We start from the raw sequence: 144179 nt of genomic DNA, 5'->3' as shown, positions 1-144179 counted from the left end.
TATAGCCCCAGGAGAGCTGCTCCTGACCCTCTTGGTCTTTGGTTTGAATTTTTTAAGTCTTTGTCTGTACTTAGGAACAAGAAATATGGTGTTGTGGTCAGACTCACCAATTGGGGCTCTGACTAAAGCCTGATACGCCTCCGGTATGGAGGAGTAGCACTGGTCCAGTGTTTTGTCCAGCCTGGTGGGGATGTGGATCTGAGGCTTCTAACTGGGGAGAGCTTTCTGCATGTAGACGTGGTTGAAGTCACCAAGCACCAGAACGACCGAGTCCGGGTTGGAGTTTTCCACGGAGTGAACGTGGTCAGCTAGTTGTTGTGAGGCTGAGGCTGCTGCCGCGCTTGGAGGGATGTAGACTGCACACAGGATGATGGAGGAGATCTCCCTTGGCGAGTAGAAGGGGATACACTTCACAGCAAGATGCTCCAAATCAGGCGAGCAGCCGGACGATAGAGTTTTGGTGTTTGTACACCAATTCTGGTTGATGTAGATACCGACACCGCCGCCGCGCTTCTTCCGTGAATCACTGGTGCGGTCCGCCCGGTGGAACGTGAAGCCCTCCTGTTGTAACGCCGCGTCTGGGATGTTTGCATTCAGCCAAGTTTCTGTCAGGCAAATGGCAGCACAATCCCTGAAATCCCGTTGAGAGAGGATGAGGGAGGTGAGTTCGTCCTTCTTGTTTGCTAACGAGCGAACGTTGGATAGAATGAGGCTCGGCAGGGCTAGTCTGTGACCACGCCGTCTCAGCCGAGCGAGTGCTCCACCTCGCCTACCTCTTTTCCTCGGCCGGTGTTTCGGTCGTCCTCGAGGGAGATTAGGAGGAAAATCCAGAATGGGGGACTGTGAGACCGGCAGATTGTCCCTAATGTGGATAAGTTCGGCTCTGTCGTACCGAATAAGTCCGTTGCACGATTCCAAAAACACACAGAACAGTAAGAAAACAAAACAAACAGAGAGCAATACCGAGTCGCCATAGTACGGCGCCATCTTGCCGTTACTTTGCACATGCGCAAAAAATAAAAAATTAAAAAAAAAATTAAAAAAAAAGAACACTGGAGTAACACTTCCAGCAGTGAAGAAGATGATGATGAAGTCAACACTGGGAACCCTACCACAAGTAAACTGGATGTGGACATTTCAGACTAAAGAAGAGATACAACAGTGCTGTATGCTTGAAAGATAATACATTTAGTTTAATTAATGACTTGGTTATTTTTAAACAAACGTGTTGACATCAAATTTCTGCTTTTTGTTCATGTGCCAAACTACGTTGTGTTTTAGTTGAGGTACTTACTGAATCAGACAGGCCTGTATGTATAGATTCACAGTACAAAGTACTTTATATATGAGAATAAAACTAAACGAAACTGTTAATGCTGTGTGGCCTGACATGATTAAAACTAAATGTGTTCTTGTTGAAATAGATGATGCTGTGTACATAACACCATTGCCAAACTCTTGTGAAAGGGACTAGAACTTGATCAATAAAGTCAAGTCAATGTTTCTGTTGTTGTGTATGTTTTTAAGGTATATAAAGATAATGCTAGTGAACACACATACCATTTACTGTAAACTTTTAAAGTTCAGCACTATATGATCTTGAACATGTAAGTTTCTAACAGGGGTAATACCTCAAAACAAATTATGTAGTGAAAAAACATTTTTATTCTAAGTATATAGTCTTAGTCTTTTCTTTATACTTTTCAGTATAAGCTAAGTATACTTCACTATACTATTCTTAAGTATATGAAATATAGTATATGAAAAGTAAACTACTAGTAGACAGTACTACCTCAATTTTAGTATGAAATAAGTATACTTGTAGCACACTTGAATAAACTTCTTTTTGCGAAGGGACGATATACTAAGTATTAGTACTTTGTGGCAGAAAGAAGTAAAAAGTATATCAAAGTACAAGTATAAGCTTTAGTCTTAAAGTATAAGTGTAAGTCTTAGTATATATATACTTAGTCTTGGACTTTTCTTTATACTTTTCAATATAAGCCAAGTATACTTCTCTATACTATTCTTAAGTATATGAAATATAGTATATAAAAAGTAAACTTCAAGTATACTACCTCAATTTTAGTATAAAATAAGTATACTTGTAGTACACTTGAATAAACTTCTTTTTGCTAAGGGAATACCTGCCTTCGTGAAGGTTATATGGTTTGGTTGAAGCCGTTCTGGAAAAGCTGTGTGATCATTCCAATGCACGTCACGCGACTGGCGTTCCGGTCCCAAACCAAACCAAACCACGAGTGAGGGCTACGGTGCTGGGAAGGGCCACATATCCTCCAAGCCGTTGCGAGTATCGCTTCTCGGCCTTTTGGCTAAGACTGTGATCGCCTTCTTTGGGTGGTGAAATTGATAGCCTTCTGTGGCTTTGATTTTCTCCAACGATATGAGGATATTATTTTGTTTTTTTGTCATTTTGAGTGTTTCAGCTTTTTTGCAGCTGCTAGCTCTGGTAGACAAAGCAACTCATTCTTTTTTTGCTTGTTATTTAACATCACAGCAAAGCGACCAAAACAAAGGTAAGTACTGCTTTACTCTTTTATGTTAGCGATTTCTCTTTTTATTTTGTCTGTTCATTTAGACACGTTTTATCTCTTTTCGTGGTTTTAGTTGTCTTTTAGCTGTCTTTTAATTTGTTTTAGCACTTCTAGCTTGTGGTGCCTCCATCATGTCATCATACACAAACATAAAGACAAAATGGACCTGACGAACTGGAGACCGATCACGCTTTTAAACTTTGACTGTAAGCTTTTTAGCAAACTTTTAGAATCTCGTATGACCATGGTTTTAGAAGATCTGATTCACCCGGATCAAGTCTGTGCCATACCAGGGAGGAGGATCACAGACAGCCTGGTACTGATCCGAGACACCATCTGTTACGCGAGAGACAGAAACATCCGGCTCGTAGTCCTAAATTTAGACTGAGAAAGCCTTTGATCAGGTCTCGCACCAGTACCTTTTCAAGGTACTGCAAAAAATGGGTTTCCCAGAGAGGTTTATAGCTTGGGTGGGACTGCTGTACCGGGATATCAACAGCAGATTTCTAGTAAATGGGCATCTGACAGAAGCAGTCAATATCAACTGCAGTGTCCGTCAGGGTTGTCCGTTATCCGCCCTCCTTTATGTGGTTTGCATAGAACCACTGGCACAGATCTTGAGAAGGGACCAAAGAATCAATGGATTGGGAATCCCAGGAAGCGGAGGACTCACCACCAAGTGCATTTTATACATGGACGACGTAAACATTTTATGCACCGATCTTTTATCCGTGAATAGGACTCTGGACGTGACGGACTGGTTCGGACAAGCCTCTGGGTCAAGACTGAACAGAAACAAGACCCAAGCCCAACTGTATGGACCACGGACACAGACAGAGACGACAGGACTCCCCCTAACTGAGACTCAGACAGACCAAAAAATACTGGGGATAAAATTTGACAGGGAGAGAGGAGGGAAGGCAAATTGGACAGATGTGGTAGGGAAAGTCAGACAAAGACTAGGATTGTGGGGCTTAGAGGACTGACAATGGAAGGAAAGGTTTTAATCATCAAAGCAGTGATTTTACCTTTGCTTTTACTAATCAGTTCTGTTTTTATCCCACCCAGGCAAGTGCTTTTAAATCTTGACCGAGCAATCTTTTATTTCCTGTGGGGGTCAAAGTGGGAAAGATTGAGGAGAGACGACATGAAGAAACCTAAGGAAAAAGGAGGGAAGGGAGTGCCCGACCTGCATCTGGTTCTGGGGAGCAGATACGCACGTGATGTTCTTATCAGTTACTGCTGGGTTATTGCTGTCGTGCGGTGTATGGGACACAATAAATATCTACCTCTTTGGCCTCGTGGCTAAGAGTGGACAACCCTTCTTCTACATTTAAGTTCTTATCACAGAGAGGCTATGGCGGCATCGGCTGCTCGCCAGTCAGCTGATACATCAGGTGGACAAAGCTTGAAGAATTCCTTGAGGTTTGAGTTAAAGGACAAAGAGATACCCATGCCCAACAGAGTTACTTTTGGGAGAGATGTTCTGTTCGATGCTCTGAAACTAAAACCAGAAAACATCTTTTGTCTGCAGCAAAATTCTAAAGATCGGTACTATGAAATTACTTTTCACACAAGTACATGTATGGAGGAAGCATGGGAGTTAGCTGTCCAACAAGGGAGCCCAGCATTGATGCCCTTTCAAGTTTTGTCATTATCTAGAAACAACTTTCGTGAGCTGGTGATACAGGAGATCCATAAAGAACGAGTAGAACGAGAAGAACTACAAGCAATAAGGGGACCGGAGGACGGGACCGGCATGGAGGGGTCTCTAGCAGCTGAGGAGTCGGAAAATGGAAGCAGAAAAGGTGAGCAGCATTTGGATTGGAGAACTGTGACAAGAAAGAAAAAGTCCAAGAAGATAGAAAGTCACCTCCAGTCCTGATATTGCACCCCATAACTTGAATCAGTTCAGCTACCACCTGACATGAGCCTCAGCCCCCAGTTACAAGAGAGTGACTTTGCCGATGAGGAGTCAGCTGACAGCGCTTCCCAGTCCTCCAGAGCCGACACAGTCATCCCCCTCAGTGATGTCCCAGCTGCTTCCCTCAACCAGGAGGCCCCAGAGGGCAGCAGCACAGATGGACCCCCCTTCGTCCCTTTTGCCCAATTCTTTTCCCCCCGGTCCCCCTTTCGTATCTATCCCGATCCAGAGACTGAAATCAGCCGCCGGGCCTGGGTGGCTCGCGGACGCCAGAGGAGGGGTCTTCATGGATCCCTGCGACCAGGAACGTGGGCTGATAGTGACAAAGGCCACCACAGCTAATAGGACAAAAAGATGTAAGGAGTTTGGAACAGGCAAGCGCCCCACTCTTATTGGTACCAGAGCATAGATATACGTAATTTCGTTACATTGTGTTTATGTCGATATTTTATTTATACTTCATTTTTATTTTTGTGTGGGTATTTTGGGTAATAGAACAGACTATACTTATGAAAGACAATGGACTTTAAAATTATTACTCTAAATGTTAGAGGATTACAAAATATAAGTAAGAGAAGGACAGTTTTTTTCTCACTTGGCTACCCTAGATTTCACTATTTGTCTACTCCAGGAAGTTCATTTAAAAGATAAAAACGATATATCTAAGTTCTCAAAAGAATGGGTAAAGGTCCTGGTGGTTGATGTAAACTGGAGAAGAATACAACTGAGAATTATTAATATATATGCAAATACAGACCCTGCAGCCCGCAGGGAGCTCCTGAAATCCTTGGATACTTGTTTCATGACAAACAGATCGGTGTATGTGGCAGGGGATTTAAATATTTCATTGGATAAAGGCGGGAACACAAATTTACTTAAGTCATTGTTACAAAAATATAATTTGGTAGACTCTTACAGGTTGGTTAACAAAAAAGATACAGGCTTTACCTGGGAGAATAGTAGTGGAGCTAAGAGTAGAATTGATTATGTGTTTATTCCACAGGGTACCAAAGTTTCCTTGGTTCAGGCATTTCCAGTTGGTTATTCAGACCACGTTTTTCTTTTAGTGTCACTGGAACTACACACACCCAAATATGGGAAAGGATACTGGAAAATGAACAATGAAGTTCTGCAGGAAAAAGAATTTAAAGATACCTTTTATTTATTTTTCAATAGATGTGTGGAATTAAAAGATTGGTATCAATACTAAAGTTAACACATCTGGGCTGTAACAAGGAAGCAGTGATGAAGTGAAAACTTTCAAATTGTTCTCTGCACTGAAGAGAAGTCCTGTTCGTCCAGCTCTTCATCTCATGTTGAACATCACTGCAGCCTGTCTGGATCACTTTACACAGACATGTAAATAGTTATTCTTAATATAACTCTTATCACAGTGCAACAGGGCATCATTTATTTAAGGACATTTTTTATATTACTATATATTAATATTTTATTGTAACAGAACACAGCTCAACACTTTATATCAAACCGAACCAATTGTCATTAACGTTGTTACCGTAACGTTGATGGTATGGAAAAAGTAATGTCAAATAAACGTTTCCCACTTTACGTGGTAGAATAATATTTTCCAATTTCACACAGATGCACTTTATTTAAAAGTATCATCCCTCTAAATTCTAAAACTTGAATATTACGTTTTAACTTTGGTGCCGGTTTGATAACCATGACAACTCCCGCTAGCCTCCGGTTAGCCTCGCTAACACACCGGAGCTATGCCCAAAGGCTACCCTAAGGCAGCACATTTCTGAGTTTGCAGCGCGTTTTTGAGGTTGCAGCGCGTTTCTATACTTGCAGCGCATTTCTATACTTGCAGAGCGTCCACAGCTGGTTGACTGTCCCAGACAAGGTTAGAGGGAGAGTGTGTTCCCAGATGTGGTATTCCTTGACTCTGCGTATTGCTCTTTCCACAAGGATTCGAAGTCGGGCAATTGCTTGTGTTTTTAGAGCATCCTCTTTGGTGAACTGTGCTGTGGTTAGAGATGAAATGAGTTAATTTCTATTATTTCAGTGAGTCCCGCAGTGCTTTTTAAACATTTGTCTGCACATCATATAGATTATCATTTTGGTCACAGTTTTAATATGAAATGTTAAATCTGAAATTTCATGCCTACCTGTCAACTTGAAGGGTGGTATAATCAGCGTTGCCCCACGGTCAGCTAGCAGCTTCTCGATGGTGGAACCCTTGTCTGCCATGCAGCCATCTCCTGGCTCCAGTAAGTCAAGCAGTCCACTTCGTGCAGTCAGCTCTCGTCATGGAGCCAGTGAAGAGACTTGACACAAAAGTCACAGCACTACATGGGGCAATCCCAATTAAGCCCTTCAAGGTTGTCGTGTTTTTGTACGATAAGAAAACCTCTGACTGGAGAATGAGGGATGATGGATTCTGGCATCGCACCTCAGTGCAGTCGACGATTACCCGAACATCTGGACTGTTCTGCACAAATTTGCTTGGCATGGTGTTCTTGACTTGCTGTTTACTCATCCAGATGGGAAGGGAGCCAAGGAGACAGTGGACACACTGACCTGAAACATGTCGGCCAGCACCTTCTCTTGCAGGCCTGCAGCAACTCGGCAGCAGAAAAGAAAAAACTCATCGAACAGTTGCAGTCTACACGTTGGACTGGGAGAAATGGGTTCAAATGTTTGTCCCTTTTTCTGAGCTTTCAACCAATAAACCACCATGGAGGCAGATGGTTGAATAGCCTCCCAGAAATCACAAAAAACGTCTCTTGATGTAAATCTTGTGTAAAAAAGGATGTCCTTGTCTGAGACACAAAATTGGTGAAAATGCACTTGACCCACTTTCAGCTGTGACAGCTCTGTTGTCAGCTCCTTGATTTCTTCTTCCAATTGCTGTATGCGTGCATCAGCAGCATCCAGTGCACCTGTATGAGATGAGAGAAAAAATTAAAACATCTGACCCAGATTTTGCCTGTGACTTGCATACTTGAAGTAGTTAGGACTGCATAATATTCCTCTGTATTGCTGTTCACGGTCCTGAAAAGAAGTCACACAAGTCTGTGTGATAAAAACTCGGGGACGTAGGCCAACATTTCAGAACACTGGCAAACACTGACATACCTGGTTTAGGAGCAGAACCGTAATCATGTTCTGTCATCACCACCGAAGCTGCAATCTCCTCCGTCACCTCTTCCTCACATGGCAGGGGCTGCTCCAGAGGAAGGGCTGGACAAACGTCATGGCCTAAGCGAGTTGATGCTCTTGGATAAGCAGACTCCCTTCTTGGCAGTCCCCAGTTGTTCCACTGGAAACGGGAGGGCACGGACCCGATTTTCATTTCAGCAATTTTTCACGCTTGATGCGACCACGGTTGGGAAATTTAGCCACATCAGCTAACACTAGCCTGCTAGCACTACCTGTAACGTTACTGTAATCTGATACACTAAAGCGCCAGCTACAAACAAACGTGCTACCTTGTTTTATTCTAAAGTTTGGCCCTTCATCCCGGCGAACCGCTTTAATCCACTTCTTCCTTAGACTCAAGTCAGTCGGGAATCCGTGAAAACTTAAGTAGGGTTGGCGCTGTTTGATCGATTTACAAAGTGGAACAGAGCAGTGACATCGTGCCTTCGTTTCAGCCATTGTCGAACTGCGCCGGAAGTGGTCATGCACAAAGTTGACAAATCCCGCCCACGACACCCAGAAGCATGATAATCCCCCATATTTACCTACTCAAGTGCCTCTTCAAATTTTGGGATTTGAGATTCAAAAGTCTGCTTTTTGCCCTTGTGTGTGTATCACCACTAGTAGTCCACTACTATTACTACTACCTGAGTAGAGTGAGTAGTGTGATGAATTCTTACCTAGTCCAAACTAATCTGCTGAGCTGCCAGCGTCCCATGTGAGCAGGTACCATGGCTGGTGGCCTTTGGGTGGTGAAATTGATAGTTTTGTGTGGCTTTGATTTTCTCCAACATCAGGAGGATATTATTCTGTTTCTTTGTCATCTTAAGTATTTCAGTTCGTTTCCAGCTTTCACTCTGCTGCTTTGCTAAGTGAGTTTTGGACCCAATATGAAAATGTGAAATCCCAGTTCTTGGTTTTAAGTTGGAGAAACTGACTGATAATACCCTAAAACGGTTATTGTCAGAATGTTCAATGAAACGGTGAATGCCGAGGACATTTGTTCATGGCTGGGAAGATTTTACATTGTAAAAGGCCAGGCTACCAAGGTTAAAGATGAGGATGGCATCTGGAACTGTGCCTGGAGGGTCCCCATCCAACAATGGCAAGACCCCCAGGGCTTCCACGGCCTGAAACATCTACCGTCCATGATAGTCCTTGGTGAAAACAGAGGCTACATTCACTACCAGGGACAGCCCAAGCTCTGCCGCAAGTGTGGTGAACATGGACACCTGGTAGAGGCATGTGATAAAATGGTCTGTGGGAAATGTAGAGAAATTGGGCATAGCTCCATTCACAAGAGATTAACTGCTTGTTTTAGTTCAAAATGCCTTTTATATTTGTCTTAGTCTTTTAAAATGTCAAACCCGTTTGTTTTAATACTCATGGCAATCACCTTCTCAACTATAAATGTGAGAAGCGTGAAGTCGAGAGTTAGAGCACAGAGTGTTTTATCTTTTCTCAGTTCTTTTAAGTCAGATGTGTTCTTATTACAAGAATGCAGTATGCCATATCTGAAACAATACAAGCAATGGGAGGACATATGGCCACACAAGTCAATATGGAGTGGATCAAATGAAAATAAAAATTATGGAGTAGCCATTTTAATCAACAATCCTGACATTCTGGGGAAGGACAGCAAAGTGAGAGACGGTGAGACGGTAGGGCGCTTTTAGCCCATTTGACTTTTATGGGACAGGATTTTAACCTTCTTAACATCTATGGTTTTAACGACTGTGGCGAGGTGTGGTCGGGGGAGTTATGGAGGAGTCTGTGTATAGTTATACTATCACTGAAAATGGTCACCGACAACGCCACCTGGGGAATTTCGCCCCAGGAAGTAGTTTTAAATCCCAGCCACCTGAAGGACACACGGGTTCGTTTGCTCCAGGCAAGAGACACAGTTCACTTATGAGGGGAAATATATATATACTTTATTACAAAAGGGTCTAAAACACACAGTAAAAACACCATTCACACAAGGGAAACTAATGGGGAAGAATGGGTGCTGAGGCTTACCGGTGTTGGAACTAGGGGCTGGGGCGGAGACACCCAACTAAAACAATAAACACCCAGACACTCGTGCCAGTCGCCACACATGCACACACAAAGGCAGTGAAACCCAGGACCAAAGGAAGCACAGCACACCAAACGGGGGGGGGGGGGATCCACCACCAGACCACCAACGCCACCACCGGACCTCAGCAACTAAAGAAGAAAACAGGGGAATTAGTGGGGTTGCACTAACACACAAACAAAAGAAAACATCCAAACTCTAACCAAACAGGCAATTGGCAAAACAATATCCATCAATAAACAAAACAAAAACACAAACAGCCAATTGCCAGGTCTAGAAAATAATAATGAAAAATAATAAAAAGGAATCCACCAAACTGAATATTGAAATAAAGAAAAATAACAAGTCCAATAACAGGCAAAATAAACTAAGTAAACTATAAAAAGAACATAAAGGGGAGTAAACCCCACTACTCAGTCAACCGTTAAATGTAACCCCCCTTAATGCATGAAACAATATATGCCCGAGCCGCCCAACGGGCGGCTAAGCACCAGGGGAGACAATATAAAAACTGCGAAAACGATGCAACGCATAAAGCGAAGCATCAAATTACTAATAGGACAGCAGCGAAGCAAAACAGCAGCGGTCCCCCGTAGCTGGTAGCAATGTATAGCGTGCTTAGCGTCACGTGGCCCTGTCGGCTGATGCTGACGTCACCCGCGCACCGTTGACCACGAGGATCTGGGGACCCAATGAATCAATTAATAATAACTAGTATTGATGTGCCAGAGTGGAAAAGGTAAAGGGGCTACGTACCAGTTAGCAGGGTTGGCTAGTCATAACACATCACGGGGGAGACAAGAGAGTGATGCACAGCTACAGCGTCTACCTGTGATCATATAATAATTAGCTGTGCTAACTAGCAGCATTCGACCGTGCAGAGAGAGAGAGGAAGACGCTCACCACCGAAGGCAATTCAGGCAGCACACACACAGGAGCACAGGAGGCACCCAATTAGATGCTCTGCCCGAGGCGGAAGTTCCGAACCGGAAATGACACACCCAGTCGGGGAGCAAAGAGAGAGAGCTGGCGGCGTGGGAGATCACCCCTTTTATAGGTCTGTGCGCCCCCTAGTGATTGGCTGTATGGATGTCAATGAAAACCCACCAATCTCTATACTGCTACACGACAAAAACAACAGGTATGACCTTTTAGAAGACTTGCAGTCCCACATGCTAGGCCCAAAACCATTGATTGTAGGGAGTGGGGAGTAGGGAGTTTTATGAAGGACGATATGTGACGACTTTAGACTACAGGACTGTTTTAAAAACATGCATCCAAGCGAGGAGGGCTTCACCTGGTTCAGTGGTGATGGCACCAGAGCCTCTCGCATAGATTATCTATTTACCAGAGACTGCCCACCAACTGATGCTATATTGACTCCTCTTTTTCTCTGATCACCAAATGCTATCTTGCACACTATCACTCACCTCGGGTGTGACACCAGGAAGTAGTCTGTGGAAGCTCAATTGCTCCCTCCTGGAAGATCAAGACCTACTTAGTCAGTATAGGGAGCAATACAAAGAGTGGCAAGACCCTTCAGGACTCATACAACACACGTGCACACTGGTGGGAAATGGTAAAAGGGAGGACCCAGACTTTTTTTAGACAAGCCGGGAAAAGGAAAACAGACACATGATTGGACTGCAAAAGCGACTACGTACAACGCTATTTTAAACTAAATAAGTGTTACGACCCGGCTCGAGAGGCGCAACATAAAGTGGAGACAAATGACGGAGTTAGAAAAATAAGGGTTTATTTAATTTAAAACAAAGACAAAAAGACACCAGGTCTGACATACCAAGCCTCAGCAGCTGAAGTGATCCTCCCAGGCTTCTTCAACAAGGCCCTTTATTCAGTCTTCTCAGGTGTGGCTGGTTAAGGTAATTAAGCACAAGTCAAAGACTTGCACAGCCAATGGAGGAAGCAGAGGGGCGTAACACCCTGAAAATGAACAAAGCCCCTCTGCGATCATGCCCCCATCTTCCCAGGCATGCAAAAATTGATGCCTTTGAACATGACACAACATTGACACCAGGTACAAAACATGTGGCCCACACAACGTAGAGAACAGCCACAAACCAAATGATTACTTAAACCAAGTTACTATCTTGGACAAAGGTTAGCAACAAGTAATCGCAACACAGTGAACTGTCCTCACCACAGCCTAATGGTCACACACATGCAAATTACAAAGTCAATGAAGCCAAGTGACCGAACACATGGAAAAGTCACACCCACAACAAATGTGGCACCACACCACACATAGTTACTGCCTTCACCCAGCTAGTAACATCACAATGGTAGCCACCAAAATTGGGCCGACTTCCCTACAAAACTAAAGGTCACACACAAAACAAAGCACCTGTTTTTGCTGATGTTCGCACAGTGGGCATGGTCACACATAATTCCTCCCGTCAGCTCATCCAAAATATCACCATCCTGACAAAGAACACTGTAAAAATGAAGACCACTGTATTCTACCACATACCACCACATTAGAGGTTCTTGCTCTCAGTTAACCCATTCTAGAACTTACCTGGTTTCCTCTCTACCCAACAGGCTGAAATTCTAAATAACTAGACCTCAGCTAGTCTTCGTCGGCTTTCCCGGGCACGCCAGGGGCCACCCCAGGGTTACCGCACAAAAAAATAATAAAGTGGTGATGGTCACACCAACACCCGGAGGCTTTCTATACCAGGCAAGTTCTAAAACATTTAAATTCACCTCACGTGGCAACATTAGCTTGACTCTACTAACGTCCAAGAAAAAAAAAAGAACTGCACACGAGGCTTCAAATAACCCCAATTCTCACCCTAAGGAAAAAGGAACTCTGGCATTCAGTCTCCACGAAAAAGGTCCAAAAATGATCCCGGATTAGCCCCCATTTATGTTACGACCCGGCTCGAGAGGCGCAACATAAAGTGGAGACAAATGAGTTAGAAAAATAAGGGTTTATTTAATTTAAAACAAAGACAAAAAGACACCAGGTCTGACATAGCGAGCCTCAGCAGCTGAAGTGATCCTCCCAGGCTTCTTCAACAAGGCCCTTTATTCAGTCTTCTCAGGTGTGGCTGGTTAATATAATTAAGCACAAGCCAAAGACTTGCACAGCCAATGGAGGAAGCAGAGGGGCGTAACAATAAGTATGGGCTTAATTTTAATGAAGAAATAAAGCAAACAAAAACTGAAATGTCAGTCTTGGCAGAAATTAAAAGTAAAGGAATTATTCTTAGGAGCAGAGAACAGGAAATAGAAGGAGAAAAATGTACACGTTATTTTTTCAAAAACTTAATGAATAGAGGGGGGAATTTTTTAAAACTAAGAAAAGAAAATGGCGACCTAGCAATAACCCCAGATGAAACCCAACAAGTGGTTTTAAACTTCTATGAAAACCTGTATAAAGAAAAACCTGTAAAGACGGACGTAATGACTAGTGATGGGTAGATGAGGCCTCGTGAAGCGTTGCAGCACATTACCCAAACGGTCTCGATACTATGTCACTGTTACTCAATACGGACACCTGCTGGACCGTAAACATTATTGCAGGCAATCTAGTTGAGAGACTCCACTGACATACTGACTGAATGAGTATATACACAATATCATTTGTTATTACGAGCAACGAAGTGCAGGGGCCAAGGACCCTATTGTTTTCGTACTGTTTCTTTTTATTATTATTATTTTTCAGGAACTTTGGAAAATCCTACGCATGCCTAAACATGCACGAAAAGTCCTGAAAATTTGCAGAAAGATCCGTTTGCCCGAAAATTGTTAGTGTATATGGGCCACAAGCATGGGCGTGGCAAAATGGCTCAGTAGCGCCACCTACGGACCTTCTACGGACCAGCCCCTGAAGCCCGTTGCGTCTAAAAATCTGGAATTATGTCACTTATATGTAACATCCCAGGACGCATAAAAAAGTCTCTTGCAGCCATATTCTAAACCCAACAGCAAGTCTACTATTTTGATTAAAAGTGTGAATATTGGACAAAAACAGCGCTTCTTAGAGTTTGTAAATGAGGTATTAAATCTTATCAGATTGACTTCAAAACTATGGAATTAGGTAGTTGGAATCTCGATGAACAAAAACTAAACTAGGCGCATATACTTTTCGTCGAAGTGGCGTGGGTCTGCTGGCCCCTGAAAGTTTTTTTGACGCGCCATGAAACAGGAAGTTGCATTAAACGTGCTTTAATTCAGTCCAAATTCAGTCCAAAGTGCATGAAACTTTACAGTATTGTTACTGGTCCCTAACTGAACACATCCATATGTCAATATTCATACAATTATTGTAGCGCCACCTATTGTGGGCAGGAAATGTCCTGTGAACAGGAAATTTATCTTGGGTCTGTTGTATGAGCTGCTGTTCCTGTCAGGATGATTTTTATTGTCTTCAGATGTTATCGCGACATACTTATGATCTTCATGATCACTCCCTGCGAAGATTGTGAGTTTTCGTTAAATTTTGGCCAGTGATGGTAGTGAAAGTAAAATTTGTCACCGTCTCACTGATTCTATCATCAGTGCACATGTAGTTCGCTACTTTGTCCAGCAGATGGAGCCAAAGTATTTCTCTCTGCTGGCTGAATGTCAGTGTGTTTTTGTGTGTTGGTTAAACTTCTAATGATTGGTGAGGCTGTTTAACATACTTTGATGACACAGAGAGAATAATTATACAACTGTTTGTTGATGCCACAGAGAGAATACATTCAAAAGAGTTTGATGTTGCCGCCGCTATGGCGATGCTAGTTCCGTTAGCCTGTCTATGGTGCTTTGCATTGTACATTAGCATTAAGCTAGCGGAGATTATCCTTCGTTGTTATAGATAGATAGATAGATAGATAGATAGATATGTAGGTAGATAGATAGATAGATAGATAGATAGATAGATAGATAGATAGATAGATAGATAGGTTTTATTTATCACATGCACAGTTATACATAGTACAATGCACAGTGAAATGTATTGTTGTACCTGCAGCCAGTAGTTAAAAAAATATATATATATAAGTAGCTACTACTACAGTAAACAGTAGTTTGCACACAAGGTAAGCAATATATGTGTAATGTACACCGATAGAGAAATAAAATGAAATAAAAATAAAAATATAGACTGGTAAACCTGTGTGGGGGGGGGGGGGGGGGGGTTGTTGTATATGTACATAAATTTACAGTATTTGTCAGTCTTTACTAGATGTAAAGAGAAGTTAGAGATACTTAGAGATACTTAAGATGTATTCTTAATTTTATATTTAATCATCTTTTGTTGTACTAGTGCAGTGCCCGTCGGAAGTATGTATTCCTATAGTGGGAGCCTACAGGTGCTGTGTATGAGGATTAGTGGAAATATTAGAGCGGAGAAAACCTATTTTACCGATATATTTTACATTTCTTATCCAAACAACGTCAAACTTAGCAATGCACATCTTCGTGCCCGTAGCGAGACACCTGCCCAGTTTCAAATCAATCGGGCCAACGGTTCGCGAGATATGCGTGCCACAGACACACACACACACACACACAGACGCTTCTTGATTTATAGATAGATGGCGGACTACATGCTAGTTTTCCTGCCGGAGAAGATATTGAGCCTATTAGGGTTACCAGGGCAAAATATAATTTCTCCTTGAGTTTGGTTTCTTCTAAAGCCGATTTGTAAACAGTGCTCAAGATTTGTGCGCATGCTCCGCCTCTTCCTCTCCGTTTTTGGTGAATTTCTGAAAGTGGCTGTTTTTGATGCCATGGCAACCGGAGTAGTGGAAATATTAGAGCGGAGAAAACCTATTTTACCGATATATTTTACATTTCTTATCCAAACAACGTCAAACTTAGCAGTGCACATCTTCGTGCCCGTAGCGAGACACCTGCCCAGTTTCAAATCCATCGGGCCAACGGTTCGCGAGATATGCGTGCCACAGACAAACAGACACACAGACAGACGCTCCTTGCATTATTAGATAGATGTATTTCAGTTTCACAGTAAACTTCAATTGACCTTTGGCTAAGCCCCACCCCCCTTAGTTACTGTTGCTATGTCCGACATTCTCTTCTGGGCTGTGGTTTTCTGGTTATCTATAAGGCTCTGGTATCAATATCAAGGAGCAACACTGTTCATGCAAAGCTGGGTACGTCTCTATTCACTTCTATAATCGTTATTACGAAGCAAACGGACTAACGTTACGCACGTATAACGTTGTATTTCTTCAGCGTGTGCTAGCGTATCAACAACTATGCAACTTAAGCTGTAACGGTGATGTTTTGGTTAGCTCCACGGGGTTTTGCGCGCACATCATTGTTTTTGAGGCAGGGAGTTTCTTTTATTTTATTTATTTATTTATTTACAAATTTTTATTCAAAAAGACAAGTTTTTCCAGTGTCTTGGCATTCAGTCGATTCCGTTTCTTGGATGCAAGTTGTCCAGCTTTGGAGAACACCCGCTCGCAAGGCACAGAAGAAGCTGGCGTGCATAAAAACTGTAGGGACAGCCGGAAGAGGTTTGGATAAATGTGCTTCTGGCTGGCCCAGTATTGTAAGGGATCCTGGGATCTGGGGAGGTTGCTCTCAGCGAGGTATCTCTGGACCTCAATAATTAACTAAATAAGTATGGGCTCAATTTTAATGAAGAAATAAAGCAAATAAAAACTGAAATGTCAGTCTTGGCAGAAATTAAAAGTAAAGGAATCAGGAGCATAGAACAGGAAATGGAAGGAGAAAAACTTTTTCAGGTACTTTTTCAAAACAATAATGAATAAAGGGGGAATTTTTTAAAACTAAGAAAAGAAAACGGTGACCTAGCAGTAACCCCAGATGAAACTCAACAAGTGGTTGTAAACTTCTATGAAAACATGTATAAAGAAAAACCTGTAAAAACAGCTGTATTGACTGAAATTTTACATTTTATTGACTAGACCGTGACAGACGATGTGCTTTTAACTCAAGATTTTACTCTTTTAGAGCTAAACAAAACTGTCTTGAGTTTTAAGAGAGGGAAGTCCCCAGGTCCTGATGGACATTTTGGGACATTTTAGCACATGACCTGTTGTTGTTTTTAAAGATGTTGAACAAATTGACCTATTACCCGACAGTTTTAGAGTAGGGGCAGTGACAGTGACAGTAAAAATGGACCTGATTAACTGGAGACCGATCACGCTTTTAAACTTTGTAGCAAACTTATGGCATCCTGTATGACCTTGGTTTTAGAAGATTTGATTCACCTGGATCAAGTCTGTGCCATACCGGGGAGGAGGATCACAGACAGCCTGGTCCTGATCCGAGACACCATCTGTTATGCGAGAGACAGAAACATCTGGCTAGTAGTCCTAAATGATGACTTTCCTTTGATTGGGTTTCGGACCAGTACCTTTTTAAGGTACTGCAAAAAATGGGCTTCTGTTAGGGAAATTCTGTTACCAAGAATTACAGAGTCACTGGTGTCTCATTTTAAAGTTTTACTTGCAGCAAGGAGTTGACACATGCACTCTAGCAAGTACAGAATCAACTGGCAATAGTAAGGTTACATTCACTAGAGTAGGTGGTCCTGAGCTAGAGATGGTTACAGAGAGACAACCTTGCTAGGGAGAACTCAGCTAGTCTTAACAAAGGAGCTGTAGACTTGGTGCATCAGTGCCTTATCTGTGGGACCTTTCCCCTACTATTTAATAAGAAGATGAGAGTAAATATCTTGTGCGACAGTTTAACCTCTGTATTTTTCCAACATTTCCCTCCTGTTTAAACTGTCAACACTGAAAAGAAAAATACTTACAAGATAAAACATCTCGTAAAAACAAAATATTAGAAAATCATAAAACATCAACTTCATTGTGTTCATCATAAGTAACATCAACACATAACATTTCAAAGGATTTTCATTATGTGCATCATGGGTAGTTCACTTCAGTGTCATTAAGGTACAGGGCCCTTAGGCTTGGATTTCTTCAGCATCGTCATAATCATCCATCTTCATCTGCTGGTACATGGTTCAATCAATCAATCAATCAATATTTATAAAGCACTTTAAAAACAACAAGATTGGCCAAAGTGCTGTACACAGACATGAGAATATAAAGACACAAAGAAAAATTAAAAACAAGATTTAAATCATAAAACCAATCAAACCATGTAAACAATAAGAACCAACATCTCATGCTGAGTTAAAAGCCAAAGAGAAAAATTGTGTTTTAAGAGAGGATTTAAAATGAGGAAGACAGTTGGCCTGTCTAATGTGCAAAGGCAAATTGTTCCACAGTTTGGGGCCAGCAACTGCAAAGGCGCGGTCACCTCTCATCTTCCTCTTTGTCTTTGGGACAACCAACAATGACTGATCTGCCGACCTAAGAGTGCGTGAGGGAGCGTACGCCTGGAGCAATTCTGACAGATACTGAGGAGCAATGCCATGAATACATTTAAATACAAATAAAAGAATTTTAAAATCAATCCGGAAACGGACAGGGAGCCAATGAATTTAAGCTAAAATTGGGGTAATGTGATCGTGCTTTTTGGCACCAGTTAAAAGTCGAGCAGCAGCGTTTTGAATCAGATGTAGTCGAGACAGTGACATCTGGCTAAGCCCAACATAAAGTGCATTGCAGTAGTCTAAACGAGTTGTGATGAAAGCATGGATTAAAATCTCGAAGTGATGGAGAGAAAGAAATGGTTTTACTTTGGCCAGTTGTCTCAGTTGGAAGAAACTGGACTCAACCACTGATTTAATCGGTGTATCCAATTTCAGATCGCTGTCAAGTCGTACACCAAGGTTACTTGCTGTCTGTGTTAAATGCTGATTTAAAGGCCCCAGATCAGCATGGACCTTGGAGGCATCACTAGGCCCAAACAGCATGACCTCGGTCTTGTTATTGTTTAAGTGTAAGAAATTTATGGCCAGCCATGCCTTGATTTCTGCCAAGCTCTCTAGCAGTCGATTTGCAGAGTAGTTGTCTGTTTGACTGAGGGGCACATAAATTTGTCTGTCATCAGCATAAAAATGGAATGCAATGTCATGTTTCCGTAGAATTAATCCAAGAGGATCCAAGTAGAGGGAAAACAGAAGTGGGCCAAGTACAGTGGCTTGCAAAAGTATTCATACCCCTTGAACTTTTCCACATTTTATCACATTACGACCACAAACATGAATATATTTTATTGGAATGTTATGAGAAAGACTGACACAGAGTGACACACAATTGTGAAGTACAAAGAAAATTTTACATGATTTTATTTATTTATTAATTTTTTTTACAAATAAAAACTGAAAAGTGTTTTCTGTGCAAATGTATTCAGCCCCCTTTTCTCTGAGTGCAACCAATTGCCTTCAGAAGTCACCTGATGATTGCTGAATGATCGAAAGTTGATCTAATGACTAAATAGAGTCCACCTGTGTGTAATCTAATCTCAGTACAAACACAGTTGTTCTGTGACGGCCTCAGAGGTTTGTTAAGAGAATATTGGGGAGCAAACAGCATCATGAAGTCCAAGGAACACACCAGACAGGTCAGGGATAAAGTTGCGGAGAAGTTTAAAGCAGGGTTAGGTTGTGAAAAAGGTTTCCCAAGTTTTGAACATCTCACGGAGCACTGTTCAATCCATCATCCGGAAATGGAAAGAGTATGGCACAACTGCAAACCTACACTCTAAAAAATGATTCAGGAGGTTAGTTAGTATGACTTAAAAACATGAGCTTTTTCAACATAAAAATACAATTTGTTACATGTCCATTGTTTTATTAAGTTGATAACTTATTTCAAGAGGTTGATCAAAATTAAAAATAAAGTTGTCTTAACTCAGAAATATATTGATTTTGGATAAGCATTTCTGCCTTCACTTAACAAGGAAAAGTATTAAGTTAATGAAACTTAATATTGTATTATAATATTAAGTTAGTGCAGCTTCTTATCACGTGTGCATGTACTAAAGCAAAGAACATGACCAGCGGCCATTTTATGCTGCCAGACTGCAACAGCAACAGCCAGGGAGAGACTGCAAGGAGTAAAGGTCAAGGTTGGATTAACTTTACTTGGTGAGTAAACATTTTTTTTATTTTCTTAATTTTATGTGCAACAGCAAGTCACTATAAACGCTCAGTCGAGTTACACAACACTAAAATTGAAATGTCTGCAGCGTGCTTTTTCCACAGCTTTTAGCTAGCTAGCTAATATCTTCAAAGTAACTTAACTTTTAATATTAGAAGTGCATTGGAGTCGGCTATAAGGTGCCTAAACTTGCGGTCCCAGAACTGCTGTGGGAATTAATCTTCAGCCCTCTGTTTGCAGACACAAGTATGAGCTGGCATTGGTGAGAAATATGTTGTTAACAGAGACGCGCTAACCGTTAGCCGTTAACGCGCCTTGTTGTTTACAGCTACTTCCGGGTAGCACGTATTCATGTTTTTGACATCACTATCACCGTTTAGACAAATCCGAAATGATTGAAGAAACATTACTATTTCTGTGTGCATGATCAAAGTAGTTTTGTGTTGCTATGCGTGGTATTTATTCAGTTTTGGGGAGTCACAGTGTCTAGAAAGTTTAGTTAGTCTTGTTTTTAATTGTTACTGTGTTTAATTCTGACATTGATTCTGGCCTATTTATGCTAGGTTGATGGAGATCTCACCACTGAAGTGTTGAAGATCATTGTAACCAGAGGTGCCACATCAGATCCAGCCAGCGCACGGACTGTGATTGACGGAACAGAAGTCCTGGAAGACGTAGACGTACCCAGAGCCTGTGCCTTGCTAATGGGCCTAATCTACTCTCACAATCTCAGCTACCCGAACAACAGGCAAGGCTTTAGCGTTTACCACATCTGCAACCGTCCTTCACCTGACATTGCTGGTTGATTGCAATAAAAAATTGTTATTGATATTGAAGTTGGTTACAATAAATACATTTTGACAGTAAAACTGGAATTGCCATGTCTAATTTATTCTATTATTCTATTTATACTTAAGTGAAATAAGTTACTTATACTCAATAAAATTGAGGTAACAATTTGCATGGACTTTTCTGAGTAGAAAGTAAAAGAAAGGAGTTATATCAACTTAAATAGAGTAATTTGACCAATTAACAATAAAACTTGGATATAAAAATTTAGTTGGTTCAACATAATTAAGCTTGTGGAGGACAAAACAAATCATGTTGGTTGTACTAAACTAATTGAGTTAGTCCCGTTATAAAAGTCTCATGGGAAATACTCAATAATGGCTTAGTTGGAATTACTTAAAAAGATAAATGCAAATTGTTACAATTTTTTTTAAGTTGAGCCAGTGTAAATTTTTTTTGAGTGCAGCAGCAGAAGTCTTGTGTAGTTTAATCCTTAAAACCGAAAAAAAAAAGAATTCTACAGTAATCACAGACAAAACTGAATAAAAGTATCCCCCCCAAAAAAGGATGCAGTATTGTTTTTTGGGGATACTTTTATTCGGTTTTGTTTGGAAAAATTATGTAGTTAAGCTACACCTGACTTCTTCTCAGCAAAGGGGGTGAGTAGATGATGACTGCATTTTCATTTTTGGTGAACTATTTTTTTAAGTAAAACAGAAATACATTTGAAATACATTTACAAAATTATAACCGTGACGTTTACACCCAAAGATCCGTTTACAACGGTGTGAAAGCTTTGTTTATGGAACTGGGATAAGCACCATGTGAAATGCGGTGCATTCTTTAAAGCAATCTGACCTACATACAGAAAATTAACACTTCCAGATTGTAAACATTGAACACACTGACCAGGACTGCCACCTTTCACCTCCACGTTCTCCACCTGGTAGCTCATCTCACGGTAGACTCGGAGCTATAAGTTGAGCTTCATTCTCCCTTTGTCTGATGAGGCTGAGATAGAGCTGGACACCAGAGCATTGTGCTTCTTATTTTTTTCATAAGGATTCAATCCTCTTTCCTCTAATATCTCTTGCATCTTTTCATCCAGATCTTGTGGGGCCATTTGTCTTATAGCGATGCCTGTAGCCACTGTCTGGTGACTCAGGCAGTTTAACTCATGCGGCGACACCAGAAACATTGTCTGCATCTTCAGAGCCATGGTGAGTAGAAAGGAGGCCTATTGTCTAGCAAAGCCTCCTATTGCCCTATAACAGGAATGGCCGCTCCTAGCACAGGTAAAAGGAAGCCTCACGTTTGTTGCAACACCCTGCGTTTACGCTTCACACTGCACAGCAAAAATCACAGTGTATATTGTACTCTATAGGTGTACATTTAACACCCATTTCGGGGTACATATAGGTCCGAGAGTTCGGTGTTAACACTGTCAAAAGAGCAAAATATATACTCCAAATTAAGAGTTACATTTGAACACTTTGAGAGTGCAAATATACTCCATTACTGGTACTTTTAGACACTCTTTCAGTGTAACGATGTACAATGTAACCAGTTGCAACTTGAACCAACCCAAAAATAGGTTCAGTGCAAAACAGTGCAAAATGAAGAGCAGAAAACTTCATTTAAAAACAATACAGCATTATGAAAAACAAAAGGTGTGCATGGCAACCAGTTAGGTAACAAGTTTCTTATACGAACACATGCACAGGAACTGAAGAACTGAAGAAGCTACTCGGATGAGTGGTGAAACGTCTTCTCAAAAACTCTACAGTTGCCTTTTTTGAACCTTTGTTGGATATGCACAGGAACCACATACTGGTCATCTCTGTCAAAACCAGAAGTTGTATGCAGATCAAATGGCTTAAACAAGTGCAGCTCATCAACTTTCAGCATTGAAACGTTTTCAGCATTTCCCTGTCTCACATGAAAAAATCTTATACCAAAAACATACAATACTTACGACGTAAGGAGAAATGTTCTACAAAAAAACACCTCCGCCTGTGAAGATCTGTCATCAATATGCTGTCTTTTTGGCAGTGGTGGACAGTAACGAAGTAAATTTACTTGAGTACTGTACTTAAGTACAGTTTTTGAGTATCTGTACCTTACTTGAGTATTATTTTTGGGGGATACTTTTACTTTCACTCCACTACATTTGAAGGAGAAATATTGTACTTTTTACTCCACTACATTTCTGTTGATGCTCCCGTTACTCGCTACTTTTGAGCTTACGTCAGCTGATTATTATTATTATTTATTTTTTTTTTTTTTTCAAAATTCTGAGAAAAGAAACTGTTTCTGCTGATTCGCATATGGTTTGTCTTAGTCGTACTGCCGTACGTGTACTACGTCATGACATACAATCCATACAATCCATACAATGCAGGAAGAAACTGGAGAAACTCCCACCGAGCACCCGTGGCCTAATCTCTAACCCATGTTTGAGATTTTTGCCACAAAAACTGATTTGTTTCAGTTTAAATATTTGTTGTGCTTACCGCAAACAAATAATATCATGGCCTACAAGAGCTCGTCTTCCAACCGGAAAAAGCATGTCACGGTAACAAACATTAAGCTAGCTACTGACGTTAGCTAGCTTAATGTTTGTTAAATTGCTGATGAACATTTTAAACGTAATTGTATGAGCTTGTATTACCATACTTGCCATTTTTAAACGGTTTAAAAATATGGCAACTGTTGCAGTGCAGTTGAATGATTAAGTGAGAGAGCGAGAGAAGCTGTCTGCAAGAGAAAGAGTGAGGCTGTGGATTGTAGAGTGGATTGTATAATGACAATAAAGCTACTTTCCTTTTCTGTATTTCCTGAGATACTTTTTAAATACTTTTACTTAAGTATTTTTTTAAGCAAATACTTTAGTACTTTACTTAAGTAATATTTTGACTAAGCTACTTTTACTTGTATTGGAGTAATATTTGACAAGGAGTATCTGTACTTTTACTCAAGTAGTGAAGGTGTGTACTCTGTCCACCTCTGCTTTTTGGGGACATCAGAGATGTCTCACTCCCTGATGAGCGTGATGATGGTGACAAGGTGTCTGTGCATGAGGATTGGACAGGAGAGTCTGAAAAGAGGGAACACAACATTGTTTTCGAAAACATTTTTTTGACTTCTGATTTCTTTCATTGACCCACAGGTTCAACTGAGAGGAGGTGAGAGCGTGGGAAGACATAGGGAAACTATTTACCATTAAGAGCAGAGTTTTGGGAGCGAGTCGGAAGCTTTGAAATAGCTTCAGGAGCGATAGCTAACTTTTACGTTGCGATAGCTAACATGCTGAAGCGGCATTTCTTTGTCGGATAGCCTGCTTCACTATAGCCAACACTACAACAGTGATAAAAAATCTAATATATTAAATGTCTGCAATGACTTTACCATGATACAGCAAGTTAGCTAAACTAAACTGAAGCCACATGCCTCGTTACTTTAGCTTTAGCTTAAGTTAGCTTTGAAGTTATGAGAACTAAAACGCGAAGAAAGGTTGAATATTCTGCATTATTCACTCCGTAGTTTCTTACCTACAGTCCCGTGGAGACGTTTACACAAAAATGTCCTCTTCTCTGTGGTCAACCTTAGCTGTTTCTGCTTTGCTGTCGCTTTGAAGAGGGGTGGCGACACGAGGCTGGATTCAACCAATGAGAAGGCACAGAGACCTGATGACGAATCGAAGCCTAAATTGGATGCGGCTGGGAAAGTCTCAATCAACAGCTGGACTCTCGGAGAGTACATCATCCGAAAATAAACACTTAAATAACTCTACACCAGCATTATACTTAGAGACAACACCAAAGAGAGATTCTGGTGCACCCCGACAAGTGTAGTTAGTGCCCATTTTACACCAGAGTGTAAAAATGTTTACTCTGGTCATCAAAACTCTGGGATTTTAACACTCCGGCATTTGCAGTGCACCGCAAACTCTTGAATGCTATCCCTATCCAGCTTGACGGTCAGCTGTCCCAAGTAGTTACCTGTCGGAAGCGGAGTCTCGCCCTCTCTGACGATGTAGATTAAACTGTCTGTATCCTAAGGGTTCTGTACCTTCTCCATGAAACTGTACAGGGTCAAACGAGCATAGGCTGTGGTAAACTCTGCGATGAAAATGTTGTTGCTTTTCCCGGGAGCGAAAATTTACCAGCCACCATACTGCCACTGCACCGTAGCCACCTCATCGTTCAGAAAGGCAAAATACTTAACAACATACTGCTCTGAAACAGAAACTTGAAAAACTCTTCAGGTTTGCTGACAAGGCTGTTCTGACCTAGCCTGGTCGTTACCATCCTACGTTTCCGCCCGAAATTTGATTTCGGTCTGGCACGGAGTCTGGCCAAATTGCACTTCCGCGGTTCGCGTGTAACCGCGCCAATCACCGAACAGTTGAGTGATGACGCGGAACTCGCATGCCGAGTTGCTTGTAGTCCAGCGAAGCTTGTAGTTCAACAGCATAGCAACAATGGCGACGGAGGAAGAGACGCTAGAAGCCATCCGCGAAGTTGTCTCAACTCTCGAGAGCATCACGGAATTAAAACCAGAACAAGAGGCTTGTCTTGTCAATTTTATAAATGGCAAGGACGTCGTAGCTCTCCTTCCAACTGGCTTTGGGAAAAGTTTGATTTATTTAACTGGAAGCGGAAGTGGTAAGCGTAAGAGCCTGAACTCCGGCGCACAATATACGTCATTACCAAACGTTGCTGATTGGTTAAGGGAACTCCAATGATTTTAAACCTCAAAATAAGCATCCGCCCATTACGGAGACAGATTCCTATTACATTGGGCCAGACTAACGTGCCAGACCGAAATCAAATTTCGGGCGGAAACGTAGGATGGTAACGACCAGGCTAGGTCTGACCCAGCTTACCCCAAAAGCTGCTGAGACACAGTTTGGCTATCTGTCTTTTAGAGGGGTTAGGATTGATTTTAGTTCAGTCTAACTCGATACCCTGATTAGCCACGTATTCTCTGATGTACCTGTCTCTGCTAGCCTTGTCCGATGCTTCAGGGGGGTATCCTGAAGTCTCCTGTTTCCCTTTCAAAAAAGTGTTCATGTAGCCCCTAAAGATTTTGTGGCTCTTTTTGTCAAAATGCTAGAATTTGGTCTCAGCGACGCAATATCCAGTGTCTAGGGCTTTTGTGAATTCGGGGGTCTTCCAGGTACCGGATAAAGCTCTCTCTTTCTTGCTATGCGTGCATGTTTGATTGTTTATTTCAGTGCACATGCGGCAGAGACTGAACACCAGATTACCTCGCTTGGTTTTGTGAGGCAGAATAGGTAGAAATAGAGTTCATCATTTGGGTCCAGTCATGCTCCCATATGAACTCTACTGACACGTTTAGCTTCGAACACAGGTTTAGCAGCTTTTCTTGCCAGGCTGAATGCAGCCACTCAAATGGAATCTTTGTACGGGGCAAGAAACACTTGGTACCGTGAAAGAAACAGCCGAGAAACTCCCACACCATATAACACCGCCAGTTTCCGCACAGCCATCTACGTACATATTTCCCCAGCCTTTTCTCACCTCTGTGTGGAGTGTGTTGAATAGTGACATTTTCACTGTGCGAGATCCATTCTAACCATTCTGTTTAATTCGTCTTCGTGCGGACCAATCTCAGTGTCGAGACCCATGCCTGTGGGCATGTCTGCTAAGTGTATGGTTAAGAATGAGAGTAAGTCGATATTTTATGGAATGCCCCATCTGCAACACTTTACTGCGTTGCATGATTATGTGGGGTACCTTGATGAGTTAAAGTAGATAATTGTCAAAACGCTTAGCATTGTGAGCGATGAAGATGTAGCCTTTGTATTCCTGTTTTCTGAAATGCTTAAAGAAGTTTCCTGTGCATTTTAAACCCCAGGAACCCCATTTCTTACCTGGTAGCGTTTGTGTACGGATGTTAAAGGGAATGTGTTCGCCTGACTTGTCTATGTCTACAATGGCTCAAGCAGTGGTGCTTTTCCATAACTGAGCATAACCTGTGTGACAATAATTGCAACGTGCTGTGTACCCAGAAATGTTTTCAGGTTGGTAAAACCGTAGTAATGGTTTCGATGGAAGAACGGATAGATGGTTTTATGGTGCATTCCTTCACGTTTGAAATTTAGAGAGGGCTTGCTCACCTTCCACTCTGAAGAAGATAACGATTTTATTGTTGTTTGTACTGATAGTGAACTAACCACAGATACTTGAATATCTATATTCTTGCAAGCTGTGAACTAACCACAGACTGAAAGGTCTTCATTCATTCATTCATTCATTCATTCATCTTCTGTAACCGCTTGTCCTCTGGAGGGTTGTGAAGGGGGCTGGAGCCTATCCCAGTTGTTATTGGGCGCAGGGCTAACACAGAAAGACAGACAACCATTCACACTCACACCTATGGCCACTTTAGAATCACCAATTAACCTAAAAAGAAGAAAATGCAAATTCACATCCATCATCAGCAAAGGTCAGCAGCAGAGATTTAGCGGATTAGGACCACTGTCAATAATTCACTAGAGTTCTGAGTCTGCATTCTGAGAAATATGTCACAACTCAGATTATTTTTTAAAGTATCAGATGTCTCAGGTTTATGTCTTCAATTGTCATTTTCCAGAGTGTGTATGTGCAATGTAACAACCAACCATCCTCATTTTAGCCATCTGGAAAGAACCAGAAATATTGCAAACGTGTGTGTGTTGTTGTGTGAGGCACAAAAGTTAATTCATTTAATGATCAGTTAAAATCTGACTTCAAACACGTGTAAATCTAAACAACTGCTGTGTCATAGCTGACTTACTTGACATGACGGTTAGATTTCTTTGGACTCAGTCTGGACTCCAGACTGCTCAGACTTGTCCTGACTGATCAGATGCTGTTCACATCATCATAAAACACATTTAAGTTCTGATCATGGAAACAAACAGCAGAGACAACAGTGGTCAGAACAAAAGAGCTTTTTAAAGGAACATGAATTGTGTCTTCATTGTTTTCTTAAATATGGACATGATTTGTTATCTGGGATAATGACAGGAAGAATGACAGCACCCCAGATTCTGTACCTTTTAAGCACTGACAAACAGAAAAAAAAGATGATCAGTTCACAGTAACAGAAAATCAGGGTTTGGCTAATTCTTATCAGTAATGACAGAGAAGAATCCTAACCTTTTTACACTTCAGAAACAATTCATTCAAGGTTCAGCTGAGAACAGGTGAATCAGAAAAACACTGGTGGTTATTTATCAGTGAGAAGGTGAGGTTCAGCTGCCAGACAGAAACACTGTTCATCATCAGCCTCTGGTCAGTGGAGGCACTCAACCAGCAGGAGCCCAGATCAAAGTGACCCAGGCTTGACAGAAAATCCAAACGTCCAGAGGATGAGAGAAAAACACTGAAGCATCCTATGGAGCAGCTGAAGAGAATTTAGATTCTTCTCTGCAGAATCTGTTAGTGGCATTTTGAAGGTGCAGTTGGAATCACTGCACCTTCACTTCATTTTTTATTTATTTATTTTTTTTGCAGAGAAAACAAGATGTAATATTTAGAAATGCAAAGTGGAAGACTTCCGAGCTCTTTATTACAGCCTTGCTCTCAGTAGTGGGGAAGCTTTAATGTAAAGTCACAATATCATAAAAACATCACATTAACTATCTACCAACTACAAGAAGAAAAGCATAATACAACAACAGTTTCTTTGTGGTGATAGCAGCCGTATTGTGTAGCTTCACAGCACTAGATGGAGGCGCTGGTGTGTTTGCAGAGGATCCACCTACCCACTGCTGGGACATTGCTTTTCATGAGCTGCAGGTCAGTTAATTAATGGAAAATCTGGGAAGGGAAGGATGCAGAAGACATAGGGGCAAACTGGAACTAACACAGGAATAATTTAGTTTTAGTGCATCACATTGCTGAAGTCTAAATCTTCCTGCAACAGTTAAGCAAGTTAATTTCAGTTCAGTTCACACTGTTTCAAAGGAGTTTCTGTGGTTTGGCTTGCCATTTGTCACAGTTGTCAAAGTTCTTGCGGAGAAGAGTCAATGTGCTGACAAAACTCACAGTAAACCAGTTCAGTTAAATCCTGTCAGCAGCCTGAATCAGATCAGTTTGTTTCCACAGATGTTGTTACCCCCTAGCGGACAGGAGCATGCAGTGCAGCGCTCACACCCAGGTACTCCAGGTTCTCTGCTGCAGGAAGAAACAGACTGTTCCCCATTAAAGCTGTGTTGGTGGCGCTGGTGATCTGTGGCAGGAAGTCAGCCTGGTAGTCGGGGTTGTCGCTGGCCACCTGAGGGAGCGAGCTCCGGGCAGTGTTCAGGTATTCAGGTCCACAAGAAACTCGGTCGTAGGGCTTGAGGTCCTCCAGTGGGGAGGGAAGAGAGGCAGCACCCCAGCCCATGCTCAGGTCCTCATAGTTGGGATTTAAAACCTCAGACAGTCGGCTGCTCCTGCTGGTTTCACTCACACTCTGGTTCATGTACTCTGGAAGAGAGAGAGGATTGTTTTGATGATGATATAGTCACTGATGGATTTTATGGCATTCAGTCTTTATGTATGTTGTCTTATTTTTCATGGAAAGGGAACACCCCATCTCATTCCACTCCTAAAAGGCTAGAAATAAACTTATAAATCATTTATTTCACTCTCCTGTACATGTATTCAAAGTTCAGTTTTTCATGTGAATTGATGAACTCATACACCAATCAGCCACAACATTATGACCACTGACAGGAGAAGTAAATAACATTGACCATCTTGTGACAATCCAACGTTCTGCTGGGAAACTTTTGGACCTGACATTTGTGTGGATATTACTTAGACATGTAGCACCCACCTAGACCAGACCAGACCAGACACCCCCACCCCATAGCAATGACACTCCTTGATAGCAGCAGCCATCGCCAGCAGGATACAGCCTGACACAGACACACACACTGCTGGTGTCCCTTCAGCAGTCAGACTCTTTAACATCAGCATTTCTTAGCACTGCTGCTGAGCATCTTTTCTCGGACATACAAAGAACATAATACATATGTATTAATACTACCTCAACCCTCAATTAACACTAGTTGTTTTTTTTCAACTTTTGGTTAGCTACTTAAACCTGCTGCAATATGTAAATATTTCTTGTATTTACTTTTTTTATACAGTTTCTCTTGTCTACCTTATTCTATTTTTTTGTATCTTTTTGTATCTTGCACCGTTGTTCCCTGTCGCTTCAACAGCCTAATTTCCCCACAGGGATAAAGTCCTATCGTATCTTATCTTATCTTATCTTATCTTATCTTATCTTATGAACCACAGAAGCCTCTCCCCTCAATCCATATGCCCCCACTAACAACATTTTGTTGACACCCTCAGAAGGCCCATGGCCATTCTCTGATGAGTCAGAATTGTTTCACAGGCACAAGGGAGACCTACACAATATTAGGAAGATGGTCATAATGTTATGCCTGATCAGTGTGTATCTGAATTAAATGTGAAAAGTACCGTGGCCAGTAAAGTCTTCTTTATCCAGAGAGCTCTGAGTTGGATCAGTGATGTATCGCAGGGCGACGCCGTTCTCCCTCACTGGATGACCGTTCTAACATTAAGGAGGAGAGGCAGTAAAATACCAGATAAGAAGAAAACATGTGTCATATATGTAAAGATGGCTGCTTTCAACATCTTACTTACTGTTCTTCTGCCCCCTTGTGGTCAGTAATAATAATGCAGATTAACTGTATAGTTCTTTCACATGTACACAAGCTAGTAATGTTTGATTCCACACAGCAGGGGGCAATGCAGACTTACTTTAAAAATGTACTTTTCTATAACAGTCAATGTTTTTTTTTATTATTTACGAAGAAGTTTGACAACCTAAATTCAACACTGGAATTTCTTCACAGAGATGAACAGATAAGATCACGTTATTCTCAGTAGGAAGTTGACGGATACTTTAGACACAGCAGACCAACTTTAAAAGTAATGTGTGTTCATACCGTGGCGCCACAGGGATGGTTGCCATGGTGACCCAGACCTTTGTAAGGTAGCAGGTACTCCTCGGCATCAACCACGTCCTCCATGTCGCCGGTGCTCAGCAGGCGAGAATAGAACCTGCTGTCTGACGGACTGGGCAGGTCACCCTGTGAAATCAGTTGCATCATTCATTTAACTGTGTTTAAACAGACTACTTTATCTCTTCCATCGTACACTATAGTAATGGTATTACAATCTGCAGAATTAGAAGAATGTTAGAAAGGGCAGTGCAGGAAGCAACAGCCACATACCATGCAGTCCTGACCTCCCCCCCAGGACTGATTCATGTGACCATCAGGCCCACAAATGGCCTTAAACTGGAAGTTCCAGGTCATATCAGAGTGTAGTTTGAGCAATCTCCTATTACTCAAACTACACTCCTCCTCCCCTCCTCCTCATCTCATTATGCTCCATATTCCATCTATTGTGGTGGTCTCATGACCCTGCCCAGTCTTCATGGCCTGCTGTTATCCACTCCTACCTGAATAAACAATTCTCCAACCTGCCTATGATTCCTCTTATATTCTCAAACTGTCATGTAACATCATCAGCTATATCTTGTATTTGTATCGTCATCAGATTCTACATGTACGCTTTAGTCAGATGACAGATGTATATTTATCCCATTCCTCCTGCTGTTCTCTTCTCTCTCTTTTCTGTCTCTACCCAGTCAGCCTTAGGCAGATGGGTCCTCCCATATGAGCAGGGTGCTTCCTGTTAAAAGAATTTTTCCTTGCTACCTTTGCCTTCATGCTTGCTCTTGAATGAAAGGTGAAACGTCTCCAAGAACCAAACAGAAGTCCAGTTGTATTCTCAAGGATTACCTTCTGGATTAACTTTACCTGGAACCCAAGACCCATTGTGACCCAGATGAAGTTCTGGTTTTATATTACTGCTTAGTTTTTCAATTTTAAGCTTGTCAGTGTGGCTCAGGTTTGTTTTTCACTTATGTAGAAACCTAATTTGTCTTTGTGAGTACAGTGTTGACGGACAAAACTGTGAAACTAAGTTGTTCTAAGTCACTTGTGTACCTGTATAACCAGGTATCTGGATGGATCACTGGCCATTTTAGAGAACTCCACTATCAGCTCCCTGAACCGGGGTCGACTGGACGGGTCGATCATCCAACCTGCAGAGAGAGTGGTATTCATGGAGATAACAGTGTTGGTCCAGAGTGGAGGAAAACCTCAAGAAGTGGCGGATGAATAGCCACAATACTTAACATTGTATTCATGTTCCCCTGATGAATGTGACATGCATGAACTGAATGATGAATGAGATTTTTCCTCTGCTGCTACCACACACGACATTTTTGGTTTTTGATACAAAACTGACATTACATGTGTAGCACTTACAGTTTATCTACAAGATCTGCTGACATCAGGTTTAGTTCAGACATTCACTGTTTCCAGAGGAAGAACCTTTATGATTTTTTTCGCTGATGCCATATGGAGTTTTCATTTGAAATATCTCCACAACCGTTTGATGGATTTGTGTAAAGTTAATTTCAAGCGTTCTTGTTCCCTCAGGAATAATTAATCTCCCACAGGGTTTCTCTTACATTTGACCATGATCATGTAGACGTCAATCGTGCAGATGGGGGGCTGTGGCAGGCGCTCTCCTCTCTCCAGCACTGAGGCAATCTCATTGGCTGGGATGCCGTCGTACGGTTTGGAGCCGAACGTCATCAGCTCCCACACCGTCACACCTGCAGACTGTCAACTGTTAGAGCTGCTCATATGTTGGAAAAGTCAACACAAGTTCATACAGACTGAATTTATCTTTTGTTGGTTCCTGTTTAGTAAAAGGTTGTCTGAGTATTTAATCGTTTAGACCAACAAAAGGTTTGACACAGCTGACTGGAGCTTGTGTCCACTTTATAGCAACACGAATGGAAGTGGTTGTTAGTTTAGAGAGAAATGAAAGCAGGAGTAAGTCTAAGGCCTTGGGTTCTTGTGCAGGCTGGAGGAACAGAGGTTTACTCACCATAGCTCCATACATCACTCTGGTGGGTATAGGTCCACTGGAGGATTGACTCCAATGCCATCCATTTAATGGGAACCTGCAGAAAGCAGCAGCATATTCGGCTGTTAGTCAAAAGGACAATTCACTTCAATGCTATTTTATTTATTGCGTCAATAACAATACAAGTTGTCTCAAGACGCTTTATAGAACCCGGCCTGAAACACCCAGAGCAAGAACTAAGGCGACGGTGGCAAGGAAAAATTCCCTTTTAATAGGAAGAAACCTTGAGCAGGACCCAGCTCATATGGAGGGACCCATCTGCTTGAGGCCAGTCAGGTAGAAACAGAGAGAGAGGAAAGAGGAGAACAGGGGGAGGATACAAGATACTGTCATACATGCATACAAACATACATTCAGCTCTTCTGACAGGTGTCATATCCTGTGTCTTAACACACACCTTTCCTCCGTCGGCGTGGTATTCTTTCTCGTCAGCCGTCAGCAACTTGGCGAGGCCAAAGTCCGTGATCTTGACGTGGTTGGGGTTTTTCAAAAGGACGTTCCTAGCTGCCAAGTCTCGGTGCACCAGGTGACGCTCCTCCAGGTAGTTCATCCCCTGCACACAAAAGTTTTAGTATGTGAAACAGGTTGGTATGATTTTCTATCTCCTGGATATTATTATATTATTTTATTTATGTCACTGGCTACTATGTCTCATTTAAAATCAAATTCAAATCACCTTTGTGCCCTCAACTAAGTCATGTTCAGACAAATCGGATGTCACGTGAGTAAGCGTATTACGTCACTTCCTACTTGTGCACCGTGCGGTGTTGCTGTTTGCAGACTGTTTTAGACTCTTTGAAATCTCAGAAACGTTCTGTGCATAGTGGGGAATTCTTACATATCTTTTACTCAACCACTTGTCCTCCATTGCTTCTTTTGAGCCTCACATCTCGTTCTCACTTAATTAACTTTGATCTGTTAACTTTAGCGGTTAGCCATGGCTACTCTGTCTCCCTCTGCTTCTCCTTTTCTCTCTTACATGTCCTGTCCATGTTTAGTTACTCTTCTATCTCCTCTAACGGTAATGGTACATGTAATAAATGTAGTTTATTTGTAGCACTGGAGGCGAGGCTCTTTGAATTGGAAGCACGGCTCCGCACCATCAGTAGCTAGTCAGGGCCCTGTAGCCGGTGCGGGCCGTCCAAGAGTAGCTCCTGTTAGCGTAGCTCCTGTTAGCATAGCTTCTGTTAGCTGTCCCCAGGGCGGCTGGGTCAATGTACATAGGAAGCATAGTCCTACTGGACCCATGGATCACCACCAACCCCTTCACGTTTCGAATCAATTTTCCCCACTTAGCAACACACCCAATGAGAATCCACTTCCAGTAACTGGCGACTCTATATTGCGGAACGTTAAGATCCAGTGACCATAGTTAGATGCATTCCAGGGGCCAGAGCGGGCAACACTGAATCTTACCTTACACTGCAGGCTAAGGCTAAGGCTAAATATGGTAAAACTGTTATCCACGTCAGTAGTAATGACAAACGGTTACGCCAATCGGAGGTCACTAAACTTAATGTGGAATCTGTGTGTAAGTTTGCAAAAACTATGTCAGACTCTGTAGTTTTCCCTGGACCCCTCTGCAATTTGACCAATTTGCTTCCCTTAGTCAATATTATTAGGAAACACAGCATAAACGTCCATTGCTACGCAGATGGCACCCAGCTATATTTATCCATGAAACCAGATGAAAGAAATTAAGCTCCAAGCATGTCTTACATGACATAAAGGTTTGGATGACCCATCATTTTCTGCTTTTAAACTCAGACAAAACAGAAGTCATTGTATTTGGATTTTCCTTTTTGATCAAGCTTATAGTTAGGGCTGGACTGAACTGAATAGGCCTCGGCTGATAGGGAACGATGCACTGAGCACATGTCCTCTTCTCTCTTTTCTCTCACACCAAGCTCCTATCCTCTCTTTACTTTTCTCTGGCACTGAGCTTCAGTCATGCTACTACCATATTGCATGTTAACTGCTGTGCCCTCCTCTTTTGCAGCATCTATCTCTTTGCATCGTCCCAACATGTCCATAGTGTGGTCCCATTTAAACGACAGCTCTGTGTTACAGAGCTTTTCCGCACGGCCATAGTGGAGGGAAAATGGTTTTGGGGTGGTGGAAGGTTCTGCAGCTGGTCCACCCTCCACAGACAGAGAGCACAGACTGCTTAATGCTGCAGAACAACAGCAGATTTTACACTGACCTTGCTACTTGTGATTTTCCCAGCAATTCGACATACAAATGAGACTTAAAAACGGACTGAACAGATTAACAGTGCCTCTGCACACACACATATTCCTGCTGTGTGTTGGTTAATAGACCTCAGCAGGCTTAAGGTGAGCCGCAGCCAGAGATGATGCCTCAGGCAGAGAAAGAGTAAGGAGATTTTCTTTCCAGAGGAGCTGAACTTGTTCACTTGGCTCACCTTGGCGATCTGGACACACCAGTTCAGCAGCCACTGAGCCCCGACGTGGTCTCCGTGGTGACGGACATAGTCCAGCAAGCAGCCGTACGGCATCAGCTGAGTCACCAGCTGGACCGTCGACGTCAGGCAAATTCCCAGCAGTCGACACACGTAAGGGTGATCCACACTCGCCATCACATACGCCTCCTACACAGAAACGTATCTTACTGTTGGGTGTAGAAATTGGCATGGAATTTGTTTTTGTAAATTGTTCTTAAAATCTAGCAATTGTGCCTTCAATACACTCGTTTCGTTTTGTCTCATAATCTGGGCCCTCAAATGACTTACATTTAAGTGTTTTTTAAAAGTTTTTAAAAGGCTCAAGTTAATCCAGATGATTTTTAATCCGTTACAACCAATAAAGAAATCTGGGAGAGTAATTTTGTAATTCAATGGAAACTAAAAAAGGTACTTTGAGCACACAAATCATTGTCTCTGTAGGAAAATGTCAGAAGATCAAAAGAAGATCAAACATAAAGAAGAAAAAAAACAGAGCAGGCTTACATCCAGAATTTCTTTGTTGGCTTTAGGCGACGTGGCTTCTCTGAGAACTTTGATGGCTACTGGGATCTTCACATTCTCTCCTTCAGGGATCCACAAACCCTAAACAAAACTGGTCATTTTATCCTCCATCTTAAAAATATTCATTCACTTCTATAATAATAGACATGAATAATTACTTTTCGGTCTGTGTTTCCCTCTCTAATATTTAATGCTTTCATACTTTGCTTGTAGCAAACACTGTTACCTTAAAAACTGTCCCAAAGGCCCCAGAGCCGAGCACCCTGACCTTCTTAAACTCTGTCTCCTTCAGGATCCTCAGCAGCGCCTGGTTTGGAGCCTGACCGCTCGGAGTCAGCGGCTCCACCAACTGCAACACATACGCAACATATAAACAGGATTCAGTTCATATCTTTATATTTAGGTTGGCTTTTAGATTTTACACCACATAAACAAAGTTTCATCTTATGTCACAGTATTTGAGAAAATTGACACCAGCTTCTCCCACCTGTCTCTCCTGCAGCAGGCGGCGTACAGTCCTCTTCCTCTTGATTCGGCGTCTCCGTAGCAACACAAAGATGATCAATGACACAATGACAGCAATCAGGAGCACTCCAACCACACCCACAGCCAACGTGGAGTTTGGCACAGCACTGTGAGGACACCAAGAGCAAAATACTGCAATTCTTCATTCATTTGAATAAACAGACTTCCGGCTTAGAATGACCAATGGCTCCCATTCAGATTCAGTCAGCCTGTATGGTGACTGACTAGAAATTTAACACATTGGTGTGAAAGTTGAATTTGAACTGACTGGATTCAAGACATCCTACAGGTTCACAGATTGATCTCCCTATTAAACAATAGTCCTGTTTTAGTGAACTCTTGGTGCTGAGTGAAAACATGCAATGTAGTATTACCCTGTGCATTTAGACAGTCCAGGTCCAGAACACCTACAGACACAGAGACACAAAACACCAGTCACTTTTCTGAGTTCATTCATTTTATCACAGCCAGCTCTGCAGATGCTCTGAGCGATGGACCGCTAACTGTAACTGTGTCTCACCCCTGGGTACAATTTTGGTGACAAGGCTGGCACTGGCCCATCCTGTCGCCGTATTTCCAGATCAGTACGTCTCCATCTCCCTGCACGCCATGGGGACATCGCGCCACACAGTGTGGGCCGTCTTTATAATGGGCACACTGGGAACACTCGTCTGGACCCTGCAGGTGAGGACAGAGAAGATATTTTTTTGTATTTGTTTTGATGAACATGGACCGTAATATATAAAGATAAGATTAAAAATATTCCACAAATATATTTAAATTTAAAAGATGTACTTTGAGCATGAAAGTTGACTTTATGGGTTATTTTTCAGCTAAGAAACATCATGTCTTGGAGCTGAGTGGACCTTTAAATAAAGATTCTTTTATGTACATAGTTGATTTTAGACTTAAATAACATGGACAGTTTCCCGAGGGCTTGGACAGGCTGACACCATTTTTACTGCACATATGTCTGTTCAGCTGGACTGACCGGTCCGTGGCAGGTCGGGATGCCTGTCTTCAGCAGACACTCAGGGTGACACTCGATACAGCTGCCGTTCATCTCCACCTCCCTGGGTTCACTGCAGGAAGACACAGAGAAACGTGCAGAGTCAGGTCAAATGTATAAAGTGCAAACTGCTACCTAGTCAATTCAGCTACCTTGCTATAGTGCTACACTTCATTATATCTAATGAATGAGTAATAACAGTTTTTTACTGGGATAAAAGATCAGAATTCTTCCTAAGCAGCAGAGGGAGTTCAGCGTGCTGCAAGAAAACACCAGCAAATACACAAATGCAATGCAAGTATTGCAAACAACAACAGAAATGTTTCCAGGGAACCCTTAAAAGTCAGAATACATGTCTGTGTCGTATTATTATTATACAAAACAAGAAGTTTGTGCTTGTTTTGAACAAGATGCACTTCGCAGCCAGGTCTCATCCCTTTTATGTCATGTGCGCATTGCTCTTATTATGTGTTTGATGTTATTTCTGAGTTTTTGCTGATGTTGTTTTCACTGGTGTTGTAAATCTTTGCAGCACATGTGGCGTCAAACTGATAAAGTTTTCTTAATTTGGTTGGGTTTTTTTGCAGTTCTTTTCTTAAGCTGGAGTGCATTGAGCTCTCAGCCACAGCGCCTTCCTCCGCAACTGTTTTAAACGGTTCGCTCAGTTATTGTTTCAGTCATCACCTGTAGCTGAGGAATCTAAAAGGAATGCATAGATACTCAAAAGAAATTGTGTTTTATTGTTACCAGAAATACATACAGTGCCACCTAAAAGTATCTGCACCACTCAGAATTTTGAATGAACGAATCAGTATGAATCTGAATGAAATAAATGAATCAGATATATTATGCTTGTGCATTTATTTATTCAAGACAATTAATCGTTTAATCATTTCTTTTAGAATTAACTGGCATGATTCAGAATTCATTGGTCCGTCAACGATGGCAAGATGCAACAAAACAGGACTGAAATTTACTTCTAATCTATGAGGTGCCCTTGCGTTTGCAGCTCACAGATACGTAATATTGGCTCATTTTCCTGAGTAAACAAATACACATGCATCATATTTCTGTTTCATTCGTTTGATTGGGTTCTTTTCGTCTACTTTCAGGGCTTGTGTGAAAATCCCCTGACGTTTTGAGTCATTTTTATGCAGAAAAATCTGAAGGATGCAAATACTTTGTAGCAGCGCTGCAAGACGTATCACTGGATTGGATCATACAGAACCAACATATGCAGTTTTTCAAAGGAGTTTTTTTTGGCTGATCACAGGATTGCACAGATAATATGAGTGGAAGTTTTGTGTACCTGCAATGCTTTTTCAGTTTTTCGTTCTATTGGTGTGCTCTCACTCACCCCTGCAGCAGGTTGCAGCGAGCCACGCAGCGCCCCCTACGGTCAAAGTGCCGACAGGACACACACATGGTGGAACCTGGCCCCCAGCAACCCCCCTCTGTGCACTCCTCATCACAGGTTCTGTTTTGCTGCTCTGTGCGATCGAGACAAAAACAATTAGTTGTTTCTCGGATCGACTGAAGTGACGTGAACTGTACATTCACTCGGAACTCACCGCATATGTCCAGCGGGGCATTGTTGCGCATGCTGATGGTCTGGTCACTGGCTCTAAAGAGGCGTTTCCACTGCTTGGGCTGGGTGAAGCACATATTGAGGTTGTCCTTCAGCATCACCTTCCCAGCGCTCACCTCCTTCAGAGAGCGCAGGCCCAGCCAAAGCAGATGCTTCAGCTTCACCACTGCCAAACTGTGCTGCCTGAAGAGGGAAGAGTTCATCAGAAGAATATGCGGTTGAATGTTTGGTTAAAAATTCCCTGTATGTGCACATACTCGGTCATTAAAGCTGATTGTGATTCTGATTGGCGGGTCACCTAATGATTCTGTTCTCATTTACATTAGACAATGGGTTAGTGAATGGATACATCTGTGAGAAAGCAGCTGGGAATGGACGTGATCCAGATAATCAGCAATAATTAACAAATATCTCCCAATATTCTCTCTTACTGTGTGTTCATTTGTTCCCCACAACAACCAAAATCACAACAAAGGCTTTTGTCATTCAGTTCAGACACCCACTTGGTCATATTTCAGGAACGACCTCATTAAATACTGAAATACTGAACTGTTTGGTTAAAGTTTAGGAAACAAACTAAAGACTCTTGTCTCAAAGTGAGCCGCTGCTCCAATCTGCAGATCACTAAATGTGCCTACCTAATTTGTAATCAAATCACTACGACGCTAGAATGGGCGGTTTGAGTGGTTTAGAATTTCATAGAGCAAAACCAAAATTTACTCTTCCCGAAAGTGTGTGGGTGTGTGCGTGTGTGTGTTTGTGTGTGTGCTTTTTTAATAGTAAAGACGCACTCCATCTGTCTGTCAGTGGACTCCAGAACATCATCAGATAGCTTCATAATAGCCAGATGACGGTAGCTGTGGTGCCTGGTTGCTGCAGTTTGTTACTGGATGATTTCTATGCTTTGCATAGCCTAATTATCAGCAGTCTGGGCGGTTAAAGTACCGTTAAAGTGGTTGTTTTAGTGGTTTCTGAAAAGTTTTTGGGCTGTAAATCATCAGCTGTATCAGATGTTTTTGTTCACATGCTGCAGTGTTTGACTTCAGTTCATCAGCACTGAATATCATCTTATATATTATTTGAATATAAGCCGACACGAGGCTCTCTGTGATGGAGCAAAGCTGAGTTTGTGATGGGATTCTTGAGCCGAGGCGACTGCAGAACCACAGTTTGGCACTTCACTGAATATCCTTTTTTCCTAATCACATGTTTACAGTGAGACTCACGCGTGTGTTGTTCTTCCTTTGATGATCTCCAGGTTCTCAAACACCGACAGAGACGTCTGATTCTTGGGCCAGGATTGGATGAGCAGAAAACCTGGGCGACACAAACACTGACTGAACCTACACCACTCATCAGCTACCCTGCATGTGTGAGCTTTTGTCTGCATTCAACGAGACAATACTACACAAGGCATCTATTAATAAAACAGTACAAGCAGTCAGAGGTCACACACTGTGACCTACCTGTAATTTCCTTTACTGTCCTGAAGTATTCCAGCTTCTCTGGCTCCATGGGTGGGATGTCGTAGTGAGGGTCCCTGGAACAACCAATCAAATTGATCACACACTTTTGTTTCACCAGGATCAGAGTCTGTATTCATCATCCAAAAAAACTATTTGTCAAAAGCTGCAGACTGCAACTGAGAGATTATCAATTGTTCATTTCACATGTTAATCCTTCCATTCCAAAGATGTCAATATAATGAATACAATAAGAACAAGACAAACTACATAAATGGTTCAGGGGTTTAAAGGATCTAATGTCACTTCAGTCTAAATCTCTGAATTGTTCTCTGAGCATGTGGCTTTTCCACTTCCTGACGTCAGAGTGTTTCGCACTCATCCAATAGCTTTAGGCTTATCCGAATCCAACTGTTCTTGGATGGAAAACAGACTATAGTGAAAACATCTCACTAAGTAACCAAATAGTCACCCTGCTGTTGAACCTGTTAAATGTCATTTTGTCAGTCAGACAGGTGCAACCATTCAGCTCCTCCTAACCATCAGCAATGGCAGTCCAAACATCATGTTTGAAGGTGAACATCATCTCACCCGGTGAAGGAGGTTTCAATGAGGATGATGTCCCCGTTGATTTTGGTGCAGCTCTTGAATGACTCGATGTTGGAGGCATTTACTGCAATGGTGTTAACCAGAGATCCGACCCCGACTCCATCACAGGCTGCAAGAGAAACAAGAGCCAGTCCAGGTGTTAGGCTGTGATTCAGCCCCCCCCCCCCCCTCCCCCCCCGTGTGTGTCTCAGAGTCTCTCTACCTTTAGGACAGGGTCCTTCACATGCTTTGCAGCGTTGGACTCCCTTCTCCTCCACCTCGTACATTCCAGCGCTGCAGGCACGGACACATGAGCCATCTGTCACCACGTAGTTATCTACCAGCAGACACACAGAGTTTTATTATTTTCAGCAGAGACTTTAGGACTTACAAGCTCTCTACTTCCTAAATCAGATTCGCTGTTTGCAGAATATTAATTCAAAAAGGTCAAAACTTATTTACTAATGTTAATATTTGCTCATCTCGCTAGATTTCTGCGACAGTAAGTAGGTTGTCACTTAAATCAAGATGTGAATGACTGAACCGCCCACTCATTCAGCTCCACAGTACGGCAGCCTAACAGCAGAACTACCACCGCATAAAACTCTTGAGTGCAAAGGCGTCTCCTTCTAAGCTCATGATGCTGGAAATCAGGGATCACTTACGGGGGCAGGCCTTGACGCACGTCGCCCCGAAGGTGAACTTGGCATCTGGGTTGTTGACCACCTGGTGGGTTTTGGCGTCGTAGCGTTTAAGAGGAGGACATGTGTCTTTACAGGTTCCATTGTCGTTAAATGCTCTGCAGGCCTGCGGAGATGGACGGAGACAGGGTCTTATTTAGTTTGACTCATTTCAAGAACAATTCGGAATGTCTGAATGTTCTTCTGAAACAGCTTCTCTTTCTACTCATACTAAACTTCAGACATATTTTGGTCATTTCAAATAATTTTTGTGACCCAAATACTTCTGTATCAGAATAATAAGGACAGAGAGTGTCTCAGTATGGACAGACCAGGCAGTCGGTGGCTCGCGGTCCAGTGCAGCCTGCAGCACATTGTTCATTACAGCAGTCGCTGGGTTTCGGACCCTGACACCTTTTGCTGCACTGCTCTGCACAAAGCAACTTGGTGACTGGAAGAGGCAGAGGCAAACTGTTAGATCTTTGAAAGGGGAAGTCTGAGACATGTGACAATTAATAAATCATGCAGCGTGTTTACATCTCTGACAGTGATCCGGTCCGGCTGCCCAACACGAACCGTTAATGCACCCGGGGTCACACTTCTCACCTGGAAACACACACACATTAAGGCCTACAGATCTCAGCTCAGTCACTGAAGGAGCCAAGTCTTCATCAGTATTCTACATACATGTACGTAAGAATGTGTCCATCTTGAAAAGCATTTTTGGATTGCTGTCTTTGTCCACGATGTCCCACCACTGGATTGTCTCCGTGTTGCACAGCAGGGGATTGTGAGTCATCTTCACCCCTCCTTTCAGGATTTCTGAGAGGAGACAATGATGCAATAAATTCAAAATACATCAAGCAGGCAGGTCACAGAATGAAGTCTATACTGTTTTTGTTCCATCTCAGCCCCATCTGTGTGATGCAGATGTTTCTGTGTGATGCAGATGTTTCTGTGTGTACCACTTAGGTTGCTGAGCTGCAGCTGTTTCAGCCCACTCGTGTAGTCAGGGGTTGCGGACGAGTGGTTCTTGTTGTAGTTGGACATCACCAGCAGAGCGTACTGGCCTTCATAGAGGGTCTGACCCCGGATAAGTCTCAAATTGACCAGTGGGATGGTTGCGACCTCATTCATGGCTATCAGAACGTAGCCGCCAACTTCCCGGATGGACTGAAGGAAGGAGGAGAAGAGTATGAAACATGATTTACATTTCCTTCACAGAAGCTAATGGATTAGTTTTAGAGATCACATTAGTTTTAGTTAATCACTGATATTAATTGCATCAATCAAAAACTCTGCTGTCTGGAGATCAGTGTGAGCAGCATCTCAGTCATATCTAGTTCATGTCCATCGTCTAACTAACATGAGCCACAGCGTGATGGCTGTTATGGAGGAGAGGAGATTTTTGGAGCCAATAACCATCTGTTGGTCAGTAGCCTTCCTTGAAACGCATTCTTCATTTGAGACGAGCTGCCAGCTTTTAGTCACCACTACAAACACAGTTCACATGCTCAGTCACATCCGAGCTGGCCGGACATGCAGCTTTGAACAGAGACTGTTCTGAACTCCATCCAAACCCATCAGTTTCACAGAGAACAGAGGGTCCCTGAATGCAACTCAAACACCCTTTTGTTCTCTCCTAATTCTGACCAAGAATCTCCTGCTCACAGGACAACAATCCTGTGACATGATGAGGTGTTTCAGCTGTAAACATCTTTACTTTACTGTGACGAATCCAGTATTTAGACTGAGCCCCACAGCCTGATAACTATGTAACTTGGCGTAATTCTTCAGCTGCTCCTGAACCAGCCGAACCAGGGCACCCTTACAGTGCACCTGGTTGAGCAGGTGCTTCATGATCTGATGTTACAGTCATTAGTGCAGTGGTTATGGTTCAAGTCCAGTCTGTGTTACTGACTGCATGTCTCCACCTCTTGTTTACTTGTAACTTTCTGTCTCTCTCTACTAATCTGTCTAATAATAGGACAAAAAAAAGCACAAAAGTAAAAATAATACCACTGAAGCTGTCCACATTATTTACTGACATCAGCGTGTCAAAGAAGAAGGAAAGTCAGGAAATCAGGAAGCACCCATGTCTTCCCATCTCTGAGACATCAGCTGGTCAAAGTATGACAAATCAGAACGCATCTACACAATGTCGCCCAAATATTGAAGCACCTAGACCGACATCAACCTGAAGTGAACAAGGAAACCACAGTTTCAGTGAAAGAATAAAAGACAAATGTACCTGCAGGAAAGACAGGTCCTGGTGCTCCAGGCTGTAGGTGACCTCCAGGTTTTCTAGGACCACAGAGCAGTTGGAGTACATCCTCACCATGTTTTCGTAGTGATTCTCACGAGTCCCCAACAACGTCAGCTGGTTACTCATCCCCTGACACACTGATAGAAAGAGAGAAACGTTGATAGGGTTATGTGCAGTTCCTTTGAAGGCCACCAGACAGTGCTGTTTCCTCCTCCACTCTGGGAATCTCTTTATCGCTACTTTCCAGAAATAAAGTCAAGACAAGACGATCAGTTATACTCTCTTGATATCAGCCTATCTGAACAATATAAATATATGAAGACAATAATGAAAACATGAGTCTCAGTCAGAGCTAAAGTGAAAATAACGTCAAACTACATCTGGAAACTGGGCTTGATAATCACAGGTGCCGGACTGTCCTGCTATTATGACAGACAGTAAGCTAACCACAGTTGCTGGATTCTCCCACTGTTTGCGCAGACAGTGAACTAACCACAGATACTATATTGTCCTTCTTTTTTCACTGCGAACTCACCACAGCCATGGGACTTTCCTGCTGTTGTGACAGACAGTGAACTAACGACACACTGGTAGCTGTAAACAGCTGCTGATATTTCAAGCTCTCAAGGCAGGCAGTTGGTCGGGATGTGTGTATTTACTGGAAATGTTGAAAGGTCCCTGAAGTACCTGTTTTTATCTGAAAAACTCCGGAACTATACACTGGATCTATGTATTTATTGCTACTCATTCTATCTGTTTATTTACTGGAACCTTCACATTGATTTCTTAGCTGCAGTTCTTCTAAAAGCCACCAGACTGTTTCCTCATCCATTCTAGGAATCCCTTTATCTCCTCGTTCCAGCCTGTCTGACATCTGCATGCCTTTAATGGTACTGTCCTGCACTGACATGCTGAGTGACTTTAGTATTTGCGAATCATGTTAGATTTGGTCATTGGGGTCGCGGTTCAGTCCAGATTGGTTGCTCTGATTGCTTCATAAGAAGGGCCTGGTTTATTTCATGAAAGGTTAGTTCTTGAAAGTCACTGAATGGTGAAAAAAACTGGACAGCGTGGGGGGGGGTGACTCCAGGACGCTGGAATTCACTTCTTGAGGTGTCGTGAGCCTAACTTAACGAAACATCCGTGAAGGGAGGTGCCTGCTTGAAAACCCCAATGACATGCGGCATACTGCTGTTGACTAGGCCAGGTATCTGATGTCTTCATGTTGGCTGGTAGCTATATTTCCTTGTTTGTTTAGCTGCTGAGCGGGCTGTACAAGCCAGCAGCTCATATTTCACGACACATTGCGTGTAAGTTTGAATTGTCCACCTTCTGGGTACCACACATATCGTAAATTCATTTGAGTGTTCCATATTCAGTTAAATATTCTCTGTGGCTTATTGCCGTACAAGCCAGCAGCATTTACTTAGTTCATTTAGACTGTAGGTTTAATTGTCCATTGACCGGGTGCTTCACGTATCGTAAATTTATTTGAGGATATTTCTTTGTTTATTTAGCTGCTGAGCGGGCTGAACAAGCCAGCAGCATTTATTTAGTTCATATTTCATAACGGATTGACTGTAGGTTTTAAATGACATGCTGCATACTGCTGTTGACTAGGCCGGGTATCTGACATCTTCTTGTTGGTTGGTAGCCGGCCGTAGTTTTTGTTGTTGTTTTTCCAGTTGGACAGGGCTTCTAAATGTGTTTTGCCTGGGATCTTGGCACACGGGATTGTAACATCTTATCCTGTGTATTAGCGAATGCTAAACTCAAGCCTTAGTTAAAATGGCCACTGAATATTAAAGTTCCACAGTGCAGACTGAGTGCGGTCCATGTAGACATCACGTCAGGTGCAGGCGTAGCAGTCATATTTACGCATAAGAGCTTATGATGTGAATCAGTATTAGAGTATTTAAAGATGCATTGAGGGAGGAGCGGCGAGGTGTGACATAACTGGAAAGAAATTAATTCGACAAGTTCCATGTCAGTAAGCTGTGAGGAATGAAGCATTACAGGCTGGTTTTGTGGGTTGAAGCTGAGCCACTATATGCAGAAGCACGCACATAAACACAGTTTAAAGGAAACAGTGACTCGCGGGACTTAGTTGGTAATGTCACGGGATGGGGTATGTTTGTGAGACTCCAGCAGCATCATGACTGACAGGTGCATCTTACCCATCCCGCAGGTTTTAATTCCACACCTGATCTAGTTCTGCAGACATAGTGTATCTGTAGCTAATGTTTAAATGTTTTAAATAGCCAGCAACATTTGTGTTGGAGGCAGGGACAGTTTATTCATCCTGAAGGAGGAGGTTGTTTTCCCTGGCTGCACACAGACACGTGTAACATGGTCTGAACGGTTCAGGTTCTCTGACTGCATTCCTATTGGCCGGCTCCCCGCTGGGACATCACAAATAACAACACAGCTGTTCTACGCCCCTCTCTGATTGGCGGATGTTTTACACTGGGGGAAGATCATTGGACAGAGCCTCAGAAGGAGCGTTGACATCTGGACACATGCACATCGTAACTGCATGTATAATGTCACATATTGAGCATATTTCTTTCTTTCTTTCTTTTTTTCTTTCTGTCTGTACATCCGGCATCCTCCCACTCAGTCCACCCAGAGGTTTCCCCTCTTCCTCCTCTCCATCCTCCTCTATCATCCGTCCTCTCCCACTCGTCTATTCTCGTGTCCTCCCTCGACACTCCATCTTCCCTCGCTCCCCATTCCTTTACTCTAACTTCCTTTCCTTCTTTTCTTCTGTTTTTTACACTTGACAGTTTTCTCAAACCCCCTGACTCATCCTCCAACTCCACGTTCACCCCTTCTTCTCCTCCTTCTTCCTCTGTGCCTCTTCACACAGAAAGAAACAGTTTACGAAGCAAATCCCTGTCTTGATCTGACAACTTTACAGCTACAGTTTGGTTGGACTTGTGCACATATGGGTAGATTTAGGTTAAAATTGTGGTTTTGTTAAAAATAACTACTTCTTTAGGATGTTTATCGTTATGGTTACACAAAGAATCACATGTTTACAGTAAAAGAACAATGCCGATTATTTAAGGAAATCAAATTTGAAACAAAAAGGTAATTGAATGCAACTGTATTTGTGAGAGAAAAGAGTGATGGCCTGACAGGCTTAACTTATGCAAGCACAGTACTGTTTGTACAGGAACTGGTCTGATCTGTCTATGACGGCCATTGCATGGCACACTGCACATGAAAGAAGTTCCTCCTCCTCTGTGTGTGTGTGTGTTGTAGGGTTAAGGCCAAGCTTAACGTGTAGTTGCTTTTGCAGTTTTTTACCATGAAGACACACAAGGAGATAGTTACAGTTCCACTTGTCCTTCAGAAAGAACATGCATTCACATTTTTCTGATTGATTACTTTGAGAATATTTTCCTGATTATGCCTTTTACTTTAGGTTCTTAAATCTAATCCACTAAAGTCGTCTGCTTTTTAACAGCTCAACCGGGAAACTGCTGCACACTGTTGAGGTTCTTGACAGTTTCAGGTGCAGATGGACTTAAGTAAATGGGCGTGGTTTCTTCATAACACAAATTAGCATGACCTCTGTTGCAGATTTCTGTTTGGATGAGACATGATGTCACCACACTCTGCACTGAACTGTAAGTGAAGTCAGTGTCATAAAACTTTGCATATGTGCAGCAGAAATATGACCTGTGGAAAAAAAGGTTCCATCCATCCATCCATTATCTATCACTGCTTGTCCTCTAGAGGGTCACCAGAGGGCCCGACCCTATTCCAGCTGTCAGTGGAAGGTTACACCTGTACAGGTGAAGCACTTGGACAAAACACACACAGGCACGCGGGAGCATGCCATTTTTAGGTCCTGGTGACCAAAGAGATTACAGTTCTGGCTCCTTCCCCATTCATTTAGACAGGGGCCTGGTCTTGTTAGCAAAGAACTAACTCCAGCACAATTGACTCATATGATGATGGTTAGGTTAGATCTGAAGCAGCTGTGTATTGGATTGCTGCTCGTGCACACACACGTCAGAGATCTTCACAACTCCCCCTTACAGCTCAGAGAGATAAACCCCGAATGAATCAGAGAGAGAACAAACATGAAGAAACTGGATCTATGAAATCCTCTTTATCCACCTTTCCGTTGCTGCCATGTTTCTGCTGTGTCAGCTAAGACGTGAAAGAAACAGCTGTAAGTCTTTGTTTTTGTTGGATTTTGTTCTTCTGAAATGGAAAGTTCATCCATTCCTGTTAAACTATGAGCAGAGACTCTGTCTTTTAGTTAAGATAGTCCGTTCAAACTTTCAGGGTCATGTTGCAGGGTTTATCACTGTCAGCAGGTCATCTACCACACTCTTTATAATTCCCCTTGTTTTCCAGCATCACACTTTCAGAACATCTCAGAGCGCAGAGTGTGTTTAGCTTAACTCATTTTCCAGTCTGTAAAACCTTATAACAGACTAGAAATTAGTACATATTTAATGTGATTACAGCTGATTTGAGGGTAAAAATAAATCCTACAAATCTACCAGGAAAACAGAACAGAGCTAGCTAGAGAACCTACACAGACAAAACTAAATCTAATTGATGCATAAGTCAATGGATACTAAAAATAAATAAGATATGTTGTTGGCTTTTTGAGGTTTGAGGTTTTCTGAACATCATAAGCACCATGAATCTATCCAATTTTAACCTCGGGTAAAATTCAAAGGTGTTCTATTTTGTAAAGTTGGTCAAATAAATTAAAGATTTTACTTTTGAAATGTATGATATGTTCTGTATCTCATATACATGGTGAGAGCCATCAGCCTTCCTGTTTGTGTGGCAGAGGAACATTTCTGCTTTGACTTTGACCTTATTTCCAAGGTTTGACAAACATACGCATGTTTTTGGTGACTTCATCCTGGTGACAGGTCGTACTGCATAAACCAGAGCTCCTAATGTCTCCTTCCAGTGTCAAAGTAAATTTACCTTTCAGATTAGAATAGGTGACGCTTCTACTTTTTCGAAATTGAAAACACACACCTAACAGACACATGAGCATCAGTCCAAATGAATGCACGTGGTCGTACAGTGAAGTGGCTTAGTAACGCTTTGATTTCTTTCATCCTGCTTAAACTTGGTGAGAATAGAGTTTATTTTGCCATTTGCACAGTTACATCACAGTACAGGTACATTGGAATTTGTGTGCGTTTCCCTGAGTCAAGCTTTCCAAAATTTAAAAGGAAAAAAAAGCAGGCATACAACACAGGCATAGATAATAATAATAAAATACTTAAAAATACTAAAGTTAGAAAGTGCACTTATAGGCACAGAATAATATAATATAGACAAATGTGCCTAATATAGGCACAAAATCAGCATCAGGACATGGTCTGGGGGTCAACTCACAAAGGTTGAGCAGTGTAAACAGTTCAGAGCTGCCCATATTGCACATTGTTAGGATGAGTTAAGGGGTATGAATACACATTGTTATAATAAGGGTGCCAGGTTGTCAAAAACAAGACATGTCACGGTGCTTGGTGGGAACAATTAGCTCAAACAGAAAGAAGGTGACTCACAAGTCACTGCGGAGTCTGTTATTTTAACTTTTCATTCATCATGACAGAATCATCTGTGTACCCGCTGAATCTAAGCGCCTGTTCAAACCTTGCATTAAGATCTGATCTGGACGATCCGTTCACATAAAAGACAGTTATGAAACCCCCAGGACACATTAAGATCACATTTGAGAGATCCGCTCTCTGTAAACACACATTTAAACGGAGGTTTCACCTGTCCGTCTCAAGCTGTATGTATAGTCTGCAGCTGAGCTGATCCTGTGTATTTTTAGATCTGTTTCTTTGAGAATGCAGACAGTGAAGCCGTACAGTAAAGTTGTAGCAAGACCACTGAACTGTTAGCAGAAACTCTAAGAAGCCAGATAATTCTCTGTTGGCTCATAACTACCACTGTGTCTCTTCATCACCGAAGCATACAGGAACATTTTCTTTATTGTTGTTTTAAAGGAATACGGCAGAGTTCTTGAAACCTCACATAACTGGAGTCACACCGTCACATGTGAGCCTCTTTGGTCTGTTTAATTATGCTGCTGTCATTTGTTTTATGAAGACTGATGTCTTTTTAACGCCACTGGACACTTTCCAGATCCCCTCAGCCAATCAGAGCTCAGAAAATGAGCAAAGAATTTCCATCTGTTTCACAACACGCAGGAGATGGAGGGAGAGATAACACACACACCTCTACCTGCACTTCTCCCTGTCTTATTGCAACACTCACATTCTCAGGAATAAATGTGTGTGTGTGTCTGTATTGGATTAGTTGTAATAAGCTGCCGACGGCTCTTTAACACCACCATCAGTGTTCACCGCATTAACCGTCAGTCAGTCAACATGTTGTTTCCCAGCACTGTGGTGGTTTGCCCCCTTGTTGACAGCGTGAGCCGTCCAATCATCTGCCTGAACGAACAGTGAACTTACGGACCCGCGTTTCACCTACACACTGCTAACCCAAGTCTGAACCGGACTAAACCAACAAGGCCTGAATGAGCACGCACACGTTCTGCCCTCTGACACGACCCACGGGGGCAAACCAACATCACAGCGGAAAATCAGAAGAATCTCCTGTGGTCAGACAACATACTGTTTGCTCCATTTAGAGGAAGATCGATCAGAGTTTGGGTTAAAATAAGAACTTCATGGTTACAATAGTAAACAGAGGTTATGAATGTCCCTACGCCCACTCTGTGTCCTGAAAACTACGTCATCTGACTTCCTCCTTTGCCCTCATCAAGGACAACATCAATGAAACAGGCTCGGGTGGTTTTGGAATATGAAACCTAGTTGATGCTGGCGAAATGAGGTACATCCAGCATTATTTATGTCAGCCATGAAGGAGTAAACCCAGGTGGGTTTCCATCCACAGGTTTTCTTCTAATGTGCGCATTATAAATGTGCACCTCTCTATCTCTTAAAATCACAAAACTATTTTTAACCCTGACTTAGGAGGGAAAGTTTCAATGAAATCGGACAGAGCCAAAACATAAGAAAAACAGACCAGATTACTCCCTGACAGCAGCCTCCCTGGTCCCTCTTTAACTTGTCTGTTCCTTCCATGAAAGGGAATTCTGAGGTCTTGTTCTGAATACAGGTCAGTGGCTGATGGTGTTCATTGTGTCACCATTTTTGTAAGATTTAATGCTTCAGTTTAAAGGCTATTCAGTTCAAGTCACGGATATCTGAACGGGAACCCTGTGATTCTTCTTTAACTCTTCTTTCTCCACCTGTCATCTTTATTTATGTGACCCTCACTGAAGCAGCTAATCCCTGTGGGAGGGAAGAAAGCTGTCTAAAAGAAAATCAGAGCCATACAAACAGAGTAAAGTCAGTGTCCTGCCTGAGAGATCAGCAGGGCAAAATCAATCTTCGTAAGGGATCAAAAAGGAAAAAAGAGGAGAGGAAAATAGAGGCGGATGGAAAGCCTGCGACCTCACACCACACTTCTGCTCTTCCCTCAGACCGAGACAAAGGCACAAATCTAAAGGAGGTTCAGCTAGCTTTAAAATGCTTTTTGATGAGGATAATATGTTGTTATTATGACTTCATTGTGACTTCTGCTACAGCAGAAGTACCTGAGATTTGTGCCTCTCCTGCAGGTAGCCATTGAAACAACAGACAAAGCCTCACTTTACATTTCACATATCTGGCTTCCACTTCAGCACCAGTTTAAAAATGTTGAAAAAGTGTTTTTATCGTCAGTCTGATCGTTGTGTGTGTCTCTTCTTAAAACATTAACTGAGCTGCAGAGATGTTGATTCAATATGAAACAGTGAAAACTGACATAGGCGCCTTTTTTGTTCACCATCAATATACTGCAGCCATGAAGCTGAGCAGTTGTTGGTCTGAGTGGATAGCTCATTTCAGCACTGAAACAGTTCAGAGTTCATTTTCTTTCTGTCGTGTTCCTCTACTTATCCTGTGCTTTTAACTACTGAAAGCTTCAAGTTACTTGACAATGCTCCGTAAGGCGGTCACAGTTAATGCAAACATATTAATGCACATTCCTTTTAATGCCACTCATTTTTGTGACACGTGATTAACATTCATGGACAGGCTTTGTCATTGTTGTGGATAATAGTCAACTCCCATGTTAATAAAAGGATTAAAAACAAGTAGCAATTGCCCTTTAAGGTCAATTTAGAACAGATAAAAATGTGAGATTAATTTGTGATTACATGGACAGTCACGCAATCCATTGCGACTTATGGTGCATTCACACTGTAGACTGTAAATAAATATGGACAATGTGTCCCTACTTCCTTGCATAGGCCAAACTGATTGTAGTTTCCGGGAATATGAGCAGCACCATCTTGCGAGTTTGGAGCCAGGGTCTGGGCAGTACGGTCTGAGAGTGGAGCCATGTGGAGCCGCGTCACTGATGACCTGCCCACACTTCCTCCAGACTCACTCACATTTTTGTTTAATTAATACTGCCCTCAGCTCTACCTCCACCAGTTACAAAGAAATGTTGGATTATACACTGTACTTTTTCTTTCTTTTTTCAGCTCACACGGTCCTGTGGGACCACTTCATGGAGCTGTTGGCATAGCAACTTGTAGTCTTCATGATGTCACATCCTGTTTCTACCGCATCAAATACTAACTAAAATGTAGCTTATCAGAAAAATTGACATTTGAACATACATCAGTATTATATTAACTACCTTAAATGACAGAAACCATCATTAAAAAAAAAATGTATTTTAGTGTTTTAGTTTGGCCCAAGTCCCATCCACTAACATTGAGGGGGTGGAGCTTATGACCTATACCGCAGCCAGTCACCAGGGGGAGCTCTACTTGCTTTGGCTTCACATTTGAGCCGCTGTTCCATCTCTATCATTATACAGTTAGGGTATGGTTCACACTAGCAGTGAGAGAGTGTCAAGTTACAACAACTTTCAACGCGAGTTGGCGATATGGAGCGACAAGCTGACGACTGGGCCTTGTTACTATGTGTCAGGCGAGAAGTGACATGGAAGCTGAGGTGGCTTCAGCTTTTTTTGTCTTCTCTGACGCAGTGACATGTCAACCGATCACATTCATTTGCTTCACCCACTGCCATGTTATATATATAAAGTAAATGTGCGTTCCAAACCCCCACATCAGTGATGTGGCTGAGCACTTGCTGACAAAGTTGTAGCATTTGTTGCTAGTAGTGTGAATTCACCATCACGCTTGCACATGAATGTATCAGTATTACTGTATAACAATAGTTTTTCTGCACTGAGTCATTTTAATGTAGTATATCATATTTTAAAGTGTATCTGAGTATCTGTATTTTTACCAGGATGCGGTAAAGGATCTGTGTACTTCATCCACGACATCCCACAGAGTGGAATCTCTTTCTCTAATCAACAATCTTTAGCTTAATACAGAAATCAGCTACGCCTCACTTTACAAGTTAATTAACATGAAATATCCGCAGCGACATGACCTTAATATATTGTTTGTCCTTTCAGCTGCTGAAACCACATTAACAGATCTCTGTGTACATGACTGAAATGAGATAATAAGACTGAACAGTGATGAATCATTTAATTAGATCTCAGTGTAGGCTGGCTACAAACCAACATGCCCCTAAAATACATTTCTGGGTTTCATAAAAGCTGAAGAGACTGTACAGGAGGTCTCTTGTTCAAAACAATAACATGCTCAAACGTTAAAAGCTTGTGTTGAAAACTATTAAAAGGAAATCAATGCTTTCAGTGGTCACCTTGCCTGCAGCTCAACCATACCGAAATTCAAATATTCACTGTTCACAAAATCAATGAAAACTTTTGATCATTCCACTCCACTGTACTTTGAAAAAGCTGATTTTAAACTGTGGTTAAGTGCTTTATTGATATTATTAAACAGCGGCACAAAACACGAACATGAACCTGAACTGTTGAAATGTGTAACTTTTTTCAGAGCTTAAGAGTCAGGGATTAATAATCTTTTTAAATGAACTGAACAAATCAGTTCATATCAGCAATGTGATCCTCACTTTTCACAACTCAAAGTCTGAAAATGCACTGAGGCGACAGTGGCGGGGAGCTAACCTTGAGCTGAAATCAGCTCATAAGGGGTGACCCGGCTGCTTGAGGCGAGCTGGGTACAGAGATCCATGTTGTCCTGCAGAATACCATAACAGGAACACAGTGGCCTTGTCTCTCTGGAACTCGCACACACACGCTTCAGGAATGTCTCAACCTGCTGAGAATCTACCATCCTGTTGAACACAAACTCAGCAGGTTTGAGCTTAGCTGGAAGAATCACATTTCTGTTTTCAAATCAAATCAGATTAAAAGTCTGTAAGTCTGAACTGAGGCAGAAAGATCACATCTGATCCGTGGAACTGGTTCGGCAGCTCCTTCGTGGAAACTCTGCATGTTAACAGTCTGCATAATGTGGCCATACAAACACATACAAATGGAAAAAGGTAGACTATTACCTTTAACTGTAATAACTAACATACTGATTTGCTCTTATAAAAAGTCCAATAACTAGCTGAGTAAAGTTAGCTTCCCTTCAGTGATGTACTTCCATTCTTTGTTGGAATATACTCCATTACATCTAAAAGGCAAATATTAAAAACAAGACAGTGAGTGTCTTGTCATTTGTGGCTTCATAAACCTTCTTTGTTCAGTTCAGTTGAATGGAACAAACGTATTCTCAATCCAAAACGAATCACTCGACCTGCACTGTGCATATGTTTGCCTGCACGTGTCGGCTCCTGCGCGTATTACAGTAAGTTTTTGTGCACATATGCGTGTGTCCTGCCTGCAGCAGTGTTCGCAGGTCAGAGCGAGACTGTGCTTGTCTGTCACACTGAAGCTGCTTCAATCTCGCTGCTTGTCATTGAAGGAAAATTCCACCGAGGAACAAACGCGTTCTCCAGTTTTAACGGTTAACTGCAGACAGCTTCCACTGGTGACGTGTCTCCTACTTTCTGATGCACGCGCAATTTCCAGGAAAGGCTCAGAATGAATAAAAACCTGGATCAATTCTGTTTAGATTTGTTCATTACCACTGGCAGACTGCACTGACAGAGATCAACCTGCAGGATAAGCTTTGGTATCTGACAGGTGGAGGCAAGACACTGCAAAGACAATGTCTGAAATACAAAAAAAATCATCTCCAAAATATCATATCCAGCTTGTTAGAATAACCTTATTATTCTACAGGATCATGTAGAATAATTGTTATTCTAACTGATGGCCAAACGACCAATCAGAGCTTAGTGGGCGGGGCTAGGAGCAGGGAAGTCATTTTTCTACATAACAAGATACAAATATCCTGAATGTGCCTGTTTTCATGGTTGCTTGAGAGACTATATAATAAGCCCATGCTTTTGCAACTATACAAAATTATGTTTGTAAACTAAAACAATAAGTCTACCTTTTACCATTTGACATTCTGCATTATGGTTCAGGTTTGGTTGGGTTTAGGGATAAAACGAGCGATTAGGTTTAAGAAAACAATATGGTTTGGGTTTAAATGACTGCTTTGTTAAGGTAAGTGGACGTGAATCATCAAGTCTATAGTATGAAAGAAGATTTCATGTCACTTTGTCTGTAAGAAAAACAGTGTGCAGAACAAATTCAACACAGCCGCTGTCAGTGTAGCATTATGCTGAGTATTATCAGCATTGCAGCAGTAATTTATTTTGTAGATGAAAAATCAAAAGGCTGAATCACCACAGAGCCTGTTTAATAAGCGTTACATCACAAATACTCATCCACAGCAGATTCAAGACAAATTCATGCCCAATGTCATTGTGTGGCAAAGTCTGCAAGGGTTCTCGTGGACACACTGCCAGCCCACAAACACATAAGTCGGCTTGTTTGTAGGAGAGGCTGGAGATACAGGAGACATTAAGCCCAAGGTGAGAAATCATTTCAGCTTCTCCGGACATCCTTCTATTTTCCCATTGACGGGATGGGACGGGTTACTATGGCTACTAGCCCTTGGCACCTCATCATGGACATTTTGCCACAACCAACAATATTTCATTGTCACTCAACACCGCAAAATGAATTACTTCATCGGCGGATGTCCATGGCCTAACATCATCCACAGAAGCCCCGTGTGTCTGATGACATAACAAGAACACGTTTGTAGCATGAATAGAACTGCTCATGTGTCCCCTGTCCATCCCTGCAACGTCTGTATCAGTCAACATTACAGAGAGAACTAATTAATTACAGTGTTAATGGACCTGAGGGAGTAATTTAGCACTCATTTTCTTAAAGAAATATATGATAAACAGTCCTTCTTCCCTTATCACCCGCAGGACTCTGATAAATATTAAACCACAAACACTTTAAGAAATCTGGAATGGTAGAATGGTAGAATAGTAGAAATCTGCTGCAGGTTACAGGTGTGAAAACAGAAGGCTGACATCCAGCTGCAGCTCCGCAGGATCTCTGACCTCCAGGGAGTGAGCCAGCAGTGACAGCAGTTTGGAATGACAGGGTCGGATACAGGTTAAACATGTTTTAATTTGCCCTGCCTTAAACAAAAGGCTTGCATATTACAGTACAGAGAAGGAGCAGGTAGACCGTGCAGCCTGTATAATCCTGTAAGCACTTTCTGAGCTCCATTGTTGACATTCTCCACATTCCAGCTCTGAAAATCCCACAGGCAGCGATGCGGCATCCGATGGCGTTTTGCTGTCACTGCTCAGAAAGCTACGATACATTGTTCCTCAAAATCATTACAAGCTCTAATAAAAAGCACTTCACTCATGTGCAGAGCTACGTTCTCATCTACACCTGGTGCATGTGGACAGAGTCGCATCCATGAAGCAGACTGACAAGATAACGTTCCACCTTGATGTTTGATATCAGTGTGAAGCCAGAACCTCGGTGCATTTGAATTTTTCATGTAACTAAACTGAGATAAGACCAAAAAAGTTCCAGTCTCTGTTTCCAGCATTTATGCTGTATGCTGTGGGTGATGAAAATGGCCACAAACAGGCAAACAATCAGACACAAAGAGAGACACAAAAGGACCACAAAGAGACTCAATGATGTCCTACTGCAGCTTGTGATTAAATAACAAACATTACAAAGTAGTACACTGAATCATCTGAATGAGCGTAAGAGCAGTATGTCCCTCCTCGCCTCAGCCAAACTCTGCAGATCACTGTTCAGTTTTTGTGTGTTTTCAATGAGGCTGATTGTTTTTGTAGTTTTCAGTCAGTAAGGATCCGCTCAGTATGCTAACAGCGTTACCATGGTTACCATGGAACTCCAACATCTGCTTTATTGTCAGTGTAGAGTTTCAGTTAGCTGCGTCCAAAGAAATACACACACACACAAAGCAGAACACACACCCTGCCAAGGTCTTTCTAAAAAGTCAAACTCAATGGGAACAAGGCAGAACGACACACTCTCATACACAGACACACACACACACACACATACACACACCATGGATTTGTTGGGGCCTTGAATGTCAACTCTCTCAGCTCTAACTCTCTGCAGCCACAACAGAGTTTCATCATTTAAAAACACAACAAACCAACAGCAAACCGAGCAGCTGCCCTCCTCCAACTTCTCAGCTCATACTCTCTGCTTTCATGACTGATAAAGGATTATTATCTCTGCAGTCCACTAATTAATCATGGCAGGCGCTGATGGGTAATAAGGGAGAAACATGTTTGATAAATCAGCAGAAGGAGATCAATCATCTTCAAACACGACTAAGGTTACTGACACACTAAAAACCTGACACCATGATTCAGTTCAGTTTTTGCTTTGTCTCACAATGGGTGACCATAACAACACAACTGATGCAATTTCATCTTCTCAAGGACCACTGGTAACTCCTCAAGGACCCTGACACCTGGAACCTCCTCAATGACCTCTGAAAGTTACCTCCACAGAGGCAACTGGAATCCATGCAGTGACCTCCAGAAGAACCTTAAACACCTATGCAACTTGTCCAAAAACCTGTTAGCCTCCTCAAGCACCTTTGGGACCCCTTAATAGTCTCCTAACAACACACTGCAACATGTTCAAGGATGAATTACAAACCTCAGGATCTCTGGAACTCTTGTAACTTCCTCAAAAACCTGTGGACACTTCAAGGAATACTGGAACCTTTCAAAGGATTTCTACAATGTGCTCAAGGACACTTGAATGAAATGTAAACACACTGCATGTCAGAAACATTATTGAGTACCATTATTGGATCCCTGTAGTACCCTAAAAACCACCTCACAGATCTTTTAAACCTTTGAAACTTCTCCCATGACACCCTTTTGAGAACCAAATGCATTCTTAAAAGGGTCTTCTACAGTCCCTTTAAAGACCATTTCGAACTTCTTCAACAACTTCTTGAATCTCTGAATATTTAAGCACCACTGAAGCTCTTCAAGAACCCCTGTGACCTCCTAAAATAAAAATAAATAAATACACGAATATAATGTCTCTGGTTCATTTGTTTGATTGGGTTCTCTGTGTCTTCTTTCAGGACTGCTGATGTGTTCTTTTAAGTGGCACTATCTGAAAAATTCCTCCAGGATCTCTACATTTTCTCCAGGACCCCAATGTCCTCCTCAAAGATCACCTCTTTTAGGACCTTTACAGTCTTTCAAAGGTACATCTACCTCTTGGGCTTCTACATCCTACAAACCTTTTCAAGGATCTATGCAACCTCCCTAACAGACCTCTGCCAACAATTCAAAGAATTCTACGAACTCCTTAAAAACCCCACAGTCACACTCAGGCATGAATTATTCCTGATATCCGGTGGCCATGTTTGTCTAAAACAGCACAAATAATCAACCTCAACCTTGACCTGCAGGCGCCCTGTCTATCTACGCTGAGCAGAGTTTCAACACAACAGTCTGTTCAAAACAAGGAAAGTCACACAAACACAGCCAGAGTCCCAAAAATCCTCTACATAATCAAATTGTTGTCATGACAAAGAGAGACAGAGAGCAGTCAGCTGTTTTCACTTATGACACAAATACAGATAACAGTTTGTCTCAACATCCATTCACATATTCAACAAAACTCTTATTTCAGCCAAGCAGATGACCTGATTGGTCCGAGATACACAAATCAAATCTCATAATTGTCTCAAAACTCCCAGAATGCTCTGCAGATCTGTTTCTTTTCATTTGTACAGACAGTCCATCCAGAATCTGCTGAAGGATGAGTCACTTATCTCAGTGAAAATCTTCTGTAAGTGTTGAAACTTTAAATGTTAAATGTTTCACTTAAAAAAAAAAAACAATACAAACAGATGTTTTCTGTTCCTTCAAATCTGAAGATCCCCAGTTCCCTACAATCATTCATTTTTATAGATCCTGCAGTGCAGCAACTGAGCTTTAGACTTTAAAAAACTCTTAAGGCCTGAACATTGTTATCAATTGCAAATCCTCTTTGGTTTGGTTCCGTTGAAAGATTCAGACAACACAACCTCACTGACCCTTTATTGTTTTATTAGTTAGTTACAGCCAGCACTTAGCATCCTCCAGATGACCGGCAAATAATTCATGTTAAATGAGAAACGTCAGTCTTGTGGTTGTGATTATTACAACCAAATTTACCATAAACCATAAAAGTAATTTCTGTTCCAGATAACAAATAATTAATCACATATTCTGCCTGTGTCAACAATAATGTTGATTCATTTCGTAGCTGCCAATAAAAACTGCTGTATTTCTGAACAGATTTAATAATGGATTCAGGTCTGACAAACACCAGCAACAACTAGGGGTGGGTGGATCCATCTACATAACGACAGTATCTACACCAAAGTTGGTATCAGTATCGGATCGATACTAGCGTGATGAGTTCGATATTTTTGTTGCAGTTCCTCTTCTACACGTTCATCAAATGACTCAAATTTCCTCACTAAGCTTGTGTGAGTGCAGCTTCTCCTTCTGCGCAAACAACGCTCCTCTCTCACTCTGCTCAGGCTCACTTTGCCCACTTTGTTCACTAATTAAAGGCAGAATGACAAAAATCTTTTAGTGATCATGAAATTTCAAGAAAAGGGTATGGGTATCAGCAATACTGGCCATGTATTTGCTTGGTATCAGATCGATACCAAACTTTTCAGTATCGCCCACCCCTAGCAACAACTGAGTCTGAACGAATCACATGTGAACTCCTTTAAATCAGTGTCCAGCTCACTCCACCCAGCGTGTCTCTTCTCCAAGGTTACTGCTCCCTGTGGGACAGTTTCTGCGCTCCACCGCTTTTTACCCTATTCTGCTGTCTGAGGCTGAACATAAGGGGAGCAGAGGTCACCACAGTTATGTTTGAAATATGAGGGAATTTTTTAAAATAAGATAAAACAAGACTACAGTGTGTCACCTTGGCCTCAGTCCCACAGAGTGAACTCAGATCAAAACATCCTGATAATTTATCAAAGGTAAAAAGGATCTCTAGTGTTATTCATGTACGTTTCAGATGGCGGTGGAGATCGTTCAGAGTGAAAACAGTGTGAACAGAGTTAAAGGACGATGTCTCGTAGGTGCCAATGTTTTCTGTCACAATAAATGACACAACACGAAAGCTGATTATTTCAGCTGCTCGTGATATTAGTATCAAATAAAAAGTAAAATATTCCTGGTTTTAGATTTTGTTTGAACATTTCTGTTTTTCTGTGTTTTATTTTTGTAAACTGGATCTCTTTGAAGGGTAGATTTACCCTGGACTGCAGCACTGTGATGGACTGGCGACCTGTCCAAGGTGCAGGCTAGAGGATAAGCAGTAAAAAAGATGATGGATATAAATTAGACTGCTCGGTTTTGGACAGTAGTAAAAAAAAAACCAGCAGGTGAATGTTTAATGAGTTTGGTGCCCTAAAAGCACAACCAGACTAACCTCCTGCGGAGCCCTGTGGCAAAAACTGGTTTGTGGCACAGTCTCTACCTCCAGGGCACAGCTGAAATGAACTGGTTTCTATTTGACAGCAGGCTCTCAAATGTGAATAGCTCAAATGGTAAATGGTCTTGTATTTACATAGCGTTTTTCCACCGACTGGCGCTCAAAGCCCTTTACAGTCACAGGGCTTGTTCAGACCTTGCATGAACAGAGATCGGACATCATCTGACATCATCTGGGGCGCAGTAGAATATTTTAACAGCAGATGTCTCTAATGGATCTCCGCCACTGCTCCAGAACCAAGAACAGCACTGTTTTATCTGTGTGCACCTTGACTTTTGCATGTTATTATTTATTGATCTCCACCCTGACATTAGTTAGACCTGGACAAAACTCAGATTATAACGACTCAGGATACGCTGTGTTCACACTACCGAACGAATGTGGACACATGCGACCCAGACCACTTCCAAATGTGGTCAGAGATCGGATCTCTCAAATGCGATCTCAATGCTTCCTGGTGGTGTTCACACCTGTCTTTTATATGATAGGATATCTCGGAACAGATTTTAATGCAAGGTCTGATCAGTCTCTTAGTGACACATCTACCCATTCGCTCACACAAGCACACACTATGAAACTCGGCGGTTCGGTGTCTTGCTCAAGGACACTTCGGCGTGTTCAAACCCTCCAGTTTGCTGACAATCCGCTCTACCAAAGAGAATTTCTACAGTAAAATAACACAACATCAGGAACTACTTACAGAAAAAACAGATGCTGACGGATAACAGACAAAATACTGTACAGGACTAAACAACATGATGGAATCTCCACCTGGTCCCAGACTTATACTGTCACCTGCAACAGATTTCGACTAAATGCTGCAAAAAGAGAAACTTTAGATTTTAAAGAAAACCACAATATAAATCTAAACTTTGTAATCTAAATCTAAAAGCAGGTCTGTTCTAAGCATTTTAGAAATAAATGCAACTTTATTACATTTCAAATCTGTCCTGAGGGAGTAATTAGACGTCACCGAGTCAGGTTCATCCTCTGGAGATAACAACTGACAGCATGAGCGGCAGATCTGACTGAAAATGTCGGAGTGTTTGTCAGATTACCTATGTTCGGGTGTTACATGTTTTCCAGCCACAGTCACAGAGGACAGAGGATAAACCTTTTATATAGTGCTTTTCTACTTATCAGTGCCCTTCACAGTCACAAGGCTTGTTCAGACGTTGCATGATCAGACCACCTTCAAATGTGGTCAGATATCTGATCTCTCGAATACAATATGTGTATATTGTCATCATGTTACTTGCATATCAAGCTGCTAAAAAGATTTAATGATGGATACTGCAATGGAATATCTCTATCATGTGAGGAGGTTTTTGTGTCTTATTTTGGCACTGTGAGTTGTCCTCAGCAGTGAGGTAAATGTCTATTTTTTTCGTTGAATAAATGTCAATCTGGTGTTATATAGTTGCTTTTAAGTGATGTGAAAGTATGTCACAAATGATGCAGATCTGTACTTCATATCATACCTCAGCTTTCAGTTCTAATGTAAAACTTCCTTAAATCATTTCAGACCTGTCAACTTTAACTCTCTCCCTCCCTCCAGCACTGACTCGCCCTCTCCCGGAGCTCTCACCCCGAGCGCGATCCTACCTTTCCTGTCGGTACTGGTGCAGCAGCAGCGGCCGAACAGCAGCAGCAGCAGCGGGAGCGCCGCTCCGCCTCCCCCCGGGAAAAACTTCATGTGTTCTGATTAAAATCCTGGATGTGAGTCTGGTGCTGGCTGTTGGACAGACACCTCCTCCATGAGCCGCAGCAGCAGTGGAGCTGGATGACGGAACTTTGAGAGTTCAAGACTCAGCAAATAAGTCCACACCTCCTCCTTTTCCACACCTCCTCTCTCTCTTACTCCCTCTCTCTCTCTCTCTCTCTCTCTCTCTCTTTAAATTTTAATCAACTTTATTGACATGCATATGAATACATCAGTGCATTTTAATCTTTCAGCCAAATAAGACAAATAAAAACCAAAGAAGGGAATATAAATGTTTAAAGTTAACAATTTTAGAGAAATAAAGCATCACAAATAAACACTGGTGAGATTAAAAAATGATAAATACACTGCTGAGCTCCAGTCCAGTCCAGCCTGACTCCTGCAATTTCATTTTTAGGTTAAAATTAAGTTGTACTGAATTAAGAAGAATAGAAAAGGACCAGCCCTGCGATAGACTGGTGACCTGTCCAGGGTGTACCCCGCATCTCGCCCAATGACAGCTGGGATAGGCTCCAGTAGACCCCCGCGACCCTTAACAGGAATAAGCGGTTACAGAAGATGAATGAATGAATGAAAAGGAACATTTTTTTAATATTATTATTTTATATTCACCTTTCAGGGCCCCCCTGGTGGCCACAGGGACCCAAGTGGCCACTCAGTTCAGGTTCACCAGCTCATTTATAAAACCTGGATATGTTTTCGAACAAACTGGTGAATAAATGTCTTTCGCGTTGGATATGATTAGTTTAAATCCATTATAACTTATCAAATTTGAGATTTTTCTATGTATAGAGAATAAGTAGAAACTCTTTTGGGTTTCTTGCTGCTGGTTGAACAAAGCACACATTTAGCACTATTCAATTCAATTCTATTTTACTTATATAGCGTCAATAACAATAACAATAGTGCCAGTGGTGCCAGAGAAAAGATATTTGAGGATAGGAGCTTGGTGCACGAGAGAGTAGAGAACAGCAAAAGAGTAGAGGACAGGTGCTCAGTAGGCCTATTGAAGCATAACTAAGGGATGGTTCAGTCCAGCCCTAACTATAAGCTTTATCAAAAAGTAAAGTCTTAATCCTAACGTTAAAAGTAGAGGCGTTGTCTGCATCCTGAACCCAAACTGGGAGCTGGTTCCACAGGAGAGGAGCCTGATAGCTGAAGCTCTACCTCCCAATTTTCCCCCTCTCCTGTTGATTATTTCCTGGTCCATCAGATGTTTTTATAATGGCTTTAACTTTAACAGGCTGGACCACATGTTGTGAGCTAGCGACGGATCGCAGGATGACTTGTGTTCTTTTGGCACCTCTTCCAATTAAGGAAATAAAACACGACAAGTTGTCAAACGGGCCACTCCCTTACAGGGAAGAGAAAAGGAATAACACGAAAGCACAAACGAAACAGAACACTTGAAAACAAAAGATCAGTGATGTGTGTCAGTGGAATAATACAGCTGACGTCTTACACAGACAAAAGACAACAACGACAAAATAATAATCTGCACATGATCGGCCTTACAGGAGGAGTCAGACAATTAGCTCAAGCGCAGCAGTTTTCACTTGCTTGTTTTAAAATTACACGGCTTGTATTCGTTTCAGTACAAGACAAAGAACATACAATACAATACAATAAACTTATTAAATGTTTTTTTTAGTTGGCCGTGATTGTCCGTTCACCAGGGTAAAGGTGAACATAAACAATGGTGGTTCATAAAGCTTTCTGTTACAGTAATTAACTTGAAGCTGTTTACGGTTCAGTCAACCCAACCTTTCTCCCTGAGCTCCTCCATCTGTGGGCAGAGGTGGCTGTTTTTGGTGCATATGCTGAAATCTCAAAAATCTGCTGCTCTCACTCTGCATCTGTGTTATTTGTTTTTTCCGTGAGCTCGAGTTGGACTGTTTGTACATAAGCACTGTTCTGGGCTGCCCTCTTGAGCCTGTAGAGGTGGTGGCTGATCGGAGTGAAGGAAAAGTGGAGTGGATGAAAAACCAGTCCCACCATCCATAATTAATAAGTCTCTGCTTTGTTTGTATTTTCTGTTGTTTAAAACCCCTCAGTGTGCAGACGCTCTTTTTGCCAACACGCAGAAAAAAAACGACACCTTAATGGACTTTCTCGCTCTTTTCTCCGTGATAAAAGCTGACGGCATGTCGCTGGGCGGAAACACCTCTGCTCAGCTCAGACATGGCTCAATACGGTTGAACTCAGATGAAGCTGCACAACCTTCGGGAAGTGAATCTGGGGGCTGTACCAAGAGGTTGGTCTGACACAGTTAGTGGAACACTTCAAACTTCAACAAGAGAGAACAGACAACAACAGATGGGTGAGAAGCAAATGAGTTGAATGTGACACTTTCACCACTCTGAGGTCTCACTTAAAGGCCTACTTAAGATAATTTATTTTTTCATACAAATGACAGTAATGAGAATTTTTCATTGTCACTCCCTGAAGCTGAAGTTAGCATCACGATGAACCTACACAGGGGCCCTGGAGCAAAATGGTGACCCCGATGTTATTTCCACAGAAAGTAACAAGCCGTCTGGAGCTGAATCCAAGCTCACTGATTAGTTTGAACTGAGAGAAAGTTAGATGACCTGCCACTTTGATGACTGATCATTTGAATGGTTTCACAGGTCAGTGAAGTGCTGATGGAATCAGTTTGGTTAATTATTAATGTGTTTACTTGATTAATAAAAAGCATTAAAAGCTGTGCATGCAGGATATTTCCATCTTGTTTGAGAAGATTCTTTTCAAACACAATGTGTTTTTAGGTCTCTGGGGCTAAAGTTGTTTACATTTTTTTGTGCTTTTTGTGCTGTAGGATGAATTCCAAAAAAAAGAGAAAAATAGAATTGTTTTCGTGAACCAACTTAAAACAATAAGTCCCTCTAAAGGTCACTCTCAGTAGTTGAGTACTGGTCGGACTCGGGAAGTCTAATAATGTGTGTACAGTGGAGTCAATGTGACACTTTTTTAGGGGGATCGGGGCCTCTTGCGACATTAATCCAGCCATCAAAAAAGGAAAACACCCCACGATTACAAAAAGACTGGCAGCACATGACACTAGAAAACAAGCCATACACACAAGACGCTTGTTTAACCTGCAACAAATTAGATTTCTCTGTTTTTGCTCTTTTCTGGACAGACGCCAGATTCACTTATGAGGAGAGTAAAGTTAATTTATTTCTTCACTTTGCGTAGTTGAACTCATCAGGTAACACGAGGTGAAGAACATGCAACGGTTGGATTTAATGCATGACAGAGAGGGAGGAGCGACAGAGGGCAACAGTTTGAATTCCCGAGGCATGGTCCTGATCCGTCGTTGTGACAGATACAGTGTCTCGGCATGCCCTCTCCAGCAAGTTGCAACTCTCTCACACTCTTACACACACAGACACACACAATGACAAACACTATGTCTGTGCTGTCAACCTGAGAAAATACCTGCATGAGACAGCAGCAAATCGAGCGGATCATGTCATCACCGCGTCTAGGAAACATGTGCATCAGGTTGTCTTCGGAAAACCGCCAGCCTGTGGGAAAAAAAATGAAAAAACAAACATCATCTAGCCTCTTCTATTATCTGTAGCTGTCATCTCTGAAATAACTATTAAGGATGATGGCTTTTTAGACTTAGATAGACTTAGATAGGTAGCTCAGTGGCACATAAAAATACTAGGGGTGGGACTCGATTAAAAAAAATCTAATTAATTAGAGGCTTTGTAATTAATTAATCTCGATTAATCTCATTTTAATCGCATAACAATATTATATATTGTAGATTTATTTGCCCCCAAAAGCAACATTTTTTCAATTTAAATGGATTTTAGTGGACGACTGAATCAATTAATAGACACAGACATGAATATTGCAAAGTCAACCTCTTTTAATGTCTGGAAAAAATGCATTTTATTGCATTTCAATTCAAAACAGCAGAAAAAGAAAGAAAATATCCCTGGCCAAAACTGAACAGACCTTATGTTAAAGTGCCATTTTAAGTACTGTAAGCACTTTTTCAAAACAGTATTGACTTTAAATGGTACCACCCCTAAAGAAAACACAAAAAACTCTGTTAAATTTATTTAGACTCATCAGACTCATCAGGTTGCTTTTGTCTACAGGGGTCTGTTAGTTCAGGTTTAGGGAAATATTTTGGAGGACAGTTTCAGTGAAGTCTCAGTTTAACACATTGTTTCTTGCATAGTAGCTGTATGTGGAGGTAGTTTCCTTCTTCTTTTATTTCTTTCTTCCTCCCGCCAATGTTTTCCTCTCCTTTGTTGCGGCTCTGCTCTCAGTCAGTTAAGTCTGGATTAAAGATGACAGGTTCTTTCCTGTGTTTGCAGGTGGAATCAGGTTAATCGACTGAGAGCTTTCAGTGGGAAATAATGGAAGACGGGGAGGGAAAAAACAAAGGCCCGCCGCCATCATGTTTTCATGCTTCCCGGAGTAATCTGCGGTGAAACGGAACATGTGCTGAGCGCGCAATATCCAGCATGTGTGAAGAACCATTAATATATGATGAACGAATATTTATTTGGTTCTAAATGGGCCACGTCTCTCAGAAATGTTCCAGTTCTCCCGGTACACGCACGCGGCTTTACTTTTCTACTCGCTGATGTTCGCCTTTCAGTCAGTTCAAGAACAGTTCAGCCTCTAAACAGTGAGAGAGGAGGAGGAGGAGGAGGAAACAAACAAAGGGGAGTGGAGATTATGAATGAAGGCGGAGAGGCAACTAATGAGCCCAGATGGCTCAGAAAAACAGCCGGACCTGAGGACGAGGATTAAATACGCTCAGACTGTGTGAATCAATAATCGCCATTACATGGGGGAATGTCCTCGGGCTAAACACCGACCTCACACAGTAAACGCTTCTGCATCATTTAACTGATTTATTCATTGGTTTTTAAAGAGTCTCAGGTTTCATCGTGCACCAGCTTGCGATAAAACAGAGACGTTGCTTTATTATTCACTGTGTTACAGTAGCAGTCCAGCAGCACTTAAAGTAGCAGAGGGTCTGATTTAACAATTTATTTTTATCTGAACACTGCCAAAAACAGTCTGCTAATAATAGACTACTGGGTGACAAAATTACTGACCTATCTATTTTAATTCAACTTTAATTGCATTCAAAAGACAGGGCTTCATATAAACAAAGAAATTCAAGTCAAGTTTGCTTCAAATGCAATAGTCTGTCTAAAGATTGACACACACAGGATTTTACCAGGGTAATTTTTGAAAGATGATGTCATTCAGCTCCTTTACATGAAGCACTTATACTACTATACAGAAAGAGGGGAGTTACTGCAGGAACCAACCTGTGCTATGAATGCACGTGGTGATATTGTTAGAAAGATGGACCCTCTGCAAAGACCACTCTTCAAAACAAATTCCACTGGAAGATTTACATCTAACGTTGTGACGCCAGTACTGCTCCTGATCCTCCTTCTAGCAGAGATCATTTGTCACTTTAGTTGTTCTGAGGACTTTGGATGAACTTTAAAGAAGTAAAAAGAGAAGGTCAGGAGTAAGAAGTATGAAAGATCAGAGCGAGAACGTTTGGCAGTGTTCTGTCTTTCAAACAAACACTGATGAGCAACGTCTACACATCCAGAAGTCTCATTTGCATGTCTTTCCTGAGCTGCAGTGGGTTGAGCTCTCTGTGTTGGCCTTGACGGTGTTTGTGCAGTTCACCATAAGCTTGGACTCCTCTGAGCTCACTTCATGCAATACGATTGTTCACCACTGTATATAAATATGAACAAAGCATCCCCACTCCCTTGCATTGGCCAAACTGGCGCTATTTTCCCAGGAATACAGGCGACGCCGTCTTGCGAGTTTGTAAGCCAGAGTCTGCGCAGCAGAGTCTGAGAGTGGAGACAGGCAGAGCTGCAGTATCAGTGACCCGCCCACACTTCCTCCAGACTTCCTCCAGACAACCTTAAAAGGTTAACCTGAGGATGAATTTATACCTTGGTCCGTCAGAACAGAAACATAATGAGAAACACTGATGTCTGCAGAGAGGAAGGGGAGATATTTGATTTAACATACTAGTTTAATAAATTAGACATGAACCTTTGAAGACTAAATTCTCATATTTTTGTGTAAACTTCATCAGAAATGACAAACTTTTAATGAAAATGTCACATTTCATCAGTCTGACTTCCATAGGAGGCAGCATTAGACCCTCATTGTGTAACGTCACCTCACGGCTCCAGTACACGATGACAGCTGTTAGGATGCAGTTAAAGGAGCAGTTCACAGTTTCCCTGTGTTCTGCTGGCATGCAGCGCCCCCTACTGTCTGCTGTCTGTCAATGACACTTAATTGTTCTGTTTGAATCTTTCAGTTTCTTAGACTTTCCGTCCTTCTAAACGTCAGAGCAGATTTTTCCATGCTCCATTTGTATGGTCACTTTCTAGACTGCTCACTGATTTCAACTGTATGATGAAATGCTCTCAGTAATGGTGCATGTTAATATAGACACGTGAAATAAATGAGAAGACGGGGAATAAGGACAGACTGTGTGTCTGTGCGGGTTCACCGTTAACAAATTGGTGTGAAGAGATTAAACAGATCAAATATATGATAACTTCATGTAGGGTCTGTGCTGGATGTCTGCGTCAGGGCAACAAAACTATGACATGATAGTTATTTCCTCATTTCTCCCAATATAGTAAAGTCAAACTAAACAATTCATTTTGTAGCTATGGGCAACGGTTGCTCTATAATGGTATAAGTTGGTTTAAAATTTGTCACTGAAATGTTAAGAAAGGTTGTTTTAAAATACTATTATGTTCCAGTGACATTTATTTTCATTTGGACCCTACCACAACATATGTACAGCACAATAAAAATCATGCAATTCTGCAAGCTTGATAATCTAAACATGTCTAGATCTAGACATCCTAAGACATAACAGTACTGTACTTTGTACTCTGCAGTCAGTTTGTGTGCTCAACAGTACTACAGTGCTTGTTTATTATTAAGGACATACATGTAGATTAAAGTAGACATTGGCGCTGACTCAGATATAATGTGTCATTACTGTTAAACCAAAAATTAAAGATATTTAATGTCACAGTTAAGAGCTGATTCTCCTCCTCTGTCGTTTAGGAGTCTGAGTCAGTCACTGTAAAACCTGGGTTCAGTTTGCTCTTATTCTGTGTGATGACTTCATTTGAGTTTAAAAATGTCAACTATTCCCTCTGGGCCCAGTTTCTATTAATTTGTGGATTCTTGACAATCAATGACACCATTATATTAAACAAATACTGATAATTGATTGATTGATATAGTCTGCCCTCTAGCGGGTTGTTCCTACACTGCACATAATAAAACTGGTCTGATATTCACTGCAACACTTCCTAATCAGACTACAGAATCAAGTCAGTTAAATTTCTGGGATATTGATCTGAAGTTACTCTAGGAGAGCTGGACAGGGCTGTAGAAAATTCTCAACCTATCAGCAGGACCAGTATCTACTCCTGTGTGCAAGGAGGAACAGGATGAGCACTGCCAGAGCAGATTTCATGGGGGTGGATTGGGGGATTGGGGGCCCGACATCATCTTGTGGGCCCTGTACTTTTCACATATGAGAGCAGGTTCACCCTGAGCACATGTAACAGAGATGAAAGTGTCTGGAGAAGCTGTGGAGAATGTTATGCTGCCTGTAACATCGTTTAGCATGACCACTTTTGTGGTGGGTCACTGATGGTCTGGGGTGGCCAGACCATCACAAGCCTCTGGAGCAAACCACCTTCAGATCAACAGAACCAAAAACAAGGAGATGGTGATGGATGCAGTCTGCCCACACCTAGAGTGTGTCGACCTATAAATACATGGGTGTACAGCTGGATATCAAACTGGACTGGTCAGCGGCTCTACTTCCTCAGGAGGCTATAGTCCTTCAACATCTGCTGGAAGCTGCTGGACATGTTCTACCAGACTATCGTTGCCAGTGCCCTCTTCTACGCTGTGGCGTGCTGGGGAGGCAGCACTAAGAAAAGGGGCACCTCATGGCTGGACAAGCTGATACATAAGGCGGGCTCTGTGGTAGGGACAGAAGTGGAGTCCCTGACATCAGTGGCAGAGGCAAGGACTTTGAACAAACTCTGGTCCATCATGAACAATATACACCATCCTCTACATGACCCATAAATAGGCAGAGAGGCTCGTTCAGTGACAGTAGCTATCTATCGATCCATAGACCTCTATGGGCTAGACATCGGGACCCGCTGGTGCAGTGAGTCCTGTGTTCCTCCTGGTGCCTCATGTGGCGAGAGTATGCAGACAGTTTCCGGAGGATGAAGAAATTGGTGCTGACTGGCCCCCACACTTGTCTAACCTAAGTCCAATAGAACACCTCTGGGACATTATGTTTGGATCCACTCAATGCTGGCAGGTTGCACCTCATACTGTCCAGGAGCTCATGATGCCCTGGTCCAGATCTGCAAGGAAAAACACCAGGACACCATCTGACACCATCTGATCTCATTAGGAGCATGCCCCGACATTTTAAGACATGCTTACAAACATGCAGGGGTCATACAAATACCATAGGAGTTGCTGCTATGAATTTTCAGCCAATTGGAATAGCTTCCTTGCTTCCTGCATTTTTTTCTCCACTTATTCGGGGTATCTTTGAATTCGGCCGTCTGTAGACTGATAATCTTATTTTTGATCAAACAATGTGGCATCTAGATTCCCATAACTGAAACCACATGGGACCTGGAAAATCTGCCGAGTTCAAGCCCATGCCCACTCAGTACCCACATAGCCCATATTAAACCCTTGTGGGGCCCACATGGACTGGCTGGGTCTTCGTTCCCAACATATCAGTCCATACCAGTATAGATATGGAGCAAAAAAACTTGTAATTAATGGGAAGGACAATAAGTGAGCTGCAAAGTCTGCAGGTCTCTCTCTCTCTCTCTCTCTCTCTCTCTCTCTCTCTCTCTCTCTCTCGTTGGGTGTGGGAGTGGTCTCCCCAGGTCACGTGGTCCGGGCCTTTGTTGATGTGATTCAGTAGAGAAAGAATAGGAGGACAAAAAAAAAAAAAAGAAGTCCCGGTCCGACCGACTCCATCCGTCCACCTACCGCGGCGAACACTCTCTCCGCTCGGGCCTGGATTCTGCTGAAAGCCCCCTGGGACCTCTTCCTGGATCTGTTCGTCCGCGGCGTTCCGCGGTTCTCCCCGCCGGTTTGAGAGCGAGGCAGCGGGGCTGGGGGATGGAGGCTCAGTCCGGGCTGTGAGCAGACTGTTTGAGGGGGTGGCGGAGGTGTGGGGGTCGGTGTGTGAAGCCCCAGGCCCTGCTTTGCTTTGTTATCCTGGACTTGGTTTTGCAGCTGGCCTACTCATCGTGTTTCAGCTGATTTCTTTTTTTTTGTTTCTCCATGAAGCCTTCCTCCGAAGTGGGATAAAACACATGGACTAAACGAGGATTTCACATCTTTTCCGCGGCTGCAGGATTTGATTATCCTGGTCTCTGTTCTGAAGATTCTTTGAATCTTCTGTTTTCCTCTCTTCACCTTTTTATCCTCTTTATCCTCTTTTTGTTCATCTGCCTATCCTTGTGCACCTCTATTCCTATCCTAAACCCCCTCTTCACCTTCATTTATTCGCCTCATCTCTCTCTACCCTTCAGTCCCTCTCCTCCATCTGTCCCTCCAGCTCTCCCTTTTCCTCCATCATGGCTCCAATGTGCCGGATCTCCTGGTTGGGCTGCCTGCTGGTCGCTCTGGTTGTCCCCGCCGTCCGGAGCTCCTTCCCCCGCAGCGGAGGCAGCAGCAGTGCGGAGTGCGGGCCCGGGAAGGCCGACTGTCCAGGTGAGACACACCTGAACACACCTGGAGGATGCTGAGGTCAGAGGTCACAGTCGTCCCTATTTAGTCTATCATCTCTTATGATCACATGATGCAGCTGTGTTCGCTGGCACATCTGTGTGTGTGTGTGTGTGTGTGTGTGTGTGTGTTGTCATGACGACAACAGTGGGGATAAATCAAGAGACTGTGATGGAGGCTCCTTAAATGAAAGCCGTGATACAGTCTTTAATATTAGTGCAGTCGTCATGGCAACAGGAGCAGGAAGTCAATAACAACACCTGTGTGCTGTTATGTGATGAGGCTGAACAGATGTTGAACCCACTGAAGCTGCTTCCAGAAATGTATGTATGTATACATGTGTGTGTGTGTTTGTGTGTGTTGACCACTCCTCACTTTAACCAGCCTCTATTTTAGGGCTAATTACAGGGTGGAGAATCAGGGCGGGGTTGAATGAGGGAGTTTTCCTCCTCACACAGCCTTGACCAAATCTACATGTATGTTCGCATTCACTCGAAGGAGGTGGCAGATAGTGGCTTGTGGCTTTCCTCAAATACACACAGAGGCCACTTCATTAGGTATACTAATCTAAATCCTCCTTCATGACTTTTCTAATGTTCAGCTGATGTTGAAATAGGAAGGTGCTAAATCAACTGGATGATCATTTTGGAGGATGGAGTTTGTGGTGCTGTTAGACTGGATTCAATTAAACACTGAAGTGTTTCTGTTATTTAGCCCAGCACACTGACTACAGTGTTCAGTTCAATTCAATTTTGTTTATATAGCGTATAACATTACAAATTGTCTGAAGGCGCTTTAAGGAACCCAGCCTGAAATAATAGGAACATATGTCGGTGCAACACAGTGCAATTCAACAGTACTACAAACCCCAGCAACAGTTCAATCAACAGCTCTCTCAGATCCACAGAGGCCCCTCCCCTCAACCCACAGGACCCAAAGGGACCCACTAACAACATTCTGTTGCCAGACGCCACAGGACACCCTCAAGGCTCATTTAAATTGCCACAGGACGTAGACGGCGTAACCTACGTACATAGCCTAGGCCGGTGCGAGCCATTTATACTCGTCAGTCCGAATCGCTCTGTAAAAACACCACCCAAGCGCTAGTTGGCGGTGTGTCTTTTTTGCCAGTAGGGTTCATTTTGTTTAGTTCGTCTACTTCCTGCCTCACTTTCAACAGGGGCCACTGAAACCTCCAACGAAATCGAGTCATGCAACTGTTTGTATCACCAAACCTCCTTAGTTAACCTTTCCAATCATTCCATTTAGGGTAGGGTCCTGTAGATTCTGAACCGTTCCATCTTGATTCACCCAAAACAATACAATTCAAAAATTGTGGAGATGGAGGAGCTGCCACAAATACTAAAGCGAAAATACGCTACTACTAAGCGGACCAATCACAGGTCTTGCGATCTGTATCGCTGTTATATTTCTAGGGAGGTGCACATCAGGCTATGATGTCAGGGTCTGTGTAGGATCTGGGCTGATGCTGAGGTATTAAGCATGCATCTGCCCATTTTCATTCTCTGATGAAGGGAAGCCTACACAATCTTAGGAAGGTGGTCATAATGTTATGCCTGATCGGTTTATATCTGCTTCATATCAAGTTGAAGTTTCCCATTTTTTGTTTCCACACGAGGCTTCTGTTAGTCAGAGTCTCATAACTCAGAAGATCAAATCGGAGATCTTTCAATTAATTAGAAGTAAAAGAAATGTGCACAGAAGATGCTTCAAGAAGTCTAGTGGTGTTTGGCTTTCCTTTGTAGCTACAGATGTCATGCAGGCAGATTAAATGTTGTCACAGAGCTCTGCTGTTGCTGTTGCAGTGACTGACATGTTCCTTCATTACTCAGTTGGACAATAGGTCTGCCTCCATCAGGGTGTTTAAGGTGTCAGTCAGCTCTGCCTCCACACATGTTCTTTCCATCCTAACCACGCCTCGGTTCAACAGACTAGGATAAAGACAGCACATGGCACAGTCCGCCTCAGACCATCCTTTCATCATCAGTGACTGTGCTAATTATTTTCTCCAAGTCAAAAAAATAAAACATGTGTTAATTAGTCCTGCATGATTCATGTTTGATAGACACTACAGTGATCAGCTGATTTGCTAATTTGCGAAATGAATGAGTCTTTAAAAATATATATATATCTGTGGGGTGATTTTAGAGATGTATTACAAACATGCTGATACGTTTTTAATCTAAATGTAGACACGTGGAGCTGAAATAACTTAAAACCTGGATCCTTGAAGTTTTTTTAGGATCTAAAGGAAGGAATCTTTTTGATTTCTATTTTCTGAACCTTTTTTTTTTTTAAACTTGGCCTCTTCAGCTCCGTCACAGATGTTCTCCTGGGAAGACGCACCACTATGGCTCTGTTTTGGCAGTCTGTCATTAATGAGTTTGTATGGTGGTCTGTGGTCTGAGAACAGAGAGCAGAGGTTTAACCGGCTGAGACACATGCTCCTCTCAGAAGAGCCTTTTTCAGGACAGAAAAAGCACTAGAGATGTAGCAGTGTAGATGATTTCTGGATGGAGCATCTTTGGTTTAGCTGCTGTTCAGTATTTCTATTCATTGTTGCTTTGGCTTTAGGTGTTTTTTAATTAACATTAACGCAGCTCCGTCTTCTTAAGCGCTAAACCGATCAGACTGATTTAATTCAAATGAAAAACATTTGGCTGCAATGTGGCCAGAAGTATGTGGACATTGGTTGTCCTGGTTTTGGGCTTGTAGTGATACAGTTTTTATGGCTTAATCATTTCCATACTGGTTTCCTGAACTGAACTCTGATAAAATGAAGAAGCAGCAGCAATATTTCTTGTTTTTTCTGTGAGTGGTTGGAACAAATGCTCCAAGATGGATTCACGAAACTCTCAGAACTGCACAGAACTCGTTTTAAATCATGTTCTTGTGCTTTTAGTAGCTTAAAAGTTTTCACTCCTCTGACTTCAAGGCAGAAACTTGCAGACAAAGCTTAACTAATAATAATATGGTGGAAAAAAAAGATTCATTTTGTATTGAGATCCTCATCTGTTTCATTAGTATTTTATTCCAGTTTTCTGTGTTTTGTTGGCGTCTGTTTTCCCATTGTCTGAAGTGTGGCTTGCTTTGCAACAATTCAGATTGATTTCTCAAAATATGGGGGATAAAGTTTCAAATAAATGAATTACTGAATAGTGTTTGCCCATATTCTTTACAATCAGCCGCCTGTCCATTCTTCCCATGAAACTAAACACTAAATATGCTAAATCCTAGTGCTGCAGCTGCAGCATACAAATTATAATATAGATAATAGCCAGCCTCTGAAGGTCTGATGTGTTGTCATCTGCAAAGACAGAAATTCTTCTCCCTGATCTCAAGCCCATCATGTAGCTTTAGGATCACCTACTCTGAACCAGACCTGATGGGGGGCTGCATCGTCGTTTAATCTGCTGATCACATTTTCCATTTTCTGAGGAGTCAGTGAATTCTTTGATTAATCAATAAAAATAAACTCCCCCAATAAACGTTTAAATATATTTTAATTTGATCCATGAACGAAGAACCTATTTCAAAAATGTTACCCAATAAAACTATTTATCACAGAAGTTCAGATTTATTCAGTGTAATTAATTGATTGATTTAAGTGTGACGATAAAGTCTGCTTTACTATCCTGTAAATGGTCACCATTCACACTCACATCACAACTAATGAACCTAACAATCATGTCTATGTGAGAGAAAACTAAGCAGACACAGGGAACTCCAGCAGCGCTGACATGCTAGCCATTAGCATCACCATTAGCATCACCATTAGCATCTCCATTAGCATCTTCATTCTTTAGGGGTTTAGTCTTTATTGAGTTACTGGTTATAATACTGCCCCCTGCAGGATAAAATAGAAGTGCCTGGGTCTCATTGATGATTTTTCTCACTTTTGAAGTTTGGGTTCAGACTTTTTCAATTATTGAATTATTATTCAAGTTATTCCGTGCAAACTGACATCTTTACATAGTCTGACTGTTCAGGTGTCCACATACTTTTGGCCCAGTGCTTTTTGTGCAAACAGTGTTGAGACAGTTGGATGAGGAAGGGAAGAGGGAAACAAGTAGCGATATTAAAGTCATTAGAGTGTGAAAGGGCGAGTGAGCTAGAGCAACACAGAGTGAGAGAGCGAGCAGTAGTAGAGAGTAGTCAGCGCTCGCCTTGCTGATCCCCTGAGGATGAAAGTGCTCATCCTCCACATTTAAAGGTTGACCTGCTTCGCTCACTCATCTCCGTTTCTGACTGGCTTCAGATCAGCGTCACCACCTTCAGAACAACACACAGTTTCCCAACAACCGCCAGTTCATTTTGAAATAAACGTCGCCTACTGATGTTCAGGAGGTGTTTGAGGACTCTAAAGACCCTCTGGATGACCAAAAGTTCCATCCATTGAATGATGAAGACAATGAACCCCTCACTTGTCCTTCTAAACAAACAGAAGCTGTTTGAGGATGATCATCTGGAGTAGTTTCCTGTTGTTACCTTTCATTGTTCCTTCAGACAAACTGATGACGGTGAATGCAAAGGCAACGGCCAAAAAACTGCACCAAATGCTTCTGATGCCACACTTTCTAGAAGAGTCAGGAAAGTGGTTAGCCTAGCTAGCATGAAACAGGGGTTCATGGTTAGCACAGCTTTGCCCTGAAGACGTGAGTGAATTGGTTAGTTAATCAAGAGAAACGTGATCACGGTAACCATTCCATTTAGGGTAGTGTTCTGTAGGTTCTGAACAATTTTTTCTGCACTTTGTTTTTCAACGTTGATCAGTTGGTCGGGTAAATCGAGACATTTGATGACGTCACTTTGGCCTCTAAGAAACTGTGATTGACATTTTTCACTCAGCCTGGAGAGGAAGTTAAATCATCTCACAAACAGACATGTAAAAAGAAATCGGAGTTTTCGGTTTCACTGGAGCTATGTCTAGTTGTGTATCCATCCACCCAGAACTTGTCAGACGCGGGAACAACAGAAACAAGGGTTTTAGAGTTTCTGGCTGATTTAAACTTGTGCTTACGGTACTCTAAATTTCTACTCTAAAGATGCAGGAAAAACTAAATTTGGACCAAAGAGCCGTTTACATGCTTTGAAATATGTCTGTATGTATCATTGAAGGTAGCTAAATGCATGAAACCCATCAGAATCTGAGGGCACTCTGCTAAACTGTGCCAGCTAGTTTTTCTTTCTTATTAAAAATTAGAGTGGTTGAATGATTCATGTTGCTTCTCTTGGACAGCTGGGATAGGCTCCAGCCCCCCCACGACCCTTCAGAAGACGAATGAATGAATGAATGAATGTTGCTTCTCTTTAGTATCACTTTAGATTGTGGTACAGTGTTCTTCACTCTGTGACAGTTTGACTGTTACTTTGAAGCCAGCGCGTCTCTCAGAGATAATGTTGTTCCGTCACAGTTCACTGACTCTCTGAGTCACACACTTTTAATCAGCGCCTGCAATCCAGTTCACATCACAGCGACACACTTTCTCTTACGTGAAGCCAGTCGGTCCAAAGAGACTCGGTTTAAACGCTTCAACCAGGGTTTGTTTAGTTTCCGGTCTAAACTCGATCGTTCCTTATGACCCCAGAACTTTTGGTTGTTCTCAGTGTGTTTCCTCTGCACAGAGTTGCTGCGCAGGGGTAGGTCTAAAAGGAGTGAATGGAGGTGGTTCTTGCAGCGCTGAGCATTTCCAATTGGCTCACTACTTAATTATTTACTAAATCCTCAGCAAAAGCTCAGCGTTTTAGGCATTCTCTCTGTTTGCCTCAACTTCCTTTCAATCAGCTTGAATCTCCTTCATGCTTCCTGTCACACTAATGACTCCACGTCATTTTAGAATGGCATTATCGTAGTTGGATAGTCATCTGCATTACTGCCACCTACTGGACTGGAGAAGGTTGCTGTATAGTCATGCAAAGCCTCATTTATGGCCTACGTCGTAACCTGACGTCCACCTCCCCAGAAATGTAGCACAATACGTCAGCGATGCAGACCACAACATCTGTTATTGGCCTGAAATCATTTCCTCAGCATCTACTCTGACTTCTTCTAGTGTTTCAGGAGTGTAGTTAGAGAACAATGCTGACACACATCTGTGCACGAGTACCGACTCCCGCTGGATCCCTCGCGGGAGTATAAACCAAGCTTAAGAACATCCACCACTTTTTCATATACTGTATAAGCAGACTGATTTGCCAAATCTTAGCTCCTGATGTGGGACTGGTTAAAGCTCTAATTCATTTTCTTTGTTTTTCTGCTGCCATTCAAACACAACAGTCATGTATTATGAAGATCAGTGTGTCTCCACAGCTTCACGATCTGCTTAAAGCAAAGGTGAATTTGAACTCCTCATGTAGTTCGTTGGTGTCTGGGATCTCCAGCTGTGTATTTCAGGTTGCGTGTTGTCAGCGTTTGAGTTGCTCCCCACAGAGCCGGGTCTCCGCTGACCTGCCTGGCTCTGTAAACAAGCTGCTGTTGACAGGTTCCTGACTATAGCAACCTGACATTATTGAAGAGCCCTGTGTGTGAGTGAGTGTGTGAAACGTTATAGGAGGATGAGGTTGTGCAGAGCTGACAGACCCCTTCATGAAGGAGGAGCTGTTTCCGTTTGCAGGACTCTAACAGACCCTGCTTTATTTCTGTGATGTGGAACAGAAGCGTTGAGTCACAATCACACAGGTCCAACTGGATGGATTTTTAAACATCTCAGTAGTAGTTTGTTGATTTCCATGCTTTGCATTGCTTTTTATGATATGCAACACTAGTGTAACCAATCTAGGAGGTTAAAGCACAACAATTAAATATTTAGGGGTGGTTTTTGTGGTTTTAGGATGTGTTGAACAGTTTTTCGCTGTAAACCATCAGCTGTATCTTGCAACACTGCACATGATCTATGTTGGTTACACAATATCTGAGCTGTTGGATTTTTAAATCATACCAACCTGCTAAACTAAGATGGTGAACATTCGCCTTGAAGCCGCGGCATGGCTGAGGACACAGAGCCGTCAGAATAACTGCAGCCTGTTAGCCCGAACAATAAACCAACAGAAATGTTTCTGTTTGCAGCTACAGCTCAACTCAGGATTCAACTTAGGGAAGGCAGCGAGAATCCTGGGAACTCAGTGTCTGTTTGTATATGTGTGTGTGTCAGCGGGTTGATGTGGCTTGCTCAGCACACTGAGGTATTTACTAATTACAGGGAATCCTGAGGTCACGGCCCTTGTAATTACAAGCTCTAATGGGCTAGCCTGCAGGCTGCTGTCCAATCAGCTGCCATCAGGAAATAACTACCCTGGATAATAGTCTGTGCGTTTTCAGTCAACCTGCATTGTAGTGCCACCGTTTCACTCAGTGATTTTGTGTGTTGTAGTGTGAATTTGATTCAGAAATCTCCCTTCACTTGGCTGACCCTCTGATTTTATCCTAGCGCCACCATGAGGTCAGTTCATAAAGCCTCTAAAACTACTGACACGATACCCATCAGGCTCCGTGGGAAGGCTTTTGGAGAACACTTTAATGGAACTGTATAAACAGGACATTTCAAGTGATTGTTCTTGTGTTCGTACAAGACAAATAATCTTTTAATAACCGCTTGTTTACATTTCAGTGAATATGTGAGTAGCGGCCACTAGGGCTGCTCGATTTTGGAAAAAATGAGAATCACGATTTTTTTGGTCAAGATTGAAATCACGATTCTTTTTGAGTTTGAAAATAAAATGCGTGTATTCGGCATTTCGGCAAAAAAAACTCACTGTAACCCCCCCCCCCCCCCCCCCCCGTTCAATTTGGGAGAGACCCAGAGGTGAACTGTCCCCCGCGCCCCCCTCCCCTTTCTCACGCACACCTTCTGTGCACGGCACCTTCTCAGCAGCAGGGGCGCCAATTTGCCAGTTCCCCACACAGATATGACAGATAATAGAAAACCATGTAGTGGCGCAGATGTATTTGTTTATTTGTTTTTTTTCCAAGTGCTCGTGCCGCCCCCCTGTCATGAAAAAATGCCGCCCGGTTCGCCCGTGCCACACTGTAACACATTTTGCACATTATGTGGGCCTGTGCTTCGTCGGATTCTTCGAATCCGAAGTGTTGCCATACAAGAGAACTTGTTTTACCCTTTTTATCGACCAAACGGGACCATCCTCCCTCTGCCATCTCGCTCGCGCTGTTTTCTGAATAAGTGTTGAGTGTTGCAGGTCACCACGCACACACACACACACACACACACACACACACACACAGAGAGAGCTCGTGGGGCCGCGTTGAATGCTCTGGGGGAGCGACTGAATTGCGCATGCGCGTCTCTTTCATTAAAACCTCACAGACAACGGAAAATGGCAAAAGAATCGTTCCAACTCGATTTTATTAATTTGGAGATCGTTTGAGCCAAGAATCGAAATCGTGATCAAAATTCGATTAATTGCACAGCCCTAGCGGCCACATTAGCTGTTAGCATGTCCTCTTAACGAGAACCACAATTAGAACCACAGCTCCCAGAATGAGAGGCGATATAAACAGTGTAATGTTGCCATGGAGACAGTGAATTAGCTGTGAAGAGCATCCTTGCCTCTGTGATTTCTGAGTGGATTTATGAACATTTATTTAAGATGACATGAAAAATAAGGGTTTCACATCCATGAGTACAGATTGGACTGAGTTACAACTGTGAGAACGACCCACATCTACATTAACCCCTCCCCGGGATGATGGGTAATATTCATCGTTGTGATTCTTTTTCAGATATGTCAGAGAAGAAGAGCGACCTGCGTGTGTGCGACGCCGGCACCTGTCGGTATGGAGGAACCTGCCGCGAGAACGGAGCCGACATCAAGTGTGTCTGTCAGATCCACGTAAGTCTGACTCTAAGACACACCCTGGAAACCCAGTAGCTTAGCAACATTAAAACCACAAGCTAAATCCGTTGTAGGGGCACCTCTATAACTCACCTGGTGGAGAGTAGACGTCCCATAAACTGAGACTACAGTCCTCACTGTGGGTTTGATTCCGGCCTGCAGTCTTTGCTGTGTGTCGGCCCCTCTCTCACCCCATCACTTCTTGTCTCTCTCCAATGAAAGGCAAACCAATAAAAGTCAAAAAATAACTGAGTGATTAATTTAGATAGATAGCTTATGTTTGTTTGTAGCATAGACTGTATATAAATATGAACAATGCGTCCCCACTTCCTTATATTGGCCGAACTGGCGGTATTTTCCCGGGGATACGGGCAGCGGCATCTTGCGAGTTTGGAACCAGAGTCTGATCAGTACGGTCTGAGAGTGGAGCGACGCGGCGCCTCCTTATAGATGATCCACCCAATTGACACTTGAATATGCATCAGCATTATATTAACTTCCTAAAATGACAGAAACCATCCTTAAAAAAATGTATTTGGCATGTACCTTAGTGTTTTAGTTTGGCCCAAGTCCCATCCACTAACACACAGGGGGTGGTTCGTATGACCTATACTGCATCCAGTCACTGGGGGGTATCTACTCACTTTGGCTTTTGACGAGCTGTTTAGTCTATGGTTTGTAGCTGTGAAAGAGACACAAACTGAAAACTCTACCAGACAGCGCCCTCTGGTGGACAGACTGTCTAAATGATGCTCTGTAGTGTCTACTACTGTTAATTTATGTGTTATAAACTGACATTGGCTGATATTGCTCTGGTCTAAAGACGATGAAACAGTCAGTTGCTGCTCCCGGTCTTATTCCATCCAAAGTGTTTTTGTGAAAGAAGGCCAGAGTAAAGAGTTGATGGATGAATCCAGATCCAGTCTGCTTGGTTCAGAGGTTTAGAGACGAGTGACAGTTTTACCAGCGAGGTTTAGCTCCGATAAACGCAGAGGGCTGTGTGAAATAAAGTTGTTTTGTGTTTCAGTGCCATAAGAAGTACATCCCAGTGTGCGGCTCAAACGGTGATACGTACCAGAACGAGTGTTTCCTGAGGAGGGCCGCCTGCAAGAAACAGAGAGCTCTCACCATTGTGTCAGAAGGACCCTGTTACCATGGTAATGCACGCAAACTCATTCGCTGCTTTTCTGCACAGTTCAGATTTCCCAGATTTATGTAGAGTGTAGTGAACAGTTCGCACATTGTGAACAGTTTGCAGTATAGTTCAGTAGGGATAACAACAGCACCAGGATCTAGTTTCACTGCAAAACTGATCTGGTCTCTCTTATGTCTCTGTCTCTCTGTCTCTCTGTCTCTCTGTCTCTGTCCGTCTTTCAGACACTGGCTCAGGATCTGGAGACGGAGGTAAATACCCTTATATTCTCTGATGTCAGTAGTCAGCTGGTGTCTGTAGAGGCGCTGCAGTAATGTTTTGTGTCTCTGCAGATGACGAAGGATCCGGCCGCGGGAAGAAGGCCTCAAAATGTGGAAACTGCAAGTTTGGAGCCGAGTGTGATGAAGACTCTGAGGACATGATGTGAGTCCACTCCTGAACCTTCACCAGGATTCACTGACTTGATTGACTTTGATTGACTTCTGTGTGTCTTGTGTGTCCAGCTGCATGTGCAACATCGTGTGTAACGGCCACAACGACAACCCGGTGTGCGGCAGCGATGGAGTCACCTACGACACGCCCTGCCACGTCCGGGAGGCCTCCTGCCTCAAACAGCTCAAGATCGACATCAAGCATGTGGGACGTTGCCAAGGTAATGAGAAAAAAAGAAAGACAAAACAAAGGCACAAAGCCTGAGGGGGAGGAAGCGAAGGAGATGAATGCAAAGAAGAAGAGAGTACTCCAGGAAAGAGGAATGGAGGATACAAAAATGAGAATGAGAAAAATGGACGAAGGCTGTAATCAGGAAGAATAAGGAGAAAGAGACAATAAATAGATGAAGAGGTGGAGAGATACAGGAAGACAAGAAAAAAACAAGAAGATGAGAATAAAGAGATGAGCCATGGAAAGGGGGACAGGAGAGGAGAAAGAGGGATGGAGGAGAGTAGGACAAAGGAAGGATCAGAGGATGGATGGATGGGACGGAGGAGGATGGGAGTCAGGAGGGAAGAGAGAGAAAAATGTAGAAAGAGGTTTTCAGTTCATCTATATTGAATGATGACCTGACCCCATTCTGAACACACACAGGTCCTACTATGGCTGTGAGGACCTGAGTCGTACCTGGACCTCATAAACACACAAACACACAGGGAGCATTAACACGACTGAATGTATAAACAGCTGGTCACATTTTACCATGACCTCCTGCCTCCGCCTCTTTGTTCTGTTGTTTCCTCTGTTTCCTTCTCCTTCTTCTCCTCTTTCTGCTTCTTCTTTTTCTTCTCCTCCTCCTCCTCCTCCTCCTCTTCCTCCTTCCAAATGAACAATTGGATTCGGGAGAAGGACTGAGATTATTAACCTGTACACAAAGTGTGAAGAGAAAAGTTTAGCATTTTCAACCTTTTCTCCAGTTGTGTATCATTTAGGTTGTCATGGTTATCACGTATGATCAAGATATAAACACAGGAAGCCCAAAGTGACGCCACAAATTCAGTTTAAAGCACCAGAACCACGACATTTGTACATGTGATTTAGTTTAAAGATCTGAATCAGAAATAACTGAATCAGGTATCAAAATATTAACTCCACTGATCAGAAATTAGTCAGTAAATTAGTAGAGAATGTCATTTCCTTAAATAACTTTGCTTAATATATTTGCTTTAAATGATAATAAGCAGCTACACACAGAAAATAAATTATATTAAAACCTCCAAAATAATCAAAAACGATTTAAAGTCAATTTGTTTCAAGCATAGACAGTATAAAGATGGAGGGCGGAGCAGCTCCTCAAAAGTGAAGCCAGAGCAAGTAGAGCTCCCCCTGGTGACTGGCTGCAGTATAGGTCATAAGCTCCACCCCTTCCGTGTTAGAGGATGGGACTTGGACCAAACTGAAACACTGAAATACACGCCGAATAATTTATTTATTTATTTTTTTCAAAAAAAAGAAGCTGTCCTGTAGGGCCGTGGGAGTATGCTTAAAAACTCTTCTTCTGTGGTTTCAGATAAAAGCAGGAAGGACGACAGCATCAAGAGCAAACCAGACATCTATGGTAAGACTGCCTCTCTCCGTCCGGTTGAAGGATTACCGTGTGTCTCTCTGATACCCAATCATATACCAGGGTTTTCTTCTTCTTCTTCTCCAGCTGTGGCCAAGCCTGGCGAGGGGGAGGGCTTTATGGACAGCCCCGGCCCCTGTCCGGAAGACTACGCCCAGTTCTGCGAACACGGCCAGTGCGAGATGAGACACAACCTGCCCATGTGCAGGTAACGCCTGTCTTCATGTTTCTACCTTTGTAGTAACAGTCAAAGTTCATACACACGTGGACAAAGTTGTTGGTACCCTTACGTTAAAGAATGAAAAACCCACAATAACTTAAGACTGACAAAAGTTATAATAAATACAAATATACTTGAAATTAACTAATGGAAATCAGACATTAATTTTGAATTGTGGTTCAACAAAATAGTTAAAAAAAATAAAATAAAATTAATGAAGCTGGCCTGGACAAAAATGATGAAAATAATGAACATAGGCACCATATTAAGGTGTGTCCTGTAATTAGCATCACAGACATCTTCTGTCTTCAAACTTGTAATTAGTCAGTCTGCCTGTTTAAAGGGTGAGAAGCAGTCATTGTCCTGTTGGATATCATGGTGTATACCACACTGAACATGGACCACAGAAAGATAAGAAGAGAGTTGTCTCTGGAGATTAGAAAGAAAATTATAGACGAGAAACATGGAGGAGGCTCGGTTATGTTCTGGGGTTACTTTGCTGCATCTGATACAGGGGGGGTTGAATCTGTGCAGGGTACAGTGTAATCTCAAGACTATCAAGGCTTTCTGGAGCATAATGTGCTGCCCAGTGTCAGAAAGCTTGGTCTCAGTCGTAGGTCATTGGTCCTCCAAAAACATAATGACCCAAAGCACACAGCCAAAAACACCCAAGAACGGCTGACAACAAAACATTATATTCTAAAGTGGCCTTCCATGAGCCCTGATCTAAATCCTATGCAGTCTGTAGAAGGGACCCTTCAAACCTGAGACAGCTGGAGCAGTTAACTCACGAGGAGTGGGCCAAAATACCTGTCAACATGTCCACAAGTCTCACTGAGACCTTGGTAACGCAACAAAATATTAGGTTAGGGATACCATAACTTTTGTCTTGGCCACTTTCATGAGTTTGATTTTTAAAATGATTCTGTTGCACCACAGAATCGATGTCTTATTTTAATTAGTTAATTTTCAGTAAATATTTGCTTATTTTTACTTTTGTCAGTTTCAAGTTATTTCAGTGACCACCGTGGGTTTTTCTTTCTGTAACGCAAGGGTACTAATAATTCCATCCACGTCTGTATGTACATGTCATTGTCAAGCCATTTGTTGTCCTATAAGAAGTAATTAAAGTCAGTGAAACTATTTGAGAACGCAGGAAGCAAAAAAAAAGGTGGAAAATTAATAATGAAACTGATCAAATAAAAATAAAGGCAAACAAGACCAAACAGAGGGAACAGAAACATTTAAGGGGTTAAAATAAAGTAAATAATGTCCAAGAAACACTGAATCTAAAGCTTGTCCTTTGTGTCAGTTGTGAGGCAGCGTACGGCGGTCCTCAGTGTGACCAGCTGCTGGACTTCAACATCTTGTACGTGGTGCCCAGCGGTCAGAAGCTGCACTACGTCCTCATCGCCGCCATCATTGGAGCCGTGCAGATCGCTGTCATCGTAGCCGTGGTCATGTGCTTTACCAGGTACTCTCTCTATACACACACACACACACTTCAAGATGCACCAATGAACTGTAAACACACACCGTTCATGATGCAGTGGTGACCAACAGCCAGCAGAGGGCGCCCAACACCCTGATACTCATCTTCTGAGCCAGAGGGAGGACACGCCTCCTTACTTTAGAAACTACACTGTAAAAATACATGTAACAATTATTAATAAGTCCATCCAAACATCTTTAGTATGAAACAATCATATAAATATAAAAAGAAATATAAATATTTCTTATAAATAAGGAAGAATGATTGAATATCAGTTAACTATCTGCCAGCTGTTTAAGTGGTGCTTGTATTTCTAGAGAGTTATCTGTGTGACTTGAATAATATGTTTTACCTTAGGGCACATTTTAAATCAGGTTTTCTTCATGTGTAATCCTTCCTGATGGAGTTCAGCTGGTTGTGTGAGCAGTCACTTTCCCGATGTATGTGATTTATTAGATAAGATGAGATCGAAGCGAGTGTTTCCGTTGTTGACGTGTACTTCCCGTCGTGTCCTGCAGGAGGTGCAACAAGACGAAGCGCGGCCGGAGACAGAAGCAGCATCTGGGGCACTTCCCGTCAGGAACGTCCTCCAGAATGATGTAGCTGCTCCACTTCTTTTCCCTCTCGCATTTTTATAAAAGTCCAGTTTTTCGTACCACACAGACAGACTGCATTTTTGATATCTCCACTTTTTGGTGCCTCTTTATTTTCTCCTCCCTTTTCTCAAACCGCTTTTTGAATTTCTTGAGGGGCCTTATTTTTCAGATTGTCCTCCACGTTTGAGTTGTTTGCTGGCAGAGCAGAATTGTAAAGTCTGTTTTTTTGTTTGTTTGTCAGCTGCTGCCGTCCTCTCAGACTCTGAAACACTGTGGATCCTCTGACAGGAAACTTTATTTATCTGATTGTATCGTCATTCTGGACCATCCACAGCTGGAAAATCTCAGATCGTGTCTTTTCATTTTCACCCTGTGGGACGCGCACTGTCACTGTTTTTGTGCTTTTCTTTAGCATTATAGACCGATCAGCCACAACATTAGAACCACTGACAGGAAAAGTAAATAACATTGACCATCTTGTGACAATGCAATGTTCTGCTGGGAAACCTTTGCAATCAAATGGATGTTACTTAGACATGTAGCACCCACCTAGACCAGACCAGGCACCCCCACCCATAAGGGAGACCTACACAATATTAGGCAGGTGGTCATAATGTTATGCCTGATCGATGTATACAGCTGGTGTTCATACATTATTCAGAAGTTATAGTAACACTGCTGAATGCCTTGTGAGAATTTTCTAGATGTACAGTAAGGTAGCTCTTCCCTAGTGAGCTCACACAGCACTCATTAAGCTAATTAGATCCATTTAAATCACTGACACGTTGAAATCTGGCGTCTGTGGTAACTTCTTGGCCTCATGGAGGAAGGAAATAGAACCAAGAGGAAGGATTAGAATCTAAACCAGAAACAGATGGATGATGAGGATGAACACAGACTGGTGTTTCTATTTCTTTTTGAACAGTAATTGCTCTCACTGCCAGAAGGGGGCGACAAATGTTTCACACTGTAGCTTTAAATACCACTGAAATTGTGCCGTATATGTTAAAAACAATATTTTACTGGACTGGGTTTTAAAAAAATCGATTTTCCAACACAAATTGATCTTAATCTAAATATCAGATTTTGATTCATAAAATCCTTGTATCCATTATATAAATATACACAGTTTCAGGTGTCCTCATGTTACATATCTCGCTGCAGTCTTGTGATGCGCACTGCTGCTCACGTTTGGCTGTTTGCCACAAAACTCTGGAGGCCTGTTGGCCATCTTTTCATCTCTTTTTCTTTAACATGTTTACTTTGTCACAAACGTGTTCTAACGCCTTAATATTCCAGGGGGCGCGCTGCACCAGAACTACAAGATTATCAGGGACCACAGTTTTAAGTAGACTCACGTCTGTCAGGTTGTTTTCTGTTCTGAGCGTCTCACAGGGTCAAAAATAATATTTCATAAACTTTATTTTTTTTTCTTTTGTATTTGTTTTGACGAGACACACCTTAAAAACCAAAATGCTGTTTTTTCTACTGCTTAAAATTAATGAGGTACAAGCTGACATGTACAGGTTGTTATTAGAATTATTTTATTGTTTTATTTTCAGATGACGCCATTCCGGAAATGGATTCCAATGTTTGTTTTGTGTGTGTGTTTTGACAAACTGATGATAATTTAAATGACTTTGAGATTTTTTTTCTTTTTTAAATCTAATTTGTAACAATGGTATGAAGTGTCTGTGTTGGTCGTTTTATTGTGGTAGAAGGAGTAGATCAATAAGCTGGGCCGAGGCTCCCTCACGTTATTGCTGCACTGAGATCGGATCGGATGAGTCCAAACATGGGTTTAATCTACGGCGGTCTCAGTAGTGTGGTGCCTGTAGGAATCCAGTCTGATGTTACTGTAGATGTCGCATTTTGCATGAACCAGTGAAATTGATGTTTAAACTGTACTGTAGTTGAACTAGAATTAAATTATGGTGTTTGAACCACTGCGTCTGTGTCTCTTTCCTCACGTGCTGACAGCTGAAAGAGGAAAATCTTTTAGTTCAGGAAAGTTTGGTACGGCTCTTGAAACCCCACAGAACATGAGCACCAATTCTGACATTGTTCCATGCAAACAAGAAGGAGGAGTGAAAATCAGGAATTCACTCATTCATTCAATTTCTATAATCGCTTGTCCTGTGAACGGTCGTGGGGTGGCTGGAGCCTATCCCAGCTGTCATTGGGCGAGAGGCGGGGTACATCCTGGACAGGTCTCCAGTCTATCACAGGGCTAACACAGAGAGACAGACAACCATTCACACTCACACTTCAATTTGCTAGGGAGCATAAAGATTGGACTCTGGAGCAATGGAAGAAGGTCATGTGGTCTGATGAGTCCAGATTTACCCTGTTCCACAGTGATGGGGGCATCAGGGCAAGAAGAGAGGCAGATGAAGTGATGCAGCCATCATGCCTAGTGCCTACTGTACAAGCCTGTGGGGGCAGTGCTATGATCTGGGGTTGCTGCAGTTGCTCAGGTCTAGGTTCAGCAACATTATGTGTCCAAAGAATGAGATCAGCTGACTACCTGAATATACTGAATGACCAGGTTATTCCATCAATGGATTTATCCCTGATGTTAAAATTTAGTTATATTGATCTTAACTTGGCATGTTCTCCCTGTGTCTGCGTGGGTTCTCTCTGGGTACTCCTTCTTCCTCCCACCGTCCAAAGACATGCTGGTTAGGTTAACTGGTGATTCTAAATTGGCCGTAGGTGTGCGTGTGAGTGTGAATGGTTGTCTGTCTCTCTATCTTAGCCCTGCGATAGACTGGAGACCTGTCCAGGGTGTACCCCACCTCTCGCCCGATGACAGCTGGGATAGGCTTCAGCAGACCCTGCGACCCTTCACAGGAATAAGCGGTTACAGAAGATGAATGAATAAATGAATGAATGATCTTAACTTGGAAATATGAGTTGAAATAGTGAGGAATTGGGAGTTTATTTGACTTCACTCACTTTGAGTGAAGGAGGAGTGAAAACCAGGCGCTCCTGGTGGCTGATGAAGGCTCCATGTCTGCTACAGGAAGGAGGAGGTAAATATAGCAGTGACGGCAGGGTAAGTGTAGGCAGCAGCTGGTGGAGAGCTTTTAGATGGCGGGGAGTCCCCTTCTCTCTTCATACAATTCCAGCCCTCCTGATCAGTTGGTGTCAGTTGCATGAGTTAGGCTTTTGAGCATGTTTATTTTAATGTTTGATTCTGGACGGATGCAAATATGACAGGGCACAAAGGATTTAAGGAACCTCATTGCTGTCCAAGTTTTTCCGTGATTGAAGGGTTGATTTGTTCACCAAAATGTAGCCCAGAGATGGTGCACTGGCAGTAATCACAAGATTAAAGCTATTAAAGCGATATACATTGCCACCAAAGCTGGTTAAATGTGATCAAAAAGTCAACAGTCACAAATTTCACAACACCTTTAAGTTTCATCAAGAAACACGAGGATGTCTTAGTTGCAGCCCCTCATATACCACTAGAGGCTATTACCAACCAAACACAAACTACGTAAAAAGACAAATATTAACACATTAATACATGTTCAAATCAAAATATCTGCACCCGTGCTGCTGTAACAAACTAATGCACCAACTTAATGCCAGAAATGTGAGGATTCATGACCAAACCAAACTGCAAACAGACATAAGGCATGGCGAGTAATGTAAGCGCCACCCACAAACTGTTATTGTTAATAAAAATAAATTAATAAAAGAATTAATTAATAAAAAATAAATAAATAAATTGGATATCCGTGGTTCTGTTTTGTACTCTAAATCAGTTACCCTATTTCTGATGCAACTCTTGTCTCAAGCTATCACAGTGAACTGTGCCAGTTGCTCGTCCCACCTCAGGCTCCGCCCCATTTTCCCAAATTTGGACTGCCTGGCTCAATTAACTAACAAAGATGGCGGCGATGTCAAGTGGCAGCTTTAAGAATGCTCTTCAGAAACATAGCTGTTTATTTGGAGGTGGGCTGTGCCAATCTAAAACCACAGGGAGGGATTAAGTCAGAATGAGTGAAAAGGTGATGGCTGACAAATGGATGGTGGAGGAAAAGATGGGAGGGGATTTCCATTCCTTTTAATACACTCATCTGCCAAAGAAGCACAGCGGGTCATTTTACCCTCACTGTATTTTTAGCAGCAGAGAACACAGATAGAAGCTGGGCTCCGTGTCTCTCTTTATCTACCTCACTCATTAACACATACATTCCTTTAATATCCATTTCCATCTTAAAATTCTCTGACTGATGGGAAGTTTATGGGCAGTTCAGTGTTTCACAGGGTCTTCATGAGGCAAATGTGACTTCCAAAGACTTTTACAAAGACGTAACTAATTAAACTTCTTTAAGTTTAGTACCTTTTTTAACAGCCTGGTCTTAAAAATACAGTTACACGATTAAAACAGTGAACACTGTTGGCGCTCTCTGATCCCCTCACCTTCAGCGCACCCTCTGGATTCTACCTTGTCTCTTTTTAGCTTTACCATTCCCCTCCATACCCTAACGTGTCACCCCTCCCTCCCATGCCAGGCAGGGTGGAGTCTGTCAGTTGATCTGAACAGTTTCAGGGTGAACCTCCAGTTGTAGAGGGCTGATACTGTCCTCCTCCTTTCTCTCCTTCTGCTTCCAGAAGAGGCTGCAAGTCATTGTACTCACTCTTTTTCTTGGGATATCCTAACACCTTCATATAGTTATACCTTTGAACACATTAACTTCTTCAGGTCTTGCTGGATTTTGACTTTCCTCTTCCCTTCTTTGGATCACTGGGGTTCAAACGGTCGATTAACCAGGCAACTAAGACAGAAACCAAAAAGCAAGCATGACGGATAGACCAGGCTTGCCGACCGGAGACGATGCAGGCGGCATAATGGCTTTGCTGGAGCGAGTGGCAGGCCTCATGGACAGCGTCCAGACGACACAGCAGCGCATGGAGGAGCGTCAGCTGGAGCTGGAGAGCACAGTGAAAACCATCCAGGCCGATGTGGTCAAGCTGACCAATGATCACGCCAACACCAGTTCCACCGTCGACCGGCTGCTCGAGAAAACGCGCAAGGTCAGCCGCCACATCAAGGATGTCAGGGTGCGCGTGGAGAACCAGAACGTCAGGGTCAAGAAGGTGGAGGCCACCCAGGGAGACCTCCTCGCCAAGAACAAGTTCAGGGTGGTCATTTATCAGGTGAGACTCACAGACATTTACTGTAGAGAAAAATCTGTTCCAGTAACAAGAACTCTTTGGTCTTTGGTGACGCTTCGTAGATCTCTTTTGGGTTTCTGACCAAATGATTTTGAATGAAATTTGTGAAATGTTTGACCTGAATTATTTCATCATAGAGTAATTGAATCAATTTTAAAGTGCTCTCATGTAAAATGGACCCATCCAAACAGCCAACCCAGGGTCCTGGTTGGTTCAGTTACTAGGAACTGAGTGCACCAGTGAACATTTCCAACACAGAGATGTCTGATGCTGCATTCAGGTTACCAAGAAGCCACACAACAGGGTTTGGGATTGCTTTTCTTGGTATTCAACTATAACGCCTTAACTAATATCCACAAACTGAACTGACTAATGAGAGTGTAAAAGGTGGATATGGCTGGTTCATAGAGCTGGACAAGGTCTAAAATAGCCACAAGCCTACGACCAGCTCCAACAGAACAAGGGAACTTTTATTATTTAAGAAAAGTGAATTAAACATATTTCTGCATGATACCGCCAAATGCTTTACCAAGAATCAACTATTATATAAAACAAATTCTTTTAATCTAGCCAGAAAGATTGGTTAATATGCTCTTAAAGTTAAGATGTCACATACTGGCCTCACTGATATTAAAACCGTAGTGTAGTCATGTGAGCTTTGAGAAGATATCGGTGAGCACCTGTAGATTCGCATCTGTGTTCTTATAACGTTAGCCGACGAATGTCTCCGTTCGCTCTGGTGGTTGAAATAGTAACAAGCTTTCACACACCCACACACACACACACACACACATACTCTCCAGGCTTCATTTTACTTCTTTGGCCTTCACAGTTAACAGCTGCCAACATGAAGATGACCTGGTTATTTTAGCCCTGGATAAACGTCAGCATGCTGAAAGGTTACCCCACAGATCTGGAGCTCCTACGAAGGGCTTTCACTTGGAAGCAATTGATCACTTGGCTTTTATACTTTTACTAAAGGAAATCCATTAATCCTGAACGTGGTGATGCTGAAGACTGACTGAGTTTCACAGAAATCTGAACGCATCTGCAGCTTCTCTTGCCTTTAATTTCTTGGTAATGCTGACACCTATAAGATGCCACTGAATGATGAGACATTGATGCTCTATAAGCAGTTACAAGGGAGAAATATCAGATGCATTATCTATCTGGAATGCAGCTGTTCTATGATTTAGGGTGAAAATGCTCAAGATTTAGTTTTGACTCTGAAGACACTGAAGAAAGTGTAATCGTGGCATGCAAACTGCCGGTATCTTATCAGGACAACATCTGAACATTAATCTCAAGAGTTAGAAAGTATGCTAGTATGTTAAGTATATAGCTGACTAGGACAAATGGTGGGAATTATTCTGGTTAAATGTCCAGATTTCAGTACTGACAATGAGGAACATGTTAATCAGGAGCAATGTGTGATCGGATAACTGCAGCTGCTGGACATCAATCTGCGTTGTCCACATCAGTGGTGTGTTCCCGTCATGTGGGATGGAAGTGAATGCTAATTACATTTGGTTCATTTTTTGTGTGCTGTCACATCATCAACAACTCACACGATGAATGGCTAAATCCAATCAATCATCACAAATAAGATCCTTGGTTATTAAATATCTGTGCATGGATACAGAGGAGAAGATTTGAAAAGGACCAGGGTATGGTTAAAAAGCAGGTCTGATGGGACAAGCACTGGCCTCCAGTCATAAAATTAAACATGCAACATGACCCCAACCATCATACCCTAACTGCCCTCTGCTCTGACTAAACGGAACACGTCCTACACTAGCACTGATGTAAACTCAGAACACAGAGGACTCTGGGCTGCCGTGGTCCGTTCTCTGCTCCTTCTTCTTTTTCCCACCAATAAAACAAATGAAAGTAGGTGTTGAATGAGCAGAGCTGCTGTGTGGCTGCGGTACTGTAAGTGACTGTGCCAGCTGAGTGCTGACAGACCAGGTTATTCTGAGTCTGAACCTCCACCATCTCCTAATATAGTTGCCTGCCCTCGCTCCCTTCCTCTCTCTCTGGATCAGCTAACGGCAGTCTCCCGGATGAAGGCTGTAAATTGCTTGGTTCGCTGCTAACAGGCGGCTACCTGCACTGACAGCTTTCAGTTAGACTGAAGGAGGGAATCCTCTCGGTCAGATCACACATAACTGTGAAGTCATGGGGTTCAGATGGGTTCATGACCTTTGACCCTCCATCTTTAACCACTTTCTGCCCATACATAACACTGCAGTAAGGTCTTCAGTTTGTAGGTTGCACAGGAACTTTGCAGTTGCATGCATCTAACTGATCAGAAAAACAGGGTAGTGAATGATCTTGGATAGGGAGATGACGATGATCTGTCCAGTTAGCTTGTTAACAGACACAGCTACATGTTCCTGCTGTGTACCTCAGTTATGAATGTTATGCAATGTGTCAACTCTGGAAAGGTCAGCCTCTCTATCAGGTGTCATATAATGCCTATGATGCATGTAATCAAAGACACTGGTGGCACCATTAGCATGCTACAGATTAGCACAAAGGTTCATTTAACTTTGTGGAGTCCATCATTTACAAATAAAATGTAAACTTCAAATTCCTGCCATAGCGAGACGGGCGGTTAGTTTTGTCATGTTTCCTCATTATTTGACTTTTCCAGGTGTTGTCTAAACTGGTGTTTCCAGTGGTCCATAAGGAAGTTATAGGAGGTCCCCAGTAAATGTATGGCCTCACATTGTCAGCTCAGCACATTGTCCAACTCACATCTCACTACAGATCAAAACGCACATAACTGTCTATCCAAACTCTTATAAGTCAACTATTTAAAGTTTCTATTGTCCTCAAATGTTGAAGAGACATTCACAGATAATTTAGAACAATCAGTATGAGGCTCCCTGAGACGATTTCTTTAAGTTTGTAGGTAGTTCAATTTTTTTTGCAGTTGTCCTGTTCAGCTCCGGGTAAAACCAGTAGAATCAGGGTTCTAGTTGCAGCTTCAGTCTCAAAGTTTTTTGCTCCAGTTCATGTCTACTGTAACCTGATCCAAGAGTTACAGATGGGCGCATGCCATGATGCAGCCTGAAGCCAGTCCAGCTTCGCTCCATACACTGCTGCTCACTGATATGTTTAGCTTCCTGCAGCGAACACTGAGCTACAGAAACAGGTGCTGCAGTTTATTTATGGAGGTGGGATCAAGGCCTATACGCGAATAACTAAAGTCTACATGACACACTTCAGCCAGAGACAGATTTAAATCTGACATCATTATTAAACTTTGTCTAGCTGAACAAGAAGTAAGCAAACAGGGAAACATCTCTGATACAGGGAATATTATGTTCTCCCAGCACAAAGTAGTATGCATAGTTTATATCTAATAATGTAATCAACATGTTTCTGCATGTTCATACCCTCTTCTGTGTTCTCAGGGCGACCAGGAGGTGAAAGCTGTCGCACCGGGACATGAGCCAGCAGAAGCCAGCGGCAGCACCGGAGCCAGAGCTGAGGTGGAACCAGACAAGTTCGAGCTCCCTCCAGAGTCTGACGAGGAGTACATGGTGGTGGAGGAGAAAGATTCCACATCAGCAGAGCGCATCAAGAAGACAGGGCTGACGCGCATCGAGAGCTTCAAAGCCACCTTCTCCAAGCAGAATATGAGCAAGACCCGCGAGAACCTGGGCACCAAGGTCAACAAACTTGGTGAGCGCATCGTGACGGCCGAGAGACGCGAGAAGATCCGCCAGTCTGGTGAAAGGCTGAAGGAGACCATCACCAAGAGTGTCCCGGCCAAGCTTAACCTGAAGAAGGAGAGGACTGTGGCGGAGGGCCAGGAAGGAGCGGAGGGCGGCGCGGAGGGAGCTGTACCAGTCCCTCCTCCCAAGGGCCGCAAGGGAAGCCCGCATGCTGCCAGGGCGGCTGACGATGAGGGCAAGGCGGAGGAGTCCGAGGTGCCGATGTACGACATGAAGCAGCTATCGTAAACCAGGAGAAAGTGACGAGATCTGGGACGTTCATTTTCTTAGGACTTTTGAGACCACACTGAGCGGGTGAAGAAGTTTCCGGGGTTACTGCTTCCAAGCAGAACTGCAAGAGCGCAGCACAAGATGTACATTTGCTAGAACACTGTTGAAGGACGTGAGCAGAGAACAGGCTGGACAACAACAGATTCCTGAAATCCTTGGTATTTCTCATGCAGTTATGTGTGGTTCTGGACTTTTATTATTAAATCAGATATATGTACATATAGATATATATATCTATATGTACATATATTGTCTTTTTTGTTTTGACTTTGGAAAACATATGAACAGTTCAGAAGTTCTTCACAAAGATTTTCACCGTGCACTACTGCTGTTCGCTTTTTAGCATGTTGATGAGATTGAAAGGCTGAAGGATGGAGCTGTAGTGGGTTTATGGTATGTTTGGGTCTGTAAAATGTGAGGTACACACGGAAAGGTTAAAGTCTCTCATGTCACTGGGGATTGGATGAATAAACTGGACTTGTAGAGGTCTTCAAGGGTCCTGAAGTTTGTGCTGGATCAGACATAAAGACATGATGAGCCTGCAGAGAATGGGACCCCACCCTGACGTGAATAAGATACTGGTGCTGTTAAGGGCGTCTCAATGTAACTAAGTCGTATAGAGTCAAGAAAATCCAGATTTAAAGATTATTACTATTGATTGATAAATATAACAAACTATAATGGAATAATTCATACTTAGATATATTGTATATGTCAGTGTAAGATATGGAGGGTCAGACTGTTAGATATAGAGATTTTATTAATTATCAGTTTTCCAGGCAATGGAAAATCACACAAGGAAAATTCTCCTCAAAGAAGACAATCAGTTTTATCCGTTTTAAAGGAGATTAAATTAAACAAAGTTCGGAGGAACTGCCTCCATAGAATATACTAAAAATGTTTATTTTCCCTATTTTCAGTCTCCTTATGTATTTTATTTCAAGTAATAATTTTTCCCCTGTCAGCACAGATTTAATAGTGGCTGATGTTTATTCTTAGGACCTTGTAAGTTTAACACTCTTTCCACAGTGTCCTTGACTCTTTTAGCTTCTATTAGTGAGTGACTGCATGGCTGTTTGACATAGATATTGCATTAAAGCCATTTAAAGAAAATAAAAGTTTACTTGAATAATTTCTGTAACCAAAGTGACGTCTGCTGTTCATTGAGTTCAGTGAAACACGTTTTATTTATTCAGTGTCATTATTAGTGAATCTATGACAGGAAAGAGAGTTTTCTTCTGGAGGTGTTCCCGTTGCTGCCTCTGTGGGTATCGCTGTACCACAGTAGTGTGCTTAAATAATATTTTATTTAAACCATGTCTGTTTAGGACATAAAGTAAAGTCTGTTGAGAGTTACAGATATGCTGTTGGGTCTGTTTGGATAAAGATGAGTTACTGCTAGGTTTTGGTTTTGTGTGTCTTTATCCATAAGCATATACCAAATTTAAATTTAGTTTTAGTATCTTTTTCATTTTTAAATCATGTGCATTTTATTTACTTCTGCAGATTTGTTATTTGATGTGTGATTAGAATTTTTTGTTTTCAGCTTTCATGCTGCATTTTGTCAGAGACCATACTTAAGATGATCAAGTAAGATAACGATACATAACTGAAGGTTATTTCTTTAATGCTGGCAGTGTGACTGAAAGACCATACATAAAGTCTGGGATGTTTTACGTAAAACATGACACTATAATATCTGTTTTTTAAATTTCACTTCAGTTGCTGTCGTATGCAGGACGCCACACATTTTTTATTAGTCACTTTTTTAGTCACTAACTTCAACTCTTCAGGGTTTAGTTGTAAGTTGTTGTAGGCATTTTTAGAAGATTTTAGAAGATAATAAGTCTTAAAAAGCTCCTGGAGTCATGAAAACAAGTCAAATGAAACAGAATCAGAACAAACAAAGAGGCAGCCTACATATTAATGACCTTCAAACACAAAAACACTCGCACGAACCCTGTTCTCACTAACTATTTTTGTCAAAAACGAAAAAACAACGTTAAAAGATTTAACCAATATCTAATTTATCATTTGGTAAGATGTAAGAGGGCCACACATTGAAACGTTGAGCAGGAATTTAAAAACACTCCTTTCGAACGCACACACAGTCACAGGTTACTTGTAGTCGCAGAGCAGAGCAGCGCCTCTCAGTGTCCAGTGCTCTGCCGGCTGCACACTCCTCAGCTGCAGGGAGAAGATGAAGTTCAGGTCGGTCCGTCGAGGTTTCTTATAGACTGGACACGAGTACAGATTCACTGAACCGCCGGGCTGTCGCTTACTGTCGGCCATGTTGGCTGAGCTGATGGCGTACACGTGGACCACAGGGAGGGGAGTGAAGAGGACCTGAGGAGAAAGCAGAAGGCTAATTTGTGATGTGTTTATGTTATTATGCATTACTTATTATATCTGATTAGTTCACTATTGCATTATTGTACCCTTTAATTTTTTCTTCTGTATTTGATTCATGTTTGGCATATTTTTATTATTTGTAACTATATTTTTTGTTCAGATTTATTTCTTTATTTCACTTAGTTACTAACTTTGGGTGGGGACTCTGTGAGTTTAGCTCCTCGTCGGTCCCATCCCGCCCCGTCCAGGAAGAGGCCGTATATATAGACTCCGCCTATGTCCTCAGGGGGCGGGGCCGAGACGTCCTCCCTCATCATCTTGGTGACATCATTGCTAAGGATGACTGTATCCAAGGCCCAACCCCTGGACAGGTTGGAGCGCGTGGTCTCCTGACGCATGGCGGTCAAAAAACCCTGTGAGAGAAACATAAATATTTATATTGAAGATGACTGGAGAGTTACTGCAAACTCTCTTGTTCCTGAAATTGTGATCCAACCTGCGGGTTGAAGAAGCCGGTGAGCCAGAACTGGTTCGGGCGGCCGGAGCTGATCCAGACGCTGAGCTGCTGGTTCCTCTCCAGCAGCTCGCTGAACCAGAAGCCCAGCGTAGCCGACGGCCAGCTGAGCCGCAGCCACAGTCGAGGGATCCGAGCATCAAACATGCAGTCGAGAGCGTCGCGCAGGTCCTCCGACATGATGATGGTGCCTGCAGTAAGACAAGGAACGATAAAGGGTCAAAGAAGCTATCCTATTGGAATGTGTGTGTGTGTGTGTGTGTGTGCTGTGACGGACCGTCAATGGCCAGTTTGAGGTCTGTTAGCATGCTCCGTACGCTGCTGATGACCCGCTGCATGCGGTCCACTTCCTGTCGGAGGAAGATGTTCATTGGCTGAAAAGGACCCATCTTCTGTAGTTGACCTTTGACCTTCAAAACACACTCAGACTTAATATTTCTCAAGCGATAACACAAGTTTCCGCTCTATTCATTTTTTTTTTTTCATATTCGATATAAGAAGTGAGACTCTTTGCAGGTGTTTGTTGGGAGCATAGACTGTATATAAATATGCATGACATATCCCCATTTCTTTGCATTGGTCAAACTGACACTAATTTCCCGGGGACGTGGGCATCTTGCGAATTTGGAGCCAGATTATGACCTATACTGCAGCCAGTCACCAGGGGAAGCTCTACTTGCTTTGGCTTCACTTTTGAGGAGCTGTTCCATCGTCCATCTTTATACAGTCTATGGTTGGGAGGGAGCAGTAACATCCTGCAGTCTTTACTGGTTCCAAATTGTTTTTATATGGAGCAGACTAGCTGTTTAACGCACTCATGCTACACTAAGCTAACTGGCTGGCTGGAGCTTCTTATTTATCACATATATATTAGAGTGGTATCAATCGTTCCATCTGACTCGTCGCCAGGAAACAACCCACAAATGTTTGGGAGTGAACATTCAGCACCAAATGCACACCTCATGTGGCACATAGTCAGGTGGCAGCTTCTCCAACATTTCACTGGCTAATCTCTGCACGCTGGCCTCCCTGGTCTCTCCAGTCCCGCCCCCACTGTCCTTCGGTTGGATGTTTATGATGGTGCTGAGTGTCTCATTGGCCAAGTTGGTTTGGTAGGTGATGTCGGCGTTAGGGTGGAGCCCAAACACCTGCAGACAGACAAACAGAGGTTTACGGGTCAGGCTGGCAACATCAGGTGCCACAGTGGGAGACTGTTTCTGAGTCACCTCTGACCTCAGGTGTGTCGACCAGTGGCAGCGCCTCGATGTGATGCAAGACGTCCAGGATGGTCTTGGCTTTGGAGGGGATGCTGTAGCCCTTATAAAAGAAGAACTTGTCACTGAAGGTGTTCTCGCTGAACCAGACACGTGTGAAGGTGTTGAGGAGACGTTTATCCAAGTCATCTGTCACCCGGCCGCCATACTGGACCTCACCTGGACACAAAGAAAGACAGAGTCAGGGGGAGCTTTTAAAATAAGTTGACTCTAACAGATCAGTGGTTAGCCAAATGATCAGTCAGACATTTTTTATTCAGATAAACAAAATTGCCTTGAAATGATTCAGCATGCCATGAGTGTAAATGAGTGTAATGAAATTTAGTCTGGTTGAGGAGTACCAAGCAGAAGTCTGACCTAGCATATAGCGCAGGCAGCTCCAGTTCACTCCTTTCTTCACATCCAAGTTGTCCAGGTGGTTCTGGACAAACTGTACGCTGGAGGTGAAATCAGCCTGGTTGAACTCGTAGGGGATGTTCCAGCCGAGAGGGCCGAACTTACGACGCTCCTGGCGACGGAAGGAAAGTGAAACGAGACACAAAGACAAAATGAGAGAGCACATCCATCAGTTCTTTGATTTTCTTCTTTCCAGAAAGTCATTCTGTTGACTTAATTCCTAAGGTAATCATACTACAGGGACTTAATTTGAGTTTGATAGACACCTGGACAGTGGTGTGTAGGAAAGCGACAGCGTACAGCAGAGGTTTCCACTGAGGCAAGTTGCTGATCTCTAACTGATCCTGAGTGACGCCACTGAAAGTCCTCTTCAGACCTGCCTTCATCCCTGGAGCACAAAGAAGAGAAGAAACATGACAGCGAAGGAATGCAAAAGAATAACAATCAAAAAAAGAGAAGGAAGAAACTGAAAAAAAATCCAAGGGTGGATTAACTTAATAAATAATGCATCCATAATTTAATCATGATAAAACCAACCAAACAGAAGCTGACGAGGACGCCATAAAGGTGAAGATCTGGACTCAGTGAACTAGACAATAAACAAAGGAGATAATCAACTACAGCTCGTACCGAGAGGAGGTTCGTTGGTGAACTTGATGGAGGACTGAAGGAAAGAGATGGGGAATCTGTTCAGACAAAAACACACAGTGACATTATAGACAGAGCGTGATGTGCGAATGTGCATATGGCTAAAAACATCCTCTACCTGGGGTGAACGTCCGTTGTCAGCCACACCCGGAAACCATTGTGCACACTTTGTGGCGTTGCCGCGGTAACTGTCTCCAGCAGCTCGTCCAGGAAGTTCAGTCCCAGGTGGCAGTTCTGGAGGAGGAGCCAGCCACCGTCTGTCATGCTGTTTGCCAGCAGCCTGCGAGCGTGAACCTCTTGTCCCTGCCCCATGGAGATTGGACGGCAAGGTGCCCTCTGCAGGCAGAGAAAGAGACGGCTGCTGTTCATCTGTGCATCTGATATTATAAAAATGTCTGTTCATTTTATATATATTATTTTCAGAAATAAAACCACCCCCCCAAAAAACATCCTCTGACAATATCATTCTTTATCCTTCCACTCATTGCACTCAATCATTGTGTTCACTTACCTTGTTCTTGGCCAGTCTCTCTATGTTCTCAGTCGGGTCGGAGCCCATCGACAGCAGACAGACCATCGGTGTCCTGTTGTCACTCTCTGCCAACATGACGTCCAGGTCCAGAACCAAACAATCAGCATACTGTTGACCCAGAGAGTCTGAGATGTAGCGCCGCGCCTGGTCATCACACACAAGCAGAACACATTTCACTTGATGGACTGCTGTATTCGTCAGCAACGCTCGGCATTACGTCACACCAGTCAGACCTGAGAGATGGTTCGGTCCGGACACCAGCTCCGGATGAGCAGAAGCTTCCGAAATGTGTCTAGCTTCTCCTCGTATCCATCAGGCAGAGTGACATCTTCTGGTGCTGGATGGTCGAACCAGGTCCTCCAGGCACGCTCGTTCTGATTCACCTGGACACAGACTGTTTGTCATTCTGTTGGTCTGGTCTAGCTCTGCCTGCTCTAACAGCAGTGGAATTAGGCTCCAACCTGTGTCAGTATCTGCGTGAACTGAGGGAGGCCAGACAGCTGCACCAGGTTGAGCCAGGTCTGATCCAGGATCCAGCGCCGGGGCTTAGATTCTACAGAGTTCAGATCCAGAGAGGCCCCGCCTACACACAGAGAACCAACATTTACTCCCAAATTCACTCAGAGAAAACAAGAAAAGGATGGCGAAACAAGACGGACAGTGAGTGACCTTTGAAGAAGGTGAGCACCTCAGGGTGCGAGATGTTTCTGGACTGCAGGTCGATCTTCAGAGCTAACAGCAGAGTAAACAGCAGCTTGTGTTCCTCATATAAACCTCTGGCAGTGTAACAGTACACCTTAGAGAGAGACAAACAGGAATTCAGGAACTACTGCTATCCAGTAAAAATGACAGGAGAGATTTACAGGCTTGGACTGAATTAAACACTGTTACACCTGTTCAGTACACAAAAGAAAACAAAGAAAACATTCAGACTAGATTATGTATTTAATTGGTGGCCAAGGGTCACATCCTTGGATCAGGCTAAATGTGTTGCTGTTGAACATCACCTGGTAGGTGAGGAAGCTGATGATGTTGCTGATACGTTTGGAGGTGATCTGTGACTTTGTGGAGTTCTGCATGGATGAGTCAAAAATCCCTAAGAACTGCCGCAGCGACGTCTGGTACATGATGTTGACCAGCGACATCTCTACAATCAGGAAGTAGAGGATGCTACCCCTGGTAGCCACAGGACGGTACTCCTCCCTGGCCTGGTTAATCTTCACCTCTGTCTCTGCAGCAACTGACAGCTTCTCACTCACCTGGAAGACAAGGAGACAACACTGGCTCCATTAAATATTGATGACAAGAGCAGAGGCACATTAAAAACAAAGAGCAGGTGAACAGAAGGACCTCCTCAGCGGTGGTTTTGGTGACTCTCAGAACTTCGATCAGAGACTCGTCCTCCACTAGGGAGCCCTGTGTGCTGGTCAGCCTGAACAGCAGACTGTCCTCCAGCTCCTGCATCTTCCTCTTGTTGGACGTCACCTCCTCCAGCAGCTTTACTCGCTCTGCCTCCAGCTCCTGGTTGGACCCACAGAAGTTTAACACAGACTAACAGAAAGTGAAATAGTTTCATTTAATGGAGAAACTAATGAACTAGTAGTGACCTGCTTCTCCAGCAGAATGACTCGTCCCAGCAGCTGGTCCTCCAGGCCTCGCTGGGTGACGGTGAAGTCCACCACGGCCGTCCTGGCACTGACCTCAGGGCTGTATGCTGGGTTGGCCAACTTGGTAGTGATATAGAGTTTAAAACCCTTCATCGCATCTACTTCCTTATCTCCAACCTTTACCTGCAAGAGAAGAATCCTCCATTACTCATCTATTAAGGTGAGTCCTTATTGTGACAAACAAACAAACTAATAAGATGAACTATTTTCATCATTTTAGCTTATGGTTTTCTTCAATTACAGCTGTTTCACCTTATAAGTGGATCCAGACTTAATGAAGTTTTTGTCCAGTATGTTGTCCAAGACGGGGTCCAGTTCCTCCCCTACATCCTCAAGCAGCAGGGGGCGCCCCAGAGACAGACTGTCTTCCAGATGGGAACGGAAATATTTATGGTTCAAAGACGTCACCTGAGACACAGAAGATCATTAGGAATGCTATTTAATTTTTCCTGTCATCCTGTGTCTTTGTTTGTTTGACCAAAAGCCCTCTTCCTTATCATACTCACCAGCAGCTGCTGGTCCCTCTCTCTGTTCTGAATCCAGGTCTTCCCCTGGCCCTGGGGGTCTATGAGCAGCGGGTAGCGGGACGCCTTTGTCACCACAATGCCGTTCTGGATGGACAGGTCATCACTGGGTAAACCTTGCAGGTTCCACTCGCTCACTGTGGCATTGTCCACCAGCAGACCAATCACGTTCAAATCCTGCACATGAGACGGCTCAGGTGACCGGATGTTTTGTGTACAGGTTAATATACTGCTCATAGAGATGTCACAGTAAACCATCACCAACAGAAACAAAGTGAATCAACAGCAAATAAAACCAGGAATTCTTCTACTTATACAAAAGTAAGTTATGGAGTTTCCCAGGGTTCTGTGCTAGGACCAATACACTTCACATTATACATGCTAGGAACACTGCAGAAAATAGGGAGGCCTAAAAAATATGGTATTCATATTCAGGACGTTTGAACATTTCCATCTACATCTGTAAGGTCAGTTTGAACAGGTTTGTTCAAAAACAGAGAAGTCTTACGGGACTGAAGGGGATGTGCTTCTCCTCCATCTCTTTCTTCCACAGCTGCAGCAGCAGGCTGCGGTACTCCTGGTTAAAGGGGCCGGCATAGGACAGGAAGCCTGTCGACAGGAGAACATCCCCAACCAGGTGCTTGATCTGAGTCTGGAACCCCGCGCCACTGTTGGTCCAACGAACCTGAAACGCAACAAGACAGGGAATGACTGATGGATGAAAGATTAGATGGATGGATGGATGGATGGATGGATGGATGAAAGGTAAAAGCTGACCTTCTCTCCTCCCAGCCCATCAATCAGAGCAGTAGCATTGGCCATCTTGCGGCGGCAGGCCTGAGCGTCGTCCTGCAGGTCCTGCTTCTCCTTCATAGCAGCATCATAAAGTGCCTAAAGTAATTCACACCAGATCACTTACTTTAACATTTACACTCATTCAAAGGATTAAACAGTTATGAATAAAAGAAGACAAAATATAAGTTCATAGAGGTGACATATCAAACAGGAAACTCAGATGTTTTCTGAAGCCACTCACACCCAGAGACCAGTTTCACAAAGGCTGACTTGGATGTGACTATTGGATGTGATATTAAACTTCTAAATTCAGCACTGTCTTGACAACTTAAAACAGGAGTCAGACATAACTGAATCAGCAGCCACATAGTGTGACAATACAAAAAGTGAGACTGACTGAAGATGACAGCAACAAATTAGAAAATTGCTACAAAGCAGAATTCATTTACACTGACTGTGTACCTATGTGTTTACCTGCACAGCGTCCAGCTCCTGCTGCTTAGCGTCCAGCTGTTCTTGAGCTTTAGAGAGTTCAGCCTGAGCGACCACCAGGCGGGCCTCCTGTAGGGCCAGGTTAGCCTGCATGCACACAAAACATATCTGATATAATCACATGATATTGGATATCTTGTCACTACTGTGTGATTAGAATATTTCATGTACTCTTCCTATACTCTGTGTGTACCTTCAGAGGCAGCACTTCCTTATTGATGCTAAAGAAGTCGACCATGGCCTGAGTCCAGGAGCAGAGCCCCGCCACATTACCACAGATCCTCTTGGCCGACTCCAAGTTGTAGTCATCCATGTCCAGGTAGGGAGCAAGAAGCTCCACCACCTCTTCAGTGATGGAGTCCTACAGCACACACAGCACAGCCCATACCATCATCTGATCAGCTCGATTATAAATATGAGAGGCACAGATTCTATATTTAAAAACAGAAATTGGATTTCAAGACAATCACAGAGATTGACAGCCAAGAGCAGAAAGAGGGATAAAGGTGCTGAGATCTGGTGACAGAGGAATCATGTTCAAGAAACCAGTCTGAGATGATTTTAGCTTGGTGACGTGGAGTGTTATCCTGCTGGAAGTAGTGTCTGAAAATGGCTACACTGTGGTCATAAAAGGATGGATACGGTCAACAACAATACTCAGGTCGGATCTGGCATTTACACCAGACTCAACTGGTTGTGAGATGTGTGAAAAGTTGCTCAAAAGTTTCTAATCCACTCAGACCTGCAATATACAAAGACACATTAATCACCTTTCTTTTTCCTCATTCGGATTAGATATTTGCATCAATGGACAGTTGAACAGGCGTACCTAATAAGGTGGCCAGGGAGTGTGTAACTGGTCAACTATTGACAAAAATTCTGATAATTCCTTTACTGTTCTAGTCATTTATTGCATAACATGCTGACACCTGTCTTAATACAAACAGTCCAATCCAATACTCCAGAACAGAAATCCAGAACAGAGTAATGAGGTTTCTCCTGTTTTTGTACACATGGTCTAAGAATTAGAGCTCAGAACAACTTTGGTCCACTGTTACTGTCCTTTCTCTCACACGCAGAGACATTCGTAGCTGGGGTATCCCATCAGCAGCACATTCAGATACCAGGACTTCATTCTCAAAGACAGACGGGCTGACACACACAGTTCAGGCTTTTTCCAACATACCGATGAACTAATCCACAGCTTAGCAGGTATGTGACACACTTAGACACTGTGAAAGCAGGTGATGGCTGCAGTGTGAAAATATGAGAAGGGAGTTTCCCTCTGACATATACCGACACTGTATGTGTGTGTGCTTCTGCACTTCTAAGTTCGATTCTTTGACCATGAACATATCTTGTCCAGTCTACAATAACCATTCAATTAAATTGGATTAACTTGACACTTAGACTGAGGTTTCAGTTCAAATAAAGGCCTGTTCAGACCTTGCATTACGATCCGATCTGGGCGAGCGAATCGCATAAATTACTGGTGTGAATAACACCAGGATGCATTGAGATCACATTTGAGAGATCCAATCTCTGACCACATTTAAAAGTGGTCTGGGTCGCGTGTGTCTGCATGTGACCCAGGTAGTGTAATCTTTGGTAGAGTGAATGCAATGCGTCCTGAGTCACATTACAGAACTCCTATACTCAACAGGGGAGTTTTGCCTCATTTATTCAGAAAAAAACTGCTATTATAAATGATAGAATGAAAAGGTAAAAAGCACCATAAGTGATGTCTGTTCATCAATAATGAGAGCCTTTTAAAATATTCTGTCCCTGTAGCTGTTAACTAACTAAAAAAAAAAGGAGCAGTAGAGATCCATTAGAGACAACCGCTCTTACAATATTCTACTGCGCCCCAGATGATGTCGGGGTTTATTTGCATATAGAACGCAAAACTAAGATTGGATCTGGAGACGCATGCAAGGTCTGAACACATGTCAAGCTGGCCAGGATAGCCCAGATCAGACCTTAATGCATGGTCTGAACAGACTCTGAGAGGCTGAATATCTATGATGTTAATGAGGATCCTCAGGTACAGATGTGACTTATATAAAAACTAATGCGTGTAACCTTGCTGAAGTTGAGCAGCATGCTGAGGAAGCCCGAGTTCTGCATCAGCTTCATGGCCTCGGCCCACGAAGGCCGCGGACAAGGTCGTTCAGGGTCAGCTGTCACTGGGTCAATCTGACAAAGACAAGTGAAAGAAAAAAGTGAAAAAAACTTTCAACCTCTGAAGTCACTGAGATTTTAATGCTGTCTGTGAATATTCCCAGCAACCTTCCTCTGGAACAGCAGCAGCACAGCATCCATGATCCTCATGATGAGATGAGGAGGCTTCTGCAGCTTCCTCACTGTGGCGATGTCGGCTGGTTTAATGGTCTGTGCACATAGAAACACAACGTAGATTTAAGAGGAATGCTCATGGAACTGTGGATCCTCCTCAGTTACTGCGTCCTCTGCTGCTCACAGATTAAGCTTATTAAGAGAAGGGGGGCAAACTCTTGTGGGATACTAAAGGTTTTGGGGTTAACTTTACAACTATGTTATTGTGTGTGTGTGTGTTTTTTTTGATTGAGTCTTTAATGTAGATAAACATAATTCAGACTTGTCAAAAATGTATTTAATGCTCTGACAATTAGGGGTCAAACTGATGTGGAAGACAGAATATTTTTTTGAACTCAAACTGAAATGCAATCCACAAAGTCGCAAATGAATACTGTGAAATGTAATCATGTAATGATACAACTTGGAAATATAAATGACAAATAATAAGCCAGTTAGTTAGAGACATATTGATATTGAGATTGAAATTGAAGGCTCTTTTCTTTTTCTTTACTTTCATAACAAATGTTTCTTTTCACTTTTTCACAACATAGTAAAATGGAACAAGACATTTAACTACTACTTAAATTTATAATAGTTATATATATAATATATGGACATTTTAAATATTAAATACAGGTACGTCAGCAGACAAAAATTAGCCTAAACTGGAGAGAGAGAAAAAAAATGCCAAGATGCACCATTAACAAAACTGTAATCCTAAGAAATTTTGGTGAAATGGAAACTTGAAGTTGGGAGTGTTATAAAATAAAATGTTATAGAATCTGCCCAGCTACAACTGATGGTCCTCACAAGCACAGCAATAAAATATTGTTTTTTTTACTTGGTGTTTTCTGACATTTGAAGTGACATCCTGGCTCTCCACTCCCATCTAGTGATAGATTTGTGTTTTGCACTGTTCTAGCACCAGTGGAAGTGGTGGTCCTCACAAAGAGCTCATAAGTCATGGTCCTCAGAGTGTAATAAAGACTCGTTTGTGTGTGTGCATGCACGTGTGAGCTTGTTAATATTTGAACTACTAGAACAAACTGAGACATTTGTCGGCGCACACAGATATCTTCACGAAGTTCATATCATGTCAGAGTTAAAGCCAGTGAAGTTAACGATTACACTGCGGATCTATCTCTTCAATATCATCATGTGGCATCTTTAGTTTACTTTCTAAAGGTTTTGTTCTGGCTAGTTTAAAAGCATTAGTTCTATATATTAGTGGATTTTTGGTAAAGCATTTGGTGCAAGTGTTAATTCCTTGCATGTGAAGTTCCATTGTTCCATTGGAGCTAATTATAGGCTGGTATTTTATACTTTGTCCAGCACCATAAACCAGCTACATCTACCTTTGACTGTCATAATGTGTTCAGTTGGTCTTCTGCTGAAACTGGCCACCGGGAACTCATAATTATAAACAGAGGTACGATGTTTATATGGCTCAAAACAAGCCTCAGTAGGCTTCTTTTTGGCGCGTCCACTCGGTTCCTGTGTGTTACCTGTAGTGCAGCCTCAGCAGCCTCCAGTGCTGGTTTTGCAGCCAACAGTTTGGATTCTGCTGCTGTTTTATCAGCTTCAATCTCATCAACGATGAGCTGAGCTTTATCTTTCACCTTCTGCACCTGCAGCTTCACCTGAAAACAGAGACAGGTTTTTAAAATTGTGACTACGGGGCTAATCCGGCCACACAGCCTTGGTAGCACACAGCGAGCTTAAGCAGCATAAGCAGCATATCCTCTCTGTGTTTGGCTCTGCCGGTAAACATGCACCATGTTCATCAGCTTGTCTCTGTCTGCTTCTTGTTGATTGATGTCAAAGAAGTCTTTCACTTCTTATTGAACCCAACACATTCACACAAGAAGCATCACAGCTGCTATAGCCAACTTTAAAACTGTGAAATGCTTAAAACAGTCAAATACTAAAGCTCCTGTGTAAAACAAAATCTAAATAATCTCTAATTATATTATTATTCATAACTAAGAGAGCCTAGCTGAAGGTCCTGCTTTAGCTGATGATGAATATATGTACTATAATCCTCATCTTTTACATGATTTGGTCTCTCCTTGTCTGGATTCTGACCTTTTCAGCAGCCTGAGCTTTAGCAGTGACCTCCTGCAGGACCTCATCTGCCCTCTGGGAGGCGACAGAGAGCTCTTTCTCCTTCGCCACCAGTTCCTCAGAGAGCTGAGACACTGACTGCTCAGCCTCCATCAGTTTGCACAGACCTGCAGACGCCACCAAGAGAAACAGAGGGCAATCAAAGAAAGAAACTCAGATCTGCGTCTTCTTAAAGAGGCCCAATATTGTATTCGTAAGTCTGGTAACTTTTGTAACTCTTTCTAAATGTCTATTGTAAATTTGTAAATTATTGATAATTCAGATGGTTGTTTGATTATTGTCTAGTTTAGTTAGTTTTGTTATTGATTATTCTACTTTAGTTGTGTATCTCCCTTGAAAGACGGGCTTTTCAATACACCTTTGGACACTTTGGCCTTCAGCTCTAATCCCATCTCTCCGGCCTCACCTGTCTTCATGCGCTCAGCCAACATGCCGACGTGAGCAATCTTCTCTGTGTAGATTATCTTGTAGCTGTCGATGAAGGACAGGTAGGATTTTGGTGTAACAAACGTTTGTCGGCGGAACCGCTCGAAATACTCGGCACACTTCTCGGCCACAAGGTCCTGCAGGAACATCGGTCATGTCATCGGTTCACCAAATGCTCTGATAATACAGACATCACAACGGGTGGAGTGGGAGCTCTACCTGAAAGGTTCCCATGGTAACCACTACACTCTGCTTTACGTCCTCTGAACAGCGGATGTCCTGGTACTGAGATAGGAAATGATGTGATACAGCAATCAGGGCATCCCGGGGCCAGCGCTGGAACCAATCCACAGTGCAGCCGGATATCAGACCTGGGAACTGTTCAGGTCAGAGGTCAAACATAAAGCTTGCACATAGATTATGTGTCCACCTCCAAACATGTGGGGACATGGATGAATACTCCTCCTTTAACAAAGATGAAGTCCACAGCCTTTCCTCACCCCTCACCTTTAAGGCACGCATCTGAAACTTTTCGCCAACCGGCGAGAAGCAGAGGACAACGTGGAGGTTGCTCCGCACTCGGGACAGGAAGAAGTCGTAGAGGTTTTCGGGGGTCGGAGGTCGGCGAGGGTGTTGCCGCTTCATGACAGGAATCAAATCCTGAGTGATGTCGTCCAGCTCATCACGGGCAAATAGGTTTGAAACTTCGCCACTTGCCAGGACGTTGTTCATGTATTCTGTGGGACAGGAGGCGACAGTCCAGGTACATGACAAAACATGCGCAATAAGAGCATCAACAAGATATAACCATACACAGAAAGTCTAAATTGGAACACGTTCCTTTTCCCACCAAACTTTTCGCTTGTAATTCCACTATACAGACAAGACTGTGAGAAGAGATCAGTCATTACGATGTTGCTTGGTCCTACACACCACAGGGAGTGAAATGATGTTCTGTTTCCTGCTGCTGAAATGATGTTCCCTCAAACATAAAAGTGCGTCAGGCACTTTTCAGTGGGTTACCTAGGAAGGCCTCATCTTTGATGTCGTTGTCGGTGAAGAGGAATGTGACTCCTTTTCCTTGCTGACCAGCAATCCGATACAGAGCCTTCAGATCCTCCAGCAGGTTACTGCTGCTGTACGACCTGAAGGAAACACGCAAACACAATCAAATAAAATTACTTTTCATCTACAGTTATAACTGCACTCATCTCCAGAGACACAAAGGAAAATCCTATGGTTTTTGCGCAACATAATCACATAAGCACACAACAGAATACTTTGCATATTGTGTTTCAGACCTCGTCAGTGTGATCTGGAAGGTTTGATATCCAGCGATGAAGGATGCAAGCCTCGTCAGACTTTGCTTCCCTGACCCCCCGACCCCGACCAGCAGGGCATTCCCCTGCGGTGTCCTCAGGATGCGAGAAATCCGCATGAGGTGAGTCATGGCGTCCTGGCATTGCACCAAACAAAAATACACAGGGCAGACAGGCAAACGTCATCAAACCAGAGAAGTAAATCTAGAGAAGTGTCCACTAGTGTTAGTGGATGTCACTGCGAAGCTGTGATGAGGGTTTAGACAGTCACAGGACCTCACATGCTGGGTTTGGATTGCCTGAATCTGTACCTGATAAAAACAGATCTATATCATGAAGAGCAGCATTGTTCTGGATTAGGTTGAAACATTAAAGGGAGGAGAAATGCAGCAGAAGTAGCCGGGTGAATAAACCCCAAAGCTCCAACTTGGTCGCTTAATGAAGGCCATCAGTCTGACTTCCTTACCTTAAAGAAGACCAGGTCCATGCCTTTACCTCTCGCCGCCTCATTGTACTGCAGCTGGAAAACAGACAGACGCTCTGCAAGAGCATCCAGAGATGGGATTGGCTCGTACACCTGTCAATCATACCAAGGATAATCATTATTCATCATACTGGTATTCTGCATCCTGGACAATGTGACTTTTTTCAATGTTACTGCAGTGTATTGCACTATTTCAAAAGAAATAGCAGTGATTAAAAAGACTGACTTTAATTAAAGATGACTAATTTCAGAAACCTTCGGGGCATCCAGCTCAGTGTCTTCTGGTTCGTCTCCTGTCGCCTCTGGGGCTTCACGTAGAAAGTCCACAAAGCAGCTGTCCCACTGTGCATGCTCTGTGAGGGCTTTCCCGTGATCCTCCACTGTGATCTGAGTCGGAGCAGGGTTAGATAAATAAATACATAACTGTGTCCGCGGTACTGATTAAAAAAAAAAAAAATATTTAGATTTACTTATAGACTAAATCTGCTATATATATTTTAATGTGTTTTTCGCTCCACCTTATCATGCGTGGTTCTGATACGTTAAGATTTTACAGAATAAGCTGCCACAAACCTAAAACTTAATGTCCCCATATAAGGACACAGGGTCTCAGTGGGTAGAATTATTTTTCTTTGACAATTTAAACTTTGGCTTAAGTAGCATGTGAAGTATTTTTTCTTTTCATTTTATAATTGTGCTATTGGTATTCTTACTATACTATTGTATCTAGAATATAGGGCTTATTGAGGATCTTTGCTATAAACATTCAGTACAGACAGTATAAACTGAACGCACTAAACCGCACACACCTTCTCCAGGATGCCGTCGAAAGTGTGTCTGTCACTGCTGTCGATGAACCGGTCAGCTATCACCCTGCAACATTCGTGATGAAAGAGAGCGGAAAGGACCTCAGAGCTTTGGCACACTTCAGACTTCACTGTCAGGATCCCCTGAAACACACAACGACTCACACTCTGACACATCTATTGCAGCACAACACGCACGGCTTCAAACTAAGCCATCACATTTTTATCTGTGTTTTATTTTCTCAGAAGCACAGTGGCAGAACCATAGAATAAGGTTCATGTTTCTGTAGTAAATAAAAATTCTTTGCAGTAGACATACGTCATTAAAATAAGAAGTGTTATATACCTGCCATATTCTGCTGAGGTCCCTCAGGTTGAAGATGTAGTGGAACTTGGCAGGAGACGGTAACATCTGAGGAAACACAGAGGTCAACATGTAGTGGTTGAATGTAAGAACCTTTCATTAACAAAGACCACGTATTAGCAGCGAAGACATGAAGAAGGAGGAATGTGTGGGAAGCTTCAGATCCTTGTCCCATGGTTCTAATGAAAGGTGGATGAGGAAGAAAAGAACAGAAAGGGATGCGGAGGGTGGGGTTGGGAACTGTGTCTGAGAGAGAGAGGGTTTTATAGGTAAGTATGGTAAATAGAATGGTATGGGACGTGGTCTAGTTCCTGAACTTAAGTTCTAATAACTTTATTGAACCAGCTCATCCGTCAGAGAGAACATCTTAATGTACAAAAGGATGACTCCAGTTGCACCAGCAAAGCTGTTCTACTGAAACACACAGTTAGCCTTCAGAATAAAAGCGAATAGAAATTTAAAGGGACATTTAAATCTGTACAATTTGTACCTTTTTGATAAAAGCAGAGTCAGCTCCTCAGAATATTTTTACCTTTGCCTTTACGGCCTGCCACACCCGTCTGGTGGTGGGCACGAGGGTGGTGGCGAGTTCACAGACCCCGTCAGGGAAGCCCCTTTCCGAGCAGAAGTATCCCTGAGCCACGGTGCCGAAGACCTTATCGATGGAGGAGTTGGAGGGCAGCGTGCAGTTAAAGATGGAGAACTGCCTCTTCAGACGCTGAGGGATGTCGTTCCGACCGCCGCCGGGGTGAATCATGGCTGCCACCAGCTGTTGAAGGTCATTTTGTCCAGCACCATAAACATTGCAGTTCTTCTAGCTTCATGCAGGTCTAATATTTCATTTCAGCATTTTCATTCTGACCAGGACAAACAAACAGCTCTTCTCCAGGACACTTCTCACCTACCCAACAGTTGGCTGGACTTTTTAGAGCATGTGATTTTTCTGATTTTCTGCCTACAACGTTCAGTTTCTGTTGATACTGACTGATTATTTTTAGCACTGAGGTCACAGTGATGTTTTTTTCTGGACTGCATTATAGTCACAGGTCTGACCTCCACAAACAAACAGAAAACCCTCTTGGAATCAGCTCAACATCACCTTCAGGGGAATCTATTTGATTTTGTCTTATATGCATTTGTTAGTTGAGAGAGAGTGCAGGTTATTACAGAGTGAACAGGTGTTTAACACCACAGATGATCTCAAATTCAACAAATTCAAACCATTTGAACTGAGACGGGGCTCTCAATTACTCATCCTCAGCTGCTATAATGAGAAACTTCACTCTCAGACTATTGTGGTAGGAAGTGGACCTTCTGCTCAAAAGGGTAAAAAAAGACGTGAACTGGAAACTTATGGGCTGGAATGTAAAGTCTGGATGAATTGTAGCTGAACAGCTGATGAAAAAAGATTTTAGATGAGCAGCCTGAGAGAAGCACAGATGAGTCCTTGGGCTCAGATGGTAACTCGCCTCCGTGTCTAGTTCCTTACCTGAACGTCCACCACAGTGATGAACTCTCCTGGACGATCCAAACTGTAGAAACCCCCCTGCTCCATCAGCTGACGTACAATCTCATTGGTTATCTAAGAGAGAGGACGCACATCTAAATAATCTTATCATTTTTGGGATGCAGGCAATATTATGTTAAACTGTGCAACAAAAAACTGGGGCCCACCTGGTCTCCCCATTCGTTGATCACAGGCATGTTGATGTCGTCCACAAAGACAGTCATCTTGCGCCCAGATGGGGGCCCGTAGGTGGCGCCCATTCGTTTATCGATGTAGCTCTCAATGGTTCTCTGGAACATGCCGGGCAGTGTCGCCGATGAGAAGTTCACCGTCTTACTGAGGTGGGTCTCTGGGTCGAGTTTGCTGGTGTAACCCTGCGGGGGAGGGGTGGACATGCAGTGTTAGCATTAGTGACAAGCTGACTGCTGAGGACTGCATTTTTTTTTTTCGAATAAACACTTTCAATATGTTTATTCCAGTTTTGAAATATCCACATTATAAGTCACAAAGAGCAGTTTATGGAGAAAAACTCTGACTTTAATCATGACAGTCTTGGCGGTTCCCTGCTCTCCGATCAGCAGCACTGCCTTCCTCTGCTTCATGATGGTCTGCATCAGGAAGTCGGTTCTCACGTTGTCCACGTTGGGAACCAGGATGGCGGAGTAGTCAGGAACATGGTCTTTGGGGTAGATGTACTCTGGAACCTGAATTATAAACACGCAAGAATAAACACTGAAGCCACACATGTTTACTTTGGACTTTTCAGTGAGAATGACCACAGTTGTAATTATTTAACTTCATTATCTGGAGGTTAATTGTTTTGTCATCTGAAGAAAACAAAGCGCAGACTTATTGACATAACGGGGTCATTTGTGACTTCTGTTTTCTCGGGATCACTTGAAAACACATGGAGAAGTCAAAGATGAATGTATAGTTCACCTTAATCAGCCTTCAAGATGCTGCCATAATAAGAGGATCCACAACTGATCTGTTAAAACCCTGAAATATAATGCGCTTGTGACTAGCACAGATCTAGTAATTGACCTTTTATTTTCTCTTTGTGACAAAATAATACAGGAGTTCAGATGGTTAAATACTGGGTCGTGTCAAAGCATACAGACCACAGACCTTATTGGACCAGTGCTCCCACTCGCCCTGCTCGCCGACAGTAAACTCAAAGATGGTCTGGTCGTCCTGAGTGTTTGGCAGATCCAGAGATGAGCTGTTTCCCTTTAAAACAGAAGAACATGCAAGCATGTTCACAGTCCAGACACAGAGCAAAGTAAAAACACATCACATAACTAAATAATACTAATACCTAACTCTGTCTAAAAGGAGCGAAAATTGAGCTAAAGAACAAGGTAGCAACCTGGGGGAAAAGAGATGCAATGACTGCAGATGATGGTTTAAACAATCACTCTAAAGCCTTTCCATTCAAGCATTTACTATAGTTTTTATTTAGACCGGGGGAACAGAGCTTTAAAGTTTGTCCTGAGGGTGGTGCCAGAGGAAAGGTCAAAAATCTGAAAACCATCTCAACCTCAACTCATGACTGAACAGACAGGCATTTACACACCTTCAGGAAGGCCTCCATCTTGGTTCTGTCCTCCAGCTCTAGCAAAGCACCCAGAGACCACATGACTGCAAAAACAAACAGTCGGCCCACGTCACCGTGGCAACTCTGTTTCTCCTCCGCTGCTGGCAGCAAACCCTGAGCACACAGATGTATACATGTACTCAGACTAAAAGGCACCAGGAGGACTGTGTGATAAAGAGGAGACAACAGGTGTGGGGCAGCAGTAGAGTAGTAGTTAGAGAAGCAGCTTTGGGTCCAAAGGGTCACAGGTTTGTATTCCCCCATGTCCAGGGCCGAGGTGCCTTGAGCAAGCAACCCTAAATGGGTGCTACACAAAAACTAGGATTAGGTCACAATATATACAGTACATAAATCAAAGATGAGATAAAGATATCTGGACTTGTTGGGTTCCTTGAAGACTTTTTTTTAATCTAAGTCTTCAGTTCTAAATGACTGCTGGGGATTTGAGGTTTTTATCAGGAATATCTGTTGGTGGTGTCCACCAGAAACTCACTTGCGCCATTGTGCTTTGGAAGAACCCATCAGTTGTCTTTTCAAATGCCCGATGAGTTCTTTCACAGCACGATGGCACACAGTGAAATGTGTCTGCTGCTCTTCGCTCAGTGCTCAGTTATTCTCTATGATTAACTGGTGTGTCCTACCTGCAGAAGGTCGATAGTCTGTCTGATGTACATACACTCCAGCACCTGCATTTTAGGAGACACAGCAGTGGAGACAAAGTCCAACAAGTCCTGCAGGTGAAACAGAAGAACACATTTGGTTTACAGCATTATGGATCTTTCATTTGGAGTACAATCTAATTTTCATTCACTCTTTGCTCTGTTTTAGGTGTCCTCCAGCTCCTGAGGGAAACTAACACCATGTTGACCTGCTCGACTACACCTGATTCTGTCTGCTATTGGAAGAATGAAGCAGAACGGTTAAGCTGTGGGTCGGACAGCTGAACAACGAGCTCTGTATTTGAAGCCAAGTGGAGCTACAGCTTCACTTTCTCTCTGAGCTGAGTAGAGAAACAGAAACTAATGGCTGCCTGGACGGACTAGTGATTTGATGAATGGTCATCATTACCTGGTAGCAGGAGTCGAAGCAGAGTTTTAGGGCTTCAGCCTGCTGTTCTGGTAGTTTCTGTAGCCAGGCCTGAAGGATGGGGCTCCAGTTGAGCACAGAGGAGCTCATGAACACCATACCGTTCCTGGACACAGTGGCTGGGGAGGCGTTGTCGATATTGTGGGGTTCAAATACAACCTGGAGAGTACAATATCTTCAGTCTGTTAGGGCCTACAGATTGGCTGTAAACATGCTGCAACTAACGTTTATGTTGTGTTTCGGTTGTTCTCGCCTTGCAGCAGGGAGCCATGGGGATTCGATCTCCGTTCGCCAGTGTCAGAGTCTTGTTGTCGTCTAAAACCGAGTTCAGGTTCTCAATCCAGATGGCGTCCACCGGACCATCCAGCACAATCCAGATATATTCCCCCTGAGACATACACACAGAATCCTACACCACGCATCTGTGCATTTCTAGCATATGGATACATCAAGGTGTATGTTATCTCTTCTGTCTGCTTACTGTGTTTTTGTTTAGCACTGAATCAGTTTGTGTGACATATAAACTAATCAATGAGTTGCTCTATAGATCTTAGTTCACTGAGGCCATATCAACCTTTTTGGCCTTGAGCGTTTTCCTCCACAGAGTGGAGAAGATGCCGTCTGTCCAGTCATTGGTGGTGACGTCCAGCGTGCCGAACATCTGCGAGGCTGTGATGGCCTTAGGGTTCATCCTCATCTCCCGGTGGGGGGAGCCACACTCTGACATGGCCTTCATCAGCGTGTGGATGCAGGACGTTTTCCCAGAGCCGCTGGGACCCAACGTCATCATACCTGCACGAGGACGATAGAGCTCTACTCATTCCTAAGGTCCCTCTGTAATTTTACTCTCTCTATGATTTGATTTCACTGGTTTCAGGGTGAACATTTTACATTTTAACGAAGGGCAAGAAAACTAATTTAACTGGATCTTCATTTCATCATTTCCAAGCAGGGTTTGGAAAGGACTATAAGCTGCCACTGACTATTGAGAAAATAAGAACAGAAAGGTTTTAAATCAGTTAATTATTACACTGTGGTTCTACGTCGGTAAATATTAAAGTTTATTGTGAAATTTTGCCTTAATTAGAATTTGAAGTCCTGTTCCCAACTTCCTCAAAGTGTTTCTGAGATACCACATTCACCAGAACAGGACAAACAACCAGAAAACATGATGCCAACATGGGGATCTGACCGTGTCGGACTCGCTGTGTCTCATAGAGCTGAATCAGTTTGAGAATCCAGGGGGGGTGAGGGATTAGACCGGCCTGCTGAGCCTGACTGACGATGGATGACTCCAAGTCTGGGTAACCTGCTTTATCCAGAACTGCAGAGACGAGGTGGAAGATTTAGAAGGATTTAGAACGTTTACCATTACATGACCTGGGTTAGTGTATTTTCATGTGGTGTGAAAGATAAACCCACCAATGCCAGGAAACAGATCATTGATCAGACTCATGAACAGAGGCTCATCCTCATCCACCTGCAGAGGGAGAATCCATGTTACTGCTATGAAAACTGGCCAACATCATTTCAACTGGAGAAATAAGATAGAAACCTTCAAGCAACACTGAAACTTAATTAATATTCATAGAGCAGCTATAATAGCATTGAAAATGTTCAGCTTCTGCTTCTACATCACGCTATACACGAGAATGCAAATGGTGAATCAGACTTTATCCTCACACTGCCTTGGTTTCTATGTAATGTGAAGTTGAACTCATGTGTGAATAGACTGGATCATTGTCGATGAAGTGTGCATGCTGATGTGCATAAGACAAGAGAATCTAGATTCCTGAGAATCGTATTTGATGTTTGTTTTTTTTTCTAGTTCATTTGCAAAAAAAACAGCTAAACACACCAGTTTGGAGAGGTTCATGTCTCTCAGCACCCTCATCACCACGGTCTTCTCTGGTTCCGACGGGTTGGACCTCTTCACTGCTCCCAACGTCCTCAAAACAGACAAAATGTTCCTCAGACCGAAATCGTAGTGGACCTAGTGTAAAAACAGAACATCTGAGATATATACACTGGCCATGGTAACTGGCAAAAGAGGAAGATTCAAAATGTGACTGAAGACGATGGCTTTGAAAGAAGTGTTGGAAGAATGAATAACAGAGATCATCACAATCATGCGTCCTCCAACCTGTTTGGACAGCTGCTCCTCGCACAGTTTGTAGAGGGTGTAGAACTTCCTGCTGAGGACCTGGTTGTCACGGAAACCTGCGCTGGCCAGTTTGACCCTCATGATGATGGCTCGGTCTGGGACCATCATGGCTACCGTGCGGAACTGAATCTTCAGGTTCTCTGGCAGCTCCTGGCGGCCGGCGTAACCAGGATTCTGGAGGAGAAGAAGTTACTGGTAAAGACTGGAGCTTTGCGGTTGACTGGTTCAAAAGTAGATCAGTTCTAAACCTCAGTTAGATGTAACACAGTTCTCCAACTCTGGTTCTGAGGCAGAACAGGTCAAAAACTCTTTCCCTGCTGAATGGATACAGGGAGCAGTAAACTGAGATTTTAGATGCCAACTAATCATTGTCACTCTGCATCAGCACCATCAGCTGCTAAAAGTCAGTCAGGCATCTGAAAAATGTTGTGCACTATATCATAATGTAAATGCCATGGACACTCCTTTTGTTATTTCACTGTGAGATAAACTGAAAACATGTTCAGTTGTTAAGTTCTGCGACCTATAATAACAAAAATATCTAAAATATAAAATTCGGGATCAGAGCTCCAGTACCATAGTGAGGAAGATGCCGAACTCAGGGTCCATGTCGACCACGTCTCCGTCTGTGAACACAAACTGTTTCTTCTTGTTCTTCTTACACTGCAGGACGATGTAGATCTGCTGGGCAGCGACAGAAAGCACCGGCAGCTCGATGCGGTTAAACTCATCAAAGCAGCCCCAGGCACCAGACTGGGCCAGACCTGCAGGAACAGACCACAACAAACTGAAGACACATCCAGGAAGGTGTAAAGTTTATAACAGTGTGCTTACACGAGGCTCCTCAGTGACCATCATTTGGAGCGATCTGGCTTCATATGGTTTATCAGCACTGTACTCATCTATGAGCTGAGTGCTAACTTTGACACAAATAGGTTCAACTGCAGAAAGAGAACTGTGGGAGGCTGTGTTTTCAGTTGTGAGACCTATTACATATTTCCGTCTTCAATTCAGCCCCTCAAAGACTAAATTCGTCTTTGGGGCGACCTGAACTCAACAGTTTTTGTTTGGGAATATCTAAGGTACATTTTTACACAGGTTTACAGATTTTAGCTATGTGCATGATGAAGACATACATGTGGACATCTAAGGAATCAGTTCAGAGTTTTTAGACAGAGCTTCAGTTTGACTGACCCCTACAGTTTTAACTGGTTGAACTGGAGAATGCACAGGATTAGATAACAAGCAAAACCTCATGTCAGTCAATCAGGAGTGACTGAATACAAAGCAGCAAGAGGGGGGGTTCCTGTAGCCACCAGCACACCACTGCAGTGAAGTTATTACACACATTCTCACACCTTTATAGATGCGTCCCAGTCCTCTGTAGTCCATCTGGTCCGAACAGTTGAAAACCACCACATATTTGCCCAGACAGCGGCCCATGTCTTTGGTGGTCTCTGTTTTACCTGGAAACACTCACTAAATTACAGCAACATGCAATAGCCAATAAATTAATATTGCAGTGGATTGTCTCTGCAAGCATCTACTGTGTTACCTGTTCCTGCGGGACCAGCTGGAGCCCCACCCATGCTCATCCCCAGAGCCTGGGACAGGGTGATGTAACACCTGGAACGATGGTGAACATTTTCAGCTCAGACCGGATACGACTGAGTCGTACCTGCTAGCAGTCAGTGGGTGTGTACGTACCTGTCTGTCAGGGGGGTGATGACCAGTCTGTCTGTGCAGCCCAAGTACTCGTTGCAGTAGCTGAACTCCACATCTGTGATCTCTATGACGCATCTGTCCGTCTCCTCCAAAAAGTAAAACCTTGACTGTTTTTGCCACTCAAAGTCTGACGCTGCCCGCACGTTCATACACACCTGATGGAGATAATATAACAAAATTATATTTACTTCTCTGATCAATATTAGACTAGATTTTTGTCCATCCTTCTGTTCGCCCACCAGGTCATCGAAGATGTCTCTCTGATGGACGTGGATGGTGATGAGCGTCTCATACTTGGTCCTCTCGTTCCGACTCAGTTCTCTTGTAGTCATGTCGATTAGCTCATTGAGGAGATCCAGGAACTTCTGATTGGTTGTCTGCATGATCTGTCAGCCGGGAACAATGTGTGGAGAGTATCAGCATGATAATAAGTGACATCCTTCCCTAGTGCTGATCCTGTTTTCAAAATGAGAGCACCTTCTTATCAGACTTGCTGAGGACGAGCGCGTCCTCTGCATCTCTGGTCCAGATCATCTGGATCCCCAGCAGGCCGACCTGAGCTGGAAACGCAGACTGGAACTCCAGCAGCTTCAGCCCTGGGTCACTGATGGCCAGGTAAGCTTGACGTATGATACTGTGGAGGGTGAGCCTCACCCCGGCCAGCAGCTGTCCTAACCACACCTCCACGTTTCCCTGGAAGAGAAAGCTCCAAGAACTAAAGATGCAATCCATACTTACTTACTTACTTAGTCACAAGATTAAGAAAAAGAAAGACACCTACAAGAGACCTAAAATAATCACTGGGTGTCTGTATACCTGAGCCAGGACAGGCTGACTCAGCTCCACAGTTTCTCCTTCTTGAGACTGAAAACTGATCATCTGGTCGTAGGTTTTCTCGCTGAAAACAACTCTGTTAATGTTGTCGAACAGACTGAGCAGGTGAGCCTGATGGAGACAGAGAGAGAGAGAGAGAGAGAGCATTTGGATGAAATCTCCATGAGCTGTGTATCACCTATCCTCTTGTGTACTACCTGTATCGTGTGCGAGTCAGAAGCTTGGCCGAGGATCTCCAGCAGGGTGGGGTCCGACACGAAGAAAAACCGAGGGAACACCAAGCGTTTCTTCTCCAGGTAACCAGACAGAGACTTCTGACAGAGCTCCAACTGCTCCAGCAGGTGAGGGAGCAACTGGAGGAGGAGGAAGAGGAGGGGGGGAGGAGGAGAGAAGAAGCTGGTCAAAGTCAGGCATGTCTTCCAGTCGCAGTACAGACATACTCAATTTAAGAGTATTATGAGTGTGGTGTTGCTCATAGGCACGTGGGCAGCACCTGGCTAAGCGTCTCATCTCCCATGCAGCACTGAACCACGTTGGGAATCTCGTGTGCTCTCTGCATGATCCTCTGCCACGACTTGTCAATGTTCTGGAAACGTTTGGCCTCCTGGAAGAGTTCAATCTTCACATTCAATTCAATTCAATTTATATAGCTTCGATAACAATACAGATAGTCTCAAGACACTTTACAGCACCCGGCCTGAAACCCCCAGACCACTAAGTCGACAGTGACAAGAAAAAACCTTGAGCATATGGAGGGACCCATCTGCTTGAGGTCATCCAGGTAGAGACAGAAAAAAGAGGAGAATAGTCAGCTATAATCATTCCCAGTCTCTTTTCTGACCTGAGGCAGCTGCTTGGCGATGTCTCCACCCACGAACACCGCCTCCAGGTAGATCCACAGGTTCTGAACCGATAACCACTTCTCAATGATCTCGGAGGTGTTGGAGAGTTTCTGGACCCATAGCTGGATGGACGGCTTGAACGGAGCATTGTACCTGCAGGAGGAAGGACCACAGCTCACTCATCCACCCCTTTATTTCTGCACTCTTGGCTTTCTATAATCCTCCATTCCATGTTTTATTTATTTATTTATTTTTTGTTTCTCATATTTCTTTCTGTCTTTTTCTTTGTTCTATCCCTTCTCTTCGTCATTGCTTCGTCGCTTCGCCCCTGGTCTCGCTACCTGTTGCTCAGCAGTGACGCCAGCACCATCAGACTGTCCTCCATCATGGAGATCTTCTCAGCGGTCTCAGCTCCTCTCAGCAACAGTTCTCCTCTGGTCCTGAAGGTGGCGAAGCTGAGCGACTGGCCGCTCCACTCGGCCACCACGTCCTTTAGCTTGGCCTCAATGTCTCGCTCCTTCACCGCGCTAATGCAAACATCCTGAGCACAGAGTTTTGACACAAGCACTTTCAGCAAACATCTTTAGAGGGAAAGGCAGTATTAAACCCCGAAAACACTGAATATTTTAAACGCTACATGAGCTGATACAGTTTACAGGGGGTCGACCAGTCGACCACCGGCCATCAATAAGTCTGGACTTCTCAGGGTTTTATTCTTCAGGTTTTTTTCTTGCAGTTATTTGCAACTTGTAAATACAAGTAGACATTTCAAGATTAATCAAGGATCTTTCAAGGATAGTTTTTGCACTTTTTCAATGGTTCAGGGTTGTTGTATTTTCAGGATCACAGGCATATGTTTCATGGTTGAGATTGATCAACCTTGAGGATCCTGAGCGGAGTGATCTTGGACGATTATAGCAAATGACTGGGTGAGACTTGTTTCTAGAACGGGAGGTTGAATTAAAAAAACCACACAGATTGTTATCAAGATCTGAGACAAAGGATGGTGACTTTGTTTGCTTTTCTGTCCTTCCCAATAACATCAATACCTCAATGTCTTCCTTGTATTGCAGAAGCGGAGCTTCCATGATGTTTCTGAGAGAGAAACTGTCTGATTCCACTTGGAAGCTGTGACCGGTCAAGTCACTGATACGAGTCCAGTGTCTGTGCAGCATGGCCTGAAAAAAACAGTAAAGTAATGACTGATTAGAGATGGTCAGAGGACGCTAATGCTTCAGTCTGTAAAATGGATAAATTGATATCAGATTTAAATTGTAAAGCACAACTGCAAGTCTGACCTTGTTAGCCATCATGTAGAGTAAAGGACAGGTCTCAGTGAAGTCATCAATGGTTTTCTTCAGATCTCTGAAGGCCTGCCACTCCTTCAAGGCCTTCGGAAGCTTCCTGATCCTGAAAACGCAACAGCAGAGGAGACGTGAGAGAAATAAAAATAATAAATAAAACTATATCCCTTTACGTTTTCAGTGCTGCCATTGGTTGACAGTGTCAGACATCCTCCTTCTTCTACCTGTTCTGGAAGTCCTGCAGCTCTGTGTTGATCTTCTCAATATTGAGGTCAGCCCAAAGGATGTCGTAGTATCCGGAGACACTGACAATGACCGAGTTGTACAAAGTGTAGAGTTTGGAGAGCAGAGAGAGCTCCCTCTTGATCCTCTGCAACTCTGGATACTCTGCAGGGAAGACAGGGCTGATTAGAAGGAAAGACAGAAGCAGAGACGTAAGTGAGTCTGTCAGTCGTACCATTAACAGGCAGCCCGAACAGCTCCTCCCCTCCAGAGTAGGTAATGTATTTCCTCCACAACTGATCAAACTCAGCTTGAAAACTTTGCAACCGCTCACTGGCTTCAGCTGGAGCCACGCCCTCCACCCCGGGGCCCCTACACACACACATACATGCGCACATTTTACTTTATGCATATATTATAGTACATCATAACCATTTGTCTGGGGAGTGTTGGTACCTGTCGTTGTAGTTGGTGCAGAAGTTCTGAACGTCGCTATGGAAGGTCTGCACTGCAGAGAGCAGGTCTGCCTTCATAGTGGGTTGAATCTTCACCAGAGTGTTCTGATTCTCCAAAACCTGAACCCACAACACACACACCATCTGCATGTCTGGACAATAGACTGTATATAAATTAAGACAATGCGTCCCCACTTCCTTGCATTGGCCAATCTGATGCTAGTTTCCCAGGGATACGGCAGTGTCATCTTCCAAGTTTCCAAGAGTGGAGCAATGCGGAGCTGCCTTATCGATGACCTGCCCACAAATCCTACAGACACACTTGCGTTTTCGTTTAATTAATACTGCATCTTGCTCTACCTCCACCAGTTACGAAGAAATGTAGGATTATATGCTGTACTTATTTTATTTTTTTCCTACTCCTCACGGTCCTATGGGACTGCTTCACAGAGCACTTGGCATGGCAATCTGTAGTAATCATGATGTCATATCCTGTTTCTATAGCGTCAAATAACTAACGAAAACAGTCTACTTATCAGAAAAATGGACACGTGAGTATGCATCAGTTAGTTATTTTATAGTTATATTAACTAACTAAAATGATAGAAACCGTCCTTGAAAATTTTTTATTTGACGTGTATTTTAGTGTTTTAGTTCGGTCCAAGTCCCCTCCACTAACTTGGAGGGGGTGGAGCTTATGACCTATACTACAGCCAGTCACCAGGGGGAGCTCTACTTGCTATGGCTTGACTTTTGAGGAGCTGTTCCGTCTTCCATCTTAATACAGTCTATGCTCTGTACCTGTGAGGACACCCATAAGTCTCCAACACTCCCCCTGTCTCACCAGGGTGTTGAGGTTTTTCCAGGCGTACGTCAAGCCATCCACACGCTCTGCACTCCCGTCGTTGAAAAGCAGCTCGTGTTTGTTGAGCAGAGCGAAGGATTCCTCCACTGGACCGATGGTGGCGTCGATACGAATCTCCTCCTCCCGAACCTCAAACAGGAAAGAATGAGGAGATGAATAAGTGAAGGGATGAAGGGAACTATAATCTGTGGGGTGATGAATGAATGAGAGTAATCTAACTGAAAATAATGAGTGAATAAAATAAAGAATGACAGGGCAAGTCAATGAGACAAGAAAGCTATAGGAAAATGTTTATTTCCTGAAGAACAAGCAAAAAGAGTTAATGAATAAAAACACTGAATCAAATTATGATTAATTAGTAAGGTATAATATTTATTATATTCTTGCAATCAATGAATGAAAGCATAAAACTATTAGACAGATTTTAAGCAGCCAATCAGGCTGACCTCTTTGAGCGCTGCCATGGCTCCTCGGACATCCTCCAGGTCTGTGATTGGACGCTGCAGGCGCTTTGTCACCCCCTCCAAGAAAGAGAAGATGTTATTCATGTCGGTTGATGCCCGGTGGTTGAGCGCAGCTCCAAAAGCTCGCTTCCAGACGCGACACTCCTGAGTGAGCGCCAGCTTTAGCTGGTCGGTCTCAAAGAGATTGGAAGCCACCATATAATACGCCGGGAGCTCTGAAATCTGCAACTCCAGCTCCTGCAGAAACACATTGTGAGTAAAAGGAAAAACTCCACGACATGTTCCAGCAGAATACAATACATTTTAACTTTTAATTAGTTGACCGTTGTGGTCCGAAATAGTGGAAGACACTGATTCATTACTGAATTAACAAACTATAAACATGATTATATCCTGAAAATAATGAGGGGTCATGTGCTCACTGAGTAGAGGGAGATCTGAGCGCTGAACTCTGTCAGTGAAGGGTCGGACTGCAGGAAGGCCTGCACCTGCTCCTCTGGGTCCTAAACACACCTCATGTTAGCACAGTTCAGGATCAACAGCACAACACACACACACACAAACACAAACCTGGTTCCACAGAGTAGAGAAGTGACTGAGTTCATTCAGTGTGTCAGCAGCCTGAGTTTTCTGAGACGACACAATGGAGCTGAGCTGGATCACCAACCTACCAACGAGCAAACCGTAGCTGGTAAACTGTCGTTTTAGATGGTCTGCAGAACATTATTCCAGCATGTGCAAAGTTTTCAGTGACAGCAGGAGACCTCCCTAAGGGCCCCCGCCGAGTCCTGTTACATGTTGTGTTCATGAAATGAAATGAAGCAGATAATGAAGGGCAATAATAATCCTAAATAGCTAACTGAATGCTGCTAGTCTAACCTTAACTGTGGAGGAGACATTTGAATTAAATAACTTCCACTAGCATCACAGTCTTTATAAGTTATTATAGTTCAGGAACTAGACCACGCCCCATATCATTCTGTTTCCTGTGCTTACCTATAAAAGTGTGGCTTTAAACTCTCTCTCTGTGTTTGTGTCAGTTCTCAACCAGCTTTCATTACAGGAACCATGCAACAAGGATCCAAAGCTTCCTGAGATGTGCCCCCACCCTGAGTCTCAGGGTGGGGGCACATCTACCATCATCCGTCTACACATTCTGCCCCTTCATGTCTTCCCCTCAACCCCTTTTCATCCCCTCCCCTCCAACCCCTTTTCATCCCTTCTCCTCAACGCTTTTCATCCCATCCCCTCGACCCGTCTTCCCTTTCATCCCATCTCTCACAACATGTCTACCAATGAACTTATTTGCGTTAATTAAGACGTGGTCTTTGTCAGTGAAACACAAGTTAACTTAGCTAGCAGAGCAGTGCATATTTACAGAGATAGCTGCTCTGTGTCATGGCAGCAGGAAGTGCTGCCTATGTGCTTGTTATATAAGTGTCTACTCTATTGGACTGACTTGGTGATGTCTTTGTGTTCAGCTAGCTGCCTGTCCAGCGGTCGCAGCACCGGGGGTTTGACCGGGATGTCGTCGTCCCGAACCGCGGCCTGCTCCACCTGGGACGCATAGAGAGAGTATTAATTACTGTAATTATTTTATTTAAAATAATTTGCTTTTATTTCCTTTTATTGTGTTTTTTATATTTTATGTTCTATGCTTTTAAATCTGCTTTTATATCTTCTGCTTCTGTAAAGCACTTTGAATTGCCTCGTGTACGAATTGTGCTATACAAATAAACTTGCCTTGCCTTGCCTTGCCTATTAAACTGGAATGTGATTGGCTGATCACAAAACGAGATGAGTGAGACATATGATGAGCGTACCTGCTGCTGTTTGTAGAGCAGGTGAGCGTACGTCCACAGAGGGATATCTTTGGTCACAGACAGCACAGAGCTCACCAGCTTGTTCACAGTGGCCTGAACGCAACACAGTTTAGTTTGAGTGACAGGAAAAACAGACACAGAAAGCTGGTACAATATGGTCAAGGTATGTGGACACCCAAACTTTGCAGCCATGAGTGACAGTGTGATCATCAGCGTCCTGCTATTCTGTTTCCAGATGTTGAAGGAGCCGCAGAAATTTGCTCCCATTTAAACTCTAACTCTATTCTGAGCATAAATCTGAAAACAGACACGTGTCTCTGTAGCCAAACACAAATACCTGAATATCGTCTAGACTGGGTCTGAGGACGATGTTGGGGATGGACAGCTGGATGGAGGCTCTAAAGAGAGGAGGAGGAGCTGACTGGCTGCTGGATGAGGATGAGGATGAGGAGAAGAACGGCGACTGGTGTTTGGGGACATGAAGTCGTCTCCTCAGGGTGTCCAGAGAGGATTTGGTGGCTGGAGAGAGAAATTAGTGAAAGGAGATCAGGGGAAATGTCCTGCTGAGGAACACATGAAAAGAAAACATACTTTCATTTCCTGTCATGCGTGAATGGAGAGTAGGTCACCACTGAGGGAGGTAGGAGATGTGGTAAGAAAGACAGCTGACCTTTGACCAGAGCTTCGGTGCTGCGCTGACAGAGCTGACCAATCAGAGCGTAGAAATGGCAAGGAAGACAAGACAGACAGCGGGTTTTCTGTTTGGAGTCTGGATGGAGACAGTGGAAGGATCCCTGGGGAGGAGAGGACAAAAAGCAGAGAAGAAAGAAGCGGTAACCAGCAGACGAGAGGAGGACAAATTTAAGGTTTGTTTACCTTTTGTGTGTCTGTGTGCGTTTGAGTGCATTACCTCCAAGTTAACGGTCTCCGCCGTCTTCATCTTCCCCTTCAGCTCCTCAATCAGCTCAAACACATATTTTTCCACCTGTTGACTCTGCCTGCACACAGAGAGAACGGTGACTCATTCATTTGAATGAACTGCTGCATTGACGCATCATCTGTAGGAAACGTGGCATCTGTTTGTAATCTGTGTGTTTTATCACCAGTTCAGAGTGACAGCAGCAGCCTGGACGGAGCTTTCAGTCTGCAGCACAAGGTCCTGAGGTGAGACAGGTGAGTCTTCAGGCAGGACCAGCAGACAGCAGGATGACATGGACTGAAGCAGCCGACCGATGCGACACTCCAGAAGGTCGGTGGCCACTTTTACTACGTGGTCCAGTTCTTTGAGAGCCAGATACACACCGTCTATGACTGACAGGGCAGAGACTGGGGTCATTATTCCTTATAAATGTATCGTTCACTATAATTTAGATGACATCCTTACAGCCATCGGTATTGAGAGATGTCCAGGACAGCGTGGTGAGTCCAGGGCAGAGAGCAGAGTCCACATGGCTAATGAAGGGCTGCATCAGGGGAAAGAGGAGAGAAGGGATTCTGCCCACCACGGAGCTGTAGTCCTGCAGCATCTCCAGGAGCCTGGAGTCCGTCAAAGACAGGTTTAAGACAAGCGGGATAGGTAAACAGAAGACAGGAAGACTCTGTCAACTTGAACAAAACAACTAAAGCTTTCAGCAGAGTCAGGGTTGGTTAAGTCAGCTTGAGTCATGAAGAATAAAACTGAGTTTGATACTGATCACGTCCAAATCACAAGAACAACTATTTGTTTGCACAGTAAAATGAAAGAGCAGGACAAATTAACTCGAGAGCTGACTCAAGCCAACAGCTGGTCTCACCGGATGTTCAGAGCTTTGAGATGTGCTTCTCTGGAGACCATCTTTAGAATGACCTTTGGCACAGTCACTCCTAGCTTGGTCATCCATCGGACTTCCTGCAGCACCTCCAACACCACGTGGTCCAGGTTCACAAAGACCTCCTGAGAAAAAAAGAAAACTGTCGGAACAGGGTCTGAAACCCTGCAACAAAGAGAAATGTCCAAGCGCCAGCAACAAAGAGACACGTCCATGCTCCAAACACAGAGACACGCCCAAGCTCCAGACACAAAGAGATGTGTTCAAGCAGGACAGGCCAGTGTCTGTGGTTAGTTCACTGTCTGTGATAACTAGTCTATCCTGTGCTGATGTTTAAATACATTTAGGCACTCACAGAGCTGCTTTACTCTTCCATTCATTTATCCATTCACTCATCCGTCTCTCCGTCATCCGGTACCTTGCTGTTCTGATGTCGGACCAGCAGGCTGGTGTTCAGGCAGTGCGGTGTGCTCTCTGCAGCCTGAAGCCACCCCTGCAAGTGCAGCACCTCGTACTGCAGCAGCACCACGGCCATCTTATTGTAGCTCCGGATCACTTTAGTCATGTCTGGTCCCTGTGACGAAGACAGACGGGCAGGGTTCACACTCATTATCAGCACTCATATGACTAATGTGCTATAGACAGAGTTTGAACCTTGAGAATGTCAAGCTTCTTCTTCAGGATCAACATGGGAGCTTCAATCTTCCTGAAAAGCTGACGACACCACAGGATTCGGCCTGCCACCTGAGAAAGAGACAGGAACGGACAGACAGGTCGGTGGACATACGATGTTACTAAGGGTCTGTCTCTTTGATTCCACAGTATAATCTGTTGATTTTAGAAACAGCTTCAAAATCCAGTCTCATTATGCCTTATAACCATGCATCACCGTGCGTCCACATACACTATACACATTTTTGAGCGGCTGTTCTGTCGTCTATCTTTATTTACAGTCTAAGGTGTCAGACAGCAGTTGTTTGTACCGGTGGCAGGTTGCGACCGATGGGCGGCCTGTCTCTCTGTTTCTGGTAGGTCTTCCTGAGCACCTCCAGCTCTTTGCTATATCGCTGCAGCAGCAGCAGGTAGTGCTGCTTCAGGTCCAGATGAGCCGTTGGACCCAACTCAAAAACGGCCAGCAGCTCCAGCATCCGCTCTGTCTGAAACACAAACACTGGCTCTGAAGGAGGTGTGGATGTAGGCAGAGGTTGACAGTCCATCAGGACAGGAATTACAGGTGATTTTAGATCTGACTCTTCTGAACTCACAGAGAGAGACTGATTGAACCAGAAGTCCAGCAGAGACTGAAGAGACTGGAACAAACCCTGAACCTGGAGCTGGAAGTCTGCATAGTCACTGTCAAACTGACACACACACACACACACACAATCAGGGTTTGACTTCTAGATTAAAAACAAACAAAAACAAGATGATATTTCTTTTACGTTTTCGTTGTATTTTTGTATCTAAAAAACACATTACATCCAACTTGCGGTGGTCCAGGATGTCGTAGGTCTTGGACTTTGTCATAGAGACGATGGTCTGGTAGCGAGCAAAGATCTTCTCAACACCTTCCACCTGGAACACAGCACAGATTGGCTTGAAGTTATTTGACACTTCACTGATCCCTTGACAAACTCGCGTATGTGTTTTTGTATTACATTTCTGTTCAGCAAGAAATTGCGTAAGCTTTCAAAGATATTTGTCCACGTTTATTATGTTGTGTTTAAGTTCATTTCTTATTATGTTTCACATAACAAAACAAAATCATTTCACTTTCATTTTTAGAAAATGTACAAAAGAATGGAGAATATGTTTGAAGCTGATACTATTGGTAGCAATCTAAAGACTAGTAAAATGGTTCGATCTTATCTGACAGGCCGCCATCGGACCTTCATGTTCTGCAGAGCAGCCAGGCTCTCCAGTGTAGAAGCCATGTCAGCAACCTTCTCCAGACGTCTGCAGAAAGCATCAAACTTCCCAAAGATGTGGTTCTCACTAAAGACAGAGAAACAGAAACACACAGAGAGAGACATCTTTTTATTCTTTCTTTTATTCATACTTTCCAAGGACAGTACAAGAAGTACAAGAACAGATTAAGGAACAGAACAGATTCTAGTAGTGAACATGGCATAGGGCGTGAACATAAAGTACGGAATACATGTTTATATATTCCTACACATCTGCACTCATGTTCACATGTATAGTTGCATTTCTTCTCTTCTAATGTAAAAGATAAAACTGAACCATTCATCATGAAGCATTTGTGTTCCTAATGTGAGGTACCTAAACATTTATAGACTAGTGACAAAAGCAAAAATACACACGTCATAAAATAATACACTCAAAGTACAGCCGGTCCTTAAATTCAATATCTTCTTAGGCCACATCAGGTTTAAGACACAATTCAATCCAATGTATTAAGTTTATACAGAATGAAGTGCAGCTTCTTCCCAGAAACTGTGAGGATTACAAACTCCAGGGCATAAATTCTGTCCTTTAATACTGCTTGGATTTTAACTATGCTCTAGTGATTTATTATTCAATCATTATAAACTTTTAGGTTTTAGGTCTGATCATGTTATTCATTTATTATGTATGCTGCTGGACCTGGGTTACTAATTCCATTCTTTTGTGTTTTTAACATGGTTCAAAGATAATAATATACATAACACTATTATGTGGCTCTTGCTCGAAAAACTCTCAGCTCAACCGTAACTATCGTGTGCTGCACTATATAAATCAGCACCGTCAACAGTGTTTAATAGTACAGTGTGTTGTAAGACAGGATAATGTAGCCGGGGTCTATTAACTTCAGACACTGAAATTCACCAACAAACTGTTGATTTGCAGCCTCCTTCTCTCTATTACCGCAGGATGTTTGGTGAAGTTGTTAACTAACTGCTGTCCAGAGATTTTGGACTAGTAGTAGTACATTTGTTGTATTTCAGGACTGACTTGTATATTCTGCTTGTCATGGTAGCATGGGCTTCATCTTAAGTGAAGTATTTCCACACACTTGATGAACCGCTGCTAGTTTGCTGCAATGACCCAATGGGCTCCTCACCTGTCTTCTCAGAGGCATCCGAGTTGTTATTGTCACATGATCAGTGACTAGCTGACTTCCTGTTTAAAGCGTCACGGCACAGCAGTGTAGTCGACCAGTCGACCCCTATACTGACTGCTGTAAGATACTCAGTTACCTGAAGTCAAACTGTTTGTTTCCAGGGTTTTCTCTCAGTTTATCTCGGACGCTGTGGAAGCTCCTCTGATACTCCACATTCAGATTACAACACTCGGAGATTCGCTGCAGAAGCACCTGCCTGAGGAACACAGACACCATCAGTGTGCACTTTATTAGGAACAGCTTACCAGCGCTAAGTCACAAGGTACCTGCTGTGGTCCCAGATGCGAGTCACGCCCTGTGATAGGTAGCTCCTGCAGGCGGTGATCATCTGGTTGGTGACCTTGAGCAGCAGCGAGGTCATCCTCTCTGAGGTGTTGTAGTACTGGGAGACAGTGTGAATCATTCTGATGCTGGTCATCAGGCTGGGAATGTGCTCCAGCATACTGGTCTGTGGGAGTGGGAGGGACAGGAAGAACAGTTAGAGACATGACACTGGCTCCAACGCCTTTGGATCCAGTCAGGTCTATTATGCAGGATTTTATTCAGTTTAACTGCTGTGTGGCAGATGTAAACAGTGTGTACATATTTAGGTGCTTAAAGTACTCTACCGATTTACCAGCCTGACAATTGGAGAAACTAAAGCACAAGAAGATGATTCACAGGCTCTACTTTTCACCGTCTTAAAACTTTCAGCCAGACTAATTACACCACTTGTGTTTTCTGTCAGACTGTAAATGATTTGTATTGTCTCAGATCAGAAATTCATCCGACTCTTTCAGTTTGTTTTAGACAGTGACACATATCTAAATGTGTCTACATTGCCTTGAAGCAATCCAGGTAGGTTATCTGTGAAATATATCCTAAAATTAAATGTCTAATATCTGTTCGGACAAACTGATACACCGGAAAATCATTGGACACAGAAACACCTTCCAAGTACCCTTTTAAGTAGGTCTGAATATCTGGACATTACAGCGAAACGCTGGAATAACAACCAGCAAGCTACAGAAAATTAATGCAGACATAGACAGATTATTTTTACCGGAGTGGATTTCCCCAGCAGTCCAAAGAACTTGTCCAGAGTGTAAAGATACTTCACGTTGTCCTTGGCCTCGTTAGCCACGACCGTGATGTCCCCATCCTTACACAACCAATAAATCAGTCACGACATTTACATCTCACTGTTGTTGAAATAAAAAAAATAAACACTTTAATTTTAGAAACTGACCAGCTCTCTCCAGGCTCGTAGAGTCCGAGACTTTGCCACCTGCAGAACTCCCAGAGTCCTTTTCACCTGAGGATGTTTCACTTCCTCCATCAGACTGACAAACAAACACAAACACACAACGAAAGAAACTAAATTAAGTGAGACTACAAAGAATGACAATGACAAAACTAAACTCAAGATGATGAGAGCTGAAAAGTAGCTGACAGAACAAAAGTATATAAAAAAACAGAGGAGACATGGAGGACCAGATTAAAGAAGACATTGAGGACCAGATTAAAGAAGACATTGAGGACCAGATTAAAGGAGACATGGAGGACCAGAATAAAGGAGACAAGAAGGACCAAAGGAAATTATGAGATGAAGGCAGAAAGAAGACAATGGAATATTAATCAGATTACAATAGATTAGATTAGATTAGATTAGATTTTAATGATTTTGAGAGGTCCAGTTTGGTCCTCTGTGACTTTCTCTACCTGTTAAAAGTGACCATGCGTCTCTTCCAGTGCTCCAGCTCAGCTGACGGTCCGACATCATCAGCCTCCTTCCTCATCTGCTCGCTCTCCGTCAGCACCTGCTTGATCTGACTGGTCCACACGCAGACCGCACCCTCCAGACGCTCCACCAGCTCGCTGTTATTGGCTGAGAGGAAAAACACAACATGTTTGGTTGGATCAAATAAAAAAATAAAAAAATAAAATAAATCATAATTGACAGTATATTCCACCAAGTGACAGGTGTTTTGATAACCAGATAATCAGAGGTATTTACTTGCTGTATTGTACTGTACTGAGCATAAGAATATGTATAACCTACCTGCAGCAGTATAGTCGGCAGGGCTGCTCAACTGGCTGATGGCGTCGGGAAGCTCCACCTGCTGCAGCTGGAACCTCCTCTCTAGGTTGACTTTAACTGAGCTCAGATTACTGATAAACTGATCCAGTGAAGACAAAAAGGACTGCACGTGTGGACAGGAGGCAGCCTCCTGCGCTGAGCCCCATGTCTGCACCCCGAGTCAAGGGTCAGCAGGAAAAATATACAGTGGGTTAGAAACGTTGGCTGGACTCCATTTTTTTTTAGTAAATCTAAACTGTCTCAGAGACTTTCGATGGTCTGGAGTGTTCAATAACAGTAAAGGCGTGCTGTTATTTCTGCCACATTATTTGGAGCGATTTTATCTTTCTCTATTTTTCTCTGACAAACTGGCCAACAAGTTGTCATTCGGGTCGTATTAGCTGAAACAAATCCACGTTCTGTGATGGTGCTGGATGGATGTTTGTGAGTACCTGCTGCGACCTGAGGGCTGGTAACATGATGTGAGCCAGCAGGGTTTCCAGACTGCTGATGATGCTGCCGTCACTGCAGTCCAACATGCCAAAGTTGACCTCCTGTAAACACACACAGACACACTGTAGCTCCATCCCTCGCAGACCACGGGGAGTCAGTCAGAATTCAGACGACCAAGCCAAGTTACTGACCTGCTGAACGTTGGCGGAGGTTATGGCCTTGTCGGTGGTTCTCAGGAAGAACAGACATTTCCCCAGTAAAGGCTAGACAATACAGAAAGAGAAGCACAGCGTCACCCAGACTTCAGATGTGTTGCACTTGTGTTGAACCGACATGGACATGAAACCACTTTCTGCAACAGTCTTCAACAGACTGTAATGTTACCAAGAGAAAATGCTTCAGGCCAGTGGTGGAGTACTGGTCAGGTCTTCTTGAATATCACCAGTTTGACCTTTAAACCAAAGAGTCAGTTTTGAGACTTTTATTCTAAAATCTATCACACCACTCCTCCTGTAAAGCCTTGTGGAAAGCACTGCCACCCTGCCAAAGTTATTGTACGAACAAAACCAGTATCTTTCCTTACGTGCCCCGAGTCAGGCTGATCTACCAACACATGTCAGACTGTGTCACTTGAGCTGTTTTGAATCACCTTGATAACCAGCGAACAAAGCAGCAAAGCAGCACACAGGATTTGCCTCCATAGAAACACAACACAGATCAATCAGGCTGTTATTATCTCTGAGGCAAGACAATAGTGAATGCAGGTAAGCAGGCGGTTCAGTATTGTTCAGAATGAACTCATCCGGTAAGGTTAGTCATGAACACTGAGTGAACTCTGCTTCCTCTGTGAGGAGTTGCATTCAAACATCTCAGACAGTTCATACCTCAGAGTTCCCTGTAGTGAGGAAGAGTTTCCTCTGACCCACAGCTGAGCTCACGCTGTCCGCAAAGGAAGGGTGACTGGAGGACAGATTCTGTTGAATGCAGAGAAGGACAGAATAGGAAAACACTTTAAGAAAATAAAGGAAAGAGCAGTTATTTCTGTTCAGATAGATTTGACGTGTGAAAGTGACCTGCTTCACGTTCTGACTGAAGAAAATCAGCTTCTTTGACCCGTTTGCGGCAAAGAAATCCTGAATCAGGCTGAACTGGAAGAATCAGACATGATGATTAGAGGCTGAGGAAAGATCCTGTACCTGAACATCTAGTGTAAAACTGTGAAATTACTTTGTCATCAGAGATGAGGACGTCCTCCACCTCCAGCTCCCCCAGGGTCACGGCGTCTGCCAGCCGGCTGATCAGGTATTTGTGTCGGGCATCCAGAGTCGCTCGCCTATCCTCCTTCAGGGCTCTTGCCTGCTTGGCGATCTCTGTCCTTGCCTCATTGGACAGCAGCACCGTCCTTTTACCAGACACCTGCAGAGAAATGACATATCCATAGATAAAGTGTTTCCCATGGCTGGACTTCTTTGTGTCAGTGGAGACAGAAGTCTTGACTTAAACACACATTTTCAGCCACTTCTTCGTATCAGAAACAAATTCAAGATTCAAGACTCTTATTGTCATACAGTATATAGTGACATTTACACTGTTACATTTACTTTAGTAACTCTTTGAAAACTTTTAAGAGTGGTTTTACTGCATTCTACCACTTTATGCTTCTACTTGAGTAGTATTACTGAACACTATTCTTGCTTGAGTACAGTTTTAGGCAACTCTACTGGTCTCTGGTAATATGCACAATTGACAAAGTAGTTTAGACAGAGATTTCATTTCTACATTGCAAGACTCTGTTACTAAGAACAATAAATAAAAATAAATAAATAAATAAAACAAATAGACTCCAGTGTGAATACATGGTAAAAAAAATACTTTGAACTTGCAAACATTTGTTTATCTATAAAATAAATGTATCATGTTTGATATGTGACTTTCTGAAAACCTCTCCACCATTCACATCAATACTTCCCTGAAAACCCTGTTGTTTTTTTGTTTTTTCTGCATGGAAATCTTGGCCAAATTTGAAAATTGAATTGTGGTCTTTTCATCGATAACGCAGCTCCATGTGGCTCCACTCTCGAAACGTATTTCGCAGACACTGGCTCCAAACTTGCAAACCAAACACCCGTATCCCCGGGAAAATAAAATAGCGTCAGTTTGGCCAATGCAAGGAAGTGGGGATGCATTGTTCATATTTATATACAGTCTGTGGCCTGAACAAGGAGAGAAACTGTTTTTTCTACCAAAAGTCACAATCAAAAGGGTCATCAAAAGGATCCTGTTTGGAAACAATAACCAAAGTCCATAGTGATTATGTATTTGTTTTAGGGCAGCACAGTGGTGTGGTGCTTAGCACTGATGCCTCACAGCAAGAAGGTTCCAGGTTCGAATCCAGGCCAACTGAGGCCTTTCTGTGTGGAGTTTGCATGTTCTCCCTGTGTCTGCGTGGGTTCTCTTCAGGTAATCCGGCCCACTGTCCAAAGACATGCTGTTAGGTTCATTGATTCTAAATTGGTCGTAGGGGTAACAATGAGTGGTCTTTACTAGTTGTGCAATAGACTGGCGACCAGGATGTACCTCTTGCCCATTGACAGCTGGGACAGGCTCCAGAGGACAAGTGGTTATAGAAAATGAATGTATTTGTTTTAAAATTAAAAACAGTGAAGTAAATAACCATAAATGACCGCTTATGGCATGATGATTCATTTGGAACTGTGACTCTGTCCATGTGATGAATTCAAGCCCAGTATTCACTCACTTTTAGCTCGGTTTCTGGATTTCATCCGGTCCTGAGGGAGTAAATATCTGCCCCACAGCTGCTAAATGCTGTGTTCTCTAACTCACTCCGGGTGCAGAGGCTTTTTTAGACAAAGATGGGGTGCGACTAACATAAAACACAATAACAAATCACCTCCACGCTTGAGATTTTCTTTGGTATTTAATTGCATATCTACATCATGACATCCGAGCATCTCCTGTGGGTGCTGCTGTTTCCATTGTTTCCATTGACTCACCGAAGTGCCAGCCATCGGGGAGCGAGCAACTGGAGAAGTCACATGATTAATGGCTCTCAGGTTCTGGCCTCCTATTCGTCTGTGTCCTCTGCTGGTCCCATCTGGGGATCAGAGGAGTAAAATGAGGAAGTGAAATTTTTTTTTTAAATTAAAACCAGTCCTTCTCTGAGCAGCAAAGTGAAACCATAAAACTTACAGGAACAAATAAGTTATAGCTATAACTCACACACGTTATAGAAGTAATTTATGGTTCATTAGTAGTGATATCTGTTGAAATTATTGTTCTAAGTAAGGTTAACTACTATAAATATTGACATATTAATATTAGGAGCAGTGAAACCTCCAGAGTTCTCAGATGGTCTGGGTTGGATCTACTTCCACCTAGAGTCTAAATTAAAAGTCAAAGAGGATTTATTTGTTATCCTCCACATGTCTGAAGCAAACTCTCAGAAAACTTGAGATCTACTCACACTCTCAGTTCTTTGAATTCATGGTAATTATTTATGTCATCAATTATATATTGTCCCATTTAAAAGCTTTGGCGTGTTGTTGAAAGGTCGCCTGCTTTGATAAGATATATTATTATTATAAGTGTCATTATTGGAGTTAAGAATGTCAGTGAAAGACTGACAATCTTTAACTTAATGTAAGCTGTGATTAGGCAATAGCTCCAGTTTATCATCAGTGTGGTGTCTGTACCTCCGTGGAGGTGAATCTGAGGAGGCTTGGGTTTGATAGAAGTTCTCTCTGCTCCCTCTTCCTCCTCCTCTTCCTCTCTCCCAGGACCATCCTGGCTTCCCGGCCTAGGCTCAAGGCTCTGTTCTTGGGCAGGCTGGACTGCCCGGTCTGCTGCCTGGAGCTCTGTGCTCGGAGAAGGAGCATCGCAGCTGCTCTCTGGGGGAACACAAGACGTCTGTTCCCCCTGTGAAACGTCAGCTGAAGAGTCCAGATCAGCCATCTGAGAGTCACAACATATTCAGCATGAACATGTTCAGCATCAACCAATTGAAACAGAGACAGCTGAACAGTTGTTAAATAAGAATTCAGGGAATTTGGGGATCACCATTATTATCTGTACTACAAACAGGGATGCAGGCGGACTAAAAGTTTGGTGTGTCCTAAAACGTTAAAACACTTATGATCAAATATGTAATAAATTGTTCAGTAAAACTGACTTAAAAAAACAAAACACAAGAGTTCAGTTCTCGGTGGTGTGTAAATCAATAAAAACAAATTCTTTAAAATATAAATTAAAAAACAAAATAGGATTCACTTAACCATGCATTGTAACTGTGAGAAATAAGTGAAACAAAAAGTGGGCAAATTAAATTATTTGAAATATGTTAATTGAACAGTATTACCTGTTCTCATTATCATCACCACGGCAACCGCTACCATTATAGTAACTCTCAAATGAAGGCATTTAGTGACATCAGTTAAATTGTGCTTAATATCTGTCCACAGAGTGACATCAAACAAAGAGAAGCTTTGTGCTCACTAACCTGTACGTAGTCTGTCCAGATGAACAGTCAGCGTCTAAAGTCAAGTCGCTGCTGCTGTGAAAAACTCAGCAACTTACTTTGCAAGTGCTCTGCAAAGTAAGTTTGACTGTTGACATGGAAACACTGGAAGGGAGGCGTGTGTGTGTGTGTGTGTGTGTGTGTGTTAGAGAGGGACTGGGCAACTGAACACACAACAAAGCAGCCTCCTTTGTGTGGAACCATAGACTGTACATAAATATGGACTATGCATCCCCACTCCCTTGCACTGGACAAACTGACGCTATTTTCCCGAGGAAATTTATTTTGCTCATTTATTTTTCAAGCTTGTTACATGACAAGACATCACATCCTTCTTATGACCAACCACAATTGGTTGTCATGGTGTCGTGCCATGGTCTCTCTTAGAGCAACACAGCGATGACTGAGGAAAGACAGAAAAGACAAAGATGGAGGAATAAGAGAATCTTCTTGTCTACAACGACTTCCAGTGTGCCGTGGAATATAGTATTATAAAAGTATCACTGACTTATTACTGACTATTGAGCATTTAAGCGCTTTGAATCAAAAACTTCAGTAGGTCATTAGTGTTTTTTACATTGTTGCACTTCGTGTGGGTCCACACTTCAAAAAGTGATGGAAGATGTTTTTTTGTTTTTTTGCAGACAAAAACAACTTTCCGCCTGATCTGGGTCACAAAGAGTTACTGGCACTATATGTCTGAATAGAGTCATCTGCTCTGTCATAGTTGATGTTCTGTACTCACAAAAGATGATCCTCACTGGGGTTCACTACAGTTCCAGCCCATCACCATTGCTAGAAGATTGGAATTATGTATAAAAATATAATTTGTTAGATTTAATTGAGTGAACCTGGGTAAGTGAGTGAGCATAACTAAATCTGACTTGTGGGTTGATATAAAAAGAACATGTTTGAATATTTTTATTTTCAATTTGTGAAAACAACATGTCTCAAACTTAGGGATGTAACGGTACCTCGTTTACAGTGCTTGCTAGCTTGCTACGCGCTATCAAACCTTAGCAAAAACTTTGTGTTGAAGAAAAAAGAAAAAAAAAAAGGCGAAATATATAGGGCCAACCCAGACAATCAATTCAATCAAAGATAAAGCTCAGTATTACACAAATACAAACAGTTAGCATGAATAGTTAAAAGATACATTTCTCTAGTTTTTAACTAGCTTCCTAGCTAATTTGCTACTGGCTACACAAATCTCTTTGACACACATTCCATTACCAAGACATGCAAACATACCTTTATCTTGAAGCTTTTTCACCTGTTCTTCTTTCTTCCCCTTTCTTTTCTCTGCCCCTGAAGGATATGTCCTTTTTTGATCTTGGGGGCCCCCTAGTGGAAGTGGGGCCCTAAGCAGGCGCTTTTGAATGCAGGGCGGGATTGTCAAAATCGCAATGCTTATAAATAGGCACAATCACTCAGATGGTTGTGGGTTTTTGAGAGTAGGAGAGTTTTGCATACGTTACGTAGTTTCATTGATTTAAAACGAGGGAAAGTGAAGTTTAAGGTAAGATCACGATGGGAATGTGTATGGGGCCATTATTATGGGGCCATTATTGTAGCAAAAGTATTTGCAAATGTGTAAAAAAAAATCTGTGTGTGTAACTAGATTTGCAAATGTGTAAAAAAAATCCGTGTGTGTAACCAGTTTTGCAAATGTATATAAAAAATCCGCAAATGCGTACATTGATCTGTATGCGTAGACAGATCTGTAAATATGTGATCTGGCCTCTCCATTGGATGTGTTCTTACACGTGACTTTTGGTACACTTCTGCCGCGGCAGATCCGCAAATGCGTGTGGAGATTTGCAAATGCTGTGGAGATTTGTCTGTGTGCCTCCGTAGCTATACAGCTACATACCACCAGTGGGCGCTAGGCTAGCACCCAATGATATTAGCTACCGGCTACCTGGGCTGGCTGGTACCACAGGCTGTATGGCTGGGACGAACAGTGGTCCCGATCCCGATGCAATGGAGGCTGGATGGCGTGCTGTAACTACATAAGAGGGCTCTCTCGCATTAAAATAAGTTCATCCTCCCGGGCTTCCACTTCCAGCTCTTCTTTGACGTGTGCACGCATTTACGGCGCTACTATTTCACCTGGTGACTAGAAATACTTTTTTGTCCCGCCGATTTGCTGATAGGTCGCTGATTCAAGCAGAGGAGTCTGCTTTCGCCTCATCCATTCGTAGATTACTCATTTTAAACAGTCTATGTTAATAATGTGCGGCGAATTTTATCACTTCTCAGCGTGGCGTGTGAGTGTGTGAACTTATTGAAATGTGTGTGTCTCATTCGAGAGCCCTGTTATGTAGTTACAGCACGCCATCCAGCCTCCATTGCATCGGGATCAGGACCAGTGTTCGTCCCAGCCATACAGTCTGTGGTACCAGCCAGCCCAGGTAGCCGGTAGCTAATATCATTGGGTGCTAGCCTAGCGCCCACTGGTGGTATGTAGCTGTATAGCTACGGAGGCACACAGACAAATCTCCACAGCATTTGCAAATCTCCACACGCATTTGCGGATCTGCCGCGGCAGAAGTGTACCAAAAGTCACGTGTAAGAACACATCCAATGGAGAGGCCAGATCACATATTTACAGATATGTCTACGCATACAGATCAATGTACGCATTTGCGGATTTTTTATATACATTTGCAAATCTGGTTACACACACGGATTTTTTTTACACATTTGCAAATCTGGTTACACACACAGATTTTTTTTTACACATTTGCAAATCTAGTTACACACACGGATTTTTTTTTACACATTTGCAAATACTTTTGCTACAATAATGGCCCCATACGGTTGGCAACCCTAGTCCCCAGGCACCCTAGTGGCCACCTCAGACATCCAGGTGGAGGACATCGATGACTTGGAAAGTTACATGGTAGAAAGCAGCATCACCTGTAATCCAAACCACATGGATGCAAAAATCTGTGTAATGACAGATTACCTAACAACACAAAAGCGCATCCCATGCCTGCAGGACTTAGCGGTGAAGCTGAGGACTCAGGAGGAACAACCACCAGCATGTTTTGTACCCTCTGAGAACACCTGCTCCTACTGTCCAGGGCCCACCCCTGCAGCACTGAATCCCTCCAAAGTAGTGACCACTCTAGCTATGGTGTATGGGGTGAATTATGTGAAAAAAGGTCACTGAAAAAGCAAGCCTAGCCACATGGAAAAGAAATAGGTAAATCTTATAAAATTAGTTTCTCATTTGTCTGAAACTTGTATGAAAAGCATACAACAGTGAAACCAGATATAAGATTGAAAAAATATCAAACTTGGATGATTTGGTTATATTTATCAGAACAATATATGACAGTAATGTTGCATACGATATCCTTAGTAGGAAAATGTGATATCACACTTATATAAGTTGGACAATCATCAGTGAAACCAACCAAAATTATGCAAAAATGATACGAAACATATATGGAAAACATACGTTGACATGTGCTTTCCTTATTTTCTACATATACAGTTTTCACATGATTCTTATGTAATTATTTTTATTATCTTGTATGAAAATAATGCAAAAGCGTCCACTTTCAAGAGTGAATCATATACTAAACATGAAACATAAACTGAAGGTGATGGAAAGTTACACAGTTTCGTCTGTTTCTTTTCCGTATGGGATCACTTGGTCTTTATTCCTTCTAGATCCTCATGTTGGGTTCTGGTTCTCTGAGCTGATCAGCCAATCAGAGTGATCTCTCAGACCGACTCCCTCTGCAGACAGAGGTCCGACTAGAACCAACGGAGCAGGACACAGCAGAAAAACTAGAGTCAGAGACGATAACTAACACCAGAAACTATCCAACAAGAGATGAAGTCAATGTAACGTCTTTTAAAGTTGATGTGATGAACAGCTTCCATCCTTCAGTGGAGGTTGTCTCAGTGTCCTCCTGATGAGGTCCAGTACTCTGTCTCTTTTGGCTCTATGTTTGGTCTCCACCAGCTAAACACTCCCACCATCAGCTGATCTCTGACTGCAGCAGGTAGAGAGTTTCTTTTCCTCACCTGTGTTCTGTAATAGGAACTAATGTTCAGGGGTTGTTGCAAACTGGAACCTTGGTGTGTGACACTTGAGACATGTTAGTAAACGTTAATGCATTGTACACGCTTTCTCCTGGAGTCTTTATTCATTACGCACACATGGTGTTTAAAACCGAAGATAACATGGTGTCATTAGGTAAACAGAAAAGAGTAGGAGAATAGAGAGACGGGTGGACTGTCCAGCCTGGGATGCAGAGTGCAGGAGCCGTCACAAAAAAGGACGCACAAAGAAATGTAGATCAACGGGCCACAACATCATAGGGACACAGCAGGAGAGTAAAGGTGAGGATTTTGCTTTTCTGGGCGAAATGTGCTCTGAGAAGGAGGAGGAGTGGACTGAGTTGCTGAATCTGAATGGAACAAGGGCTGGGAAAAAAAAAGGAGTCTTACA

At 42.9% G+C, this 144179-nt stretch overlaps 4 protein-coding genes across 4 annotated transcripts; 2 read left to right on the top strand and 2 right to left on the bottom strand.

The window, feature by feature from the left end:
- Window positions 1-27484: 27484 nt before the first annotated feature.
- Window positions 27485-62519, bottom strand: LOC311503676 (melanoma receptor tyrosine-protein kinase-like). The gene is made up of 27 exons (XM_084566541.1): window positions 62237-62519; window positions 43673-43824; window positions 42387-42594; window positions 42109-42243; window positions 41959-42027; window positions 41754-41872; window positions 41407-41548; window positions 40965-41078; window positions 40745-40871; window positions 40157-40230; window positions 39917-40007; window positions 38674-38873; window positions 38460-38592; window positions 37085-37175; window positions 36614-36771; window positions 36468-36500; window positions 36056-36200; window positions 35795-35917; window positions 35551-35649; window positions 35008-35193; window positions 32980-33135; window positions 32544-32619; window positions 32119-32265; window positions 31589-31686; window positions 30521-30664; window positions 30030-30123; window positions 27485-29021 (listed from the first exon to the last, which is right to left on the bottom strand). The coding sequence occupies exons 1-27, from the start codon at window positions 62325-62327 to the stop codon at window positions 28672-28674; spliced, it is 3555 nt and encodes a 1184-aa protein (XP_084422667.1). The 5' UTR covers window positions 62328-62519; the 3' UTR covers window positions 27485-28671.
- An 8902-nt stretch (window positions 62520-71421) lies between these two features.
- Window positions 71422-88948, top strand: LOC311503890 (tomoregulin-1-like). The gene is made up of 11 exons (XM_084566796.1): window positions 71422-72176; window positions 80950-81059; window positions 82090-82219; window positions 82440-82466; window positions 82548-82638; window positions 82719-82867; window positions 84218-84265; window positions 84359-84479; window positions 85804-85965; window positions 86502-86582; window positions 86821-88948. Exons 1-11 carry the CDS (start codon window positions 72041-72043, stop codon window positions 86843-86845), a joined length of 1080 nt encoding a protein of 359 aa, XP_084422922.1. The 5' UTR covers window positions 71422-72040; the 3' UTR covers window positions 86846-88948.
- A 2137-nt stretch (window positions 88949-91085) lies between these two features.
- Window positions 91086-95814, top strand: cavin4b (caveolae associated protein 4b). Its single transcript, XM_084566752.1, has 2 exons — window positions 91086-91754; window positions 95195-95814. Exons 1-2 carry the CDS (start codon window positions 91398-91400, stop codon window positions 95744-95746), a joined length of 909 nt encoding a protein of 302 aa, XP_084422878.1. The 5' UTR covers window positions 91086-91397; the 3' UTR covers window positions 95747-95814.
- Window positions 95815-97716: 1902 nt separating this feature from the next.
- Window positions 97717-139146, bottom strand: dnah5l (dynein, axonemal, heavy chain 5 like; the record flags this gene model as incomplete). The annotated part of the gene is made up of 97 exons (XM_084565651.1): window positions 97717-98134; window positions 98332-98553; window positions 98637-98845; window positions 98932-99064; window positions 99614-99802; window positions 99888-100087; window positions 100286-100436; window positions 100591-100712; window positions 100955-101010; window positions 101091-101308; window positions 101484-101648; window positions 101738-101887; window positions 101966-102087; window positions 102174-102300; window positions 102512-102763; window positions 102855-103025; window positions 103112-103294; window positions 103424-103579; window positions 103678-103872; window positions 104204-104380; window positions 104473-104586; window positions 104965-105069; window positions 105176-105343; window positions 107065-107178; window positions 107272-107373; window positions 108753-108959; window positions 109405-109550; window positions 109850-110006; window positions 110089-110247; window positions 110377-110606; window positions 110893-111014; window positions 111171-111325; window positions 111655-111765; window positions 111928-112059; window positions 112482-112622; window positions 112825-112890; window positions 113375-113611; window positions 114332-114424; window positions 114517-114723; window positions 114886-115053; window positions 115478-115579; window positions 115926-116060; window positions 116588-116677; window positions 117015-117191; window positions 117286-117420; window positions 117607-117824; window positions 118225-118356; window positions 118455-118512; window positions 118891-119025; window positions 119176-119370; window positions 119773-119960; window positions 120555-120662; window positions 120752-120822; window positions 120904-121076; window positions 121161-121307; window positions 121399-121614; window positions 121738-121866; window positions 121953-122108; window positions 122249-122359; window positions 122597-122750; window positions 122939-123138; window positions 123647-123775; window positions 123896-124007; window positions 124126-124288; window positions 124359-124495; window positions 124580-124698; window positions 125423-125572; window positions 125890-126144; window positions 126330-126410; window positions 126478-126574; window positions 127367-127464; window positions 127731-127823; window positions 128068-128249; window positions 128401-128524; window positions 128641-128728; window positions 128834-129041; window positions 129115-129266; window positions 129524-129663; window positions 129957-130112; window positions 130193-130282; window positions 130522-130695; window positions 130804-130899; window positions 131018-131113; window positions 131428-131533; window positions 132739-132858; window positions 132929-133110; window positions 133705-133803; window positions 133891-133984; window positions 134364-134529; window positions 134704-134890; window positions 135174-135275; window positions 135366-135437; window positions 136059-136148; window positions 136248-136322; window positions 136402-136590; window positions 138189-138289; window positions 138888-139146. 97 exons carry the CDS (start codon window positions 139144-139146, stop codon window positions 97907-97909), a joined length of 14172 nt encoding a protein of 4723 aa, XP_084421777.1. The 3' UTR covers window positions 97717-97906.
- Window positions 139147-144179: the final 5033 nt, after the last annotated feature.

This window comes from Chelon labrosus, assembly GCF_963514085.1.
Source record: "Chelon labrosus genome assembly, chromosome: 18".
Classification (NCBI taxonomy): Eukaryota; Metazoa; Chordata; class Actinopteri; order Mugiliformes; family Mugilidae; genus Chelon; species Chelon labrosus.
This window is presented reverse-complemented; position numbering and strand designations above follow the sequence as displayed.

What these genes read in the sequence shown, in the direction of transcription:
- LOC311503676 (XM_084566541.1), bottom strand. Translation starts at nt 62,327, where the DNA reads ATGAAGTTTTTCCCGGGGGGAGGCGGAGCGGCGCTCCCGCTGCTGCTG. An exon ending in GCAGCTCAGCAACCTAAGTG is followed by an intron (nt 42,244 to 42,386) that starts GTACACACAGAA and finishes GTCTCCTCTCAG; the next exon opens with AAATCCTGAAAGGAGGGGTG. An exon ending in TCCCGACCTGCCACGGACCG is followed by an intron (nt 36,772 to 37,084) that starts GTCAGTCCAGCT and finishes CCTCACCTGCAG; the next exon opens with GGTCCAGACGAGTGTTCCCA.
- LOC311503890 (XM_084566796.1), top strand. Translation starts at nt 72,041, where the DNA reads ATGGCTCCAATGTGCCGGATCTCCTGGTTGGGCTGCCTGCTGGTCGCT. An exon ending in AGTGTGTCTGTCAGATCCAC is followed by an intron (nt 81,060 to 82,089) that starts GTAAGTCTGACT and finishes TTTGTGTTTCAG; the next exon opens with TGCCATAAGAAGTACATCCC. An exon ending in GTGGTCATGTGCTTTACCAG is followed by an intron (nt 85,966 to 86,501) that starts GTACTCTCTCTA and finishes CGTGTCCTGCAG; the next exon opens with GAGGTGCAACAAGACGAAGC.
- cavin4b (XM_084566752.1), top strand. Translation starts at nt 91,398, where the DNA reads ATGACGGATAGACCAGGCTTGCCGACCGGAGACGATGCAGGCGGCATA. An exon ending in TCAGGGTGGTCATTTATCAG is followed by an intron (nt 91,755 to 95,194) that starts GTGAGACTCACA and finishes CTGTGTTCTCAG; the next exon opens with GGCGACCAGGAGGTGAAAGC.